This window comes from Amphiprion ocellaris, chromosome 3 (genome assembly GCF_022539595.1).
Source record: "Amphiprion ocellaris isolate individual 3 ecotype Okinawa chromosome 3, ASM2253959v1, whole genome shotgun sequence".
Taxonomy (NCBI): Eukaryota; Metazoa; Chordata; class Actinopteri; family Pomacentridae; genus Amphiprion; species Amphiprion ocellaris.
In genome coordinates, this window is record NC_072768.1 from 32,013,449 (window position 1) to 32,132,048 (window position 118,600).

Here is a 118,600-nt window from a genome sequence, read left to right on the forward strand (position 1 = left end):
CAAGCAGTAACAGCCACAGCTCTGTTCAAAGTTGGTGTAGATTTAAACTTCATGGTCCATTTACAGATTTTCCAGTCATGATTTCTTTATATTTTGCAATGCAATTATATAGGCTATCTCTGCCATCTTTGTGTGTTATCAAATTTTTTTTTTCAGTCTCCAAGACAATAAAAGAATTAGTTTTAACAGTGCAACAACACTGTTACCGACTCTGGTCTCTCTATTAGTAGTCAGCTCAGCTATGATGCATCGAGGAAATTCGGTGTTTTGTTAATCGAGGCTGCCAGTGCTCCTCAGTGAGCACACCAGCCATGTCTTTAAATAAAGAGCTCGAACTTTCACTTTCCACTATCTCTACTATCCATTATCTAAAATCAAGCCACCATATGAGTGAGTCCGATCCTGTCAGAACTTGTGCCTCGCAGTGTGTGTATGACCTCTCTATTTGATGTCCTCACTTAGCCGTAGTACAAAGAAACAAAGTAAACAGCCAGAAGAGGCAGGGCTAAGAGCTGAGCTGCCCTTTTATAGTAAATCAAGCAGCTAGCCTACTCAGTGCAGTCCAGTCCTTTCTACCATGTTCCTTTCAGTTGTGCTGCTATGGCTCTGCATTTTCTTTGTCATCCTTCAACTCAAATCCCGAAGGCCCAAGAACTTTCCACCGGGACCCTCGATCCTGCCCATACTGGGGAACCTTTTGCAGCTGAACCTCGAGAACCCCTTGAATGACTTTGAGAGGGTAAGAAAAATGTTGCAATGAGTGATGCTGCTCTTTGAATGCCTTAAACTGTTATGGTATTAATGAACTCACTTTTATTAGTACTTGAATGTGTCTAAATGGTTGCTGGTTACCTTTAAAATGAAACACCTGTAACAGTCTTAGGTTACTCTGCATCAATGCTGCATGCATAACATGTTGTCAGGTTAGAGCTGACTCCCTGCACACCTGGCACATATCCAAGCAGTACTATGTCATATACATACACATTGGGTGTTTTCTAAGTTCTATTGTTGATTGGTCAATATTTGTGATGTGATTATCAATTAAATGTGGTCGAAAGGGATTGGCTTTGCGGCACTCAGGGCATTGAAACAAATCACTTCAACATCTCACGGCAACAGCAACTCTTACTGACAGAAACAATGTCTTTGAAGGTGATGTAAATCCCTGCAGCGATGTGAATGCAGCACCTGGATGCATTTGCAGGATCTGATTTGAGAATACAATGCCATTTCCTACAGTAATGCACCTTGTTAAATCATGTACAGCACACACACTTCAACTTCAACACATATTGGATGGGTCAGTTTTAACTCAAAAGGAAAAAAATACAGTAGAATTGGGACTACAACAGCATGTATTTGCAGTAAGAACTAATAATTGTCCTTTCGCCTTATCATTTGTAGCTTGCTGATGTCACCTGTTGTAATGTTTACATTTCATTTTCTGTATAATTTTATTGTTATTGTGTGCTACTCTTTCTAAATGATTTTAAACCTATCAGCAGTTGACACTGCTCTGCTGTGTCTGTCTTTGTCATGCAGGACAATAGACACTGAACTGACCTAAAAGGGAAAATATGTTTAGTCTTCTTTAAAAGTAATATCCATTTGAAGTTATAACACATGCATTTCTTTCTTACACTAATATGTTTTCATGTTTCTCTAAGCTGAGGAAGACTTATGGAAACGTCTACAGTCTGTTCCTCGGTCCCAGACCAGCTGTAATCATCAGTGGATTGAAGGCCATGAAGGAAGCTATGATGATCAAGGGTGCTGATTTTGCCGGACGACCTCAGGACATGTTTGTTAATGATGTCCTGGAGAATAAAGGTAGAGCAGACAGTATCTAATCAAGTTTAAATCAAACATTTTTTGATTCAGAGATAAGATAGAAACCAGTCCAACTGTGGAGAAAGTATGGTCATGGTGCACTTGGAGTTTCGTCGCCATTATTATCTCAGTGAATTGAAGTGTACACAAAACAAACCTGTTTTCACACATTGTGGATAAGAAACATGCTGTAGCAAGCTGGGAAATGTCGAAAAGGGATAAATAAGCACCTGGTGTGTCTTTGTGGAAGATATTCATACCATGCAAAGAAACAATAAAATATGTCAGATATAAATTAACAACTCAACACATGGAATCCTGAAAGAAAACAACGGTAAAGGTTAAAGTCGAGATTGAACTCGCCAATGATTTGTCTTCTTGATGTCCTATGGAAAACCAGCTGCTTGATTAACGTTCAGCAGGCCTACATCAACTTTAAACTATTTTTTCTTGAAAGACAGATTGTTCTGCTTTAGCCACTGCAGCTGTAACACTTCAGCTCAAAGAGGACCCAGATATGTTTAACGGGTTCACCATACAAAAACAGGCAGGTAAACAAACACAGAGAGCAAGCTGAAGTGAAATCAACTGTACAGGCATTAAATTACATGCACAGAAGAGCTGAGAAACTGAACGCTGGAAAGCTAGAGAGGATCACTGAGAACCTCTGGTGGGTAAAAGGAGTAACACATTGAAGAAAAAACAAAACAATGATGGCAACTCTGAAAATGTAAAGAGATTTATTAAAAAAACAAGACTCTGAGGCATTTTTGAGTTTGAATTTTATTGATTCTACACAATGCTTTTTCCGTCAAAATCTCCCAAACTCACTGGATACCATAACTTTTGCAGAGTTCAACATTTAGAGCATTTTTCTTCTGGTTTTTGTTCAGTTCAAGGCAATACCACAGAATGAAGAAGATACGTCATGACAGTAGAAACAGGTCTCTATGCATTTTATGCAAACTACCTCAAACTGGTATTTGTAGGCCAAATACACTGGTTACTTTTGTTTGCACGCAAAGTAAAATCATCTATCCTTTAACACTGTCTTTTATCTTTTAACAAAAAAAGGGACCTCATGAATGTTTTAAGAGTGGGCATTGTATTTACCCCAAAGTAATTAATTACATTTCTTTTTAAATGTTTGCATAAATACCATTCTGCCCTTCCCACTTGTTTGTTCTTGTGCCCAACCCTCCCTCCCTTTACTTCCTTGGGCCACCGCTAACCCCTTACTAAGCCTTTGCCTACATCGCAACAGCTTAGCTCAGTCATCACTAACACAACGCACATTTGCATCCATCAAACAATCAAACTTCAAGTTGATGGTGTAGTCCCTGCTAGTGATCTGCTACTTAATATGCACAGTATCTATGAATGTACAAGTCTTAGTAGCGTTGCTGTAATACATCTGACACAACAATGTCTCTGTATTTACATAAAGAAAAAATATATTGAATGGCATTTTAAAGGATATAATGAAACAGGCTTGGAGGTAGATGTGCATTGGAGCAGAACAGCAATGACAGCCATGCTATGAGAAAATGTTGCATCAGATCATTGTTGAGCTGTCTGTGTTGTTACACCTGTTGTAGGAGTGATTCTGGCAGATTATGGCCCTCGCTGGAGGGAACATCGTCGCTTTGCTCTGACGACTCTGAGGAACTTCGGTCTGGGGAAGAAATCAATGGAGGAGAAAATTCATGACGAGATTCAATACATTGTGAAAAAGCTGGATAAAAGCATTGGTATGTCATCTGTGGGTGCACAAAACAGATTTTTTTCTTGTTGTGCTTTAATTTCTATAATGTTCTTTTACAATCCTGTGCCATATGCTAGTTTCTGTTACGTCTTATTTACAGGTAAAACTATGAGTCCTCAAGTCATGTTCCATAATGCGGCCTCCAACATCATCTGCCAGGTTCTGTTTGGTACACGATATGAGTATGATGATAAGTTCATTACAGAGATGATTCGGTGCTTCACTGAGAATGCTAAGATAGCCAATGGACCGTGGGCAATGGTGAGTTAAAGTATGAGGTAATAAACCCAACATATATCTCATCAAAGCTAGAATTCTTCTGCCATTATAGCTACTTTGTGAGGTTGCTATGAGCCAGATGCTTAGTTTAGCATGTTAGCAATGCTAATTTTAACCAGTTAGCATTGAACAAAAAGTACAACTCAGCTTGGTCTCTTCTTCCAATTTAACTGAAATACCTGTGAACCAAATCAGAGCAAATCATGCCAGGAGGCAAAGTCTGCATAGATGGGTTCAAATATGCTAGCTGTTCATTAATTTTTTTGAATGCCCACCTTAACCTGTGGAGTTTCACTGGAGGGCTGAATCATATCCAAGCTGACAAAGGGCAAAAGGCCAGGTATATCCTGAACAGTCCACCACAGTCAAATAAATTACAAATCTTTATTTTTCTTCACAGCTGTATGACTCTCTTCCCTTTATTCGCAACCTGCCATTACCCTTCCGCAAGGCCTTTGACAATTGTAAGGTAATGTTAAAAGCAACTGGCCACATACACATATATGACAAATAGTCAACACACATAGCACGTGTATTGTCACACACATGCTGTATACTAGTGAAAAGACAAATGTGAATTCGTACAACTTGTGAATGAGAGTTTGGGTTTTTCAGACTTGCCAGGATCTTGTACTTAATTTGGTGAGTGAGCACAAGAAGACCAGAGTCCCTGGAGAGCCTCGAGACTTTCTTGACTGCTACCTGGATGAACTGGATAAGGTGTGTAAGTGTATAAATGAGTCAGGTCACTGTCTTGAATGATATAATGCGCATGGATATAGGTGCATGGATCCAGTATAGCCATTAAAACTTTGGAAATGACACAGCTGTAGCCGATTTAGTGCACAAATATGCACATGCATGAAGTCATGAGCTGACTCTTTTCATCTCCTGTCATGTGTATCAGTACAGTTTAATTGCACTTCTACTTTGCATGCATTGATCTAACAAAGATCATTCCTGTTTTTTCAGAAAGCAGAGGATTCTTCATTTTCAGAGGACAAACTCATTATGTACACTCTAGATCTTCACTTTGCTGGGACTGACACGACCTCCAACACCCTGCTAACTGGTTTTCTGTACCTGATGAAGTACCCACACATACAAGGTACATCTGCACATGCATTCAGTGTTTTGCCTGTTCCTATAATTTAGACCTCATTGAATGGAATATGTGTAGAAAATAAGTGATAACATTAGAGGAAACACTTTGTCTAGGTATGCCACAAAGCTATACACCCATGTTAGCATGCACTATGCAAGGACGCTCAATGAAAAGCTGCCATTTTTGCAGCTGATTTGCTTTACTTTTGGATTAAAATATTGTTAATTCACAACCAGTATCTATCACTACTCTCCTCTTAATACATAAAAGCTTGATTTTTCTTGACTTGCAGCCATGTTTTATTATCATTGGTTCAGTTGTTTTGCAATACATGGAGTGTAACTTCTGATGTCATCTTCCCCCTCAGAACGATGTCAGCAGGAGATTGATGAGGTGTTGGGAGGGAAGAGTCAGGCCAGTTATGATGACAGAAACAACATGCCTTACATGCAGGTACAGTAAATAATGAGGCAGGTTTGGTGTGTCAAGTTAGGACGTCATTCACAAGAGTAAAACTAATGCAGTAAATCAGACTCAGAGAACATTGATTTCTTATTGGGTCCTTGCTGCTTGGTTTTTATCCTGTTCATGTTAGAGGCCCTTTTGTATAAGCATATCATATCATCAAATACATGCAGTTCATTTGATGTGATGCTCCATTGTAATCGCTCTTTAAATAATATCATGGTCTTTTGCCACTTGCTGCAGCTTTACTGATTTGTGTTTTCGTAGCTGAGTTTTTGTGTCACGGGGAATGGTGAATCCAAGCAGAGAACACACAGACCATGGCAGGGTCAGGTTGAACAATCAATGAATTTATTAATACAAAAGTTATTAGTACAAAAGAGATAACAGAAGGAACTGATGAGGATGGAGGGTCTAACTAAGGCAGAATTATTAATAACTAAAGTCAGGAATAAACCAAGGAGGATTAAACTAACTAAGACTCACAAACGGGGCTGGACGAGGGGTGGACAGGCTCCCAGAGACCGACGGGCCAGGAGCGCAGCACCGGTGGTGTGGGTGGCCACAGAGAGTGGCTGTGGCAGTCTGGAGAATGTCTGGGGGGAGCTGGTCAAATCAACTCCAACTTTATTTATAGAGCACTTTTCCTACAGTTAAAAATGCAACGCAAAGTGCTTTACAACATTAAAAACATTAAAAACAAGAAAACCCATCCCTCCCTCCCTCCATATATACATATATGCACACAACTGCAGAAGCATGCACACGTACACACGCCCACACACACACCCATACATACACAGACACACACATGCCTACAGACACACACTCCCACCACTGACAGTAGGGAGACATGGCATGGCACTAACGATTGTGGAAAACGCCTCCAATTGGGGTCGTCCACACTGGGAGGAGTCGCAGGCCATGACCACTGGGGGCGCCAGCACTCAGACCCCCCGACCCCGACAGACAGGGGGACTCCCCAACCAGCCGGGCCGAAGGGACCTATGGACAGCACCCCCAGCAGCAGACCACATACAGCCCCCAGTGCGGAGGACCCCCCTGGTCCACTGAATGAGGCTGGGGGGAATCCAGAGACGGGCCGGGGTGACATTCTGAGAGCATGCATTCTTTTCCTTCTGCAGTAAGTCAGATAATGCATATGAAAATGTTGAAATCTCTCCTCATACAGGCTGTGATACACGAGATACAAAGGATGTCCAACACTGTTCCACTCAGCGTCTTCCATAGCACGACTAAAGACACAGAGCTCATGGGATATTCTATTCCAAAGGTACGAGGCAATGGTTGAACAGGTTTTGGCAACAGAAACAATACAGTTAAGAGAGTCCATTATGACCTTTGTTCTTTTGGTTAATTTTCTCCTCAGGGTACGATAATCATCCAGAATCTGACCTCAGTGCTGAATGAGGAGGGTCATTGGAAATATCCTCATGAATTCAACCCTGAAAACTTCCTCAATGACCAGGGAGAGTTTGTTAAATCAGACGCCTTCATGCCTTTCTCTGCAGGTACAAGAGCATAAAAACTTTATCACACTTGGAGTGACTGGCAGATAGGGTGAATCAAACAAATTGTTGTAGATGACTCTGAGTTTTTTTTTATTTCTCAGGTCCTCGGATGTGTCTCGGAGAGGGTTTGGCTCGTATGGAGCTCTTCCTCATCATGGTGACTCTGCTGAGGAAGTTTAAGTTCATCTGGCCTGAGGATGCAGGAGAACCAGACTTCACTCCACTCTTTGGGTCTACCTTGACTCCCAGACCTTATCGCATGAAGGTCCAACTCAGGTCTTCGGAGTGAAGAGGCCTTAAGATACAGAGCAGAAACAGTGCAGGTTGATTTAAATTAACAAAAAACAAACACACTAAAAGCACTGTAGCTTTGACGTTGATGCATGTTTATGATATATATGTGTATATACATTTACTTGTGGAATAAAGATTTACTTGTGTAGTGTAATTTTCTGCTTCTGCAAAGAACCTGTCTGGCTCTGTGTGTTTGGTTGTGGCCTGACCAATTTCCTCTGAGATTCTGTGCATCTCCCAGTGACCCTGATGTGATTAGCTCATGGCCTGGATGGCACTGGGACTCCTTGTGTTTAGTTGAATGACATTTATTATTTCACCTATGAACATTATTCAATGTATTTTCAAGAAAGGTCCAGCAGTGGAAGAAATAAAAGTATTCATTGTATCTGCAGAATGTGCAGACTGTTATTTCTGCTTTCAAAAGCCAGTAAAGAAAGAAAGTAAAAAAAACACTAAAGTTGTCTTGACTGACCATAAAAACACGGATGTATAGTAGGAACAGTGTATTAATGTAAGTCACAGGCTGTTAAATTTTCCTAAAGATTAGTGAGGAAATAATTTGGTATGGTCACAAATGAGAGAAGTATGACCAGCCACTCTGGACAGACACTGCTCCATTCAATGTTCAAACTGTGGGTTTCTGGGGTGTTGCAAATAGAATTTGAACCAAAGCTGCTTTGTTTTGTGGGTGTCCATGATGCTGGTCAGATGTCATTTAGTAAATCTCCTACAATAGATTTGCTCCACAGAGACACCAACAACTCATGACCTTTTGATATGAACAGTCACTTGTCTGAGATGGACCATCAGTCCTGTTTCAACTGCAGTGGCTGGAGTGTTTATGAGAATACAGATACAGATCTCCATGCATTTACAGACACTGTGTCATCCTATATCAGCTTTTGTGAGGAAGAAGCCTACAGAAGTGAAGGCTAAATCCTGTGCAACCAGGCCAGGAAGACAAGACATGAAAACAAGCTGGTGTGAGGAAAGACTGTAAGAAGCGATTCTTGGTCATTCACATCTTTATAACTAATTATCAAAAGAGTTGTAGTTGATGTAGTCGCTGCTGGACTCTGGATGAGCTTTTAGTGGTACATGTTTTTCATTGACAGTACCCAAACACAGTAGGAAGTTCTCATATTTCCAGAAATCCAGTGCAATGTTTGCCCACCGTGCTCAGGACATGTTAGGAATAATCATTGCCTTGGTGCTGCAGCATAATCTGTAACCAGCTGCCGTTTCTTCATGTGTTTTTCTGTGTTCGATATGAGGGGAAATGCTCTTACTCTAACACATGTAAGAGTCCTGTTTATGAGCTTCAGTTTGGTGCCATTGTGCCTAAAATCCTGCACGACCAGTTCCCACCTGTCTGTGGATCGTAAACGTTCTGACAGGGAGGCAGCAGCAGGCGAAGCTCCTGAAGATGCGGATGGCACAACAGTCTACATGTATACAGGCAGCAGGTCTTCTGGTGTCCTGGTGTACTAAAGATGGAATGGAAGTTTCTGAAGTGGGCACTCAACATAGACACAATCAAGAAAAAGGCCCAGCATGGAACAATAACAGAATAGAATAGAATAGAATAGAATAGAATAGAATAGAATAGAATAGAATAGAATAGAATAGAATAGAATAGAATAGAATACAATGGCTTTATTGTCATCATACATGGCATGACGAAAATATAAATAGCTTCCGCTGGATGGTGCTCAACAACAAGCAATGAGAAATAAAATATCAACATTAAATAATAGAATCAAATGTACATATATAACAAAACAATATTAAAAATGACAACATCTGCAAAGGAGGTCGGATATATACAATATAGGAGGTAAATGAAAATGAATGAGAACCAGTAGAAGATGAATATGTTCGGAAATTGTATGAAAGCAGCATAAAGTGACTTAAAGTAATATATTGCAATATACAGGAAAATATTTTTCAATATATTGCAATATATGTATGGCCCACACACACACACACACACACACACACACCCACACACACACACACACACACACACACACACACACACACACACACACACACACACACACACACACACACACACACACACACACACACACACACACACACACACACACACACACACACACACACACACACACACACACACACACACACGACATATGGAATAAAGAAAAAAAAAATCCATATATTTTTACATATAATTTTACTGACACAAGTTTACTAAAAGCTGAACCGATATTCATCTCTCTTTGTTTGCAAAGTTTTTAACATTTACAACTATGTGTGATGGTAAACTAATTTGTTCACATGGTTGAAAAAATGATTTATAATAGTTTTCATTTAAGCACGTCACCACCTCGGCTCATTTACTCTGATTATTTTTACCAGGGGTGTCAAACATGCGACCCGCAGGCCAAAACCGGCCACCGGATGGTCCATTTGGGCCCGCAGGACAACTTTACAAAGTGTAAAAATTACAGAGAAGACCTCCCACTGGCAACAATTGTTGCCGCTCATTTTTCTGTTAATTTTTATTCTCTAAAAGTGTTGTTTTGGCTTTGGACAGCTCATGCAAGTTTTATAATCAAAGAATAGGTTGTCTCCTATAAACTGCATCAATGTCATGTAACTAGTCTGAATGGTCACATGACTAGGCCTCTTTATTTCCTGCCTGCACCGATGGAAGGAGATGTCTGCCTCAAACTTGTACTAGAGGAATTTAGTTAAATACCTTAATTAACAGATATAACTGAGATATTTTGTACATACAGTTTTAAAAGGGTCTACTACTGATATATAATGAGAATTTTATGCCTGCATGCATCTTTTGATCATAAGAAGAGTAAACATAAGCACGGCAACATTTGTTGCCACTAGCATAATACATAGTCGTAGTGTTGTGCTACGTGTCAAAGGTTCTGGCTGTTCATCCTGTTTATCTTATGCTTTTTTTTCTACACAGCTTAAAACTATCAGAGGTTTTGAATCATCTAGACTTAAAAGAGCCCCAAACTGATATGTGCTACATCACAGTCATTCCTACAGCTGAAAAAGATGCAGTTAAAACTGACTGATAGTCACCAGTACTCAGATAGAGAGTACCAGGTACCGAGGCAAAAAAGGCCATTTGTCTGCTAGACTCCTGAATGGTGAAGCAGAGGTGACCAATCTGGAGGATGAAGAAGATGTTCACCTGATAAGTCTATACAAACGCAATAACTATCCTTTAAAATAAGCAAAATAGGAACAGGGTTTTTAAAATATCACGATGACCAGGCACATGCAATAAGCCAGATTTTGTGACCTATGGCCCAACTGCAGCAGACTGCATGAAACAAACTAAAGCAGACCCTGTTGATTTGTTCCTGCTGATGTATCCTCTAACTCTAAGGATGCTCACAAGATGATGACATTCACAAAACAGCTATCAGTTGCAGGAAAGCATTATGTACACTCATCTACTGGCCATGATATTAGTGGTCAGTAAATAGTCAATCTAAGCTACTGCCACAATGTGAATTTATTTTATTTTGTAAATTATGGTCATTTCTTATTTTGTAAGATCAAACACTCTTAGCTCTAAGGTTATTTAACTGTATAATGCGACTGTGAAATGCAGTAATTGCAATGTTGTCAATTTTAGTTCTCTTGAGTATGCATTGCCATGGTATCTCAATGTATCTTATAAAGTTGTGAACACACTTATAACCATGCCTAGTTATAATTAATTACACTTATTAGTGTTAATCTTACTTTTTAAAAAATGTGTAAATAGGTCAAACTGAAGAATTTGTATAAATTTCGACTATGTGGTTTCCCACCGGCAACAATTGTTGCCGAGTATAAAACCTACGTTTTCACTAACATAACCAACATGAAATGAAAAAATGCATACATATTATGTGTTAGGCAGGTCTAAGGAGTAAAACCCATGTGCTTATTTTGCAGGGAAAAATTTGGGATTAAATGGTTTAACTGTAAATTGTACATTTGCAAAGTGGTAAATTTTAAATAATTACTAGACCATGAAAAGTTGTTTTGACTTCACCCTGTACACATCGGACTTCCACTACAACTCTGGGAGCTGTCACCTCCAGAAGTTCTCCGATGATACAGCCATTGTTGGGTGTGTATCTGAGGGGGACGAGCGGGAGTACAGGATGGTCATCTCTGACTTTGTGGACTGGTGTGAGCAAAACCATCTGCAGCTCAACGCCAGTAAGACGAAGGAGATGATCGTGGACTTCCGCAGGAGGAGGACACCCCGGACTGCACCGGTGAACATCCAGGGTTTGGACATTGAGATGGTGGACACATACAAATACCTGGGTGTTCACCTCAATAATAAACTGGACTGGACACACAATACAGAGGTCCTGTACAAGAAGGGCCAAAGTCGTCTCCACCTGCTGAGGAGACTGAGGTCCTTTGGAGTGTGCAGGACTCTGCTTAGGACATTCTACGACTCTGTGGTAGCGTCTGCTATTTTCTATGCAGTGGTCTGCTGGGGAGCAGGGAGCACTGAAAGGGACAGAAAGAGACTAAACAGACTGGTCAGGAGGGCTGGTTCTGTCCTGGACTGTTCCCTGGACTCCATAGAGGAGGTGGGTGAGAGGAGGATGTTGTCAAAGCTCACATCCATCATGGACAATCCCTCTCACCCACTGCATGACACTGTGGGGTCTTTAAGCAGCTCCTTCAGCAGCAGACTGAGACATCCACCCTGCAAGAAAGAGCGCTATCGCAGGTCCTTCATCCCATCTGCTATAAGACTTTACAACATCAGCATCACTGGCTGATGTTAACATAAACTGGACTCATATCATTACCACCCCAAACCATAAAATTTGCACAGACATTCTTGCACTGCACATCTCTGCACTTTTAAACTTTATTTTTATTTTTTCTGTTAAAAAATTTTGCCACCCTTGTATATATTGTAAATAAAGCTGATGTAACAATGTAAATTTCCCCTGGAGTGGGGAGAAATAAAGAACTTTATCTTATCTTATCTTATCTTAAAGTAAAAGAACAGATTGTTCAGTTCCAGATACCTGTGACTGAATGTTTTGTGCCTTTGTAGATAAACCGTGATTTGGCAGTTGCAACGCATGCGTAAACGATTAACTGAGGCATAATACTGTTGAAATTGAACTTGTTTTTCTTCAGAACTTTCTGGGTGTTCATAATGTTTTGTAAAGAGATAATTCATTAAATGTGAACATTTTCAGAATGTACTTTTTTAAACTAAAAAAAATGGAAAAAGCTGGAGTTGTGGTGATTGATAGATTATAATGCTGTGATTTTACTGGTGGGGCCCACTTGAGATCACATTGGGCTTTATGTTGCCCAACAAACTGCCCGATAAAACACGACAAGAGACCCAGGAAACCCAAACGCCTTTTCTTTGAGGAAGATGAGGAAACGGCACCCACTGGAAATGCAAACTCTGTAATTCCACAAAAGGTAACTGAACAGTAGTACAATACAAAGTAGGTGGTGGTACTGTGTTCTCTTTTAGATGAATATTAGTATTAGTGTACATTACTTAGTACTGAAGTATATTTTGTTTATAGATCTACACCACACTATAGATGTCAGAGTTTTGTTTCATGATTACCTTTTAGTACATTAAGGAATTAAAATGACCTCAAAAGTATTTGTCAAGTCCAGTGGTTAATTCATCATTAAAAGTGTAAATATCTGTACTCTATAAAAGAAACCCAAACTTGCAGCTCAGAGACAGGCTGAGGAACAAATTCTTTCTGAGGACAACCAACTTAGACCAGGAGTCCTGAGTCCAGGGGAATCATCAAGCATTGAAAATGCTGACCAAATCAGAGTGCTCCAGAACCAGGTCAGGGCTTTGCAGAAGGAAAACACCAGACTGCGCAACATGGTAGTTAAAGGTAAGGATCTATTATAGAATAAATAACAATGATCACTTCTTTATTTTAGATTGAATTCATACATGTGCACTTCATTTGAGATAAAATAAATTAAAGCATTAGGAGGAAATTGGTTTGTCTTGAATGTCACATAGTCAGATACAGTCTGGTGTTTGTCTATTATGTTATGGGTTTTTCTGTATCTTTCAAATGTGAAGACCTGTGAAATTAGTCTGCCTTGTGAGGCTAAGAAATAAAACACAGAACTATGATTCAGCATATAGCCACTATTTTTCCCACCTGTATAGTTTTGTAGCCAATTCCTTTTTTTGTTAAAATTGTTTCCAGAAATTCCAACTTTGTTAAAGGAAATGACAAAGGTTCTCACCAACCGTTCTCCCACGACCTCCGTAAGATCGAAAGTGAGGGTGAAACCACACCTTGCAAACCTTCAGAAGCAAGTTGTAATCAGTAGATTTTGAACAGAAATTAAAAAGATAGAGTAGCATCATGCAGCTTGTCGTGATTTTCTTTCTTTTTTTTCCCCATTAATTAGGTGAAACTGGGGAATGATGGCATTACCACTGTCTCAGCTCATTGTTGGGAGACTGCAAAAGCACAACCTACAGCTAATGGGATGGCACGAGTGCTGCTGATGGGACTCTTCAGTGTTGATGTTCTCCTGAAGTCTAACCTGACCGGAGGGCTCAACAAGGTTGATCCTACTGCAAAGCGGCTATAGGCTCTCGATGGGAAGAAACTGCAGGCTTTACTTGGTAAAACATCCATTGCTTTTTTGTCAGAATTGATAGCAGGTTTCCTTTTTTAAAGCTTTTGTATCAAGTAAGCACCTACCTACCATAGCCAGCAAATGTATCCGCATTGTCGTAAACCACAGCTAAATAATGCAGCTCCTCCAAACCAAATCGATGAAATATTGCAGGGTTAAACATCACTGAGCCTGACTATGACTGATTAATCTATTTCTAAAAGTGGTCTAACAGCCATCAAATTATAAACTGCAATTCATAGGACTACACAGTCTAGCAGCAAGCAACGCCTAGCAGGGCTATGTTCAATTGGCATGAGGTAAATAAAATACAGTAAATACACATTAACACATGTTTCAGTAGAATTTGAAAACAAGCAGAGACCCTCACTGTCGTGTTTGGCAATTGCCCCAGAACATAATCTGGATCCAGGGCTAGGGCATTTATGTTGCAGTTTTTATTTATCAAGTATTTTATGACTTCATGATATTTACCAGTCTAGCAATCAGAGACCCAGATGTCAAACTGGTGACCTGCCTCTAGCCACCAACCTCAGGGAAAATTTTGCAAAGCTTATTCTTTACTATTTGCATTCCCCCATCATTCACCAAGCCAGCTCATGATTTACAGGTAATGTAGATACTGCATAGCGTAATATAAATTGTTACAACTGTCTATATAACACGTCTTATTTTTGTCATTTTTTTCCCCCACAGATGCTGTTGTAAACCACCACCCAGGGACCAAGATATCGGATTAAAAAAATCAATCAACACAAGGATTTGTGAGTTAAAGCACCAAGTGATGACCCCCCCCCCCCAAAAAAAAACCAAAAAAACAAAAAAAACAAACATGTCGAATATTAAATAGGATAGCAGAAAGTTGTATACTTTTGGTTCTTTTCTTCTTTTCCTTGTTTGGATGTTGTTGATGTAATGTAATGACTAAGTTATATTTAAAGTTGTTTCTGTATTGTGTTGTGGTAGCTCATACATCCAGTTTTAACTGTCTTAATTAGGGGCAGTGTTTTTATCAATGCAGACTTAGTGTTAGTTCTGAGCTTTCTAAGGAGGGATCTAAATCTTACATTGTAGGTGGGTGATAGTTGGTATCCATGGCCACCCTTTCTGTTATATTTTTCAATATATGAAAAGCAGCAATTGCTTATGTATTTTTCAATATATTGTAATATATTAATGCAATATATAATTCTAATATGCAAGTATTTGTTGTTTGTTTTAGTAAATTATGATTCAGAATCAGGTGGTACTGCCAAGTAAGATATTAGCTTTGTTAAATCTTTTCAATTAACCAATAAATCAGAACATTAAATATTCCCATATATTGACATTAAATATATTCTAAAATATGTTTTCTTTGCGTAAGGGAGGTACTTCCTGCCCCCGCTCAAGAAATACAACTTGCCCCAGGAGCTCCTGATCCTATTCTACATTGTGATATGTCTTTTTTTTCTGTGCTTCAAGTAGCCCCTTGACACCTATTGTCGCAAATTTGCAGCATACCACTGTTATTCAGACTGCAGTCGAGATAACGTATCCACTCCCCTAATGCCGGTTAGTGCATATTCAATACGTACCTCGGAACCTTTTGCAAGCACTGGTTTCTTGTAGGACCGTTCGGAGTGGGACCTAATTATTACATATGTGTTATTGTTAGATATCAATGTATCTATGTGTAATAGATAAATAAACAATCTCCACTTGTTTTAGCAACAGTTGGAAAGAAAAAACACACAAAAAATGTTTCTTATTTAATTGTAAATAAATTCCTGTACGTTCTGCTGCCGAGAAGCATTCCCATGACATGATGCTGCCACCGCCATGCTTCACAGTGGAGATGGTATGTTTGTAATGATGTGCAACGTTTGGTTTCCAAAAATATAGCATCTAGTCTGATAACCAAATTTTTGTCTCATATGACCAAAGAAATGTCTTCCAGTTCAGAGTCGGATTCATTCCCTTCTGGCAAACTGTAGTTGGGATTTATTATTAGCTTTTCTCATCAATGACTTTCGCTTTGACAGTCTATCATAAAGGTTTGACTGGAGAAGAATAAGCAACAGATGCTATTAGTACTCTGAAAGTTGTAACTCCTTTAGAGGAGTCATAGGTGTCTTGGTGGTCTCCCTCACTGGTCTCTTTCTTGTACAATCACTCAGTTTTCTAGGACAGCATGTTCTACTCAGACTAACACATTAACTGTACTCTGAGGGATATTCAGTGGCCTTTTCACAGAGTTGCTTGGAGTGTTCTTTTATCTTCTTGGTGTTTTTATAGCCAGAAGTACTGATTCACCAGTGACTGACAGATACAGGTGTCTTTATGCTACAGTCACTTGAGACACATTGACTGCACTCAGATGATCCTAATTTCACCTATTATGGGACTTATAGCCCCAGTTGGTTGGACTTGTGTTGATTTAGGTGAATCACTTTAAAGGGAGTTAATACTTATGCAATCACTTCTTCTATATTTTTAATGAAATGACATTATATTGTCTGTTTTTACTTTGACATGACATGATATTCTTGAACATTCCTGTCAAAAAAGCCAAATTAAACAGAACATGATTTATTGTTGAAAAGTGAATACTTTTAACAGGCACTGTAACAGTATACATAGTGAAGAATTACAAAAGATGGGTGAGCACACTTATGCAAACCCAAAATTGCTAAATAATGTGCTGACCTATCATTACTCTGGTGAACTGAAGCTGCATCACTGGACAAACAGGTAAACATGGGAACCTGTTTTAGTTGTGACATATAATACTGGTCAAAAATTTTAGAACTCCACAGTTTTTCCAGTTTTATATTGTAAATATACAAATGTGACATAATATACAAGTTACACAGATCCCCACAATGTTAGGTATGGCTGAGGAAGTGTGTGAGGTGTGCAGTGCAGCAGAATAGTAACTCAAGTCTTTCAATCTGCAGGAGAATGGAAATGGTGAGTCGACTGACACGTCATGTGATGAGACTCTTGATGTTGCCATACGCAAGATGAAAGGCAAGTCACGGAAGAAATGGGTCCCCAAAACTGGAGCTGCATCAGTGGACAAACAGGTAAATATGACAATCACAAGATGACATTCTTCAGGTGACATGTTTGATTGACAGGACAGAGTACAAGTCAAATAACAAATCTAGATGCATCTAATAAGGAACATACGTTATTCAGTGTCTGAGGTTTTCTTATTAGACATGTATTTGTTGTTCAACATCAGGCATTTCCTTATTAGACGTGTGCATTCATTAAGTGTTTCATGTTTCTTTATTAGACACTTCCTGGCATTGGCACTTCTTTATTAGAAGGTAGCACACATAATCATCCACAGGAATCTTTTTTTAAATCCTAATTTCAGAAGCTGCATTTACAATACAAATACTGTTTTATAGCACTAGTCAGGCTACATACTAACGCACTTTCCACTACAACCTTTTGACAAAGACTGCTCAGTTGATATATGGACTATAACAGATGGTCTTGAAATAGCCTTTGTGTAACAGACAAATATTTATTTAGCGAGAGTATGATAGGCTATGCTGTTTCTTACACTGTTTATTGGTAATTTTTTATTGATTTATTTTTTTTAACCAATTTTGCTAATAAAACCTAGTGGGGAAAAATTGTACATCAGTTGTCCTTGTTCAGGGTTTTTTTTTTACCATGTTAAGTGGCAAATTGCCTTGCTACCGTTCTTTTGTGTAAACTGTTCTTCAGTGTAATGAAGTCTTTAGTCACTTTTTAAAAATATTTTCTGTATTTAATACAGTTTCAGGGAATGCTCCAGTCGGATCTCTCCACAAGTTAAATTGTTTAATCTGAGAGGTTTTAACGCAGCACTCATGTTTCCGAGCATAAGATAGTGCTCTGTTTATTCTGGGCTTTTTATTGTAGAGTGTGACCATACTTTAACCAAGAGAACAACCCAACTATTTGCGTTGCTTGCCTTCAACAATTGAGTGGCATGTTGACTTTGCATTTTTTTTTTAGGAATTGGGAGGATCAGTTAGTTCACAAAAATGCCCCAGATTGCTGCCCCAATTCAAAGGTGTTAGTGTTTCTATCAACCTATACCAAGGCTCAGAATGTTAAGGTTTTCATAGAAACTCAGGCACAGGAAAAGAGGAGGCGAACGGATGCACAAAACAATGATTTATTTTCAATAACAAACAGAAAACACAGTTCCTTTTCAATGAGTCACTAGTAGGAGAAACAGAAACGGGACTCAAAACTAGAGTGCCCCTAATGGCGGGCGGACAATAATACAAATACACTAAACGTAGAGACTAACCCACGGCAGGAGACACCTGGGCAGGAAAGCTAGAAGAAATATTGAGGTCAAGTCCAGCAGCTACCAAGCTTACAAGAGAAACTTTTAAACTCACTAGAAGAACTAAATTGATTCCACAAAAGAGCTACTAAGCTCACTAAAAGAACTGAACTAACTCAAGCAAGAGAGCAACTAAGCTCACAAGGAAAACTGAATAACTAGAGCAAAAGCAATTAGGCTCACAAGGAAAACTGAATAACTAGAGCAAAAGAGCAACTAGGCTCACAAGGAAAACTGATTAACTAGAGCAAAAGAGCAACTAGGGTCACAAGAAAAACTGAATAAATTAGAGCAAAAGCAATTAGGCTCACAAGGAAAACTGAATAACTAGAGCAAAAGAGCAACTAGGGTCACAAGGAAAACTGAATAACTAGAGCAAAAGAGCAACTAGGCTCACAAGGAAAACTGAAATACTAGAGCTAAAGAGCAACTAGGCTCACTAGGAAAAACATTATTATCCAAGTCTACTAACTAGAACAACATCATAAACACACTGAACAAAACCTCATCAGAAACTTGATACAGTAACCAATTCAGACCTACGACAAAAGCTAATCTAAATCACCTGGTGCCTGCTCATGCTGGGGCCAGACTGCAGGCTAAGGTACTAAAGTACTGGGGGGAGCTGAGGACTGGTGGTTGGAGCTGCAGTGGCAGAAGGGGTCCTGGAGGCTGAGAGGATCCGAATCACCGTTGGTACACAAGGGTCCCATTAAAAACCCAGAGGTTGGAAGGTCCAGTCACAGCAGCAGGTGTGGGTCTGGACTGAGAAGAGCAAAAACACAATTACTAAGAGTACAAAACTATGGCTTGGATTGAGTGAATGGTTTGCAGACTAAATCTTAGCATTCACAATCCAGCGTCATACTGATGACTGAAGTCCCAAGATAAAGAGGAGAAGCAGGAGACTGATTGGTCCTGGCACAGCTGTTCCTACTTCTACTGATGACTGGAATGGCTCTCACCTGCTGCCATTGCACAGCAATCAGAATTCCTGAAAAGAAAAAAGAGCAACAGGAGGAGGGAGGGGCCCTAGCCAGGACCTGCCGAGGCAGGCCTGACAGAAGAACAGAGTATCTTTGTAAGATCTTTAACTTCCTAATTTGCATTTGTTTCATTATGGACAATAAAGCTTAGGCATTAATGTGCATCAAAGATGTCTGAAAAGCATATGTAGTTGGCCTGTGATTATTTATTTATTGTTTTTCAGATGAAAGATGTCATTCCAGAAGGCTCACAAGAGCTTTATGATTCCTTGGACAGTAGAGAGGAATACATTCCTAAATCAGCTGATGCAAGTGAAGATAGTTTATCAGGTGTTAGTTCAGTTAGTTTTACTAGACTGAGTCCATTAAAAGACATTGTTCCTGACAGCACTACTCTTGATAGAAATGATAGAGATAGCAGCGATGCTGAGTGTGGCGGGACAGAGGATGAAGACTGTGCTGGCACCAGTTAGAAACCAGTTGTGAGAAAAGCTCAGGCATGTGTGGAGGGACAGATTCAGGTTTCTGGTGTTAAGAAGAGCAATGGAAAAAGAGTGTATAACAAGAGTGTTTAACAAGAGACACTACTGTCTACTACTGTAAGAAGGCATGCAGCAAAATTGCAAGACATCTACAAGTAAAACACTCTGATCAGCATCAGGTATACGAAGCTTTCAGTTTTCCAAAGGGCTCAAAGAAAAGAAAACCATCTTGATTTCATGAGGAACCAAGGCAATTTTGAACATAATGCAGCTGTCATAAAAAAGGGGGAAGGAGAACTTGTTGCTTCCAAACAGCGGCGCAAAGCTAGTAAGGGAGATGCCTACATGCACCGTGCATACTGCCAGGGGCTTTTCATTCGCAGGATTCTTTGGCGACACGTGTGCTAGTTCCGACCAAAAGAGGACATGCCAAAACGTGGAAAAAACTAAGTCCAGGCTCTCTGCACCTTTGCAGAACCAGCTCCAGATCACATCAGTGGGAGAATGTGGAAGCTGCTGAGTTTTATGCAGGCTGATGAAATCACAACTACTGTAAAAAATGACAGCCACATCACCAGAATTGGGGAACAGTTGCTTAGCAAAAAAGGATCATCTGATGCATCTCAAGCCTATATTAGGCAGAGTCTGAGAGAACTTGGATGACTGTTGATCGCTGCTCGAAATTCCACCACACTTAAGAAAATGGCAGATTTCACTGATCCAAGAAAACATATGGAGGTTTTCAAAGTTGTAAGGATTACTTGTGGATATGATGAAAACACTGAAAAATATAAAGTTCCCTCACTTGCAAAAAAAATAGGGAATAACGCATTGTCAAAACTCACCAAAGTTGTCAAAGTTCAGGCTTTAATTGCTGGAGACAGTTTTGGAGAAGAAAGCAACAGATTTCCAAGAAATCCATAGTGAAAAGTGGAATGAGTTGGTGTCTGCTACAGCACCACGCAATGTTTCAGAAGCAAAATGGAATGCGCCAACAATGTTGCTGTTCACCGAGGATGTGCAAAAACTTCATGCCTTTCTGGACAACAACTGTGATGAATGCAGCAGTAAGTTGTTGGAAGAGTCATCGGAAAAGAACTGGTCTGCACTTGCAAAAGTGGTCATGGCTGAAATTGTTTTGTTCAACAGGCGAAGACAGGGAGAGGTTTCAAGGATGCTACTTTCTTCCTTCCTCACAAGGGACACATCTACCCCACATGGAGACATAGACTGGGCACTTTCTGAAGCTGAGAAAGTTTTATGCAAACACTTTACAAAGGTCATTATCAGGGGGAAAAGAGGACGTGCTGCCCCCATTTTGCTTACCCCCAAAATGGTGGATGCTCTGGATTTGCTGGCAAAAAAACCCAGATGCTTGCGGTGTAGTAAAGACCAATCAGTACATGTTTGCACCATCAGCAATGACCCACTTCAGAGGGTCAGACTGTCTCCGAAATTTTGCTCTTGCTTGCAGTGCGAAGTGTCCAAAGGCTTTGACCTCAACCAAGTTGCAAAAACATGCTGCCAAACTCTCAACTGTACTGAACATGAGCAACACAGAAATGGATCAATTGGCCAACTTTCTGGGCCACGACATCAGGATCCACCGTGAGTTTTACAGACTTCCAGACAAAACCCTCCAGCTGGCCAAAGTGAGCAAGGTGTTGATTGCCCTTGAACAGGGAAGGACTGCACTTTTCCAAGAAAAGAGTTTGGATGAAATTAACATTGATCCAGAGGGTATGAAAACACTCACTGACATACATTTCATCAGCACACTATTGAAAAGTATTCTAAGATTAAAGATTTACATTTGTTTTGACAGAGGCAGCCGGGGAATGTGATGAGGAGCTCAGTGTGGAAGAGCTCAGCGAAGAGGAGCTCATCGCTAAAGAGCCAGGTGAAGAGCTGAAAAATCAAGTGAAGAGGAGCTCAGTGACAAAGACGACTCCAGAGTTTGAGACATCGTGTCAAGATATCAACTGACACACAAATGTAACATTATGAAGTCATTTTCCATTTCATTGCAAACCTCCGGGTACACTGATGTTTCCAAACCATTAAAAAAAACAGCAGCTGATACAGTTTAGTTGTATTTCACTAAGAGGATGAACTGTAAAACTGAAAAAAAAAAGTTGTCTGCCCACAGCAAATATGATGCTGATGCCTAATGAATTGACAACTGAAAAATGTTGCACTACTCCAGCATCCTCCCACAGTCCAAAACATGCTGAGGTTAATTGGTGATTGTAAATTGTCCGTAGGAGTGAATGCATCAGAGTCCCAGCCTGGTCCCCTGTCTGCCTTCTCTTCTATCTCTCCCTCCTTCCCTCCTCCTCCTCCTCCTCTCCCTCTTTTCTACCTGCCTGTCTGCCCTTGTCTGATACCTCTCCCCACCTTGCTATGCTCCTGGCTGCTCCTGCTGGTTTGGATTACTGGACTCAGCTGCACTCTGTCACAGCTGCAGCTGATTACTCATCAGCAGCAGATAAAGCCGGGCTTGTCCTTCCCCTCGTTGCCAGCTCATAGCGCCTGTTGCGTGAGGCACTTCCCGCTGGTCTGCTGCATCTACCGTCTGCCAGCCAGCCAGCCAGCCAGCCAGCCAGCCAGCCAGCCAGCCAGCCAGCCAGCCAGCCAGCCAGCCAGCCAGCCAGCCAGCCAGCCAGCTTGCCGCCTGCCTTCGGCACATTGGCCGCAACAGTGGCTTCTGCCTGCCTGCCTGCCTTTCAAGCCACCGCTAGCTCGTTTGCCCTGAGCCCAGCCCAGCATCGGCCCTGCCCTGCCGCCCATGGCGGTCCACACGAGCTGGCACCAGCGCGTCAGCCCGGATGCCGGCCCGCTGAGCCTGCCGGTCAGCTCCCCCGTGTTGGCTCTCGTGAGTTAGCCCCTTTAACTATTCCTGTCCGGATTTCTGTCTGGCAGTTGAGCTTCCCTCCTGCCATCACATGTGCGCCTTCAGTTCGCCTTAAGAAACTCCCTCCTGCCCGGACTCCTATCCTAGCTGGGTTTTTGTGCTCAGCTTTGCTTACTGTGAGATTAAATAAATTCTCTTGATTACCCAGACCTGTCCAGCCTTGTGTGTGTTTGCCTGCACTGTGGGTTCAGAACTCTGCTGCCTCGTGACAGAATGTGAGTGTGCTTGTCTTTATATGTAGCCCTGTGATAGACTGTTACCTGTCCACGTGAACCTTCACCGTAAGTCAGCTGGGATAGACCCCACCTACCCCCCCGCAACCCTAATGAAGATTAAGTGATGCATAGATAATGATAGATGAAAATGCTGCACTCATGTACTTTTTTTCCAATCTGAGGTGCAGCAATACAATTAGAAAGCATCAAGACTTCTGTTCACCTTTTGGCCTTAATGCTCACTTTTGATGTGTCATTAGATGAAACCTTGTTGTCTGGACTGTTGACATTAGTTTGTGTAAGTGACATGCATGAGACACCACTGAGGTCCTTCAACTGTCACACATGCTCAGATTCAACTGTGTGAGCTGTCTCTTCCCAACAGTAACCCTCATTAGCTTGACCAAGTTCTGCATTGCAATATGTTCCTTCCAGTTTAGCTTGAGTAGAAATTTTTTCAGATTCAGCTGATTTTACTTTTCCTGTTCCCTCCATGACCTCTGTCCATGTCGTTGCTCACCTTCATGTTTGTTTTTATTGACATGCTCAGAGAAGTGAGACATTTAAAGCAAACCTATAAACTTAGCTGAGGGTTTGGACAGAGATCAGATCTGAGGCAGATGAATACCAGGTCTGATAAATACTTGTCAGATATGACATGAAAACCTCCCATCTGCCTAACATGGAGGGAAGACAAATCAGATTTGGGTCATTTCAGCTTTTAAACTGAATGAAGAATAAGAACTATTTTGAAAATAATTGATCATTCTTTCATGTAGAAAGAGAAATGCAGATCATTCAGGGGTTCATGCTTCTTTAATGTGATAATTTGCAGCATTTCTCTTTTATAGCTCAGAAAATTGAATAATTTTGGGCTTTGTATTGATGGTTAGACAAAAAAGACATTTGAGAACATCATCTTGTGCTCTAAAAAATTGTGATGGACTTTTTGCTATTTGCTAACACTTTATATTAATGACTAAAATTTGAGACATACATAGATGAAGTAATGGTTGCAGCTCTGCTTATTTGTATCTTGAGAGTGACTAAATGTGGTTGGATGTCTCAGGAACAAATGCAGTCCAAAGTCCTCAGGGTCTGATGTCATCGACAGGAAAAAGACAAGACTGTCCAACAAGACGTCAGCCGGCCTTAAAAGGTGACGTCTGAAACCTACCGCTGTTTGTCAGATTTAATGTGGTCTGTGGTGTAGTTTACAGTCACACAGTGAGACATGTGCATGGGGAAAATGGGGAATTTGTTGGACTAAAGTTACCTGCAGACTCACCATATACTCCTGAACAGGGCATTCCGCTTAAGATCTAATCTGAAGACAGATTTTTTTGTTTAATTATGTACAGAAAGAGACTAAACAGACTGGTCAGGAGGGCTGGTTCTGTCCTGGACTGTTCCCTGGACTCCATAGAGGAGGTGGGTGAGAGGAGGATGTTGTCAAAGCTCACATCCATCATGGACAATCCCTCTCACCCACTGCATGACACTGTGGGGTCTTTAAGCAGCTCCTTCAGCAGCAGACTGAGACATCCACCCTGCAAGAAAGAGCGCTATCACAGGTCCTTCATCCCATCTGCTATAAGACTTTACAACATCAGCATCACTGGCTGATGTTAACATAAACTGGACTATATCATTACCACCCCAAACCATAAAATTTGCACAGACATTCTTGCACTGCACATCTCTGCACTTTTAAACTTTATTTTTATTTTTATTTTTTCTGTTAAAAAATTTTGCCACCCTTGTATATATTGTAAATAAAACTGCTGTAACAATGTAAATTTCCCCTGGAGTGGGGAGAAATAAAGAACTTTATCTTATCTTTATCTTTATTTGATGTTTATTAACTTTGCTCTTGTTCCTATTTGTAATTATTCTGTTTTTTAAGAATGACTGTTATCAAGGGGCAGCACCATGGAGTAGGGGTTAGCACCCTCGCCTCATAGCACGAGGGTCCCGGGCTTGATTCCCAGCTGGGCCAGGTGCTACCCAAAGACTGTTGTGAAGCGGAAATGGACAGCGACGGAAATTGAAGCTGTGGAGAAGAAACTCATGAGATTCATTCTCTCTGGCCAGGTTCCAGGTAAAAAGGAATGTGAAGACTGTTTCAGGAACATGATGTTCCCTAAACTGACACACAACAGTAGTTTTACAAGACTGTGTGTGTGACCAATTGTTGATCATTTATCTTTAGTACAAAGAAACAAGGTACACCAACCAGGAGAGGCAGGGCTACGAGCTGCCCTTTTATACTGGATCTAACCAGGTGTCCTCCTCAGTGTAGTCCAATCCTGTTCACCATGTTTCTTTCAGTTGTGCTGCTATGGCTCTGCATTTTCTTCATTATCCTTCAACTCAAGTCCCGAAGGCCCAAGAACTTTCCACCAGGACCCACGATCCTGCCCATAGTGGGGAACCTTTTGCAGCTGCATCTAGAAAACCCCTTGAAGGACTTTGAAAGGGTAAGAAAAATGTTGCAGTGAGTGATGCTGCTCTTACAAAGTCTTAAATTGTTGGAATCACTGATAGAGCGCATTTTTCGACATTGTTGTGGTCGAAAATGCGTGAATTCGCGGCAGCTTTTCTAAAACATTGCAACGTAAGTTGCGATGTTTTAAGCTTATTTGTCGCAATGAAATTGCGGGAGATAGTGAAAAGTTGTATTTTTTCAGCTTTTAGAACATGTTTCAACTTTGTAATCGACAATATTTATTCCGAAATTAATTATTTAACCCTCCAACCCATTTACACAAAAGCTGGCATACCATGGTGGGAAATTAGCAGCAGCCAGATACTGGTTTAACATACACTAACGAAGAACTCAATACAACTAGATGTACAAAAACTCTAGGAGAGGTTAACGAGATAATATGGAACCGGATGCTCGGACTGGGCTCGTAGCTGGTAGGCGGATGATGGTATTTGGCCTGGGCTTGGAGTCCAGAACGAGGGTGGAGAAAGCAGCAGCAGGTGAGTATGGAGGGTTGCCAAGATGGATGAATGGCACAGCTGAGTATTCTCCAGAACACTGACGGAACGGGGGACTGGAGGTGGCGATGGTACCAGACGGAATGGAACAGGAGCAGGTGAACCAGAATTGGAACAAAGGAAGACAACTAGAATTACTCGAGGAGCAAAGGTACGAACTGTGGCTGGAGTAACAATCAGTAAACACTTTACTGGCTTGTGTCACAGTCCGGCACTGAGAAGTGAATGGCATCTGCTTATATTGTGGCGAGGGTGTCTCTTGATTAGAGTAGCTCCACCTGCTCCTGCTTGGGCTGATGGTGATTGTGAATGATGAACACCTGCTGCACCACCACAATATTGGACGGGTGTGAAACAGTTTACTTCCGCTTTGGTGAAGAACATCAGGGAATGAACTGTTTTGCACAGTCTTCAGCAATAATATTTGTTGGTAAATGAGTGACATTGTAATGAGACGTGTCTGCATCTTCAAACCAAAAACAAGGAAGTTTTTTTTTTTTAATTTTTATATTTAAAAAAGTAATGCAATACAGTGCAACACAATACAATGTGAAGACAATTGCCAGGGGGCTACAAACATTCAGGGGCAGCACCTCAGAATATTACACTACACAAATATAGTAAAAAGAGCACACAAATCAAGAGTCTTAATGGCTTTCATATTAGTGGAATATCTAATAGTTTTAATATATTGTTTGACCTCATTGTCAAAGACAGAAAGAAGTGGTTTCTGATTAGTGTATCGACATTTGTGGATATGCCATTTGGCTAAATATACAATAAGATTAATTATATAAAATAGTTTTTTTTGGCAGATGGAAAGTCAGTGAAGCCAAACAATTGACAAAATTGGACAAAACTGCAAGGTCGCACAGAATTTGCGGAGATTGGTTGAATTCGAGTGAATTTTCGTGATCGCAACATTGCAAATTCCTGGAGGGACTGACTATCAGTCATACACATTGGGTGTTTTCTCATTTCTTTTGTTGATAAGTCTGTGTTTGCCAGGTGATTATCATTTAAATGTGGTTGAAAGTTGTTAGCTATGGGTGCTCAGTGCATTGAAAATTCACTTCTAACTTTTCACAGCCACAGCAACTCCTGTGTAGAGAAACTATGTGCTTGAGAATGATGTAAATTCCTGCATTAATCTGAGATCTGACAGTGTGATGTAACTAAAGACTAAATGAGTGTACTTACAGGATGACCACTTTCTCCTATTGCCAGCTTGCTGGTATTACTTGTTGAAATGTGTTCACTTCATTTTCTTAATATTTATATTATTACTGTGTGTTTCTCTTTCAAAATTAGTTTTAAAATAAATCTATCGGCAGTTGACGCTTCTCTGCTGTGTCTGTCTTTGCTGTGTTCCCCGGCAGGACAATATTCTCTGAACTGAACTAAAAGCCTTTTCAGTCAAGGAACATAGAACAGTGATGCCTTCATCATTCCCTTGAATTGAAAGCATTCTGTCATTTGGACATAAAACACTTTCCTGTTAATGTTCTTCATGGCTTAATTCAGAAATACCCCCACACAGTGCCATAGAGATCTACCATACACACATGATATCTGGCATTAATGCGAGATTAGACAAGACTAAGTCTAAAAAAAAATAGCATCTAATCAAAGTGCACACAACTCTCTCTCTCTCTCTCTCTTAGGATACAGTCATATGGCATTTAGTAAATACAGGAAATAGTGCTAAACAGCTGGAAGCAACAAGCTAAACTGCCATTCTGTGTGTGACAGCTAACCTAATGTGAGGACAATGTGGCCTCAACAGTGTAACTTGCTGTTGGATTCCAGTTGGGACTGATCTGCTCTCTATGCTCTCTCTGGGATAATTTAGAATTCTGAGAATTTCTTTCTTTCTTTGGGATCCTGCATATTAATGAACATACAGTCTCATAATAGCTTTCACAAGATAGCCGTAAGTAAGTTGGATTTAGCAGAAGGCTAATTTCCATCCATTTCACCAAGTTACTGGTGCTGCAAATGTATGCAGCTCTTTTGGAAAATGTTCCTGGATGCTACTGCTGTCTGATGCTCCAGATATATAACAAACCCAGAGGAAATAGTCCTAAACAGCTGGAAGCAACACACTTCAGCTATTGTTAACGTCTTATGGTGCCATGTTGAAAGTGATCTGTTACCAGGTCCGACCTACAGACACGTATCTCTAACATTGATACATTATGTTTTTCCTTCCCAGCTGAGGAAGACTTATGGGAATGTCTACAGTCTGTTCCTCGGTCCCAGACCAGCTGTCTTCATCAACGGGTTAAAGGCCATGAAGGAAGCTATGGTGACGAAGGGTGTTGAATTTGCTGGACGACCTCAGGGCATGTTTAATAATGAAATCACAGAAAATAAAGGTAGAGTAGACCTAGTAGAAATAGTGTACAACTGCATTTCAGCAAACAGAGCACATAATAATACACCTCCATTATCTTTCTACCTGCATTTCTGGACTCGGAGATAAGATAGAAACCAGTTTGAAAAAAAAATGTAGTCATGGTGCAGTTAAAGTTTTTCATTTCCATTATGATCTTAATAAATTAAAGTGTACACAAGGTAAAGCCTGTTTTTACACAGGGTGGATAAGACATATGTTGCAACTTGCTGGGAAATATTGAAAAGGGGAAAAAAGCACCTGGGTTTGAAATCAAGTTGGCCTTTTGCTATTGTATCATTGTCTCCTATAACTGAGACAAATGAACAACTCCACACATACTAGAACTTGGAAAACAAAGAAAGGTGAGGGTTAAAGCAGTATTAAAGCTGGTTGGATTTAATTTCATCCTCAGAGCTGTGGGAGTCTTTCTGTAAAATCGGCTGTTTGAGTCGCATTCAGCAGGCCTACATGATTTTCTGAGCCATTATTTCTTCAAAGACAGATTGTTCCACTTTTCTGTTAATCAAAAGCAAAAAGCTGAATTTACCAGCTAAGCAGGTTCGAAGCAGAAAAGGTAAACAAACACAGGGTGCAAGCTGAAGCAAAATCAATGGTATAAGCAGACTTTAAACGAAATAAGAGGTAGATAAGAAACAGAAGGCTGGAAAGCTGTGGCATGAATACAGACAGTCTGACAAAAAAATTGTGGAGAAGGAAATAAGTGAGCTTTTTTTTCCAAGGATGAGAAAAGCAAAATCTTTCATCTTTCCTCCTTTAAATGAAAACATTATATTAACCCCAAATTACAATTATATTTTCAATAGTATATATAGACTTTATGAAAGTATTAATAATTTTCCAAGCAAAAATCATGATTTAAAGGCAGGGACACTGAAAGGCATTGCTTTAGTTTTATATTAGGTTTTTTTTCCTGTACTTATATGGTTTGCCAAATAAATGAAGATTAAAAGTATTAGTGCAGAATGTACTGATCAGCTTGAAGACGAAGGAAAGAAAGAATGGCAATTTCTGTCTTTTCAAAGTACACAAGGTTATCAGGACACTTGAGTATTGTTTCTATGTGTAACTTAATAGGCACAGTTTATGAAATGACTAGTCCGACTTTACAATGGTTCTGGTTTTAAAGTACATAAAAAAACACATTTAACGTGCCGTGGAGAGTAAATAATGACACAGGTGAGAAAGTAAATGTGAGTTGGAATAGAACAGCAATGACAGTCATATTTTGAGATCATTCTTGAACTCTTTGTGCCGCTACACCTGTTGTAGGAGTGATTCTGGCAGATTATGGTCCTCAGTGGAGGGAACATCGTCGCTTTGCTCTGATGACTTTGAGGAACTTTGGTCTGGGGAAGAAATCAATGGAGGAGAGAATTCATGATGAGATTCAACGCACTATAGAAACGCTGGACAAGAGCATCGGTATGAAGTGTGATGGTTCACAAAACTGACGTTTTGTTGTGCTTTTGTTTCTGTAATGTTCTTTTATGTTCTTGTATAATCTTGTGCCATATGTTAGTTTGTATTATGTCTCCTTTACAGGCAAAACTATGAGTCCTCAAGTTATGTTTCACAACATGTCCTCCAACATCATCTGCCAGGTTTTGTTTGGTACACGATATGAGTATGACGATTACTTTATCAAAGAGGTGGTTCGGTGCTTCACTGAGAGTGCTAAGATCGTCAATGGACCGTGGGTGATGGTGAGTAAAGCATGTTTCTGAGGTAATGATTTGATTCACCAGATGCAGGTTGAGGGTACAAACCTGCCACTGGCCGATACACTCAGTTGGCATTCTTTCCCCATCTGCTATCTGGCCACAATGACTGGGACTGAATCATAGCAGAATCAAGAATCTTTATTGTCATTGTGTTTCTACACAGCGAAATTACGATTGGTGACTCTCAGCTATATATAAAAAAAAGAAAAAGGCACACTATGTTCAAATAAAATAAAGAAAATACTTAAAAGATATAAATATGTAAACAGTCTTAGTGCACATGAGCAGTAGGATGAGTGTAAAGTGCAGTCCAGTGCAAGACTGCACATAGTGTGTCTGTTGTGTGTGTAGGGGAGAAATGGACTGGACAGCTCTTGGATAAAAACTGTTTTTGAGTCTGGAGGTCAGAGTTTTTATGTTTCTGTACCGTTTTCCCGAGGGAAGCGGAACAAACAGTCCATTTCCCGGGTGGGTGGGGTCTGCAGCGATAGATTGGGCCTTCCTCTGGACCCGGCCCACGTATATTGAGTCCAGGTCTGGAAGAGGACTTCCCACAATCCCCTTTGCTGTTTTCACCACCCGGGATAAGTTCTTTCTGTCCTGAGCTGTGCAGCTGCCGTACCACACTGTTGCACCAAGACAGAGGATGCTTTCTATTGTGGCCCTGTAGAAATTTGCCAGAAGCTGAGGGGAGAGACAAGCACGTTTCAGCTTCCTAAGGAAGAAGAGCCTTTGTTGAGCCTTCTTCACTAGGTGAGCTGTGTTCAGGGACCAGACCAGGTCAGATGTAATGTGGATGCCCAAGAACTTGATGTTGTGAACACGCTCCACTGCTTCCCTTTCAATGAGGAGAGGAGTGTGCTCTGTCCTCCTGGACCTCCTGTAGTCCACAATGACCTCTTTGGTCTTGTTGGTGTTATCTGAACACCACTGAATAAGGTGCTGGATCTCCTCTCTGTAGTGGTCTCATCATTGTCCAATATGAGACCCACTACGGTGGTGTCGTCGGCAAACTTCATGATAGTGTGCAGCCAGACCATTAATTTCTACAGAATGAGCGGGTTAAGCAGGACTACTGAGGCAAGTTTGACATAGCTGGGCTGTCTTTGTGTAAGCTGGCTCAACAAAACCTAAAACTTGAGTCAGAGATAACAGTATCATGATGGTGGTTACCAACTTTCTTTGTTAACTCAGGCTGTCTGCCTGAGACTCAAGGAGTTTAACACATCATGTGGCTCTTTTTCTGCACAAAAGCCTACTGCAGTCAACAGGCTGTTTTATTGGAAATCAACAGCAAAAACAATAGAATATGACGATAGAAAGAGCTGTTACTGCTAATGATTCAAGAGATGGATGATGGTAGAAAACTGTGAGTTGTGTGTGTAATATATTTATTTTAAAGATCAATGCAGACAGTTATTTCTAACATTACACCTGCACATCATACTGAATGAAGTGCATTTCAGTCTGACACTGACCAACAATGCAGAACATTAATGTTGTTGATTGAATATTCTCTGCAATAAAAACCTTCCATCCATTATTTATACACTACTTAATCCTCCAGGGTCCATCAGGGTGAAGGCAGGGGACTATCGCAGGGCTACATTTAGAGACAAACAACCAGTCACACTCACATTCACACCTATGAACAATTTAAACTCACCAATTAACCTCAACTTGTTCTGGACTGTGGGAGGAAGCCAGACCACAGGGAGAACATGCAAACTCAACACAGAAAGATCCCAGGCCCAGGCTGGGACATGAACCAGGGATCTTCCACCAATAGATCAATTTTGTAATCTGTGTTTTATTGACTGCGGCACCAGCGGTGTAAAACAGTCATGGCTGTAAATGAGGACCAAACATAAAAATACATGTATGCAGTTTCTGCATCGCCAGCTGAATACATGTCAGGCACCATGGCAACATGATGCATACGGTGTGTGATACTTTAACTGCATGACCTCAGTGAATGGTTTTAGTAATGTACAGCTCAACAGGTTTCCAGATAAATCTGTATCACTCACAGAGTATCATCAGGAAATGATCTGATCAGAGGGAGATGCTTCTTAATTCCAATACTCTTAATACAGCCTGTTTCGGACCAGGTTAGCTCTGCTGCATAAACTTCCATGGTGATCTAGCCAGCTTAAAAGAGAGCCACTGTTGTGATACTGAAAACTCTGACCTTAGGCTCAACACACCTTGCTAACCCACTAATCTCCCTTCATAGTACAGCCCTCAAAGGTATTAAACAGACTCAGATATCTCATCATGGCTACAAGTCTACAGCACTCTGTGAGGCTGCTTTGAGCCGGATGCTTAGTTTAGCATGTTAGCATTGCTAATTTACCAAATAACATTGAAAAAAAAGTACAGCTCAAGTCTTCTTCTTCCCATTCAAATTAAACACCTGACTACAGGGTTGTCTGTTCAGAGCAAATTGTGTCTTGAAGGAGAATCTGCAGATTAGGGTTCAGTTAAATTAATGATTTCTCTTTCTTTATAGCTGTATGACGCTCTTCCTATGCTTCGAAACCTGCTACTGCCCTGTAACAAGGTCTTTGAGAATGCTAAGGTAACTTTGACAGTAACTAACCACACACACCTACACTGTAATGAACAAAACACATATTGTAAGCATGTTGTCAGTGGAAAGACAAACGTACATTCATACGAATTTTCAGTGATGTTTTGTATTTTTTTTTTAGATTTGTAAGAGTCTTGTTAATCGTATGGTGAGTGAGCACAAGAAGACCAGAGTCCCAGGAGAGCCTCGAGATTTTCTTGACCGCTACCTGGATGAACTCGATAAGGTGTGTGGAACCAGTCAGCTCACTATCTCAGACGATATGGGTGCGTGGTTGCAGCCATTTTAACACTGACATTTTGAAGACAAGACAGCTGTAAGAGTTTTTTTTTACCCAAAGGCATGAAGTCAGGCATGTGCATCAGTACAGTACAGAATCACTGCATTTTTGAATTGCATGCATTTATCTTCCAGTAATCATGCTCTTGTTTTTTAGGATGCAGAGGATTCTTCATTTTCAGAAGACAAACTCATTCTGTATGCTCTAGATCTTCACTTTGCTGGGACTGACACGACCTCTAACACCCTGCTTACTGCTTTTCTTTACCTGATAAGCCACCCACACATACAAGGTATACCTGCACATGCATTTTTTTGTGTTCCTATAATTTACACCTAATTGAATGGAATTGGTGAAGAAGCCTCTACTCCCTTTTGTTTAGCCACAAGGCTTTGGATCCATGTTAGCACGCTCCATACTAGGACTCTGAATGACAAAGCTGATTAGTTTTATTTTTCCTCAATATATTGTGTATTCTCATGACTGACATCTATCACTCTTCAGTTTTATAGCTTTTCTACACATGAAAGCTTCATTATTCCCTGACTCCCATTCAGATGATTAAGCATCTCAGTTTTTCAGTTGTATGTCAAAATATGGAAAGCAACATGTTATGTTATCTTGCCCCCTCAGAACGATGTCACCAGGAGATTGACAAGGTGTTGGGAGGGAAAGATCAGGCTAGTTTTGACGACAGGAACAACATGCCCTATGTGCAGGTGCTGTATTGATCTATGTTTTTGTGTTTTATTTCCTGAGAGCCTGCACTGATTTTCTTTTGTGCCAAGTCAAATAATTCTTAAGAAAAAGTGTAAATGTCTCTTCATTCAGGCTGTGATCCATGAGTCGCAGAGGATTGCCAACACTGTTCCACTCAGTGTCTTCCACACCACTACTAAAGACACAGAGCTCATGGGATATTCTATTCCAAAGGTATGGGGCAAATGGTTAAATATGTTTGGGCAACACAGACAACAAAGTGAAGAGTCTCCATTATGACCTTTGTTCTCTGGCTAATTTCTCCTCAGGGTACGATGATCATCCAGAATTTGACCTCATTGCACAATGAGGAGGGTCAGTGGAAATACCCTCATGAATTCAACCCTGAAAACTTCCTCAATGACCAGGGAGAGTTTGTCAAACCAGAAGCCTTCATGCCTTTCTCTGCAGGTACAAGAGCATTAAAAACTGTATCACACTTGGAGAGGGGGGCACAGATAGAGTGAGTCTAAGCAAACTGTTGTAGATGACTTTGAGTTTTTTTTTATTCCTCAGGTCCTCGGATGTGTCTCGGAGAGGGTCTGGCTCGTATGGAGCTCTTCCTCATCATGGTGACTCTGCTGAGGAAGTTTAAGTTCATCTGGCCTGAGGATGCAGGAGAACCAGACTATACTCCAGTCTATGGGGTCACTTTGTCTCCCAGACCTTATCGCATGAAGGTCCAACACAGGTCTTCGGAGTGAAGAGGCCTTAAGATACAGAGCAGAAACAGTGCAGGTTGATTTAAATGAACAAAGAACAAACATATTAAAAGCACTGCAGGTTTCACGTTGATGCATGTTTATGATATATATGTGTATATACCTTTGGTTGTGGAATAAAGATTTACTTGTGTAGTGTAATTTTCTGCTTCTGCAAATAACCTGTCTGGCTCTGTGTGTTTGGTTGTGGCCTGACCGGTTTCCTGTGAGATTCTGTCCATCTCTCAGTGACCCTGATGTGATTAGCTCATGGCCTGGATGGCACTCGGACTCCTCGTTGTGTTGAATGACATTTAATATTTCACTTATGAACATTATTCAGTGCATTTTAACCCTTTAGGCACCACAGTTTTTTCAATAAAATATTCAATTTTGATATCACTTTTTGAAAAGGTTATAACTTGAAAATGATTAGAGATAAAGGCATACTGTAAATGAGTAAAATCATCAGTATGATCCAAAGTTTGTGATGGGAGTAAATTCACTCAACTAATTTGCATATTATGACATTACCAGGCGTCGATCATCGATCGAGATGGCATTGCTTGGCTCAGAATTTGTCAGATTCCTGTCTCCACGACTACTACGACTACCCAACAGGCTCATCTAAATGTCTGATCCACTTGTGACACTGTTCCTCATCTCTCAAGCAAACCCAGCCATCATCATCATCATTTACGGCAGGGCCGTGAATGCCACTGCGGCCTCCGCCACTATTATCAGTGCATTTTCTCCCGTGTTTGCTGCTATTTCCGTGGTTTTTTGCATCCCCACTACCCACCTCGCTATTAGCGGTGTTTTGACCACCCCTGCTACACCCACCATGTCCCCTCCTGCCACCCTGGACACGGTGAAGCAAAGCATCGGCTCCAGTATGTGCTGCTTGTGGACTGTCATGGCGCACGGACTCGCTGCTGTTACGCACAGACGCAGCGTCACTTTCTGTCTCACTGGACCACTGAACATCTTCATCAGAGGGTGAATATTCCTCTTGAGAATCTGAGTCAGCCATTACTTGACAAAGTACTTTGTCAACGGTGAACAGACTTCTCAGCATGGTGAGTTTTCTCTCGGTGTCTTGTTCTCTGTTGCGCTCCGACTTCAACCCTTGTCTCCTTGACTGGGGGACGATTTTCAAACTCTATAAACTCCAAAACTTTGAATGAAAACACGCCCACAAATGTTGCTCAGATTGAAGTCCCAGATGTCCGCCATCTCCTGGTGTAAAGTAGTAACTACATGAGGCACCATATTTGCAGCTATGGCTTGTTATGTTCAGCAATGTTGCTTGTTGCAATATTGCCACTTTGGCGCTTAAAGGGTTAAAGAAAGGTCCAGCAGTGGAAGAAATAAAAATATTCATTATATCTGCAGAATGTGCAGTCTGTTATTTCTGCTTTCAAAAGCCAGTAAAGAAAGAAAGTAAAAAAAACACTAAAGTTATCTTGACTGACAATAAAAACCTGGATGTATAGTAAGAACAGTGCATTAATGTAAGTCACAGGCTGTTAAATTTTCCTAAAGATTAGTGAGGAAATAATTTGGTATGGTCACAAATGAGAGAAGTATGACCAGCCACTCTGGACAGACACTGCTGCATTCAATGTTCAAACTGTGGGTTTCTGGGGTGTTGCAAATAGAATTTGAACCAAAGCTGCTTTGTTTTGTGGGTGTCCATGATGCTGGTCAGATGTCATTTAGTAAATCTCCTACAATAGATTTGCTCCACAGAGACACCAACAACTCATGACCTTTTGATATGAACAGTCACTTGTCTGAGATGGACCATCAGTCCTGTTTCAACTGCAGTGGCTGGAGTGTTTATGAGAATACAGATACAGATCTCCATGCATTTACAGACACTGTGTCATCCTATATCAGCTTTTGTGAGGAAGAAGCCTACAGAAGTGAAGGCTAAATCCTGTGCAACCAGGCCAGGAAGACAAGACATGAAAACAAGCTGGTGTGAGGAAAGACTGTAAGAAGCGATTCTTGGTCATTCACACCTTTATAACTAATCATCAAAAGAGTTGTAGTTGATGTAGTCGCTGCTGGACTCTGGATGAGCTTTTAGTGGTACATGTTTTTCATTGACAGAACCCAAACACAGTAGGAAGTTCTCATATTTCCAGAAATCCAGTGCAATGTTTGCCCACTGTGCTCAGGACATGTTAGGAATAATCATTGCCTTGGTGCTGCAGCATAATCTGTAACCAGCTGCCGTTTCTTCATGTGTTTTTCTGTGTTCGATATGAGGGGAAATGCTCTTACTCTAACACATGTAAGAGTCCTGTTTATGAGCTTCAGTTTGGTGCCATTGTGCCTAAAATCCTGCACAACCAGTTCCCACCTGTCTGTGGATCGTAAACGTTCTGACAGGGAGGCAGCAGCAGGCGAAGCTCCTGAAGACGCAGATGACACGACAGTCTACATGTATACAGGCGGCAGGTCTTCTGGTGTCCTGGTGTACTAAAGATCATGCTTGCTACTGTGGAAACTTCAGGTTTCTGGAATGGAAGTTTCTGAGGTAGACACTCAATATAGACACAATCAAGAAAAAGGCCCAGCAGAGGAGGTACTTCCTGCACCCACTCAAGAAATACAACTTGCACCAGGAACTCCTGATCATATTCTATATTGTGATATTATGTCTTTTTTTTCTGTGCTTCAAGTAGCCCCTTGACGCCTGTTGTAGCGAATTCTCAACATACTACTTTTATTCAGACTGCAGTTGAGATAACGTATCCACTCCCCTAATGCCGGTTAGTGCATATTCAACACGTACCTTGGAACATTTTGCAAGCACTGGTTTCTTGTAGGACTGGTCAGAGTGAGACCTAACTATTATAGATGTTATTATTATTATATATCTATGTATATATGTTATATGTGTAATAGATAAATTAAAAATCTCTACTTATTTTAGCATCAACTGGAAAGCAAGAAACACAAAAAAAGTTTTTTATTTAATTGTAAATAAATTCCTGTACGTTCTGCTGCCGAGAAGCATTCCCACAACATGATGCTGCCACCGCCATGCTTCACAGTGGAGGTGGTGTGTTTGTAGTGATGTGCAACGTTTGGTTTCCAAAAAATATAGCATCTAGTCTGATAACCAAACTTTTTTGTCTTATAAGACCAAAGAAATGTCTTCCGGTTCAGAGTATGATTCATTCCCTTTCGGGCAAACTGTAGTTGGGATTTATTATTAGCTTTTCTCATCAATGACTTTCGCTTTGACAGTCTACCATAAAGGTTTGACTGGAGAAGAATAAGCAACAGATGCTATCAGTACTCTGAAAGTTGTAACTCCTTTAGAGGAGTCATAGGTGTCTTGGTGGTCTCCCTCACTGGTCTCTTTCTTGTACAGTCACTCAGTTTTCTAGAACGGCATGTTCTACTCAGACTAACACATTAACTGTACTCTGAGGGATATTCAGTGGCCTTTTCACAGAGTTGCTTGGAGTGTTCTTTTATCTTCTTGGTGTTTTTATAGCCAGAAGTACTGATTCACCAGTGACTGACAGATACAGGTGTCTTTATGCTACAGTCACTTGAGACACATTGATTTAAGTGACTGTAATGATCCTAATTTCACTGATTATGGGACTTATAGCCCCAATTGGTTGGACTTGTGTTGATTTAGGTGAATCACTTTAAAGGGAGTTAATACTTATGCAATCACTTCTTCTATATTTTTAATGAAATGACATTATATTGTCTGTTTTTACTTTGACATGACATGATATTCTTGAATATTCCTGTCAAAAAAGTCAAATTAAACAGAACGATTTATTGTTGAAAATTGAATACTTTTAACAGGCACTGTAACAGTATACATAGTGAGAAATTACAAAAGCTGAGTGAGCACACTTATGCAAACCCAAAACTGATAAATAATGTGCTGACCTATTGTTAGGAAATATGCAGACACGTTTATATATTAATACATTTACGCTTTATTAACATGAAATTTTATTTTAACTTGATCTGTTGAACTGTGTGATAATTGTTGCTGTGACCCTTATACTGACTAAAGAGTGAAGTGTTTGAGATGTATCAGGCTGAGCTTGCATTCCAGAGATAAAGAGGACCTTGGAATGAAAGTGGAGATGACCGAGACCACGCTTCCCTGGCGATCAAAGGGAGAGAAATGAGGAGTGTAATGGGGGGGCAAGCAATGCTCTCCATGCTCTCTACTTCCGTTTCCTGTTGTAGTCCTAGTTTCTGCTTGTAGTCCAAAAACCCTTTGTAAATAAAATCTGTGTTGCATTCAAAGACCGCCTGTTCATTTCCTGCACTTGAGCCACCCTGAACCTCGTAACAGAAACTGAGATGTCCACTGTTCAGTGACTTCAAAACACAGAAATAATGACTGTGGTTTGATATTATTCTGGTAATCTAATAGCTGAGCACTTTACCAGGAACAATCACACAAAAGCTACTGTGCACAGTGGCAACTCACAGAAGTTAATGTTTTGTGGCTGCCAGTGTTACTGACTGAGCACACAAACAATGTTGATGAATAAACACTTCAAGCACTTATAATTTGCTATGTCTAAGATACTGATTTATCTGCATTCAACTTAAATGGTCCTGTCAGCTCAGTGTATCCGATCCTGTCAAAACTTGTGCCTCACAGTGTGTGTGTGTGTGTGTGTGTGTGTGTGTGTGTGTGTGTGTGTGTGTGTGTGTGTGTGTGTGTGTGTGTGTGTGAGCAATTGTTGATCCCTTACCTTTAGTACAAAGAAACAAAGTACACCAGGAGAGGCAGGGCTACAAGCTGAGCTGTCCTTTTATGTTGGGTCTAACCAGCTAGCCTACTCAGTGCAGTCCAAACCTGTTCATCATGTTTCTTTCAGTTGTGCTGCTATGTCTCTGCATTTTCTTCGTCATCCTTCAACTCAAGTCTCGAAGGCCCAAGAACTTTCCACCAGGACCCACGATCCTGCCCATAGTAGGGAACCTTTTGCAGTTGAATCTAGAAAACCCCTTGAAGGACTTTGAGAGGGTAAGAAAAATGTTGCAGTGAGTGATGCTGCTCTTTCAACTTCTTAAGTTGTTGGAATCATTGATAGAACCTCTTTTATTATATGTCTAAATGAAAAAACACTTACAGCCACTGTTGTGCTTTTCCCAACAGTGGCAGTTTCAATACTTTTTTGTCAATACACTTTGAGACCATGAATGAGGCCTCCTGTTTGTACTCTTTATCTGTGATTGCATAACATACTGTCAGGTCAGAGTTGACTGCAGGCTTGGCATGCATCTAGCCAGCACTATCAGTCATACACATTGGGTGTTTTCTCATTTCTTTTGTTGATAAGTCTGTGTTTGCCAGGTGATTATCATTTAAATGTGGTTGAAAGTTGTTAGCTATGGGTGCTCAGTGCATTGAAAATTCACTTCTAACATTTCACAGCCACAGCAACTCCTGTGTAGAGAAACTATGTGCTTGAGAATGACGTAAATTCCTGCATTAATCTGAGATCTGACAGTGTGATGTAACTAAAGACTAAATGAGTGTAATTACAGGATGACCACTTTCTCCTATTGCCAGCTTGCTGGTATTACTTGCTGAAATGTGTTCACTTCATTTTCTTAATATTTATATTATTACTGTGTGTTTCTCTTTCAAAATTAGTTTTAAAATAAATCTATCGGCAGTTGACGCTTCTCTGCTGTGTCTGTCTTTGCTGTGTTCCCCGGCAGGACAATATTCTCTGAACTGAACTAAAAGCCTTTTCAGTCAAGGAACATAGAACAGTGATGCCTTCATCAATCCCTTGAATTGAAAGCATTCTGTCATTTGGACATAAAACACTTTCCTGTTAATGTTCTTCATGGCTTAATTCAGAAATACCCCCACACAGTGCCGTAGAGATCCAGCATACACACATGATATCTGGCATTAATGTGAGATTAGACAAGACTAAGTCTAAAAAAAAAAAATAGCATCTGATCAAAGTGCACACAACTCTCTCTCTCTCTCTCTTAGGATACAGTCATATGGCATTTAATAAATACAGGAAATAGACCTAAACAGCTGGAAGCAACAAGCTAAACTGCCATTCTGTGTGTGACAGCTAACCTATTATGAGGACAATGTGGCCTCAACAGTGTAACTTGCTGTTGGATTCCAGTTGGGACTGATCTGCTCTCTATGCTCTCTCTGGGATAATTTAGAATTCTGAGAATTTCTTTCTTTCTTTGGGATCCTGCATATTAATGAACATACAATCTCATAATAGCTTTCACAAGATAGCCGTAAGTAAGTTGCACAAGGCTAATTTCCATCCACTTCACCAAGTTACTGGTGCTGCAAATGTATGCAGCTCTTTTGGAAAATGCTCCTGGATGCTACTGCTGTCTGATGCTCCAGATATATAATAAACTCAGAGGACACATTTTATTTGGCCTCCTAATGGATTTGAAATTGTAGAACAAAATGAGTGAGAAGGGTGTGTTGTGACATGACAGTGTAGTTCAGACTGGTGCCATGTTGAAAGTGATCTGTTACCAGGTCCGACCTACAGACACGTATCTCTAACACTGATACATTATGTTTTTCCTTCCCAGCTGAGGAAGACTTATGGGAATGTCTACAGTTTGTTCATCGGTCCCAGACCAGCTGTCTTCATCAACGGGTTGAAGGCCATGAAGGAAGCTATGGTGACGAAGGGTGTTGAATTTGCTGGACGACCTCAGGACATGTTTAATAATGAAATCACAGAAAATAAAGGTAGAGTAGACCTAGTACAAATAATGCACAGCTGCATTTCAGCAAACTAAAATGTACACAAGGTAAAGCCTGTTTTTACACAGTGTGGATAAGACATATGTTGCAACTGGCTGGGAAATGTTGAAAAGGGGAAAAAAGCACCTGGGTTTGAAATCAAGTTGGCCTTTTCCTACTGTAGCTTTGTAGACAACATACAGAACATGCAAATTATCAACACAATATCCTATAACAGAGACAAATGAACAACTCCACACATATTGGAACTTGGAAAAACAAAGAAAGGTGAGGGTAAAAGATGTATTAAGGCTGGTTGGATTCAATTTCATCCTCAGAACTGTGGAAGTCTGTTTCTGTAAAATCAGTTGTTTGAGTCGCATTCAGCAGGCCTACATTATTTTCTGAGCCATTATTTCTTCAAAGACAGATTGCTCCACTTTTATGTTAATCAAAAGCAAAAAGCTGAATTTACCAGCTAAGCAGGTTCAAAGTACAAAAGGCAAACAAACACAGGGTGCAAGCTGAAGCGAAATCAAGAGTAAAAGCACACTTTAAACTAAATACGAGGTAGATAAGAAAAAGAAGGCTGGAAAGCTGTGGCATGAACACAGACAATCTGACAAAAAAAATTGTGGAGGAGGAAATAAGTGAGCTGAATGGGGAAGAAGAAGAGAAGGACACCAAGGTCCTCTGGTGGGTGGAGGGAGAGATGCAGGCAACAAAAGACAAAAAAGAAACTTCAAACCATGAGAGCACCACTCAAAGCGTAAAGGCATTTATATACATAAAAACAAGAGTCTGAGAGGCTAGTTTGATTTTTTTTTAATGATTTTAAACGATGTTTTGTGTTTAAGTTAATTCATGAAAGTAGCTCATAGTTCTGCAGACCACAGTTCAAGGTAATACCAGAGGGTGAAGATATGTTAATACATTAGAAAAAGGCCTCTATTCTATTCATTTAATGCAGCATACTGCAAACTGGGATTTATTGGCCCAATACAGCGGTTACTTCATTTTATTTAACAATTTTCCCAAGACAGACAAAAGCAAAATCTTCCATCCTTCAACACTATCTGTTATCCTTTCACGAAAACATTATATTAACCCAAATTACAATTATATTTTCAATAATATATATACAATTTATGAAAGTATTAACGGTTTTTCAAGCAAAAATCATGACTTATAGGCAGGGACACTGAGAGGGATTGCTTTAGTTTTATATTAGTTTTTTTCTTGTACTTATATGGTTTGCCAAATAAATGAAGATTAAAAGTAGTGCAGAATGTACTGATCAGCTTGAAGACGAAGGAAAGAAAGAATGGCAATTTCTGTCTTTTCAAAGTACACAAGGTTATCAGGACACTTGAGTATTGTTTCTATGTGTAACTTAATAGGCACAGTTTATGAAATGACTAGTCCGACTTTACAATGGTTCTGGTTTTAAAGTACATAAAAAAACACATTTAACGTGCCGTGGAGAGTAAATAATGACACAGGTGAGAAAGTAAATGTGATTTGGAATAGAACAGCAATGACAGTCATATTTTGAGATCATTCTTGAACTCTTTGTGCCGCTACACCTGTTGTAGGAGTGATTCTGGCAGATTATGGTCCTCAGTGGAGGGAACATCGTCGCTTTGCTCTGATGACTTTGAGGAACTTTGGTCTGGGGAAGAAATCAATGGAGGAGAGAATTCATGATGAGATTCAACACACTATAGAAACGCTGGACAAGAGCATCGGTATGAAGTGTGATGGTTCACAAAACTGATGTTTTGTTGTGCTTTTGTTTCTGTTATGTTCTTTTATGTTCTTGTATAATCTTGTGCCATATGTTAGTTTGTATTATGTCTCTTTTACAGGCAAAACTATGAGTCCTCAAGTTATGTTTCACAACATGTCCTCCAACATCATCTGCCAGGTTTTGTTTGGTACACGATATGAGTATGATGATTACTTTATCAAAGAGGTGGTTCGGTGCTTCACAGAGAATGCCAAGATTGCCAATGGACCGTGGGTGATGGTGAGTAAAGCATGTTTCTGAGGTAATGGTGTGACTCACCAGATGCAGGTTGAGGATACAAACCTGCCACTGGCCAATAAACTCAACCTGCATTCTCTCCCCATCTGCCATCTGCCCACAATGACTGAGATTGAATCATAACACAATGATAGTGTGCAGCCAGACCATTAAGTTCTACAGAATGAGCAGGTTAAGCAGGACTACTGAGGCAAGTTTGACATAGCTGGGCTGTCTTTGTGTTAGGCTCAACAAAACCTAAAACTTGAGTCAGAGATAACAGTATCATGATGGTGGTTACCAACTTTCTTTGTTAACTCAGGCTGTCTGCCTGAGACTCAAGGAGTTTAACACATCATGTGGCTCTTTTTCTGCACAAAAGCCTACTGCAGTCAACAGGCTGTTTTATTGGAAATCAACAGCAAAAACAATAGAAAATGACGTTAAAAAGAGCTGTTACTGCTAATGATTCAAGAGATGGATGATGGTAGAAAACTGTGAATTGTGTGTGTAATATATTTATTTTAAAGATCAATGCAGACAGTTATTTCTAACATTACACCTGCACATCATACTGAATGAAGTGCATTTAGGTCTGACACTGACCAACAATGCAGAACATTAATGTTGTTGATTGAATATTCTCTGCAATAAAAACCTTTCATCCATTATTTATACACTACTTAATCCTCCAAGGTCCATCAGGGTGAAGACAGGGGACTATCGCAGGGCTACATTTAGAGACAAACAACCAGTCACACTCACATTCACACCTATGAACAATTTAAACTCACCAATTAACCTCAACTTGTTCTGGACTGTGGGAGGAAGCCAGACCACAGGGAGAACATGCAAACTCAACACAGAAAGATCCCAGGCCCAGGCTGGGACATGAACCAGGGATCTTCCACCAATAGATCAATTTTGTAATCTGTGTTTTATTGACTGCGGCACCAGCGGTGTAAAACAGTCATGGCTGTAAATGAGGACCAAACATAAAAATACATGTATGCAGTTTCTGCATCACCAGCTGAATACATGTCAGGCACCATGGCAACATGATGCATACGGTGTGTGATACTTTAACTGCATGACCTCAGTGAATGGTTTTAGTAATGTACAGCTCAACAGGTTTCCAGATAAATCTGTATCACTCACAGAGTATCATCAGGAAATGATCTGATCAGAGGGAGATGCTTCTTAATTCCAATACTCTTAATACAGCCTGTTTCGGACCAGGTTAGCTCTGCTGCATAAACTTCCATGGTGATCTAGCCAGCTTAAAAGAGAGCCACTGTTGTGACACTGAAAACTCTGACTTTAAGCTCAACACACCTTGCTAACCCACTAATCTCCCTTCATAGTACAGCCCTCAAAGGTATTAAACAGACTCAGATATCTCATCATGGCTACAAGTCTACAGCACTCTGTGAGGCTGCTTTGAGCCGGATGCTTAGTTTAGCATGTTAGCATTGCTAATTTACCAAATAACATTGAAAAAAAAGTACAGCTCAAGTCTTCTTCTTCCCATTCAAATTAAACACCTGACTACAAGGTTGTCTGTTCAGAGCAAATTGTGTCTTGAAGGAGAATCTGCAGATTAGGGTTCAGTTAAATTAATGATTTCTCTTTCTTTATAGCTGTATGACGCTCTTCCTATGATTCGAAACCTGCCACTGCCCTGTAACAAGGCCTTTGAGAATGCTAAGGTAACTTTGACAGTAACTAACCACACACACCTACACTGTAATGAACAAAACACATATTGTAAGCATGTTGTCAGTGGAAAGACAAACGTACATTCATACGAATTTTCGGTAATGTTTTGTATTTTTTTTAGATATGTAAGGGTCTTGTTAATCGTTTGGTGAGCGAGCACAAGAAGACCAGAGTCCCAGGAGAGCCTCGAGACTTTCTTGACTGCTACCTGGATGAACTTGCTAAGGTGTGTGGAACCAGTCAGCTCACTATCTCAGACGATATGGGTGCGTGGTTGCAGCCATTTTAACACTGACATTTTGAAAAAAATATTTTTTTTTTACCCAAAGGCATGAAGTCAGGCATGTGCATCAGTACAGTACAGTATTATTGCATTCATCTTCCAGTGATCATGCTCTTGTTTTTAGGCTGCAGAAGATTCTACATTTTCAGAAGACAAACTCATTCTGTATGCTCTAGATCTTCACTTTGCTGGGACTGACACGACCTCTAACACCCTGCTTACTGCTTTTCTTTACCTGATAAGCCACCCACACATACAAGGTATACCTGCACATGCATTCCCTGTTTGTCTGTTCCTATAATTTACACCTAATTGAATGGAATTGGTGAAGAAGCCTCTACTCCCTTTTGTTTAGCCACAAGGCTTTGGATCCATGTTAGCACGCTCCATACTAGGACTCTGAATGACAAAGCTGATTAGTTTTATTTTTCCTCAATATATTGTGTATTCTCATGACTGACATCTATCACTCTTCAGTTTTATAGCTTCTCTACACATGAAAGCTTCATTATTCCCTGACTCTCATTCAGATGATAAAGCATCTCAGTTTTTCAGTTGTATGTCAAAATATGGAAAGCAACATGTTATGTTATCTTGCCCCCTCAGAACGATGTCACCAGGAGATTGACAAGGTGTTGGGAGGGAAAGATCAGGCTAGTTTTGACGACAGGAACGACATGCCCTATGTGCAGGTGCTGTATTGATCTATGTTTTTGTGTTTTATTTCCTGAGAGCCTGCACTGATTTTCTTTTGTGTCAAGTCAAATAATTCTTAAGAAAAAGTCTAAATGTCTCTTCATTCAGGCTGTGATCCATGAGTCGCAGAGGATTGCCAACACTGTTCCACTCAGTGTCTTCCACACCACTACTAAGGACACAGAGCTCATGGGATATTCTATTCCAAAGGTATGGGGCAAATGGTTAAATATGTTTGGGCAACACAGACAACAAAGTGAAGAGTCTCCATTATGACCTTTGTTCTCTGGCTAATTTCTCCTCAGGGTACGATGATCATCCAGAATTTGACCTCATTGCACAATGAGGAGGGTCAGTGGAAATATCCTCATGAATTCAACCCTGAAAACTTCCTCAATGACCAGGGAGAGTTTGTCAAACCAGAAGCCTTCATGCCTTTCTCTGCAGGTACAAGAGCATTAAAAACTGTATCACACTTGGAGAGGGGGGCACAGATAGAGTGAGTCTAAGCAAACTGTTGTAGATGACTTTGAGTTGTTTTTTATTTCTCAGGTCCTCGGATGTGTCTCGGAGAGGGTCTGGCTCGTATGGAGCTCTTCCTCATCATGGTGACTCTGCTGAGGAAGTTTAAGTTCATCTGGCCTGAGGATGCAGGAGAACCAGACTTCACTCCAGTCTATGGGGTCACTTTGTCTCCCAGACCTTATCGCATGAAGGTTCAACTCAGGTCTTCGGAGTGAAGAGGCCTTAAGACACAGAGCAGAAATAGTGCAGGTTGATTTAAATGAACAAACAAAACAAACACACTAAAAGCACTGCAGGTTTGAAGTTGATGCATGTTTATGATATATATGTGTATATACATTTACTTGTGGAATAAAGATTTACTTGTGTAGTGTAATTTTCTGCTTCTGCAAAGAACCTGTCTGGCTCTGTGTGTTTGGTTGTGGCCTGACCGGTTTCCTCTGAGATTCTGTGCATCTCTCAGTGACCCTTATGAGATTAGCTCATGGCCTGGATGGCAGTCGGACTCCTTGTGTTGAGTTGAATGACATTTACTTTTTAACCTATGAACATTATTCAATGCATTTTCAAGAAAGATCCAGCAGTGGAAGAAATAAAAGTATTCATTGTATCTGCAGAATGTGCAGACTGTTATTTCTTCTCATTTCAAAAGCTGGTACAGAGAGAAAGTAAAAAAAAAATCACTAAAGTTATTTTGGTTGACAATAAAAACCTGGATGTATTGTAAGAACAGTGTATTAATGTAAGTTGCAGTCTGTTGAATTTTCCTAAAGATTAGTGAGGAAATAATTTGGTATGGTCACAAATGAGAGAAGTATGACCAGCCGCTCTGGACAGACACTGCTGCATTCAGTGTTCAAACTGTGGGTTTCTGGGGTGTTGCAAATAGAATTTGAACCAAAGCTGCTTTGTTTTGTGGGTGTCCATGATGCTGGTCAGATGTCATTTAGTAAATCTCCTACAATAGATTTGCTCCACAGAGACACCAACAACTCATGACCTTTTGATATGAACAGTCACTTGTCTGAGATGGACCATCAGTCCTGTTTCAACTGCAGTGGCTGGAGTGTTTATGAGAATACAGATACAGATCTCCATGCATTTACAGACACTGTGTCATCCTATATCAGCATTTGTGAGGAAGAAGCCTACAGAAGTGAAGGCTAAATCCTGTGCAACCAGGCCAGGAAGACGAAAGCATGAAAACAAGTTGGTGTGAGGAAAGACTGTAAGAAGCGATTCTTGGTCATTCAAACCTTTATAACTAATCATCAAAAGAGTTGTAGTTGATGTAGTCGCAGCTGGACTCTGGATGAGCTTTTAGTGGTTGACAAAACATTGACAGAACCCAAACACAGTAGGAAGTTCTCATATTTCCAGAAATCCGGTGCAATGTTTGCCCACCGTGCTGAGGACATGTTAGGAATAATCATTGCCTTGGTGCTGCAGCATAATCTGTAACCAGCTGCCGTTTCTTCATGTGTTTTTCTGTGTTCGATATGAGGGAAAATGCTCTTACTCTAACACATGTAAGAGTCCTGTTTATGAGCTGCAGTTTGGTGCCATTGTGCCTAAAATCCTGCACAACCAGTTCCCACCTGTCTGTGGATCGTAAACGTTCTGACAGGGAGGCAGCAGCAGGCGAAGCTCCTGAAGACGCAGATGGCACAACAGTCTACATGTATACAGATGGCAGGTCTTCTGGTGTCGTCACATCAACCTAGAGCTGAACCTGAGATGACAGTGGACATAAGGAAGAGACTACCTGCACTGTATTCCCTCAGTATACTAAAGATCATGCTTGCTACTGCGCAAACTTCAGGTTTCTGGAATGGAAGTTTCTGAGGTGGGCCCTCAACATAGACACAATCAAGAAAAAGGCCCAGCAGAGGAGGTACTTCCTGCCCCCGCTCAAGAAATACAACTTGCACCAGGAGCTCCTGATCCTATTCTACATTGTGATGTCTTTTTTTCTGTGCTTCAAGTAGCCCCTTGATGCCTATTGTCACGAATTTGCAATGTACCACATTCATTCAGAGTGCAGTCGAGATAACGTATCCACTCCCTCAATGCCAGTTTATGCATATTCAATACGTACCTCGGAACCTTTTGCACGCACTTGTTTCTCATAGGACCGGTTGGAGTGAGGCCTAATTATTATATATCTGTCATTATTATTATTATTATTATTATTATTATTATTATTATTATTATTATTATTATTATTATTATTATTATTATTATTATTATTTAATAATATTATTATATCTATTTTATTTAATTGTAAATAAATTCAGGCGTCAAGGGATTAGTGTCTGGTTTGGATTGGCCAGAAAAGGACGAGATGGACTACAATGGATGGTCAGGACTGCAGAGAGAATTACTGGGTGTCGACCTGCCTTCCATCCACAACCTATCCATGTCCAGAGTTAGAAAAAGAGGAAGGCAACATCACTGTGCATCCACCAGACTGTGGACACAACCTGTTCCAACTCCTTCCCCCTTGAGGGTGCTACAGAGCAACAAACACCAAAATGAGACACAAGAACAGTTCCCTCCTTCAGGCCATCACGATGATGGACGTAATATTTATTCAGGAACAGCTCATTCTGAATCCCAGCCCTGAGTCACTACAACACTGTCCATACTATACACACTGTATATCATGTGTTTGTTTATATTTCAGCCCAGAAATTCTGTTCTCTGTTCCATTCACCAACCTTATGAGTATAAGATGTCAGTAACAGTACTGATTATAAATAACTGTTTTTGCACTATGACTCATTGTAATTGCAATAAAAACTCTGGTTCACATACTGTTTTACACATTATTAAAGTTTATGAATAAAGAAAACAGTGCAGTAAAATTCAGATTCTGTCTGTGTTCACTGTTCTCTGTTACCTAAGTACAGGGAAACAAAGTAAACATCCAGAAAAGGCAGGATTAAAGGGCAGAGATACTCTTATGGCAGGTTAACCACTTAGCCTTTGCAGTTCAGTCCCTTCGATACTACGATGTTTGTTTCACTTGTTCTGCTATGGCTCTGCGTTTTCTTCGTGATTCTTCAACTCTGGCCCAAGAGGCCAAAGAACTTTCCACCAGGACCGCCTGCTCTGCCCATACTGGGGAACATTTTGCACCTGAGAATCCAAAATCCCCTGGAAGACTTAGAGAGGGTAAGAAAAATGTTGCACTAAAAAAAAATGCTGCTCCTTAAATCCCTTAAATTATTATAACTGTTAAAGAATATTTGTGCTGCATACTTCGAAGTATATGGGCTACTTAGCAACAATGCCGCTTTCATCCTGTTTTGCGGAGATAACAAAACATATCGTCGTAATAAAGTCAACAGCTTGCGCACTTGTGTGTGTGTCCAAGTAGTGTGACAGGTCATGCACGGTCTACCTGCCTGACTTTGATTATTGATAAACCATATTATGTCTGGAGATTATTGCTGAGAATGCAACACTATGTGGGTGAAAGGTTGTACCTTTCTAGAGTTCAATGCATTTTCTAAAATTACTTTAAAAAATAGCAACATCTCTTTCCAGAAGCACAGTTCATTTTGCAATTTGCAATGTCTGATTTTGGTCTCACAGAAAATCAGCAGCAACAATGCTTCTGCAATGCTTTTGATGTTCAAGCTGTTTAGATATGCTGTTGGTAGGTATAAAGCTGACTTCTTGCACACTTGGAGCTTTCCCAAGTAGTATGAGAAGTCATGACTCATAGGATCACACTAAACCTGTCCATGGCAGTAAGGTGGTGATTGTTCTTTTGCAATATCTAATGTGAAAATTACCTTATCAGAGTGCAGTTCCACAACAGATGGTCATCCACCTTATGAATTCATGCCAATGATACCAGGCTCATCAGACATTGGATGGACTTGTAATGACAACTCATTTTCTTGTTTTGATGATGAAATAGACAAAAGTGAAATGCTCTTGTGTCATATTTTAATATGATGTCCCATTTCCATCTTTAAATACAGGAGAATTGAGACGCAAATACTGCACAGATATATACAGTCTAATAAACAGCTTTATCTGCAATGAACCCTGTATTTGCAATAAAACCACTTTGTTGTTCCTTCTCAGCTGAGGAAGTCTTATGGAAATGTCTACAGTCTGTTCATCGGTCCTAATCTAGCTGTTGTCATCAATGGGGTGAAGGTCATGAAGGAGGCTATAGTGACCAAGGCGACCGATTTTGCTGGACGACCTCAAGACCTGTTTATCAATGATGTCACCCACAGAAAAGGTAGAACGGACATTTTGTGTCATAAAATGGGTGCAGCTTTAATTCAAGCATTGAGGGGAACTGATAAGTGATTACATAAGTACTCACTCCCTTCAAGTTAGCATGTAGTAGATGCACCTTTTGCCACAGCATTGAACCTCTGTTGATAGTTTTCAATAAGCTACTGCAGTTTTACACCATTTCTCTTTACAACCCTGTTCAAGCTCTGTCAGATTGCATGGGGATCATGAGTGAACAGCCCTTTTCAAGTCCAGCCACAGTTTCTCGGTTGGATTGACCTCTGACTTGGTTGTGACTTGCTCACTCCAGAATATTTACCTTGTTATCTTTAAATAATTTTGCGTAGTTTTGACTGTATGCTTTGGGTCATTGTCTTGCTGGAAAACAAATCTCCCCCAAGTTACAGTTCCCTTGTAGACTGCTGAAGGCTGTCCTTCAGATTTTCCCTATACTTTTACCTATTAGCCTTCTGGTGCCTGCTGCCGAGAAGCATCCCCATATTATGATGCTGCCACCACCATGCTTCACGGTAAGGATGGTGCATTTGTGAAGATGTTTAGTGTTTGTTGTCTGCTAAAACTTGATATCTAATCTGACTGACAACAAGCTCAATTTTAGTTTCATAAGACCACAGAATATCTTTGCAGTTGCATTCAGAGCCTCCCAAATGACTTATGTCAAACTCTAGTCATGATTTAATAAAGGCTTTTCTCAACAGTGGCGTTCTCTTTGAAATTCTCCCATTGAGTCATATGTGTTTTGATGGCCTCCCTCATTCATCTCTTTATAGCACAGTTTCTCACTGTTTGAGGATGGTTTGCTCTAGGTAGATTTTACAATGTGCCACATTCTTTCCATTCTGGTGGATTCTGTACTCCAAGGTACATTCAGTGATTTGGAAATTTTCATCCCCTGACTTTTGCTTTTTAAAACCTTTTCATAGCTCTCTTGGAGTGTTTCTTCTGTCTTAAAGGTGCAGTTATAGCTAGGAGTATCAAGTCACCAGTAACTGGACCTTCCAGATACAGTTGTCTCTCTTGAAACTACAATCACTGAGACACAATCACAGCACTCAGATGATCTCAATTTAAGAACTGTGTGACTTGTCATACTAATTGACAGCACTTCAATTACATATCACTATAAAGAAGATAAATACCTATGCAATTGCATATATTATGTTCCATGTTGTTATGCATTTACTTTACGTCGTGGAAATCTTTTTTCGTTTTGACATCAGTGTTTTCAAACCAAATTAAATGGCCAAATTAAACTGATCATGATTCAGTGTTGAAAAGGGGAACCTTCCAAGGAAGGTGAAACCTTTTTAAAGACATTCTAAAGTGGAAGAAAACGCAGATATTTTCTGGAATAGCATAGTCATGACAGTGATATTTTGAGAAATGTTACATTAAATCATTTTTAAATAGCTTGTGTTTCTACAACGTTTGAAGGAGTGATTCTGGTCGATTATGGAACAAGCTGGAGGGAGCATCGTCGCTTTGCTCTGATGACTTTCAGAAATTTTGGTCTTGGGAAGAAATCAATGGAAGAGAGAATTCATGACGAGATCCAATACATCATTAAAACACTGGACAAGAACATTGGTATGTCATCTGTGGATTTGAACAACTATCTTTTGCAATATGCTATTGCTTTTGTAATGTTCTTTTATGGTGCTTTACAGATGTTAATTCATATTATATCCTTTGCAGGCAAAGCTCTGAGTCCACAAGTGATGTTTCATAATGCCGCCTCCAACATCATCTGCCAAGTTCTTTTTGGTACACGCTTCGAGTATGATGATGACTTTATCAGAGTAACTGTTCGGTGCTTCACTGAGATTTCCAAAATAACCAATGGACCATGGGCGATGGTGAGTGAAAGCATATTTTCAAGGTCATAAACGTGTTTTAGAAATATCACCAAGGGTAAACCATGCTTACAGGTATTATGTGTGAAAATGTGAAGCAATGTGCAAGTACTGCTTCAGTGAAAACAGGTGAAGAGACAAAAGGTGCAAGTGATCCAGTAATGAATAAGTTCAGAAAAGAAGAAGGTAATGCAAAGAAAACAAAGATACACGAGGCTGAAAAGTCACAGGAATCACATCTATACTCTTCTACTGTTGTCATTTGAAGGGAAGAACTGAGGATAAAATCATTTGTCACAATAGAAAGCAAAACTTGAATATCTGGATTCAGATATATTAATAGTGTTTCATTTTCTTTACAGCTTTATGACTCTTTTTCCTTTATTCGAAACCTGCCACTACCCTTCAACAAGGCCTTCAGGAATGTTGAGGTAAAAATTACTCTAACCACAAACGTGTACTGTAATGGTCAACATGTACACTCATACATACGCATACAGATTTTAATTGATGACTTCTATTTCTTTTTAAGACTATGAAAAACCTTTTAATTTGTTTGGTGAATGAGCACAAGAAGAGCAGAGTCCCAGGAGAGCCACGACACTTTGTGGACTGCTATCTGGATGAACTGGAAAAGGTGTGTGAGTGTGTCAGGGTGCTATTGTAGACTGTGGTTAAATACAGTCTATGTCAAATTCATGTTCGTATTTGTTTCGATTTATTGTGGTCAGTATAATTACATGTTTACATTACTTGCATCTGCCTTACAAAAATCATTCTTCTTTTTTAGAGACCGGATGATCCTTCATTTTCAGAAGATCAACTCATTATGTACGCTCTCGATCTTCACTTTGCTGGGACTGATACGACCTCCAACACCCTGCTAACTGGCTTTCTTTACCTTATGAACCACCCACACATTCAAGGTAAAGCTGCACACATAATCATGAGATTTTCCTCTTTTTTCATTGGCTCTATAATTCTCTCATTGTCTTTATATAATTTGCCTCCATTCATCCATTAGGTTTTGTACAAAGGAATACTTCGAAAAATAACAAACAAAACAGGTGTTTTTCACAGAATGCATCCACTCTGTAAAAATGTTCACCCAGCTGGAGTATTTTCATAAGGACTACAGACACTCAAACTAACAAATCACGATTGAAGAGTTCCATTTGATGCTTGGACAAATTATTGCAACAGATCTTACTTGACTGGAGCAGATAAAAATTGCTGGGAACTGTAAAAAATAAAAACCTTTTAAATCTATGGTGGCAAAAAAGAGAAACTTCTGTGTTGTTTATCTTATTGTTCATACATTCAAAAATGCCCTGTTATCAGATCATTGTTTAGCCAATATGGAAAGAAAAATTTGATACTATCTTGCTCATTCAGAGCGATGTCAGCAAGAGATTGACAAGGTGTTGGAGGGGAAGGATCGGGCCTGTTTTGAGGACAGGCACAACATGCCCTATATGCAGGTACTATACTGTATACTGATCAGACAGATCTAATGTTTCCATCTATACTTGAGCACCATGTCAGTTAGAGCATATCTGGTTTAATGTTGGAGAAAATCATGCAGCAAATCCGTGGATTTAGTGACAGATTGTAATTATGGTCTTTAAATAACATTTATCGTTGTGTTTTTGGCAAGGTTGTTAACATATTTCTGCATGTTACAGCTGATTAATGAACTTTTTAGAGCCTGCATTGTTTTCCTTCTGCTCCAAATCCAGATAAACCATAAAAATGTTGTCTAAATCTCTTTTCATCCAGGCTGTGATCCATGAAGTGCAGAGGATTGCCAACACTGTTCCACTCAGCGTCTTCCACCGTACGACTAAAGACACAGAGCTCATGGGATATTCTCTTCCAAAGGTAAGACACAACTGGTTACACAGGTTTTGGCACCAGAGACAACAAAGTGAAGAAAGCCCTTTATGACCTTTGTCCTTTTGGTTCATTTTATTCTCAGGGTACAATAATCATTCAGAACATGAACTCAGTGCTGGAGGAGGAGGGTCAGTGGAAATACCCTCATGAATTTAATCCTGAAAACTTCCTCAATGACCAGGGAGAGTTTGTTAAACCAGAGGCCTTCATGCCTTTTTCTGCAGGTATAAGAGCATAAAAACTGTATCACACTTGGAGTGGCAGGCACAGGGTGAGTCTAAGAAACTGCTGTAGATGACTTTGAGGTGCTTTTTATTCCTCAGGTCCTCGGATGTGTCTCGGAGAGGGTCTGGCTCGTATGGAGCTCTTCCTCATCATGGTGACTCTGCTGAGGAAGTTTAAGTTCATCTGGCCTGAGGATGCAGGAGAACCTGACTACACTCCACTCTATGGGATCACTTTGTCTCCCAGACCTTATCGCATGAAGGTCCAACTCAGATTATCCCAGTGAAGTGGTCTCAAGACACACAGCAGAAACAGTGCAGAGTGACTCAGATGTACAAAAATTACAAGCAAATCAGTAGATCGAGGATAATAAAGGAGCTACCCTTGATAGCAGTTAACTATAGTTAGCTGGATGGACATTGTCCACTTATGAACATATGGTGACATATCATTAGTCCCTTCAACAATTACTCTATGAAGCTATTAATGTACATTGTACAATACTGCATATTATATCAACTGAAGGAAAGGAATCCTCATAGGAATTTTCATATGTTTTAGTGAAACAAGATACAGTTGTGAACAAAAGCTTACATACACTTCTAAAAAGATATGTGTCCTGTCAAGAGGAGTGGTCAAACATACAACCAAAAGTTTGCCAGAAGAGATGCCCACCAAAAACTGAATGTATCTCTCATTGTTTCAAGCTGCATTTGACAGAAGGACTTAAACATTTTAAAATATATTTATGGTAATTGCAGGATGTACAATCTGCTAATTCTGCTCTCTTCGCAATAAGAAAAAGCGAGGTATTTTGACTAACTATTAATGGCCATTAAGCATCAATCTTCAATAAGGGTGACCTAATGAAGCCACTAAAAATAATGGGGGGTACAAAAATGCCTAAAGTCATAAACGAATTTCAGGAATTTGACAAATCTATAATAACATGTAAAACAGCTTAAAACTATGCCAATATGAGACTAAGTTAATTGGATACTTTGGCCTCATATTTTATTCTTGTTATTACTAATTATCTGCTGTTCAAAGACTAATATAGGTACAGTTAACATTTTGGTTCTTACAGTGACCACTATTCAAAACAAGCCAGGAGAGGCGATGCAATACTCTTTATGTGATTGCTTGATATGTCTTTGGTATAGAGTTGACTTTTTGCACACTTGGAGTGTATCCAAGTAATATGGCAAGTAGTATAAGATAAGGTGGTGATTCTTCTGCTGCAATATCTGATTTAAAAAGTGCTATATCAGGTTATAGTGTCATTATAGATGGTCATTCACCCTGTTAATTCATGCCAATGATACTAGGCTTAGACACAACAACCACATCCATCCATCCATCCATCCATACATCCATCCATCCATACATCACTTGATCCTCATTAGGGTCACAGATGGGCTGGAGTCTATCCCAGCTGACTAAAAGTAAACTCATTCAATAAAAATGTGACAAACTGAATAAACTCAGACAAAAGATTCCTACAAACAGATGGTAACACCAATATAAACCTCAGCTCCAATTAATGCCATGAGGTCTATATATGCCTCTGTCAACAAAGGACACATAAAGTGTGTCTTTTCAGAGATGTTAATGGCTGAGCCACATATTCATTACAGTCATCTAATGATGCTCTCAGTCACACTCAGAGACCGTAAATGTATTCATTGTTGACTTCACTGATACCCGATCACTGGTTAACCTGACCTAGATGAGCTGGGGTGCCCGTGAGGTGACTGAGAACTTCCATGAACTTTTGTGAACTTTTATGACCATGGTGACTCAGCAGCATTGTAGCTCCTGTTGTTTTTGTGTGATTGCTTGATTTGTCTTTGGTATAAAGTTGACAATTGCACACTTGGAGTGTGCCCAAGAAATACTGCAAGACATGCATTGCGAAATTTTTAAACTTTGATTATTGATAAGCCATAATGTGTGATAGAGATTTTTGCATAGAGTTCAACAACATGTGGATGAAAGGTCATAGCGTTGTGGTGCTCAGTCTGTTTCTCAGGCCTTTATTGCTTTCTCACATTTATTACTTACTGCATTTTTCATTGTAATATAAAGTTCCACAGGTCTATCAAAACAGCATAACCATAGCTAGAAGTAGACAACACTCAAAAATGTTTTCTGTTAAGAATAAGTTTTGACGTCACAAATCATAAAAAAAGGAATAATAAAAATTGAACTTTATTTATTTACAAAACTTGAAAAAAATGTGATTAACATGCATAACATTATTTTTAAACACCCCCAAGTGTTATCAATAATAGGAAATTGATGAATACATACATATAATAAATATTTTACTATGTGGAATAACAAACATTTTGAAGTGACAGAAGGCTCAGCCGTTTCAGTCTCAGTAAAAAAAAACAACTGAAAAACAAACAAAAAAAAACATCCAAACATTGTTATTTTGCATGGATAAAAGGAGAAAAAAGATGAAAAAGTCTTTTTTATTTTGGAGCTGTTGTGTTGCATGGCATTATTTGCTCAAGTTTGCCAAGCAAATGTAATTTAGGGCATTAAAAAACACATCCAGCATCTAAAATGATCTCTCATTGTTTAAATCTGTATCTAACAGAAACTAAAAAATAACTATGGAATCTGCAGCATGCACAATCTGTTATTTGTGCTTTCTTCAAAAGATGGTAAAGGAAGTAAACGAAGAAGACTAAACTTATCTTGGTTGACCATAAATGGCTGGAACATTTGAATACATGGTTAAAACAGGGTTTTAAAGCAAATCACAGAGTGTTTGATATGTTTGATGTGGTCACAGATGAGAAATCCATGACTGGCCACTGTGGACAGACACTGTTCTCTTCAGTGTTAACTGTGTTTCTGGGGCAGGTGAAGGGATTGGAAGTGAAGGTTCTTTAGGTGTGAGTGTCCATGGTGCTGATGTGATTTAGTAAGTCTCCTAAATTAGATTTGCTCCAGGGATCATCTTTAATGGAACAATTACAGTCCACGTGACAGTAAACACAGACACCAACAATTCAATTCCTCTTGGTCCGTAAGGTTGCCTGTGTGTGTTTGATATAGTCACTTTCTTAGTACAAAGAGACAAAGTACACATCCAGAGGAGGCAGGGCTCTGGGCAGGGACAGCTTTTAAAATCAGGTTAGCCACTTACTCTTTTCAGGTTATTCCAATCCATCCCACCATGTCTGTCTCAGTCATTCTGCTGTTGCTGTGCATTTTCTTCATCGTTTTCCAACTCAGGCCCAAGAGGCCCAAGAACTTTCCACCGGGACCTGCTCCACTGCCTATACTGGGGAACATTCTGCACCTGAGCCTTCGTAACCCTTTGAAGGACTTGGAGAGGGTAAGAAACATGTTGCAGTGAATGATGCTGCTGTGTAAATGTCTCAAATTGTTATAATGCCGAAAGAATCGTTGCACTGCATACTTAAATGAGCACAGGCTCCTGTTGTTTTTATGTGATTGCATAATATGTCATTGACACACAGTTGACTGCTTGCAAACTTGGAACAGCATGGCAGGTCATGCACAGTCGACTTTTCTAACTTTGATTACTGAGATAAGTCACAATGAGTCAGTTCATTAAATGCCTGCTTTGATCTGCGGACACATGTGCAGGATCAGATATTAAAACTACCATGTGAGAGTGCACCACTCTGTATGATCATCCACCTAATCTACGTAGGTAAAAGTAAAACGCTACTGTGTAAAATCTTAGTATGACTATGTGACCATTTAACTCTTAACATACAAGAGAATTAAGATTATAATGTTGTGAGATTGATGTTGTCATATAAACAGCTTTATCAGCACTGAACCTTGTATCTGTAATAAAACCACTTTGTAGTTGTCAATAATTGTGTGAAAATCAATGAGGTATGTCGTATTGTTTTAACTTAATTTGCTCAGTGTTTTTTTTATTATTATTGTGTGTCACTCTTTCTGAATGAGTTCTGTTTTAATCCCTTTTTTAATTATTGACCATGCCCACCTTGAGCACAATAAACTGATAACCCCCTTTTCAATCTAACGGTATGATACATGCTTTTCAACCACTGGCTTGTTATGTTGTTCTTTCCCAGCTGAAGAAGTCATATGGAAATGTCTACAGTCTGTTCTTCGGTCCTAATCCAGTTGTCTTCATCCATGGGGTGAAGGCCATGAAGGAGGCTATGGTGACCAGAGCTACTGATTTTGCTGGACGACCTCAAGACCTGTTTATTAATGACCTTGCAAAGAGAAAAGGTAACGTTCGATACGACACATCACACCTTGGGTGCAAGTTTTATTTAAACAGTGGAGAGAACTCATTACACAAGGTTTAGACGTTTAAATACATTATTTTCTACAATCTTTTGCGTCAGTACACATGTAGGAATGATTTACTCTTCAGTCCGCTTTTTGTTTGGGGAGGTAAGCTCTTTAAATGTGCATTAACATGTAATCACATCAGTGATATTTGATACATTAAATTATTTTACTTAATTTCCAAACTCCAGAACTTTAATAGCTCAGACTTCCAATTGTTAATGGTTCAAAACTTTCTACACATTCAAAACATATCACACATCAGTGTTTCTGACTGCTTTTTAGGAATTATGAACGTCTTAACAATGATATTGAAGCTAAGTGAAAATACAACATATATTGGCTGCAACTGATTAGAACATCAATCAGATCTATTGGATCTATCTATGCTGCTTCACCTATTGCAGGAGTGGTTATGATAGATCATGGCCCTAACTGGAGGGAACATCGTCGCTTTGCTTTGATGACAATGAGGAATTTTGGCATGGGGAAGAGATCAATGGAGGACAGAATTCATGATGAGATTGAATACACCATGAAAACACTGGAAAAGAGCATCGGTACGTTATCTGTGGGTCCACAAAACTGAATTTTGCATTGTGCTGTTGTTTCTCTCATTCTTTTATACTACCGTACAAATGTTTGTTTGCATTTTTTCTTTTACAGGCAAAACTCTGAGTCCACAAATGATGTTTCATCACGCCTCCTCCAACATCATCAACCAGGTTCTTTATGGTACACGCTTTGAATATGATGATACCTTTATGACAGAAACTATTCGGTGCTTCACTGAGATTGCCAAAATAACCAACGGACCATGGGCGATGGTGAGGAAAAGCGTGTTTCTGTGGTCATAAATAAACAATGTTTGGAGGTACTATTTGAAAGCATGTGAAGCAATTTCTGTGTATCACTTCAATGTGTGAGTGGATTGCGTAACGTAACTTACAAAACCGAGACCTTCTTTGACTGGCTCTAAAGCTTCTGAGAGTCTGCAGATTGGATGATCTGCAAAATTTATCCTGCAGTGGACTTGTGGTTCTCGTTGAACTTCTTAAGAATGATTTCTGGCTGTACTTTCTGTGTCAATATTCTTACTCTGGTCCTTTAAAGGGAAAAACTGAGGATAAAACGATCTGTTCAGAACAGTTCATGCCAAGGAGGAGAATGTGAACATTCAGATTCAGATATATTAATGCTTTCTCTTTCTTTACAGCTGTATGACACTTTCCCCTTCATCCGTAAGCTGCCACTGCCCTTCAGAAAGGGCTTTGAGAATGTCGAGGTAAAAATCACTCGAACCACAGGCACATATCATAACAGTCAACACATATACTCTAGTATGTGTCAGTGAAAAGAAACAATGTAAAATTATTTAATGATAATGAATGATGACTTGTGTTTTTTAGACTTTGAGATTTCTTCTACTTGGCTTGTTGAATGAACACAAGAAGACCAGAGTCCCTGGAGAGCCACAAGACTTAGTTGAGTGCTATCTGGATGAAATGGATAAGGTATCACTATTTCAGATGATATGCTGTTTATTGATATGGTTTGTGTTTAAATAAATTACAAGAAATTCCTATTTTGCACTTTCAATTCAGTTCATTGTGGTCACGAGTTGACTCCTTTCACCTCCCATAGTGTCTATCAGTATAATATAATTACATTTTTACCTCACTTGCATCTTTCTTACAAAGAAAACTCTTCTTTTTTAGAGACCAGATGATCCTTTATTTTCAGATGAACAGCTTAACAGGTTTGCAGCAGATCTTCACTTTGCTGGGACTGACACAACCTCCAACACCCTGCTGACTGGTTTTCTTTACCTCATGAACTATCCACACATACAAGGTATAACTGCGCATGCAATCATGGGTTTTTCCCTTATTTCACCGGCTCTATAATTTCCTCATTGTCTTTATAAATTTTTGTGCCTTCATAGGAATTACAGACACCCACTTCCATACTTACAAAACAGGATTCAATAACTCCATTTGATTCTCTGGCCAATTTATGCAACAGATCTAATGTGACTGGCAAAACCTCTGAAATTCATTTTGGCACAAAACATGATAAACTTGTGTGTTATTTCCACCTCCTGTTCAATTTTAAATACCTTTGTTTACTTCAGCTGAATATCATTGGTCATTATGATTGGAAATATGATTAGAATGACTCTGCAACCCCTTGGCAGTAGATATATTCCTGCGAAGAATTGAATGTGCCACCTGCTCTTTTATGGCACAAAGCTATGATTCTGATGATGTTTGTTGTCATTTTTTTATAAGCAGAGGAAAGCTTCAAGCCAGCATGCTGTTGTTCCAGGACAATGAACTCATCCACACAGCAGAGGTGACACTGTCTGACTTCAGGAAGTCGAAAGTTAGCAAGGTCGGGTTGGTAAACAACAGTTCAAAGCCACATTGGCTGTTTCTGCCACCTGTGCTATGTGGACAACTGCATTATCCTGGAATAACAAAGGCCAGCTTCTTGAAGCTGTCCTCTCAAACATTTGAGTTTTTGCAGACAATGATATAAGGCTTTACAGTGTACAGTTATGCCCCAAAATGGGAGTTGCGCACCTTGTTTTCAGGTGAGGCCCATAACTTTTTGAAGGTCCCACATAGAAAACACAGGTTTAAGTGAAACAGTTATAAAGACTGAACTCCATTCAGGTATTTCACAAACCCATGCAAATATGTTACCATGCAACATATTAGTACCCTGAATGGAAAGCAGTGATTATTACTGATTCATCTGACCTCATGTTGAATGCAATGTTGACTCATGACTAACATCTATCACTCTGCTATCTATCACCCTCCAAAACACAATTCAAATTCATGTTTCCCTGATTCTTTTACATTTTGTTGTAATCTCATTGTTTTGTGAAATATGGAAAAGCAACATGAGATATTTTCTTTCCCACTTCAGAGCGATGTCAGCAAGAAATTGACAAGGTGTTGGAAGGGAAGGATCGGGCCTGTTTTGACGACAGACATAACATGCCTTACATGCAGGTACTATACTGTACACTGTTCAGACATATTTAAGGTGTGCCTGGGCCACAGCTGAGGGCCACATCTGTTAGATCATGTCACAAAATTAGCTTAAGGTTGGAGATACAGTAAATCTGTGGATTTGGAAATCCATTGTAATCACTGTACATTGCAGGCTATTCCCCTTACTGCAGCTGTATTGACCTGAGCTTTTGGGGCTGAGCCTCTGAGGGCTTGCATTGTTTTCTCTCTGCTCCAAGTCAAATGTTTAAACCTCTCTTCATCCAGGCTGTGATCCACGAAGTGCAGAGGGTTTCCAACACTGTTCCACTCAGCGTCTTCCACTGCACAACGAAAGACACACAGCTTGCGGGATATTCCATTCCGAAGGTAAGACGCAGCTGGTTAAATGGGTATTAGTGACAAAGATAACAAAGTGAAAATCATCTTTTATCTGGGTTATTCTTAGTGATCCAGGTCATGGTAATCCATAAGAACTTCAGCAGCAAGAAACGGCACTTTTGGTTCTTGAAGACTTTTCAAATTGTATCCAAGAGGTTTCTTCAGTTGTAACTAAGTGACTGAAGAAGAGTCCCAGGTACATATTTAAACAGAATCAAGTTCAAATGGAAGGATGTCAGGAACAATTAAGTGCCATATTCGACTGTGCTATTCACATTAAATAAGACGGATCCCTCAACATTGAAGTTACCAGAAACATACACACACAGACCAATACTTACAGCAACATTAACTGGAGACTATCAGAACCGTATGGCAGGGGAAAGAACAGAAGCATACCCATATTATTAATGCACTTCGCTATCCCAACTGGGCCTTCATTAAGAGATCTGGAAAAAGCGACAACATCAAACTTGGAAAAGTAATAGAACAGATGGAACAACATTCTCACATCTTATGTATCTAAAAAGGTGAATTAAGAGTGAATAAAGTTGTGGTACAACAGAGGCAGCTCTTCAGGATGAAACTTAGCAGTCTGCATCTCACAGACAAGGGCCACTCCTTTGAGGACAGCAATGTTCACATTCTGGAGAGAGATGGTGGTTTAAGAGAGGACTGAAGGAATCCATCTATATTAAATTGAAAGAGGTCATCCATGACACCACCTTTCAGGTACTTATAATGCAGTTCTGACATCTCTCCCAAGAACGTTTCACCACCACGAACACTTTGAGTCATCTTTAAAGGGCCATAAGTCATATGAGTTACAGGTGATGATATATGTCTTTGACTCCCCATCAGCCTGAGGAAGCCTCCTGAATGAGCAGTGAAATGTCTTCAAAAACCAAAAGTGAATTCCAGTTGTCTTCTAGTGAACCACTTTAGAGCATCTTTATACCTTTTTTTTCTTTTGGTGTACTTCCTCCTCAGGGTACGACGATCATCCAGAACCTGACCTCAGTGCACAATGAGGAGGGACAGTGGAAATACCCTCATGAATTCAACCCTGAAAACTTCCTCAATGACCAGGGAGAGTTTGTTAAACCAGATGCCTTCATGCCTTTCTCTGCAGGTATAAGAGCATCAAAACTGTATCACACTTGGAGTGACAGTCACAGATAGGGTGAATCAAATGAAACTGTGTTTTTTATTCCTCAGGTCCTCGGATGTGTCTCGGAGAGGGTCTGGCTCGTATGGAGCTCTTCCTCATCATGGTGACTCTGCTGAGGAAATTTGACTTCATCTGGCCTGAGGATGCAGGAAAACCAGACTTCACTCCAGTCTATGGCATCACTTTGTCTCCCAGACCTTATCGCATGAAGGTCCAACTCAGGTCATCGGCGTGAAGTGGCCTTAAGACACACAGCAGAAATAGTGCAGACTGGCAAATTAACACTTAATAGCTGTGGATCCCCAAATCATTCAGTTAGATTTGGACCTATCATCAGTCTTCTCCATCATTAATCATTATGTACTTGTACCATATTGGCACAAAATTAGATGATCGTGATAGGATAACGTTCCATTTTTCAACATATGATATGTTGTTTAACTGTTTCTGTCAATGTGAACCATACAAGCTTTTCTGGTTTACATGAATTAATAGAGAAAACCAAATTAAGCATTTTACTTTAACACAGATGTTTCTGGTTAACTATTTTTTTACTCAAGTTCATCTAATAAATGTATTTACTGTATTTTCAATGGGCTTCCTGTAGCTGAATGTACCACTCACTGTTTCATTCATGAATTCTTCAAAAAATGTGTAAATCTTCTATATAAAAATAAAGCTTTTACTTCTTCCATACAAGATTTAAAACATACTGAAGTGTATATTTTTTTTAATATGTACTATTTTGAGCAAGATACAAAACTATATTTTCGTGGACACCAGTCAACTGGTCAACAATGGTTTAAGATACACTCTAAGGCGAAACACTACAAGGTTTAATTTTTAATTAACTAGTGGGCCATGATTAAAATCATAAAGAACTCCCAGTTCATTACTTGCATTTAGAAAATTGTTTTCTTGCAATACAAACTTTCTGAAATGTTTCACTTAAATATGCAAATGAAGTATTATCTACACAAGTAGAACAACAGCACTGGTAACTTCATTAAATTCTCATATAAATTATTCCAGAAAAAGCATGCAGAGCAGATCAGTCTGGGCCGGGTTCTGACAGCAAATCACACTGTGTAGGTCTGTTTGTCTTCACATTGTACAGCTGAGATGTCAAACACAGAGGGCAGTTGAGTTTGTTGCTTCCAGCTGTTTAGAAATATTTCCTTTCTTTATTGAACGCATGCAGGAGGAGGAGTTGTTCACATTAATGTACAGCGAAATAGAAGTAATGTCATTAGTCAAGTATAATACTAAATTACCCCTGGCGTGATCAAAATGTTTCCTACAATAGCAGAGAATATTTTTTACCTGTCCCTTGTAGGGGACAACATGTATCACAGGGTTTGGGTGGTATTTGACATTAAGACTGCAGGACAGCTACAGGATGTACAGTCTGTTATCTCTGTTTTCTTTGTATGATAGCAAAAAAGAAAAAGAAAATTATCTGAGTGTACCATAGCTGAACAGCACATAGTAACTTACATAAATAGCAAATGCATGTTTGGAAGTTATTCACAGAATGTTAAAGTTACAGTAAGTAATCAGAAAGTTGTTTGATATGGTCACCGATAAGACATGCGTCACCCTCCACACATTGGTTAGATATTTTCTGCACACAGACTTTGCTCCAAACAATCTTGTGTGGTATATATATTCACTTAATGCGGAGAAATAAAGTACACATCCAGAAATGACAGGGCTAAGGCTATATCCTTTTATGATTAATCAAAGACTCCAATCCATCCTACCATGTTTTAACTGAAATCTTGGAGGCCAAAGAACTTTCCACCAGGACCCACTTTCCTGCTAAACTGGGGAACATTTTGTACTTCCACAATCCCTCTTATACAGTAAATGCCAACTGATTAATCTATTTCTTAAATATGTGATCAATTAGCTGCAATACCATCAGTGTGAAAATGCACTTTCAGCAAAATAGAATCAAAACATATTTATGCATTTTCTGCATCACCAACTAAAAGCATGTAGGTTCTCATTGCAATGCGATGCATACAGCTTACCAACTGCACAAGAAAATAGCACATATATTTAGAAAAATTTAACTGAAAAGTTATTTTTGAGGGTGTTTTTGAAAGACATGTTCTCTTTTACAAAATCATTCACTCGGATCTACAAAGAAGGTATTTTTAAGTTCTTGTTACTCTTGTGCCACCATCAGCCTTTAGATAAATTCTGTATTAACTTCACTTTCACTGTGACATTCTGTCATACACCAAAATCTTATAGAAAATGAGGTCTTGGTTTGAGATTAAATTAACTCTACTTGGCAACAGATCAAGAGTCCTGTTGTCAGAAGTGGCAAAGTGCAGATATAAAACTGAACCTTGGACAGGCATTTAATCAGTACAGACAATTCAAAACTACCATTCAGTTGGCGTTATTTCTAATTGGTCAGCAAGTTACAAAACCTGCCTTCCTATAAATACAACAGGGTGTTTTACTCTGACTTTATGATAACACTGAGGTCAGGATGACAATTTCAAATTGCGACATTTTCGACTGGTTCTTGCTTTTGATGGTCATCAGGCAATTACCATTTCCAAACAATTTTCAAGGATAATTTTGTCATGCATATTTTGACAATTTTGACTATAACTAACCATCTGGTGAGCCAGGTTATCTGATAATATCTCAGCCGAGAAATCTGGACCTATCTTCCTCAAAGCAGTAGTAAATCCTAGAGGATTTTATGCTCTAAAAGTTCCACTTTGTACTTTTGCAACTGACATTAAAAATCACCAACAAATCTTCGAGTGCAATTGCTGACAGTAGACTGGTGTCCCATCAGTTTCAGATTATCTGACAATATCTCAGCAGCAACAACTCATTTCCTCTTGGTCTGAATGGCCACCTGTGTGTGGTTGATGTCATCACTTAATCCAGAGAAGCACAGTCAGAAGAGGCAGGGCTCAGGGCAAAGGTACCCTTTAAAAGCAGGTTAATCACTCACTCTCTTCAGTTCAGTCCAATCCTTGCTACCATGTTTCTTTCACTTGTCCTGCTGGGGCTATGCATTTTCTTCAGCATCCTTCAACTGAGGCCCAGGAGGCCCAAGAACTTTCCACCAGGACCCCCTGTCCTGCCCATCCTGGGGAACATTTTGCACCTAAATCTAAAGAACCCCTTGGAGGACTTGGAGAAAGTAAGAAAATTGTTGCAATGAATGATGTTGGTCTTAAAAGCCCTTTAACTGCTGTAATTATTAAAGAATCTGTCGATCCTGTTCCGTAGTGAACAGGATCTGTAGTGTTGCTGAGCATGGGTTACTCAGCAACACTGCAGATCCTGTTCTTTTTATGTGATTGTTGGCATTAAGTTGACTTCTTGCACACTTGGAGTGTATCCATGCAGTATGACAGGTCAGGAACAGTTTGTAATTTTGATTGTTGAGATAAGTCAAATCAAATAAAATTTAATTTCTTCATGCAGCATGTTTGATATTAATGTTTAATCGATTGTGTCACAGGCATGGCAGAGGGATACTGGCTGAAAGTCATTAGGGCTGGCCGAGAAAACTGGCACCAGAGGGGGATTGCAGGCAGGCATAGCTGATCGTAGACAATCAGTGTTTGAAAAGAAAACAAATGTGAGGACATTTTTTCTGCAAGAGTTCAACTCTATGTGGGTGACAGGGCATTTAAAAAAAATGCATTTGCAAGCAGCAACGTCCTTTTACAGAAATACAGGAGAATTCTGGAAGATAATTTATAAATGCATAAAGCAATTACAGGTGCAGCTCGAAAAATTGGAATATTGTGAAAAGTTCTGGGTTTGTTTTGTAATTTAATTCATAAAAGTAAACGTTCATATATTCTGTAATTATTACACATAAAGTAAAATATTTCAAGCTATTCATTTGTTTTGATCTTAATGATTACAGCTTATTATTGAAAATCTGAAATCTAGCATCTATATATTATTAGATTAGTTGTCATATAAAGCTTGTTCACAATTATACGTTAATATGACATATTAAGTGTAAAGTGAAATATTTTAAGTAATCTTTTGTTTTAAAATTGTCTATGAAAGAACCAAACTGCATGATTGTTTCTGTGACAAAAATGCTTGTGTTTCAGTGATTCCATTACAGACAATTAGGAATCGTGGCAGTCTAGATAAACTCCAGACTGCCATCATATACATGGTCTTTACAAGTGTATGTAAACTTTTGTCCACAACTGTATGTGATTGATTCTGATTTTTACTTTTATCCACAGCTGCTTTAGACTGTATAAAAAGGTCACTAAATTCCTGCAGCAATCTGAGAACAGCAGGACACATATATATAGACAAATACGCAGGATATTATTCTGAGTGCAGTGCTGCTACAAATGGTCATCCACATCATTAAATTGTACACCAGTAACACCAGGGTGGTGCACAATAATCACATGCCTCTCAATAAACATGGGTAGGTTGGGAATAACTTTAAAAAAAAAAGTGTTTTATTCTTTAAATGCAATAGAGTTAGATGCTATTGAAGCACATTTTCAAGATTCAAGTTTCAAGAACTTTATGGTCATATACACAGCAGAAACACAGTGGTTACCCTGAGTAATGAAATTCTTATTTTGCAAGCTCCTTTCACACAACTGAAATAACAAGTAAAATAAGACAAAACAAAATGAAATAAAAAATTCTGCATTACTCTTTCCAGTTTATTTTTTCATTTTGATACAACAGTTTCTTATTTTTTAAAAATCTCTTCCACCCTCCCCCCCTTATGATTAAATTTGCTCTGCCGTGTCTATTTTTGTCATATTCTCCAACAGGTCAATAAATACCACTAAACCACTTAAAAATATCTGAAGGTGTTAAGCATATATTTTAAACAGCCCTCTGTAATGTTCCTTTACAGCTGAGGAAGTCTTACGGAAATGTCTACAGTCTGTTCCTAGGCCGTAAACCGACTGTAGTCATCAATGGGATGAAGGTCATGAAGGAGGCTATGGTGATCAAGGCCGCTGAATTTGCTGGACGACCTCAAGACCTGCTTGCTCATGATACCACCCAGAGGAACGGTAAAATAGACATTTTATGTCATTGGACAGATGATAAAAGGTGATTTAAAAATAAACAGTACAAAAACAAACCAAAGTCCACGACAGAGGAAAGACCTGAGGAAACCTCTAGGCTCATTAAAACCAAAGATTTTGTGATACTGGACAAGAATAGAAATGTTCACAATGACAGTCATGTTTTCAGAAAAAGTTCCTTCCTTGACTAATCAGCTCTTTGTTTTGCTACACCTGTTGTAGGATTTATTTTTTCAGATTATGGCTCCAGTTGGAGGGAGCATCGTCGCTTTTCTCTCATGACAATGAGGAACTTTGGTCTGGGGAAGAAATCAATGGAGGAGAGAATTCATGACGAGACTCAATACATCATTACAACACTGGATAAAAATATTGGTGGGTCCACACAACACAATATTGTTGCACCAGGCAACTTTCCGCTGCAGGAACTCAGGGGAGATGTCAGGTGGCACAAACGTTGACAGGAACAGCCAACAGATCAACTCTTTTACTCTTTTACTCTGTTTACATTGCAGTGTAGGATCTGACAGGTTTAATTGTGTTGTGCCAGATCAATGACAAACAGCAGCTTCTTGGTGCAACTCCACTTTAATTAACATTGAAAATTAGCATCAACAACAATTTTTGCCCCTGTGGCATTTTTTTACTTTTTGCTTTACAATGTTCAAATAGAGAATGCTGCTGTCCAGCGAGGATAATGAGAGGGCTGAAAAAATGACACTTGTTCTCCCATCAGTATAGTCTTCTCCAAGTTTAGCTAGTTAGATTCGAGCCCCACAAAGCAATTTTTCAGGACTGCTCAGAAGTACCTATGCTGAAATAGGTACTTTTCTTGTCACCTGAATACAGTCAAGTGTTCCTGTAATGGCAAACAGCTTATTGACTCTGTGATGTGTTGTGTTCTTGTACAATGCTGTTTTGTGCAATAGTTTCCAATATATCTTTTACAGGCAAAACTCTGACTCCTCAAGTTATGTTTCATAATGTGGCCTCCAACATCATGTGCCAGGTTGTCTTTGGTACACGCTACGAGTATGACGATGAGTTCATCGCAACAATTGTTCAGAGTGCCACTGATATTACCAAGATCGCCAATGGACCATGGGCGATGGTGAGTCAAAGCATGTAGGGTCGTTCACATCTCCCCTGTGTGTTTTTTTTAGGTTTTTAAGGCAACCAGGACAGGATCTGATTTAGATGAGTCTCTGTTGATGGCCATTTTGCACTATCGCAGACTACAAAAGGGTATGGACATAAAATGTACGATAGGGTGACCAAACGTCCTGTTTTCCCAGAACATGTCCTGTTTTCACATCCTGTCTTGGCCGTCCTGGTTGCTTTTTACAAAGTGATGAAAATGTCCTGATTTTCATTGTTTTTCATTGGGCCACAAAATTGTCCAGCACGAGGGCGTACTCTGTACTTGCGGTGCTGCACGTGAGCTATTTTTGTTAAAGCTGCATTGCTAATATAGCAGAGGTAGTTTTTCAGTTTTGTTTTTTTTTGAATGCAGAAGAGACATTATTTCTGTCATTATTTCATTCGTTATTTTTGAAACTTGTCATAATGAAACATGTTGAGTAACCTGAAAAGCCTATCTGAATTTGTGTCTTTGGTTATAGATAGTATTTGGTAATATAACCATTTTCTATCCATACAGAGAAGGCATACTTTAAATGTATTGAAATTATAAGGCATCTTTGAGTAAACTTCGAGTATCATTTGATTATCTCATTGCCAGACCCAGTGTCCTGGTTTTCGTTAATCAAAATAGGGTCACCCTAATCTATGAGTCTGGTGACTCATAAAAGTACAACAGGTTTATAGCACAAAAGCACAAAAATGAGGCAGAGTTTTCCAAATCCCAAAAGCAGGTTTGGTAATCATACAAGCTGGGAAGTAGAGGCATGCAAATCAGAAAAGCAAGCTTCCTTGTCAAAAACAGGCTGGGTCACAAACACACTGGCAAAACCAGGCAGTGTGAAGACACCTGCAATAAGACAAGAACAAATACAAGTGCAAAACAGGAAATACCAAAATAAATCAGGAATTAAAGAAACATGATCTCTGAATGGGAGCTGGATGTGACATTACCTTCCTAAGAACTATCTCAAGCTATTCTTTTTATGTCTACTCTTCTCAGTCAAACAAAATAACTGACAATAAAACCATCTCTTCAAAACTATTTATGGCAGAAATCAGAATATATAACATACAATGATTCTGTTTTTGTTTGTTTTGTTTCAGCTGTACAGCTCTTTTCCCTTGATTCGTAAGCTGCCACTGCCCTTCAACAAGGCCTTTAAGGCAATGAAGGTAACTTTAAAATAATTAGCCGTGCACACATGTCCTACATACTGTACATCTGTTCAGAATGTTTAGGTAAAAACAAGACTTACCACAAAAAATCCCCAAATCTTTTGTCAATGAAAACAAAAAGTACATTTATACAAATGATTATGTTTTTTTAGCATTCTTCTGACCTTGTGCTTCGTTCGTTGAATGAGCACAAGAAGACCAGAGTCCCTGGAGAGCCTCGAGATTTTCTTGACTGCTACCTGGATGAACTGGAAAAGGTGTGTGAGACCAGTCAGCTCAGTATCTCAGATGATATATTGTGGTAACAGACATTGGTTGTGTTTAAATTAAGTAGAACACATTCCTCTCTTATATTACTGTGATCATGAGCTGACTCTTTTCACCTCCCACAATGTGCATCAGTATGGTATACTAACATTTTTACCTTATTTTCATTTGACTTACAAAGATCACTCTCCTGTTTTTAGAAAGCAGAGGATTCTTCATTTTCAGAGGACAAACTCATATTTACCGCAATAGATCTTCAGTTTGCTGGGACTGACACGACCTCCAACACCCTGCTTACTGCTTTTCTTTACCTTATGAACCACCCACACATACAAGGTATACCTGCACATGTACATATGAGGCATTACTTTTCTGTTTCTGACATTGTAGTTCCACAACTGTCTTTCAATATGAAACCTGTAAAAGCCATCACTTGTGCTACCATGTATCATACCAGGAATTTAAATGGAAAGCAGACACTTTTACAGCCAATTTTTTTGTATTCTATTTTATTTTTTTTATACCTTTGGTTTATTATATTGTTTAATTTCATGACTGAAACCTGTCACTTATTTAGTGGTTTCTCTATGCTTAAAGGTTTCCTTTTTCCTTGACTTTGTCATGTTTTGTTACCATCTCAGTGTTGAAGTTGAAATGTTAAATCTGGAATACAACATCTGACATTATCTTGCCTTCTCAGAACGATGTCAGCAGGAAATAGACCGGGTGTTGGAAGGGAAGGATCAGGCCTGTTTTGATGACAGACACCAGATGCCCTACATGCAGGTACTGTAGTGGATATCATGTGACAGATTTCTCCTCATAATTTTATTTCTGATCAACATGTGAAAGTGTGACACAAGGTAGGAGATTCTAAAATCTTTTGGATAAACTGGATTTGGAGATCAGTTGTTATCACCATCTTTAAATGTAATTTATTATGGGCTTGTTTTTTGGTTGTAAACATACTGCTGTCTGCTGCAGCTGGATTGATCTGTATTGTGGTTGAGCTTCAGAGAGCTGGCATTATTTTTCTTCTGCTGCGAGTCAGATAAGGCAAAAAAAAAAATCTTTAAATGTCTCTAAATTGCTGTTTGTCTCTAAAATGCTCGAGGGGGTGGTTGCATCTTAGAGCTCAAGACGTATATGGCAGGTACGACTCACTCCAATCTGGCTTTCGTAAACTGCATTCAACAGAATCAGCCCTTACTAAAGTCACTAATGATATTCTGATGGGAGCAGATGATGGCAAATGCTCGTTGTTAGGACTTCTTGTCTTCAGCTCAGCTTTTGACACTGTGGGTCACGGTATCCTGTCAAATAGGCTAGAGCAGCTAGTGGGTATTTCAGGGTCTGCCATGTACTAGTTCTCATCCTACCTTTCTCACAGGAGGTTGTCTGTTTCAGTAGGCCAGTTTATGTCTGATACAGCCCCTCAGTCTTGTGGTGTCCCACAGGGTTCTGTCCTGGGTCCAATACTTCTCTCATTTTATCTGCTGCCTCTTGGTCAGATAATTAGCCAATTTAGTGGGATTTCTTATCATTTGTATTGCTGATGACATTCAATTATATTACTCTTTCAAAAATGAAGAGAGCAACAAATTATCCATCATAAATGACTGTTTGCAGGCTATTCAAATCTGGACTTTAATTAAATACAAGTAAAACTAACGCTCTTATACTTGCCCCTGGCTAATGGATACCATCCTTTAAACAGCATATTGGTCCATTAAGAGACTGTGTTAAACAGTGCATTAGAAATCTAGGTGTGGTTTTTGATCAGTCTCTGTCACTTGACAACCTTGTCAGCCAGCTAACACGTTTCTGTTTTTTCCATCTGTGCAACATAGCTAAGTTAATCTCCATGGTATTCAAAGTGGAACTGGAGATGATTTTACATGCTTTTATTGCATCTACTTGAGATTATTGTAATGCCATTTTTCCCTGTTGAAATCAATCCTCTTTTAACCATCTTCAACCAGTCCAAAATGCAGCTGCTTGTCTTTTAATAGGAACAATCCGGAGATCCCAAATCACCCCAGTCCTGTCCTCTCTTCACTAGCTCCCGATCAATTTTTGCGTACATTTTAAAATACGGGTGCTAACTTTTAAGGCTTTATGTGGCCAATCACCACGATATATCTCTGACCTCCTTCACCCGTACCCCCTGAATGGAGCTCTCAGGTCAGGTCAACAAAAATTACTTGTTGTCCCTCCTTCCAAGTATAAAACCTGTGGTGACTGTGCTTTCCAAGCTCTCGCACCAAAACTGTGGAATGCTCTTCCTCTACAGCTAAGATTGGTTGACTCCTGTGAGGCTTTTATGAGGCAGCTGAAAACATTTTTATTCTGACAGGCTTTTGATTGACCTGTAACTGCTATATTTTATTTATTGTTTTGATGCACTGTATTTTAGCCGCTGCTCCCCTCTTTTAACAATTTATTACCTTTATCATTATTGTTTTTGTTTTTTCCTTGTTTTATTATAGTTGTAAAGTGCCTTGTGATTTTGTATCTGTGGAAAGTGCTATATAAATAAACTTTACTTACTTACTCTTCATCCAGGCTGTGATCCATGAGTCACAAAGAATTGCCAACACCGTTCCACTCAGCATCTTCCATTGTACGACTAAAGATACAGAGCTTGCCGGATATTCCATTCCCAAGGTATGGTGCAAATGATTAAATAGCTTTTGGAAACAGGGACAACAAAGTGAAGAGTGTCCCTAATTCTTTTGGTTCACCTCCTCAGGGTACGAGGATCATCCAGAACATGATCTCAGTGCTGAATGAGGAGGGACAATGGAAATACCCTCATGAATTCAATCCTGAAAACTTCCTCAATGACCAGGGAGAGTTTGTCAAACCAGACGCCTTCATCCCTTTCTCTGCAGGTATAAGAGCATAAAAACTGTATCACACTTGGAGTGGCAGGCACAGATAAGGTCAGTCAGTTCAAATTATTGTAGATGACTTTGACGTGTTTTTTTATTCCTCAGGTCCTCGGATGTGTCTTGGAGAGGGTCTGGCTCGTATGGAGCTCTTCCTCATCATGGTGACTCTGTTGAGGAAGTTTAAGTTCATCTGGCCTGAAGATGCAGGAAAACCAGACTTCACTCCTGTCTTTGGACTCACCACTACTCCAAGACCTTATCCCATGAAGGTCCAACACAGGCTTTGAATTGCACTAAACTGACTGAAAGGTCTAATAAAAATAAAGTCTGTCCAATTGATCTACCTTGTTTTTGTTGGAAAAACACGAACCTGTACTCTGAAAATATCACATATAAAATATACAGTGACAAAGTGCTCATTTGCTACAGTGTCAGTGAAAACAATACAAACTGTTTAGTATAGCATTGGTCAAAAGAAATGAAATCTAAAAAAAGTAGAGTTACTTTGGTTGACTGACATGGCTCAATTGTCCCAGATGAATGCATTGTGGTGCATTTTAATTCATTCAGTTACTAAGTTGGTCACTCAGGTCAGTCATTTATCGCACCAATTGAAACTGTTAAAGATAAGATAAAGATCAGGACACTTTATTATAATTGTGCAAAAGTACAACAAAATTTGTATGGAAGGAAATGACAATTAGCGGCAGTGCAAATAAGAATAAAAATAGATAATAAAACCGCACTTTACGGACTGTAAGTCGCTACTTTTTTCTCACGTTTTGAGCCCTGCGGCTTATACAATGGTGTGACTAATGTCTAGATTTTTACTGGCGAGCTTCATGCCGTCAACATGTTTAGCCTCGTCACATCAGAATGAAATTACCGAACAGGTCACAGCGGATCAATGACACTGTTCGAATTAAATCAAACGCACTCGCACTAAATTCTTCACATCAGTCATTTTGCGCTTCATGCGCACACCTCATCATGGAAAACACACGAAGAAATGCATATGATGCAGCTTTTAAGTTAAAGGCAATCGATCTGCCTGTTGAAGGAAATAGAGCTGCTGCACGTCAGATTGGCATCAATGAATCGATGGTGAGACGGAGTCGGCAGCATGAACTGACTCAATGTGTGTTTTACTGCTGTGTTACTGCCATGTTACAGGCACTGTTTGGAAAAAAAGCATTTATTTCATTAAAAGTTTTAAAAAAATCTTTCTGTATAAACATCTCATGTTACAATGGTGGATACCTGCGGCTTATGGTCAGGTGCGGCTTATATATGTAAAAAACTAGTTTTATTTTTAAATTTAGTGGGAGCAGCTTATGTTCAGGTGTGCTCAATAGTCCGTAAATTACGCTACTCTTAAAAAAGTAAATAATAAGAATCAAATAAAGTACTATATACAAAGTAAAGTTGTCAAGTGTTGCAGGACTGAAAATATAAAATCGTGCAAAGAGTGGAAGTACAGTACTAAGGTAAGTTTGTTGTTGCACAGATGACATGACAGCACTAAGCAGAGTTCTTATTGCACAGGTGAGCCGGAAGGGGGCAATGTCTGGGTGGTGGGGCAATGGGTGGGGGGTGTGATGGTGGCAACAGCTCTGGAGAATAAGCTGTTTCGCAGTCTGCTGGTTCTTGTTTTTAATGTCTGAAATCTTTTCCCTGATGGAAGGGGGACAAACAGTCTGTGTCCAGGATATGTGGGATCTCTGGCGATGCTGCTGGCCTTTATCCTCAGCCGGCTAGCATAGACAGAGTCCAGGCTGGGAAGCTGTCTACCCACAATCTACTGTGCAGTTTTTACGACACGCGCCAAGTCCCTTCTGTTTCCAGTGGTGCAGCTGGAAAACCAGACTGTGCTGCAGTAGCACAATCTCAATCGTACTCCTGTAGAAGTTCATGAGAAGCTGTGAGGGGAGCTTGGCCTTTTTCAGCCTCCGCAGAAAGAAAAGTCTCTGCTGAGCCTTCTTCACCAAGTGGGAGGTGTTGGAGGTCCATGTGAGATCACTGGTGATGTGGTGATCCAGGAAATTGATGTTGCTGACCCTCTCCACCTCCTCTCCATTTATGCAGAGAGGTTGGGGGGGGGGCATTTTTCTGGCTCTCCTCAAGTCCACAATGATCTCTTTTGTTTTGATGGTATTCATCACCAGGTCACTTTCAGAGCACCAGCTGACCAGGCGCTGGACCTTCTCCCTGTAGTGGATCTCATTGTTGTCAGATATTAATCCCACTATGGTGGTGTCATCAGCAAACTTTACTGTCGTGTTGGAGGGGTGGATGGAGGTACAGTCATGTGTGAAAAGGGTGAACAGGGCCGGGCTGAGGACGCAGCCCTGAGGTGCACCTGTACTCATTGTGAGTGTGGATGATGTCACCTCTCCTACTCTGACACTCTGTGGTCTGCCGGTGAGAAAGCTGTGGATCCAGGAGCAGAGTGTGGTGTCTAGTCCCAGATGGCCAAGCTTGGTTATCAGTTTATGGGGGGAGATGGTGTTGAATGCTGATGTAAAATCAACAAATAGCATTCTAACATAGGTGTTGGGGCCCTCCAGGTGGGTCAGGGCCGTGTGCAGTGCAGTTGAGATGGCGTCTTCCGTTGATCTGTTTGCTCTATAAGCAAACTGGTGGATGTCCAGATCAGCAGGAATGATGTCCTTGATGTAATGCAGGACCAGCCTCTCAAAGCACTTTATTATTATTGGTGTCAAGGCAACTGGGCGGTAGTCATTCAGGCATTTCACTGCCTGTTTCTTGGGCACGGGCACTATAGTGGTGGATTTAATACATGTGGGGACTACAGCCTGCTGTAAGGACCGGTTGAAAATGTCCGTAAACATGCCTGCTAGCTGGTCTGCACATGCCTTCAGGCCCGGCACCCCGTCTGGTCCTGCTGCCTTGGTGATATTGATTTTCTTCATTGTTGACCTAACCTGATGTTGTTGCAGGACTCAGGTGGACACCTGGTTGACACATTATTCAAGGTTCGTTGAAAGGACTAGGTGTTACAATCCCCGGTGTTCATTACCCGAGGCTTCAATGACACACAGTGCTTGAGTAGGACATCTAGTGGTTGATAAAAATGATGTGCAATCAAGACATGTTATTGATTGGTTTGTGGATTGTTTTGGATTTGATTTTGCCTGGCACACTCCTATTCAACTATAATAGATGACTGTATGGTTTCTCGTGGGTATGATAATAATAATAATATTACTAGTAATAATAATGACAGTAGCAATTGAAGACCATGTTTCTTATTTGGCATGTCTGTTTGTAACCCTATATACTCTTCTCTTATATTTTGTGTTATGAAACATTTAAATGGTGCTGCTACATTCATGAGATGTGCTCTACAAATACAGACTGATGTAATTTTCACATGGGACTGGTGCAAATGCAGATTATATTGTGGATTTTGGCAAAGTATTTTTGGGGGGGTTTGTTCATAAAGAGGTTCATGGATGCGTGGATAATGAGAGTGTGCTTAAAAACACCGCAGTGAGTGTGCTTGTGTAACTGACTATGAGTTTTCGTTGAGAAATTACAGTTTATCCACAGTTTTCAGACTCAAGCGGTTTCTTCCTTTTGAGACTATTTCCCCAGCCTTGGAAAAAACCCTGTTCACATGGCACAGATGAGGCTGGAGGTACACAGGAAATGTTTGGCTACTTCATACAGCTTGGGGTAAACAGTTTTGTGGGTGGCCCAGTATGTGAGTGGCTCTGCAGTTCTTCCTGGGGGAGGATCAGCCAGGTACCAGTTCATTTTCACAATTGCATTAGCAGCAGTGCTTTGCGTTTGCCAGGCTCTGCTTGCATCTTGATCCAAAAGGCTCCACAGGTGAACTCCTGAAAAATATTGAAGATTATTATCACCAGAAATGTCATTAGTCATTCCTTATTCATGATAGAAGAAAAAATAAATACCTATGGAGGCTACTGCTGATGGTGGAGGATGAGGCTGCGGTGAAGAGGCTTGCTGCTGCCATATATACAGAGGGTCCTCGGTTTAAGACATCATCTACCTATGGTGTTTCGTCGTTATGTCGGAAGTGGTTATGGGCTGGTCTTCTGTGTAACGTACACCGTTCCGTCATTCCGTCAGAACTGGTAAAGTGGAAGTAGTTGGCGAGTGGAGTGGACGAATACGTCGTCACGCAGCACTATAAGACGGCTTTGTTTGCATTCGCCAGTTGTACGGCACCTTGGATTGTGCTACATTCGCTAACTTTTTGCCTTTCATTATGACTCCCAAGTGTAAGTCAGACTCTTCTGATAGCAGTGCTTCGAAGAAAAGGAAGGGCATCACCATGGAAGTGAAATTAGATATAATAAAATGCTCGGAACAGGGCGAAACACCCACGAGCATTGGTCAAGTTGTAAAAACAGTGCATATACTGCAACATATTGTAGCGACCCTCTGCGAGAAATGAGTGACTTTATCTCATTCTCTGGTCATTTATCGAACCTTCACACAGGCTACTGTGGGCCGTAGGCATCACCAAAATAACTGCAAAACACGATAATGTTGCTCCAAAATTAGCCGCCGTTCCCAGCTCTCTCTTGCTCGACACACACACACACACACACACACACACACACACACACACACACACACACACACACACACACACACACACACACACACACACACACACACACACACACACACACACACACTGCATGGAGTAACACACACATTACTGCGGACCCTGAGCCAATCAAAAGTCAGCTGACTAAACATGGCATGTTCACTGATATATAAACTGATCAATAAACATTGAAACTTCAACATCAACAACAATATCAGTCCGTTACAATATTCTGGTATCTTCTTGTAAAATGACTCATACATGCATGAAAGTCATTGATATTCATGACTTTTCTGAAGAACTTATCATAATGTGATGCACATAACGGCTTTGTTTACGTTTTTGCCGGAGTAGCGACTTATGGCCAAAAATTGACTTACATCACAGTGTAGGAACGGAACTCCAATGTAAGTCGAGGACGTTCTGTATAGCCATATATCATAGCCACTCTGCACAGCGCCATAGCAGTGCTATAGTATACTAAAGTTACCTTCTGTCTGTGCATGTGAACTACAGTAATCCACTGAGCAACATTTCAAATCAGCTATCGCCAAAACATCACTTACTGTTTTGTTGCTTTCGATTTAGCGCCCACTAACAAAACCAAGAAGGAGAACAGAAATGAAGGATATCCGGAAACTTCCTGTCCATCCACACAAGCTGTGGGTTTCACGCTTCAGTTCTGGTTGCGGAGATTTATGTGGATAATCAGCTTCACGTGGTGCTATGCTGGTTTATGGCCCGCATCACAGGCCACTGCAGGGGAATGTAAAAATTAGCAGCACATACTTGGTTTACAATTGAAATGATGCTCTTTATTGGCTACACAGTTTGTTTGTTTTTTGCAACAGGAAAAATGCACGTGGGGCAAGAATGAAAAAAGTTATAATTTGAATATTTCTAAAAAAAAAAACAAAACAAAAAAAACCAGCCAGTTTTCCTTGAAAATCTGTAATAGTTTTGAGAAATACAAAGATTTTATTGATATTTGTTTCCAACCTAACAGTGTCTTTGATCCACAGTAAAATATTTAAGCTACTAGCCAGACTGTCATTACATTTATTGTACTTTTTTGGACTTTCATGATCCAAAAGGCAATTGTGACACATTTTTGTAATCCTGCAATATTGTAATTATCGCAATCTGGTTACCATTTAGCATAAAACAAATATGACTATAACCCTGAGTAATATCACTAAAATGTTTAATGATTCAAAATTAAATCATCTGACAATAATTTAAGTTAAAGTAGTGGATGTTTCATCTGATGTTCACACTTGAAGGGGATGTACAGACATTCAGTGCAGTGTATTTCATCACTTTTTAGAAATTACTGCTCTCATCTTTGGATATGTAGATGGTTTTGAAGCTCTCAAAGAGGCTAATGTCCGTCTCTTGCTGGTTCATTTCCTCTTCAGTCTGGACCTTGTCGGCTTTCTGAGACAGGGCTTTGATGATGACGGGGAGGCTCTGATACTCATGATGCACCATATCCCAGTCTTTCTTCAGGTTCTAGTTAGTAAATTCACTGTCACAGGACAGTCAAAACTTAAGGTTTTGATAAACTTATGACTGACTGGCATAAATACAAAAAGGTGTTTTACTCTGGGGGCTGCACAGTGGTTCAGTGGTTAGCTCTGTTGCCTTGCAGCTAGAAGATCCCCGGTTTGTGTCCCAGACTGGGGGTTTCTAGCATATTCTGCCTCTGCATGTGTGGGTTTTCACTGGGTATTCTAGCTACCCTCCCAGTCCAAAACATGCTGAGATGAACTGGTGACTCTAAATTATCCATAGTTGTGAATGTGACTGCATGTTTGTCTCTATGTGTGGCCCTGCGATAGACTGGTGACCTATCAGCTTCAGATTATCTAACAATACCTCACCAGCAGGAAACAATTCATTTCCTCTTGGACTGAAAGGTCACCTGTGCTTGATGTAATTATTTACCGTAACACAGAGAAACACAGCCAGAAGAGGCAGGGCTCAGAACAAAGGTACCCTTTTAAAAGCAGGTTAATCACTCACTCTCTTAAGTTGAGTTCAAGCTGTGCTACCATGTTTCTTTCAGCTGTCCTGCTGGGGCTATGCATTTGCTTCATCATCTTTCAACTGAGGCCCAGGAGGCCCAAGAACTTTCCACCAGGACCCCCGGCCCTGCCCATACTGGGGAACATTTTACAGCTCAACCTACAAAACCTTATGGGGGATCTCGAGAGAGTAAGTAAAAATATTGCAATGACCGATGTTGCTCTTAAATTGCCTTAAATTGCTGCAACTATTAAAAAATCTCTGCAGTGGACACTCATATGAGTATGGGTTACTCAGCAACACTACAGCTCCGGTTCGTTTCATGTGATTGCTGACATTAAGTTGACTTCTTGCACACTTGGAGTGTATCCAAGCAGTATGACAGGTCAGGGACAGTGGATTTTCCTAATTTATATTATTGAGAAAAGTCAGATCAAATCAAATTTATATATGCAGCATGTTTGATTTTAATGTTTAATTGACAGTGTCACTGGAATGGCGATACTGGCTGAAAGTCATTAGGACTGGACGAGAAAGCTGGCTTTTTTTTTTTTTGCAAGAACTCAACACTGTGGGTGAAAGGGCTGAGCTTTGTTGTGCTCAGCACATGAAAAAATGCGTTTGAAAGCAGCAACGTCCCTTTACAGAAACACAGGAGAATTCTGGAAGATCATTTAACCGGTTGATGTGCAACATTTGTCAAAAGTGACCCAATGCATCCAATGGAAAATGGGTATCTTCTGACCCACACTGCACATCAAAGGGTTAAATGTCGCTTAATCCTAATAGACGTTGCATCACGCTGGACTCCAAACATCTTGGCTTTTTGTCTTTAGATTTCCTCATGATTTCCTAAATGAAATGCAAAATTAACTTTCATCTGAAAAGTTTCTTTGCAGAATAAAATGTGTAAAATCTTAAAAACATATCTACACACTCTCCAACAAGTAAGTGTGTTTAAAGCGTTTACAGCTGCAGCCCAAAAAAATTTTAATATTGTGAAAAGTTCTGGATGTTATGATGCCAATTCAGAGACTCAAGTGCAAGACAAAGACACAGCAGACACGTATTTGGAGTGAAACAGCATTTATTTACAATCCTCCAGAAAAACTACAACAGTAAGTATTACTAAATAACAACGGAACTGAAAGCAAAGACCCCTGTGGGACAGGTGGGAAAAAGCTGAACACCAGACTCCAGTCAAGAAATAAAGTAAGAAAAATAAACTTAACACGACTAGGTCTTCCAGAGCTAGGAAAGTTACAAACAAATACTAATTACTGGGTTATAACTAAGCGCCAAAGCAACAGAACAGAATAGTAGAATCAACACTCAAGAGAATACGATTACCGATCTACACAAGCAACTACAGCTGGACTCAGAGAGTGAGGGGGGAACTTAGTTGACTATTGATGAGAGTGGAAGCAGGGAAGGATGAAGCAGGCAGAGATGGTGTGTGGCGTGGTGGATGGCAGATTCAGATTCAGGTGCTGAATCTGATGGCGATCCGGATTGTTCCAGTCTGATGGGGGAGAACAGTCAGAGAATCCAGGTGAGGGATTTACAAGCAGGTGGGGAATCCAGAACTAGAATACAAGAAACAGCGGTTAGGCACACAAGGGCGCTAGACTGATGGCTCAGTAAACTGATTGATGCTGTTCAATAGTCCAGCACTGAGTAGTGGTCTGCGTCTGGCTTTTATGGAGGAAGAACGTAGTTGCAGTTGATCACTCCCCCCTGCTCATGCATCTCCTCAGGTGATCACAGATTGGCAGCACTTGCCACCATATTGCACACCATGCTCACACCTACCTGGAGAGAGGGGAGAAGGGAGGGGGAAGGGAGAAAACCTGCCACTACCTCATGTCAGAGATGGAGAGCATGACACACAGTTTCTGTTCCTATTAATGGTGGGATGCCAGTAAAAAAAAATGTGTCTAATTAATTAGAGGCTTTGTAATGAATTCATTCACATTTTCATCAACTAGGAATATTTGACACAATAAGCAAAGTTTCTTTAATTTCAGATAAATTTTGGTTCATAACTATATCAATAAATAGACAAATACATGAAAAACAACAAAAATGTTTGTTTTTCATCTAAATGTGTGCATTTTTCATTTGTCTACTACATTCACATATTAGTGCAATCTGAAAGTACTATGATCAGCTGTTCAACATTTTATGGCTTTTTGTAAACTGAAGCACATTCTGCTCAAATGGTAAACAAAACATCTTTGGCAAAGTAAATGGACCAGCATATTAATAAAAAAGTGCCATTTCTACCACTGAAAATGATAAACAACAAAATATTAAGAAGTTGAAATATAGACCATAACAGTTTGATAAACATTTGAGTGCTCTATTACAGTAAACCCATTGGTTTCACAACACTTCTAAATTTCCTCTCTTTGAGACAGTTACTGAGGCAAACTTGCTTTTTTTATGTTTTCAGAGCTCAAGGCTGCCCTTGTCTTTTGAATTATGTTTCCTGCAAGTGAGAAAACCCTCTCACAGGGGACAGAAGTGGCATGGCTTGCCAGATCCTTTCGGGCTAGGATAGACAGCTGTGGATGAGCTCCTGTATGAGTTGACCACCACTGCAGTGGACAGTCTGTCTCGCTGATGGTGAAGTCAGCTCTGTAGAGGCTCAGAGCACAGTTAGACCCCACTTCTTTGTCAGAATCAGAGTGTAAAGAAAACAACAGGAAGAGTTTTCTCTTTGGTGATTCCTTCGTGGGCTCTGGAGTCGCTCTGTTGTATTCTTCCTGCTGAAGTGCCTCAAGGCTGGTCCATACCCCTTCTTGCTCTCCTCTTGATAGACACTTTAAATGCTTAAAGCGTGGGTCAAGGGCTGTAGCCACCTTGAGCCACTGATGGTTGAGTGTAGTTTGGCGTTCAGATAGATCTTCCATGAAGGTAGTCTTGACTCTCACCATGTAGGATGAGTTCTCTTCCAAGACCTCCATGGTGCAGGTCAGGTGGCGGCGAGCACCTAACACCACAGAACATGAGGCACAAGTCTCACCCCCAAGGAGCTCAGTCACATTTCTGACATGAGATCATATCCAGCATTGAGTTCCACCTTGTGGACACAGCTTGTATCAGTGGCTCTTTTTCTTGCCCAAATGCAGACTGCTACTGGTGTAGTTCCTCAGTATTGGCTGGGCTATCCTTAAAGTGACCCACTATCTTGTGACACTTTGCCAACACATCACTAAACTCACAGTTGTCAAGGCAAATGGTGATGGTTCTTTGCAAAATGTGAGTAACACAAGGCAGGTGCTGGAATGCCGCCCCACCCTGCATGAATACATTTGCTCTACTCTCTACAGTGTCTATTTTTGTCATATTCCCCGACAGGTTAATAAGTACTACTGAACCACTGAAAAATATCTGAAGATATTAAACATGTATTTTAAACACTACTCTGTTATGTTGTTCCTTTACAGCTGAGGAGGTCTTACGGAAATGTCTACAGTCTGTTCTTTGGCCCTAGACCAAATGTAGTCATCAATGGGGTAAAGGCTATGAAGGAGGCTATGGTGATCAAGGCTGTTGAATTTGCTGGACGACCTCAAGATCTGCTTGTTCATGATGTCACCCAGAGCAAAGGTAAAATCGACATTTTATGTCATAGGACAGATGATAAAAGGTGAATTCAAACTAAACCGTACATAAACAAACCAAAAACCATGCCAGAGGAAAGACCTGAAGAAACCTCTTGGCCCATCAAAGCCAAAAATTTTGTGATACTTGACAAGAACAGAAATGTTCACATCGACAGTCATGTTTTCAGGTAACGTCACATTACTTGACTCATCAGCTCTGTTTTGCTACAACTGTTGCAGGATTTATTTTTTCAGATTATGGCTCCAGTTGGAGGGAGCATCGTCGCTTTTCTCTCATGACAATGAGGAACTTTGGTCTGGGGAAGAAATCAATGGAGGAGAGAATTCATGACGAGATTCAATACATCATTACAACACTGGATAAAAATATTGGTGGGTCCACACAACACAATATTGTTGCACCAGGCAACTTTCCACTGCAGGAACTCAGGGGAGATGTCAGGTGGCACAAATACTGACAGAAACAGCCAACAGATCAATTCCTTTACTCTGTTTACATTTCAGTGTACGATCTGACAGGCTTAACTGTGATGTGCCCGAACAATGACAAACAGCAGCTTCTTGGTGCAACTCCACTTTAATTACCTTGAAGTTTAACATCAACAACCATTTTTTGCCCCTGTGGCATTTTTTACTTTACAACATTTAAATGGAGAAGGCTGCTGTCCAGTGAGGATAATTAGAGGGCTGAAAAAATGTCAGTATAGTCTTCTCCAAGTTCAGACAGTTAGATTCAAGCCCCACAAAGCAGTTTTTCAGGACTGCTCAGAAGTACCTATGCTAGGTACTTGTCCTGTCCCGAATACAGCCAAATGTTCCTGCGTTGGAAAACAGCTTATTGACTCTGTGATGTGTTGTGTTCTTGTACAATGCTGTTTTGAGCATAAGTTTGCAATGTATCTTTTACAGGCAAAACTCTGACTCCTCAAGTTATGTTTCATAATGCGGCCTCCAACATCATGTGCCAGGTTGTCTTTGGTACACGCTACGAGTATGACGATGAGTTCATCACAACAATTGTTCAGAGCGTCACTGAGGTGACCAAGATCGCCAGTGGACCATGGGCCATGGTGAGTCAAAGCACATGGGGTCAGTCACGCCACCCACATGTGTTATTCTTGAACTTTTAAGGCAACAAGGACAGATTCTGAGCTGGCTGAGTCTATGTTGATGGCCATTTTATACTATTACGGACTACAAAAGGCTATGGACTTAAAATATACGACTCTGGAGACTCACAAAAAGTCCAACAGGTTTATTGTACAAAAGTACAATAATCAGGCAGAGGTTTCCAAATCCCAATAGCAAGTTTGGTAGTCACATAGGCTGGGAAATAGATGCATGTAAATCATAAAAGCAAACTTGGTAGTCATAAACAGGCTGGGTCACAAACACACCGGCAACACTGGGAAAATCACCGGGAGAAATAACTGGTAGGCTGGCATGAGGGCACAAGACAAACTGGCAACAAACATGAGGATAAAGATGAGTACATACACCAATCAGGCATAACATTGTGACTGCTGACAGGTGAAGTCAATAACACTGATTATCTCTTCATCGTGGCACCTGTTAGTGGATTTCATATAATAGGCAGCAAAGGAACATTGTGTCATCAAAGTCGATGTGTTTGAAGGAGGAAAAATGTTCAAGGGTAAGGATTTGAGCAAGTTTGGCAAAGGCCAAATTGTGATGGCTAGATGACTGGGTCAGTGCATCTCCAAAAACTGCAGCTCTTGTGGGGTAATCCCAGTCTGCAGTGGTCAGTATCTATCAAAAGTGGTCCAAGGAAGGAACAGTGGTGAACTGGTGACAGGGTCATATGTGACCAAGGCTCATTGATGAACATGGGGAGCAAAGGCTGGCTCATGTGGTCCTATCCAACAGATGAGCTACTGTTGCTCAGATTGCTGAAGAATTTAATACTGGTTCTGACAGAAAGGTGTCAGAATACACAGTGCATCACAGTTTGTTGTGTATGGGGCTGCATAGCTGTAGATTAGTCAGGGTGCCCATGCTGACCCCTGTGCACCGTTTAAAGCACCAGCAATGGGCATGTGAGCATCAGAGGTGGACCACAGAGCAATGGAAGAAGGTGACCTGGTCTGATGAATCACATTTTCTTTTACATTATGTGGACGGCTGCATGAGCGTTGCTTACTTGGGGAACACATGGCACCAGGATGCACTGTGGGAAGAAGGCAAGCCGGTGGAGACAGTGTGATGCTTTGAGCAATATTCTCCTTGGAAATATTGGGTCCTGCCATCCATATGGATGTTACTTTGAAGTTTATCACCTACTGAAGCATTGTTCCAGACCATGAACACCCTTTCATGGAAACAATGTTGCAGATAAAGACCTGGAAGTGTGACAACACCTGCAACAAAACAAGAGTGAGGACAAGGGCACAACAGGAAACAGAAAAATAAAACAGGAAATAAAGAAACATGACCTGTGAATGGGAGCTGGAGGTGACATTACCTTCCTTAGAATTATTTCAAAGTACACTTTTTATGTCTTTACTCTTCTCATTCAAACAAAATAACTGACAATAAAACCATCTCTTCAAAACTATTAATGGCAGAAATCACAACCTGCATATTTGGATTCAAATAAAATAATGATTTTATTTGCTGTTGTTATTGCAGCTGTACAACTCTCTTCCCTTTATTCGGAAGCTGCCACTGCCCTTCAACAAGGCCTTTAAGGCAATGAAGGTAACAAATCTTACACACTGTACATCTGTTCAGAATACTTCAGTAAAAACGAGACTTACCATAAATGATCGAAAAAGTCTTTTATTTACTTTGTCAGTGAAAACAAAAAGTAAATTTATACAAATGATTGTGTTTTTTTAGCGTTCTTCTGACCTTGTGCTTCGTTTGTTGAATGAGCACAAGAAGACCAGAATCCCTGGAGAGCCTCGAGACTTTCTTGATTGCTACCTGGATGAAATGGAAAAGGTGTGTGAGACCAGTCAGATCACTATCTTAGATGATATATTGTAGTAATAGACATTGGTTGTGTTTAAATTAAGTAGAACACATTCCTATTTTATATTACTGTGATCACAAGCTGACTCTTTTCACCTCCCATAGTGTGCATCAGTATGGTATACTAACATTTTTACCTTACTTTCATGACTTAAAGGTTACTCTCCTGTTTTTAGACAGCAGAGGATTCTTCATTTTCAGAGGACAAACTTATATTTACCGCAATAGATCTTCTGTTTGCTGGGACTGACACGACCTCCAACACCCTGCTTACTGCTTTTCTTTACCTTATGAACCACCCACACATACAAGGTATACCTACACATGTACATATGAGGCATTACTTCTCTGTTTCTGACGTTGTAGTTCCACAACTGTCTTTCAATATGAAACCCATAAAAGCCATGCACTTATGTTACCATGCACCATACCAGGAATGTAAATGGAAGATAGACATTTTTGCAGCCAATTTTTTGTATTCTATTTTATTTTTTTATACCTTTGGTTTATTATATTGTTTATTCTCATGACTGAAACCTGTCACTTATTTAGTGGTTTCTCCATGCTTAAAGGTTTCCTTTTATTTTGACTTGTTTTGTTACCATTTCAGTGTTGAAGTTGAAATGTTAAATCTGGAATACAACATCTGACATTATCTTGCCTTCTCAGAACGATGTCAGCAGGAAATAGACCGGGTGTTGGAAGGGAAGGATCAGGCCTGTTTTGACGACAGACACCAGATGCCCTACATGCAGGTACTATACTGTATATCATGTGATAAATTTCTCCTCATAATTTTACTGCTGATTAACATGTGAAAGTGTGACACAAGGTAGGAGATTCTGAAATCTTTTAGATAATCTGAGGATTTGGAGATAAGTTGTTATCACCATCTTTAAATGTAATTTATTAAGGGCTTGTTTCTTTGTTGTAAACATATTGCTGTCTGCTGCAGCTGTATTGATCTGTATTGTTGTGGTCGAGTTTCTGAGAGCTGGCATTGTTTAACTTCCGTTACAAGTCAGATAAGGTAAAAAAAAAAAAAGGTTGTTTAAATGTCTCTAAAATGCTGGAGAAGATTGTTGCCATGCATCTTACAGCTCTAGACGTATATGGCAGGTACGACCCATTCCAATCTGGCTTTTGTGAACTGCATTCGACAGAATCAGCCCTTACTAAAGTCACTAATGATATTCTGATGGCAGCAGAGGACAAATGCTTGTTGTTAGTACTTCTTGACTTCAGCTCAGCTTTTGACACTGTGGATCATGGCATTCTGTTAATCTGTTATATCTCCGACCTCCGTCACCCATACGACCTGAATCGAGATCTCAGGTCAGGACAAACGAAATTACTTGTCCCTCCTTCCAAGTATAAAACCCCCAGTGACTGTCCATTCCAAGCTCTCACGCCAAAACTGTGGGATGCTCTTCATCTACAGCTGAGATTGGTCGAGCCCAGTAATGCTTTTATGAGGCAGATGAAAACATTTTTGTTCTGACAGGCTTTTGGTTGACCTGTAATTGCTTTATTTATTGTTTTGATTCACTGTATTTTAGCCCCCTGTTTTAACAATTTATTACCTTTATGATTGTTGTTTTTGGTTCTTTCCTTGTTTTATTCTTGTTGTAAAGCACCTTGTGATTTTGCATCTGTGAAAGATGCTATATAATTATGTTTTACTTACTTACTCTTCATCCAGGCTGTGATCCATGAGTCGCAAAGAATTGCCAACACCATTCCACTCAGCGTCCATTGTACGACTAAAGATACAGAGCTTGCCGGATATTCCATTCCCAAGGTATGGTGTAAATGATTAAATAGCTTTTGGAAACAGGGACAACAAAGTGAAAAGTGTCCCTCATTCTTTTGGTTTACTTCCTCCTCAGGGTACGAGGATCATGCAAAATTTGAGCTCAGTGCTGAATGAGGAGGGTCAGTGGAAATACCCTCATGAATTCAATCCTGAGAACTTCCTCAATGACCAGGGAGAGTTTGTCAAACCAGACGCCTTCATGCCTTTCTCTGCAGGTACAAGAGCTTAAAATCTGTAACACACTTAGAGTGGCAGGCACAGATAAGGGGGGTCAATTTAAATTAATGTAGATGATTTTGACGTGTTTTTTATTCCTCAGGTCCTCGGATTTGTCTTGGAGAGGGTCTGGCACGTATGGAGCTCTTCCTCATCATGGTGACTCTGTTGAGGAAGTTTAAGTTCATCTGGCCTGAAGATGCAGGAAAACCTGACTACACTCCTATCTTTGGACTCACCACTACTCCAAGACCTTATCCCATGAAGGTCCAACACAGGCTTTGAACTGCACTAAACTGACTGAAACGTATAATAAAAATAAAGTCTGACCAATTGATCTACCTTGTTTTTGTTGGAAAAAAACCAAACTCTACACTGAAAATACTACATATAGAATATACAGTGACAAAGGGCTCATTTGCTATCGTGTCAGTGAAAACAATACAGACCATGTCGTATAGCATAGGTCAAAGAAATGGAACCTGAAAAAAGCGAAACTTCTTTGGAGCCACTTTGGTTCATTGACATGGCTTAAGTGTCCCAGATGAATGTAATGTGGTGCATTTTAATTCATTCAGTTACTAAGTTAGTCACTTAGATCAATCATTTATCAGAGCCATTGAAACTGTTTAAACAGAGGAACATGTCGAATTTTGATCCTTGAGCTACTCACGGTGACATCCCATTCCATTGGGAAAATGAACCCAAATCTTAAAGATTAAAATCATATATAATCAAAATGACTTCATACTACATGTCTCATCAAAAATTCTCAAGCGGTTTCTTCTTTTTGAGACTATTTCCTCAGCCTTGGAAAAAACCTGTTCACACGGCACAGATGAGGCTGGAGGTACACAGGAAATGTTTGGCTACTTCATACAGGTTTGGGTTTTTGTGGGTGGCCCAGTATGTTAGTGGCTCTGCAGTTCTTCACAGGGGAAGATCAGCCAGGTACCGGTTCACATCCACAATTGCATTAGCAGCAGTGCTTTGCGTTTGCCAGGCTCTGCTTGCATCTTGATCCAAAAGGCTCCACAGGTGAACTCCTGAAAAATATTGAAGATTATTATCACCAAAAATATCATTAGTCATTACTTATTCATGATAGAAGAAAAGATAAATACCTATGGAGGCTACTGCTGGTGGTGGAGGACGAGGCTGTGGTGGTGTTTGTGAAGTGGCTTGCTGCTGCCATATATATATACAGGAGGTCCTCAGTTTACGACGTCATCGACCTACGGCGTTACGTCGGAACTGGTTACGGGCTGGTCTTTGATTTAACGTACGCTGTTCCATCGTTCCGTCGGAACTGGTTACGGGTTGGTCTTTAATGTTTACATTTGCCGATTGTACACCACCTTGGATTGTGCTACATTCGCTAACTTTTTGCCCTTCATTATGGCTCCCAAGTGTAAGTCAGACTCTTCTGATAGCAGTGCTTTGAAGGAAAGGAAAACCATCTCCATGGAAGTGAAATTAGATATAATAAAACGCTTGGAACAAGGTGAAATACCGACGAACATCGGTCAAGTTGTAAAAACAGTGCATATATTGCAACATATTGTAGCGACCCTCTGTGAGGAATGAGTGACTTTATCTCATTCTCTGGTCATTTATTGAACCTTCACACAGGCTACTGTGGGCCGTAGCCTACACCAAAACAACGACAAAACCCGATAACTTTGCTCCAGAATTAGCCGCCGTTCCCAGCTCTCTCTTGTTTGAAACACACACACACACACACCGACACGCCACGAAGCAACACACATACACCGGCACGGCACGGAGCAACACACACACTACTGTTGACCCTGAGCCAATCAAAGGATGTCCTGTCCATCCACACAAGCTGTGGGTTTCACGCTTCAGTTGTTCTGGTTGCGGAGATTTATGTGGATAATCAGCTTCATGTGGTGCTATGCTGGTTTATGGCCGCATCACAGGCCACTGCAGGGGAATGTAAAAATGAGCAACCAAAACTTGGTTTCGAATTGAAATGATACTCTTTATTGGCTACACTGTCATGTTTTTGCAACAAGAGGATTGAGGATTAAGCAGTATAGATAATGGATGGATGGATGGAATTTCAAAGGCAAAGACAGATTTTTGTAATCCTGCAATATTGTATTTATCGCAATCTGGTTGCCATTTAGCATAAAACAAATATGAGTATAACCCTGAGTAATATCACTAAAATGTTTAATGATTCAAAATTAAATCATCTGACAATAATTTAAGTTAAAGTGATGGGTGTTTCATCTGATGTTCACACTTGAAGGGGATGTACAGACATTCAGTGCAGTGTATTTCATCACTTTTTAGAAATTACTGCTCTCATCTTTGGATATGTAGATGGTTTTGAAGCTCTCAAAGAGGCTAATGTCCGTCTCCAGCTGGTTCATTTCCTCTTCAGTCTGGACCTTGTCGGCTTTCTGAGACAGGGTTTTGATGATGAGGGGGAGGCTCTGATACGCATGATGCACCATATCCCAGTCTTTCTTCAGGTTCTAGATAGTCAATTCAACAAGGGAATGTCATCAGTGTCACAAGACAGTCAGTCAAGACTTAAGGCTCCCAGAATATGATCAAAATAATGATGAACACTACAGTTATTACATTTAATGTTCCAGCAGTTGGCCTGAAAGAACCTTGTAGATCTTTTCCTCACCTCAGTGTCTTTTCCTTCCAGCCTTGGTCTGGATCATTGGGAACATCTAGTCTGATGGACTGAGAGCTACAGAGAGCATGAACATCCAGCTGTGGTTGTCTGAAGTCTTTTCTCCTTCATCACTGTGAGGAAGAGCAGCACCGATGTCCTCTTCATCCTTCCAGTAATAATAATGCTGCAGATTCAGCTCCTCTCTTCATAATACAACTTGTCTTGTGACTGTTCAGTATTTACACTTCACTGTCAGCAACACATTGTTTATTTCATCCATTTATTTCATGTGTTCACACATCTTTACAGTTCACAATTGTTAAATAATGTAGTTTTTAAATGTGCAACAAAGGTAATAATGAAGCTCCTGCCCTGAATGTGTTGATGTTTTAATGCTGTATATATCTGCTTTAAATAACATGGACTTTTTATGTTGTATATCGTCTCCAACAGCAGAGATGAAGTTAAAGGTGATAAATAGAACCCCTGAATACTAAGAACAGAGAATAACAAACTGCTAAGAGTTGGTCTGTCCTTCTGTAAGTGAAAGTTAAACAGGAAGTGGTTCACTGAGGATGCCGTCCATTCAGTCTCCTTCTTCACAACCAGATGAGGTTTTCCTTCTGTTGGCTTCACTCAGAAGATCCTCACAGAAAAAAAAGGGGAAAAGCAAAGACAAAATTTTCCTTTTTATTTATTTTTTAATTTTATTTATTTCTCTTTATATTTCCACATTTATTTATTTATTTCTCTTTATATTTCCACATTTATTTCCTTATTTATTTATTTATTTATCATTATATTTCTACATTTATTTATTTCTCTTTATATTTCCACATTTATTTATTTATTTCTCTTTATATTTCCACATTTATTTATTTATTTCTCTTTATATTTCCACATTTATTTATTTATTTCTCTTTATATTTCCACATTTATTTCCTTTATTTATTTATTTATTTATATTTTATTGTGGCACTCCTGTGACTGAATAATTCTGAAGTTAATGTCAGTTGCACAATGCAATAGCCAAAGAATAAAGTCACCGTCAGCATTTAGATCAGATCTGTATCATCAGTAGACAAGGTTCAAACTACCATTCAGTTGTTTCTATTTGATCAGTAAGTCACAAAACCTGCCTTCTCATAAATACAACAGGGTGCCCCTTCCTTTATGATAGCACTAAGGTCTGGAGGACAATTTCAAATTGTGACTCTCACCTGTTTCTTGCTTTGGACAGTAACCAGGTTGTTGCCAACAATTTTCAATGACCGTGGTTGACTGTAACAAACCAACTGGTGCATCAGATTATCTGACAATATTTTACCAGCAACAACTCACTTCCTCTTGGTCCAAATGGTCACCTGTGTGTGCTTGATGTTATCACTTATCTTACTACAGAGAAAAACAGCCAAAAGAGGCAGGGCTCAGATCAGAGGTAGCCTTTTAAAAGCAGGTTAATCACTCACTCCCTGCAGTTCAGTCTAATCCGTGCTACCATGTTTCTTTCACTTGTCCTGCTGGGGCTATGCATTTGCGTCATCATCCTTCAACTGAGGCCCAGGAGGCCCAAGAACTTCCCACCAGGACCCCCTGTCCTGCCCATCCTGGGGAACATTTTGCACCTAAACTTACAAAACCCCTTGGAGGACTTGGAGAAAGTAAGAAAAATGTTGTAATTAATGTTGTGCTCAAAATACTCTCAATTGTCGAGAATTATTAAAGAATCTCTGCAGTGGATATGTACATGAGCATGGGTTAATCTGAAACACTACAGTTCCTGTTCTTTTTATGCATTTGCATAATATGTTGTTGGTATTAAGTGCAGTCCCATCCACACTACCATGTTTGTTGTGCTTGTTCTGCTATGCCTCTGTGTTTTTTTGTCATGCTTCAAATCAAATCCCAGAGGAGCCAAAAATTTTCAACTAGAGCCCCTCTCCTGCCAATACTGGAGGACAGAAGCCCCAGAGGACTTTGAGAGAGTAAATGTTGCTGTAACTCTTTAAACACCTTACATTACTATAACTGCTAACCCTTTGATGCGCACCATGGGTCAAAAGTGATCCAAATTCAATGGAAAATGGGCATCTCCTGACCCACACTGCGCTTCAAAGGGTTAAAGACTCTGCAGTGCATACTTTGATGAGCATGGATGACTCAGCAGTAATGTGGCTCCTGTTGTTTTTATGTGATTGAACCATATTAGTTGGCATTAAGTTTACTGCTTGCATACTTGGAGTGTATCCAAGCTGTAGCTCTTTTTAATGCTTTGAGGTCTGTGTGATTCTGTCAACAAAAGACAAATCAACAGTGACTTTTGCTCTTTCTGTAAGTGTACCCAAGTCGTATGGCAGGGCAGGGACTGTGGACTTATTGAGATAAATCAAATGTGGCATGCTTCCAAACAAGCAGAACTGACCAAAATGTTGTACAGGTTAACAGCCAGGCAGCAACAAAATAGGGGCAAAGAGAAATCAATTTGTAAAAGACAATAAAATCATATGAAGTAATAAGACAAGGCAAAATCAGAATCAAAAAAGATACGAAGATTAAAGTTTCAAATAAAATAAATATACAATTAAGACCATTATGAAATCCCAAAAGCTATTGAAAATATGTACATCTTGAGATTTACCTCAAAATATCAATGGAGGAGGAACTTTTTAATACAAAAGGAAGACTGTTCCATAGCTTTGGAGTTGCTGCGGTAACGGTTTGATGTCCCTTACACACACGGCTCAATCGTGGACCAGTCACCAATAGCTGTTCTGAGAATCTTAGAGGCCTTGAGGTAAAGTACAAGTTCCAAGGTGTATCCATGTGCCAACCCATGTCTGCCAAATAACAGAAGCTTAAAATCAGTTCTGTACTATCAAAATGCATGTTGCTCATATAGCAGCCTTCAGATCATCTGTATTGTTCTCTCCTTCTTGACAATATCCAATATGGGGTTCTAAGGGGTTGAGGTCAGGTGAGTTGGCTGCCCAAGTCAAGCACAGTAACATCATGGCCAACAAACCATCCATCCATCCATCCATTATCTATACACCGCTTATTCCTCACTAGGGTCGCGGGGGGGGCTGGAGCCTATCCCAGCTGACTCGGGCGAAGGCAGGGGACACCCTAGACAGGTCGCCAGTCTGTCGCAGGGCTACATATATAGACAAACAATCACTCACACATTCACACCTACGGGCAATTTAGAGTAATCAATTAACCTCAGCATATTTTTGGACTGTGGGAGGAAGCCGGAGTACCCGGAGAAAACCCACGCATGCACAGGGAGAACATGCAAACTCCATGCAGAAAGATCCCGGGAAAGCCGGGACGCGAACCAGGGATCTTCTCGCTGCAAGGCGAAAGTGCTAACCACTACGCCACTGTGCAGCCCCGCCAACAAACCATTTGATAGTAATTTTGGCACTTTGACCAGGATTGTTAAGTCCTGTTGGAAAAGGAAATCTGCACCTCCGTAAAATCTGTCAGCAGATGGAAGCATAGAGTGCTCTAAAATCTCCGTGTAGATGTTTGGTCCACTTTGGACTTGATAAAACACAGTGGACCAGCGCAAGCAGATGACATTACACCACAAATCATCACAGACTGCAGAAACTTCACACTGGACTTCAAACATCTTGGATTCTGTGCCTCTCCACTCTTCCTCCAGACTCTACTATCTTAAAATGCAAAATGTATTTACCTGAAAACAGAACTTTGGACCACTGAGAAACAATTCAGTTCTTCCTCTCCTCAGCTCAGGTAAGACCTTCTGGCATTGTCTCTGGTTTAGGAGTGTCTTTATATTAGAAATGCGACTGTTGTAGCTCCTTTCATGAAGACACCTGTGCTTGGTGGCTCTTGATGCACTGACACCAGCATCAGTCCACTCTTTGTCACACTTTTTCAAGTTCTTGAATGGACTTTTCTTGACAGTCCTGCGGTCATCACTGTGGCTTGCTCACATTTTCCTAACAAACTTTTCCCTTCTAGTTGACTTCCCATTATTATGTTTCAAGACAGCACTCTGCCATCAACCAGCCTTTTGAGCAACGATCTTCTGTGGCTCCTAGAGGAGGCTGTCGGTAATCATCTTTGAGCCACATTTAAGTCATCAGTCTTCCCCATGACCTGAATTGAAAGATACACTGTGCTTATACTGTTTAAACAGTAACTCTTCAGATCGTCAGACATGACTGTTTATATCTTGAAAAACAGTACATTCAAGACTTAAACAGCATTACATAAATGGTTCGATCAACATTTAAATTTGTATTTGCAAAGAAAGACATTTTCTAGATACCAATAATTGCTCTACTGCTTTATGATTTTCAGTTTTCAGTTTTGATCTGTTGTAATGTTTTTCTGGACTTTTCTGAGTGTATTCATTATTATTGTTTGTACTCTTACTAAATGACTGTAATATTAATCTCTTAATGGATGCTTTTCCTCTTGGGTAAATTAGCTTGGCTGAGTTTGTTTTTGTCATGCTCCCCTACAGGTCAATAAACACTTCTGAATCACTTGAAACTATCTGAACCTATTAAACTGTCATTTCTTTACAGCTGAGGAAGTCTTATGGAAATGTCTACAGTCTGTTCCTTGGTACTAAACCAAATGTAGTCATTAATGGGGTGAAGGCCATGAAGGAGGCTATGGTGATCAAGGCTGCTGAATTTGCTGGACGACCCCAAGACCTGTTCATTAATGATGTTTACGATGAAAAAGGTACAATAGACATTATTTGTCATAGGACAGATGATGTTAGATTACATTTCTCTAATTTAAAAACACACATAGTAGATGCACCAACCTCTGTCCCTTTAATGGATTCAGGGATTACTCAATAGTCAGTATAAAGTGATAAAGAGCATGGTCATAGAGTCGAAGAAATTTGTTTTGTTGTAAAAAAAAAAAAAAAAAAAAGTCTGAGGTTGTTTTTAATGATGAAAGGAGTAAATATTGACATCCACCATGCCATTTTCAGAAAAAGTTACATTACATGATTCCTCAGCTCTTTGTTTTTCTACATCTGTTGCAGGAGTGATTTTTGCAGATTATGGCGCTAGCTGGAGGGAGCATCGTCGCTTTGCTCTGATGACTTTGAGGAACTTTGGTCTGGGGAAGAAATCAATGGAGGAGAGAATCCATGACGAGATTCAACACACCATTAAAACACTGGATAAAAACATTGGTATGACATCTGTGGGTTCACGCAGTTTTGCTGCAACAGGCAATTTTCAACTGCAGGAACTCGGAGCAGATGTTAAGTGGCACGTACGTTGACAGGAACAGTCACGTGATTAACAGTTTTACTCTGTTTACATTGCAGTGTAGGATCTGACAGGTTTAACTGTGATTTGCAAAAACAATGACAAACAGTACTTGTTTGATGCGACTCCACTTTTATGAGCAACAAATCTTCTTCACCTATGTCGCATGTTTAAACATAAACATGCAGTGTTTAAGAGGAGAAGGCTGCTGCCCGATGAGAACATTGAGAGTGCTGAAAAAGTCGTTGGTTGTCCTCTAATCAGAACAGTCTTCATCAAACTTAGTCAGTTAGCATCAAACAGGTACTTTTTTGTCCTCCAAAAACAGCCCTAAATGAAGTTTTACAGGGCAAATCTCACCACTGATACACGCACAGATGTTCCTGCAGTGGAAAACAGCTTATTGATTCTGTAAAGGTGTTTTGTTTTCTTGTACAATGCTGTGTCTTAAATTAGTTTACATTATGTTTTTTACAGGCAAAACTCTTTGTCCTCAAGTTATGTTTCATAACGTGGCCTCCAACATCATCTGCCAAGTTCTTTTTGGTACACGCTATGAGTATGATGATGAGTTCATCACAACAGTTATTCAGTGCTCCACTGAAATTTTAAAGATCGCCAATGGACCATGGGCCATGGTGAGTCAAAGCATGTTTCTGAGGTAACAAAACTAACTAAGGGACAGAGACTACAGACAGTCCAGCTCCTCTGCATGGCTCATTTGAGCCATGCTATGTTTTACAGGTGCAATAAGCTATTTACCATATTCACTACCATAGTTTCTCATGTAGGCTTGTTAATGTTTGATAACTAGTACTGAGAAAAAAAACGCAGCGTTTTGGCTGTTGGGGGTACTATAGTTACTTAGTGGACAATTAAACGATTCCTACAAATAGAGATAAAATCTTTAGCTGAGGTTCAGGAGCAGGACCACACCTCAATCACTCCCCTTACTGTCATGTGCCTATACATACCCATCTGCCCTTCCCATTTGTTGGTTCTCGTTTCTTGTGCCCCACCCACCTTCCTATACCGCTGCCTCCTTTCTCTGTCTTCTCCATTTCCTGGAGGGTCCACCAGCCCAGGAGCCGTTGCTGATTTCCGACTAAGCTTTTCCTCCACACCTCATCAACTCAACTCAGTCATCACCACCATAATTATCTTTTGCATCCAATAAGCAATCAAGCTTAAAATTGATGGTGTGGTCCTTGCTAGTGAAATTAAACCTTTGACCTGCTGGTCATCTTTTCAGAGCAAGGAATATTCGTGTGAAATTTGATGGCATTTTATGGCAGTATTTGTTGGGATATTCCAGTTGGACCAGAGTGGTATACTGATGGACTGATCAATCAAAATTTCTTGGATCCCCACAATACTGAAATAAACTAATGGTTTATCTTTCTTTACAGCTATATCACTCTCTTCCCTTTATTCGTAACCTGCCACTGCCCTTCAACAAGGCCTTCAAGTATGCAAAGGTAAAAACTACACTGCATATACTACAAAGATAAACACTGTATTGACTTTGTCAGTGAATACTCTGTCAGACCATTACGAGCAGCAAAGGAAGTTTTTGCATATTTTGGAAGTAACGGTCATTAACAAGATAAACAACTTCTTCCTTCTTTAAAGAAACTAATATCCACCTTGGGCTTGCATGCTTCTGGCCAGGTATGGATGTCAGATGTGATGCTTGTGACAGTCAGCCTAAAGTCCTGGTGGACACCGAGTCTGTTCCGGGCTTTTGTTTTATTGTTGCAAGGGCACTGAAGGCAGCCTCAGACAGATAAGTGGTGTTGAATGGGAGAATAACCTTTGTAACTGCATGTTTTGCCAGTCTGAGTGCAACAGTCCATCCTTTGACAATCCAAAACTTTTTGTGTCTGTTCTCTTGGAAATATTTCTTCGACACTGAATCAGCTTGAAGGTTGGCAAGCTCATCTTCACAGTGGAGGTATTCCACTTCCTCGAGACTGGAAGTGTAGGGATCCATCACCCATGATTCCTTTGATCAGTACTTCTCAACATTGGCAAAACAGGATTTTATTTCCTCCCGAAGCCTTTTCATGTGGCGGATGAACTCCGTGTGTAAAGACGCATTCACCGTGCCACTGGAGTGTTTCATGAGCAGTGGGAATTGTTGTAGCTCCCCTTTTGACATTTTTCCAACTCTGTACTCCAGTTTGCTCAAAAAAGCATCGAGAGCATCTTTGCATTGCATGATGTTTGATTCAGGCCCCTGCATTTGCTTGTCTGTCTCGTTGTAGAGCTGACTGTGTCCGCTAGGTATGCAGTTTTCATCCAAAAAGCGTCCGACAGCTGTTCGTATAGTGGTCATTTGTGATCTTGCAAGAGCACCTTTATTTTTTCTTGCAGTTCCATGAAACGCACAAGCACCTCTCCACGCAACAACCAGTGCACCTCTGTATATAACAGCAGCGTTTGGTGTGCTTCATCGTCACACAGCTGGGCAAACAGTCTCTTGTTAGAGGGACGGGCCTTAAGAAAGTTTACAACTGTAATCACAGTTGTCAGGGTCATATTGAGGTCTTCTGAAAGTTTTTTGCTAGCCAGTGCTTGGCAATGTAGCATACAGTGGAAAATTGCGCACTCCGGTGCTTTTTCCTTCAGCCGACTGTTAAATCCCTTGTTTTTGCCCATCATTGCTGCAGCACCGTTAGGGCAGCATGCGACAAGTTACTCGTAGGGCAAACTGTTTGATGACAAATACAAGTCCACAGCCACAAAAATATCTTGGCCTGTTGTTGTTGTGGCTAGATTGGTAGATATAAGAATGTCTTGTTTCAAATCATCACCGTCAATATATTGCACAAACTATGAGCACAGATTCCTCTGGCACTGTTGTCGTTTCATCCGACTGAACGGCAATTCTGAAGCTTTTCGTGCAGCTGATTTTGACAATGTCCAGCCATTTTATTAATTCTGCCCTTAACAGTGTTGTCAGAGAGAGGGACGATTTTCACTTTATCTGCAACCTGTGGGCCTCTCTACAATTTTTAGGCAGGCAGGTTTGATGAGCTGCTCTCCAATATCGTGCAGCTTTTTAGCCTTAGCAATTAAAAGCGAACCTTCAAATGACGCCTCTGTGGCTCTGAGGAAACCGCTACTTGCTTTTTCAAATGCTTTTCTAATGTCTGGATTTTTTTGACAGCGCCAACTGCTTCTTCCTCAGAAAAAGTCCTCACCTTCATCCGTAGTCTCTGTGTGTTTTGTTTACTGATGTTGCCATAATTTGCTTGGCTTCATGCTGTCATTTGCTGGCATTTCACCACAAATTACACATTCGGGTCAAATTCTGTCTTGTTTTTCAGTAAAACCAAATTTAAGGTAACTCTCAAGGTATATCTGGATTTTTTTTTTTTTTCCGGTACTGATGAATCTTCAGCAGTTTTGCATTTTTCAGACATTGTTTCCGTGAATAATTTTCTAACTGCACACAAAAATAATGAATCGGGATGAAGCTAGCGAGCCTACCTGAAGAAAGCGTGGACAGAGGTTGAGAGGTCAAGAAGGTGTGTCCATCCAAGTAGCAAAGGATTTTTAAGGAAAGACCAAATATATGTATTTTAAAAATGTTTAATAGGTAGAGTTTTGATGACACAGTGAGTCTGTTAATATGATTTTTTCCAGAATGTGAAAATCTAATTTTTAGAACCTCACAGCCTCAGAGCAGACAAAGATTTGCATACTTCCTTTGATCTCTGGCGCCCCCCAGTGGGGGCGTGGACCCCATGTTGCAAACCACTGCCTTAGCCCCCCTGCACATTTTACCCCTTTTATTTTGTGACAGATTTCATGTATATTATACCATTATGTATCCTTTAGTTTCTTATCCATTTTTACCTGATATATTGCCTTAAGTATACACTATGTTTTGAGCACTCCACATTTCATTTTTCGACAAAGCATGTGATTGAATGATTACTCACACACCCACATATCCTACATACTGTACATCTGTCAAGAGTGCTTAGGTAAAAATCACTCTGATTAGCCATGCATGTACAGTAAAGACAAACCCAAAATACAGAATACAAATTATGAATGGTGACTTGTCTTTTTTAGATTTCTTCTGACCTTGTACGTCATTTGTTGAATGAGCACAAGAAGACCAGAGTCCCTGGAGAGCCTCGAGACTTTCTTGACTGCTACCTGGATGAAATGGAAAAGGTGTGTGAAACCTGTCAGATCACTATATCAGATGATATATTGTTGTAATGGACGTTGGTGTGTTTAAGCTGAGAAGAACACATTCCTATTTTATTCTTATTGTGATCATAAACTGACTCTTTGCACCTCCCATAGTGTGCATCAGTATGGTAGACTAACATTTTTACCTTACTTTCATTTGACTTACAAAGATCACTCTCCTGTCTTTAGAAAGCAGAGGATTCTTCCTTTTCAGAGGACAAACTCATATTTACTGCTCTAGATCTTCTGTTTGCTGGGACTGACACGACCTCCAACACCCTGCTTACTGCTTTTCTTTACCTTATGAACCACCCACACATACAAGGTATACCTGCACATGTACATATGAGGCATTACTTTTCTGTTTCTGACGTTGTAGTTCCACAACTATCTTTCGATATGAAACCCGTAAAAGCTATGCACTTCTGTTTCCATGTATCATACCAGGAACTTAAATGGAAAGTAGACATTTTTGTGTTGAATCTAAAATGTTAAATGTGGAATACAACATCTGACATTATCTTGCCGTCTCAGAACGATGTCAGCAGGAAATAGACCGGGTGTTGGAAGGGAAGGATCAGGCCTGTTTTGATGACAGACACCAGATGCCCTACATGCAGGTACTGTACTGTATATCATGTGACAGATTTTTCTGAACAATTTTACTTCTGATCAACATGTGAAAGCATGACACAAGGTAAGAGATTCAAAAATCTTTTTGATAATCTAACGATTTTGTGGATCCATTGTTATCACTGTCTTTAAATGTAATTTACTGTGGCCTTTTGTCCTGGTTGTAAACATACTGCTGCCTGCTGCAGCTGGATTGATCTGTGTTTTTGTGGCTGATCTTCTGAGAGCCTGCATTGTTTTCCTTCTGCTCTGAGTCAGATAAAGCAAAAAAAAAAAAAAAAAGTTGTTTAACTGTCTCTTCATCCAGGCTGTGATCCATGAGTCACAGAGGATTGCCAACACTGTTCCACTCAGCGTCTTCCATTGTACGACTAAAGACACAGAACTTGCTGGATATTCCATTCCAAAGGTATGGGACAAATGGTTAAACAGGTTTTGACAACAGAGACAACAAAGTGAAGAGTCTCCTTTATGCCCTTTGTTCCTCTGGTTTATTCTCTCCCCAGGGTACGATGATCATCCAGAACCTGAGCTCAGTGCTGAACGAGGAGGGTCAGTGGAAATACCCTCATGAATTCAACCCTGAAAACTTCCTCAATGACCAGGGAGAGTTTGTCAAACCAGATGCCTTCATGCCTTTCTCTGCAGGTATAAGAGCAAAAATTCTATCACACTTGGAGTGGCAGGTACAGATAGAGTGAATCAACTCAAACTGCTGTAGATTACATTGAGGTGTTTTTTATTCTTCAGGTCCTCGGGTGTGTCTTGGAGAGGGTCTGGCTCGTATGGAGCTCTTCCTCATCATGGTGACTCTGTTGAGAAAGTTTAAGTTCATCTGGCCTGAGGATGCAGGAGAACCAGACTATACTCCAGTCTTTGGGGCCACTATGACTCCCAAACCTTATCCCATGAAGGTCCGACGCAGGCTTTGAAATGCACTAAACTGACTGAAAGGTGCAATAAAAATAAAGTTTGACCAATTGATGTGCCTTGTTTTTGTTGGAAAAATACCTAGCTGAACTTTAAAGGCTGAAAATATCACATACAGAATACACAGTGACAGCATGCTCCTTTGCTGCAGTGTCCAAAAACTAGGAAACTAGAACAGTATTTCAGACAGGACACTTGCATATCTGCATTTGTGTTTGGTGACTCTGCTCAAGGGATGCTCTGGAATGATCTGCACAAGAATGACACAGACAGTCCCTGAGATAACAACCCGCCCGGCAGAGCCTGATATTAACAATGTTTCAATAGAACACAGTCTGAATAAGAAGCAAATCTATACATGCACGATTTTTTTAATTACAAGGAGGATTCTGGGGAGAAGGAGGAGAAGGTTGATCATCAATAATGTCTGGTGCAGCAGCAATGAGGTAAGCACAGAGCGGGCCAAATGAAAGAATGCTGCCTCAGTATTAAGACGTATTAATAGGGAGGAGTAAACTGAGTACAAGCATGACTGGATAGCATAGAACCTTGTGACTAGCCTGACTTTGTACCTGTATGAACTAGTGCGAAGCTGCATGAGTTAAAAGAAAAGACACATGAAAAAAATGGAGCTACTTTGGGGCTATTTGGTTGAGTGATATCGCTTAAGCGTCCCACATGAATGTAATTTAGTACATTTTAATTCATTCAGTTACTAAGTTATTCACTCAGATCAATCATTTATCAGAGCCATTGAAACTGTTTAAACAGAGACATGTCAGATTTTGATCTTTGAACCATTCACTGTGACATCCCATTCCATTGGTAAAATGAACTCAAATCCTAAAGCTGAAAATCATATTTCATCAAAATCATTTTATTCTACATGTCTCATCAAAAATTCAGCAAAAATAAAACTCATGTAGTACCCAGAATCTGAGAAAAACAACCAAAAAAGTATAACTTGCAGGCTATGAGTGACTGAGCTGCATCCAACAGTACATGACACGAATTCAGAGACTGTGTTTGATATAAAAATAATGAATACAAATAGTAAAATATGCATAGCATGTACAGTCAGAGTTTTTTTCAGTAGTGGGAACACTTGTGGGACCACAGGAAAATGTTATACTGCACAGAAGTTCTGCACAGTTCTTGTTCCTCGTGTGTGCTGTTTCCATAGAAGTGTATGTCTTGATACTGCAGAAAAATTAGTGCAGACAATGTGACAGGAGCAAAACATCAGAAACTGCGTTGAGATCAGAGGCTTAACAGTAATTGCTGAAGTGTGAACAATAGAATTAGACTGAGATTCAAATCATCAAGGCATGTAAATAAATATGTCTAAAATCCATCAGTGTGACTTGAAGGTCTTGAAATTAAGTTGAAAGACCTTAACTTCTTAAAAAGACCATTATGAAGTCAATGTCAGTTGCACAATGGAATGGCAAAAGAAAAAAGTCACCGTCAGCATTTAGATCAGAACAGTATAATCAATATAGAGGGTTCAAACTACCATTCAGTTAGCTTTGTTTGTATTTGATCAGGAAGTCACAAAACCTGCCTCCTTATAAATGAAGGGATTGGAAGCAGAGTAGTTTAATCCACTATCTGTAGTTATTGAGAAAAAAGTTTTGTGTTTTCAAGAAATGTCTAACATTCAAAGCACCACCGTAATGCTGTATTTGAGTTGTGTGTGAAACACCTTTGTCTCTAAAATGTAAACCATAATATATTAAGGAAATTATATAAAACTCAGTTCAGATTACTCTGCTTCTAACCCCCTCAAATACAACAGGGTGTTTTACTCTGCCTTTATGCCAGCCAGAGGTCAGGATGACAATTTCAAATTAGGAGTCTTTTGCCTGTTTCTTGCTTTGGACAGTAGCCAGGCTGTTGCCAACAGTTTTCAATGATGATGGTTGACTGTAATGAACCAACTGGTGCATCAGATTATCTGACAATATCTCACCATAACAACTTGCTTCAACTTGGTCCAAATGGTCACCTGTGTGTGCTTAATGTTATCACTTACCTAAATACAGAGAAAAATAGTCAGAAGAGGCAGAGCTCAGGGTAGAGGAATCCTTTAAAAGCAGGATAATCACTCACTCTCTTTAGTTCTGTCCAATCCATGCTACCATGTTTCTTTCACTTGTCCTGCTGGGGCTATGCATTTGCTTCATCATCCTTCAACTGAGGCCCAGGAGGCCCAAGAACTTCCCACCAGGACCCCCTGTCCTGCCCATCCTGGGGAACATTTTGCACCTAAACTTACAGAACCCCTTGGAGGACTTCGAAAAAGTAATAAAAATGTTATAATTAATGATGTTGCTCTTAAAATGCCGTAAATAACTGTAATGCAGTGGACACTGACATGAGCATGTGTTACTCAGCAACACTACAGATCCTGTTCTTTTTATGTGATTGCATTATCTGTTGTTGGTATTAAGCTGACTGCTTGCATTCTTGGAGTGTATCCAAGCACTATGGCAGGTCAGGAACAGTGGACTCTTCTGACCTCCATTATCAAGATAGGCCAAATCAAATCAAGTTTATTTATGAAGCATATTTACAATGAAACTGCTGTGTAGTGAGCAATAATTGTATGATATCTCAATTGTTTTGAACATCAGCTCTTGTTTATGCTTTGAGGTGGGATTGCACCATACTAGTTGGCATTAAGTTGACTACTTGCATACTTGGAGTGTATCCAAGCACGGTGGCATGTCAGGAACAGTGGACTCTTCTGACCTCTATTATTACAGTTTTTCTCAGTCGCTTTAGTGCATTTCTCGAATCATCCTCGACATTTGCAAAACAGTAAGTGCATTTCTCAAAACAATTCATACAAATAGCAAAACACCATGGATTACCTGCAAAAAGCCAGTCTCTTGCTCAAAATCCTTAGTTCATCTCTCAAAAGTAAATATCTGTGTCAATGAACATGTCAGTGGCATCAGAATGACAAGTCCTTGTGTCATTGTGTGTGGATACGACAGTCAGATTGTTTAGTCATGTTGTCATTATAACAGTGTTCTCTGGAGGGATGTTCTGATGTAAACTATGGCTAAAGTTTTGATGATAATTATTGTAAGTTGTAAGTTACACCTTAGTGTATGTGGGAGATTGATTGCAAGAGACTGGACAAGATTCACATTTACGCTTTTACTGTTTGTACTGTAATTTGTTGACAGATCGTTGCGATACAGAAAGGAAAACAGCGCTGCATAGCACAAAGAAAAAGACAAAAAAGCAAAAGTAGAAATGTGAACATAAGACAATCTCCTGAAGGAAAACTGTACATGCAGTGGTATAGGAATTACAGTGCACTCTTTCTACACCTCCTGACATTGTTGACAGAACACATCACTGGGCTACAGAAAAGAAAACAGCACTGCACAGCACAAAGAAAATACCAAAAAAAAAACCAAAAACTGTCATTTAAACACAAACATAGTAGAGGCACCAGATTGTTTGTCCCTTTACTGTATTCAGGGATTACACAGTTACCAGTATAACCTGATAAAAAAAAGAATGGACATTGTATTGATGAAATTAGTTTTACTATTGTTAACCCTGTAAATGAAATGTACACAAAGTAAAATCCTGATCTCATTTCAATGACAAAGCAAGTAAAAAGACAAATGACACTTCAGGAAAGGGGATTTATAAACAGGAACTAAATGAACAAAAGACCATGACAAAGGAAAAACCTGAGCGAACATGTCGGCCCATTCTCATGAGTGAAATCTGTCACTTCTTTAGTGGTCTCGCTATACCTAAAGATTTCCTTTTTCCTTGACTTTGTCATGTTTTGTTATCATCTCAGTTGTAGGGGAAATAGCCTCATGTGGAAGTATAATTATATGTAACAAAAATGTGTAGCCCAATATGGCCGCACCACATAATTGTAGAAAGTACACTTTATGAATAAAATTGTACTCGTTTATGAGGGGCACTGCTTAGGTATTTAATCTCAACTACCAAAGAGACCTTTTTCAAGAATATTTTACAGTCAATAATCGTTAATTAATCAAAAATGCTTGTACTGATCAGTCTCATAATCAAAAGTTGTAAACTCTGATTTCATTGACCTCCAGTTCCCCAAACAAAGAAATACACAGTAGCATTGACAATCATTATACACAAACATTTATTAACTACTCCTTCGAACAAACAATAAAGAACAATGACGAAACAACAACAGTGAATAAATCAATGAATAAATGCTGATAAACAAACTAATTAACTGTGATCATCACTGGAAACGGTAGAAAGGTGATGAATTTAGAATCTCTCTGGAATTGGAAAACCAATTGTAATTTGTATATTCACCCATTTAGCAGAAGGAAAATGATACTTGTGTAGCCTTTGTAAGAGGGAGGGGGAGGCTGCTACAGGATGTGTAGATGGGAGGACCTGATGGATGAACTGATTCAGGAACACAAGGACAAGGAGGCACTTTGGCATGTTTCCATTGCAAAAGTGTACCGAAGTAAAACCACTAAGAGTGGAAGACCATAGTTGAACAGAAAATATACTTAAACTTTAAGAAAAACATAGGAAAACAAAGCCCTAGTTTAAAGGGAATTCATATGTTCATTTCAGCCATCATAAAAGAACACAGTTTGAATCTTTTGTTTTAATTAAGTCATCATGAAAGAATCCGTTTCAAAAACCTTTTTGTTCTAGGGAGCCTGAGCCCCTTGTTGCATTCCAGTGACTTTCTATCATATAGAAAGTTTTATAGTCAAATTCAAATTGACATCTAACCAATTGTGAACGTGTTTCTCCCAAGGAGTGGTGTTGAGCTTCACTGTCCAGGAGAGATCAGAGGCCAAGACCTTTCGAACTTAGTTTTAGTTCATTTCTTAAACGTACACATACAATTGTTAAATATCTATGAAATACCTCTGAATAGGTGATTTGAATGACACCAAACATAATGTTTATCTCATATGGTTCCTGGGATAATAATAAAAGGTGTAAACATAAGAATAAACTTACAAATTTTAGACATGAAAGTAAATTTATAACGTAGCTAAAAATACAAGCATATACACATTTAATAATAAGAAAAATGAGGCGTAGAAAGTATATATACTTAGAGTAAAAAGTCTCTCTGCCTCTATGGCTGGGTCTGCAACAAAGAGGAGGAGGTGTTTGTTTCTCATATGTGATTCTCCATAAACACTTCAGATTCAATGTGTTCTTCTTCCATACTGGTCCTGATCAACCTGGTCTCAGAGACTAGTCCAAATGGTTGACTGCAACAAACCAACTGGTGCATCAGATTATCTGACAATACCTCACCAGCAAGAACTCGCTTCAACTTGGTCACCTGTGTGTGCTTGATCTTATCACTTACCTTTATACAGAGAAAAACAGCCAGAAGAGGGAGGGATAAGAGCAACAGTACACTTTTAAAAGCAGGTTAATCACTCATTCTCATTAGTTCAGTCCAATCCATGCTACCATGTTTCTTTCACTTGTCCTGCTGGGGCTATGCATTTGCTTCATCATCCTTCAACTGAGGCCCAGGAGGCCCAAGAACTTCCCACCAGGACCCCCTGTCCTGCCCATCCTGGGGAACATTTTGCACCTAAACCTGCAGAACCCCTTGGAGGACTTTGAGAAAGTAAGAAAAAATGTTGCAATGAATAATGTTGCTCTTAAAATGCCTTAAATTGCTGTAATTATGAAAGAATTATCGCAGCGGATGAGCATGGGTTACTAATTAACACTGCAGATCTTGTTCTTTTTATGTGATTGCATAATATGTTGTTGGTATTAAGCTGACTGCTTACATACTTGGAATGTAGCCAAGCACTATGGCAGGTCAGGAACAGTGAACTCTTCTGACCTCTATTATTAAGAGAGGTACAATCAAATCAAGTTTATTTATGCAGCATATTTACAATAAATCTGCATTATAGTTATCAATAATTGTGAGATATCCTAATTACTTTGAAAGTACCAGTAACAATGTTTTTACTGACTTTTCTTCATGCTAAACTTGAAAATAAGAATTCATCATATGAATGGCATTAACAAATTATAATATAGCTGAAGTCCACTGAAGAATAATTGTCAAAGTCAATACAAAATTGTAAGAATAAAAAAACTGGGAAAACTTCTACAACCAGCTGGAAGCAACAGAGTAAACATCAGCCCCTGTTCACGCTTTGAGGTCTGTGTGTGATTCTGTCAACAAAAGACAAATAAACCGTGTCTTTTGCACTTTCTGGGATGTTAATAGCTGCTATACATAACAACTGCAGTTGTCTAATGGTTCTCTAGCTTGCGCTCAGACATCAAAAATACATTCACCATTGCTTTTACCGAACCTTGAATGTTGGAATGAGGGAATTTAACCTGTCAGAGCTGGGGTAACTACATGAACTGACCGGCACAAGAACAACTTGCTACCTCTTGGTCCAAATGGTAGGACACAGATAGCTGTTTTTAATCAGGTTTTCCACTTAACCCCTGCAGTGCAGTCCAATCCACACTACCATGTTTGTTGTGCTTGTTCTGCTATGCCTCTGCCTTTTCTTTGCCATCCTTCTTGTTGTAATGTTTTTTGCTGATTTGTCTCAGTATATTTATTGTAATGTGTGTACTCTTAGTAAATGACAGGAACATTAATGTCTTAATGTTCATTTTTCCTGTTGGTTAATTTGCATTCCTGTATTTATTTTTGTCATGGTCCTCTATAGGTCAGTAAAGACTACTGAACCCCTTCAAAATATCTCAAACTATTAAACTGTTGCTCCTTTACAGCTGAGGAAGTCTTATGGAAATGTCTACAGTCTGTTCCTTGGCCAGAAACCAAACGTAGTCATCAATGGGGTGAAGGCCATGAAGGAAGCTATGGTGATCAAGGCTGCTGAATTTGCTGGACGACCCCAAGACACGTTTGTTAGTGATGTCTTCAGGGGTAAAGGTACAATAGACATTATTTGTCATAGAACATATGATGACTGATTATGTGTTTCTAATTTAAACACAAACATAGTAGAGGCACCAGATTGTTTCTGTCCCTTTACTGCATTAAGGGATTACACAGTTACCAGTATAACCTGATAAAGAGAATGGTCATAGTGTTGATGAAATTTGCTTTGCCATTGCTAACTCTGTAAATGAAATGTACACAAAGTAAAAGCCTGATCTTGTTTCAATGACAAAGGAAGTAAAAAGACAAGTGGCACTTGTGATAAGGGGATTTACAGGAACTAAATGAACAAAAGACCATGAGAAAGGAAAAACCTGAGTGAGCATGCAGACCCATCAAAACCAGAAATGTTGTGACACTGAACATTATGTATACTCCAAAGCAACTTTATTAATTTTGTTTTCCAAAAGAAGATCATGATTAAGGTTCAGACGTTAACAACAACACAAGAGGACATACTAGAGTACAATGACACATGACTGTTATTTATCCCTGTGAAAATACAAGTGTAAGTGTAAGTTGAAATACAGTCACTGTGAAGTCACTGATCTCAATCATTTTGCCTTGATGTCCACGATAGCCAAAATGTATGTCTAAAAGAACATAAAGGAAATTATACTTCTGTGAACCTTGAATGATAAAGCAAGTTAGAAAGAAAAACATTACATTGCATGATTCCTCAACTCTGTGTTTTGCTCCACCTTCGTAGGAGTGATTCTAGCAGATTACGGCGCTAGCTGGAGGGAACATCGTCGCTTTGCTCTGATGACTTTGAGGAACTTTGGTCTGGGGAAGAAATCAATGGAGGAGAGAATTCATGATGAGATTCAACACACCATTAAAAAACTGGATAAAAACATTGGTATGACATCTGTGGGTTCACACAACTCAGTTTTTTCACAACTGAAAACTTTCCACGGCAGGAATTTTGGGCAAATGTGTGGTGGCCGGAACGTTGACAGGAACAGTCATGTGATCAACACTTACTCTATCTGTTTACACTGCAGTGTTGGATCTGACAGGTTTAACTGTGATGTGACAAAACAATGACAAACAGTAGTTGGTTGGTGTAACTCCATTTTGATGAGCAACAAATCTTTTTCACCTGTCACATTTTTTATGTTGTTCTTTGCAATATTTAAGAGGAGACGGCTGATGCCTGACAAGAACATTGAGAGTGCTGAAAAAATAGATAGATAGATGGATGGATGGATGGATGGATGGATGGATGGATGGATGGATGGATGGATGGATAGATAGATAGATAGATAGATAGATAGATAGATAGATAGATAGATAGATAGATAGATAGATAGATAGATAGATAGATAGATAGATAGATAGATAGATAGATAGATCACAATAAAATTTAGTTTGACAGTTCTCTTTGTCACAGCAGCATATAAAATAGTGTAAAACAAAGCAGGGTGTAAAGTGCAAGTCCAGCTCAGGCTTACAACATGGCTTTTATAGTACTAGGGAAAAATCTGTTTCAAAGTCTTTCGGTCCATGCCCTCATGACCCCGAGCCTGCCCAAGGGTAGGGTGTCAAAAAGACATTGGGTGTGTGTTGTCCGACCTGATCTTTTTGGCTCCGTTTCTCAGCTAGGCAGAGGATATTTCTTCCAGGGGTGGGAGAGGGGCACTGATGATCTTTGGTACGGTCTTAGTGATGTCCTGTAGGTGTTTCCTCTTTTCTGTGGTACAACTGGAGAACCACACCGTGCATCCGGTTCTCAGGACACTTCCTATGGTGCACTAGTCGAAGTTGGTAAGGAGTTGTGGGAGCCCAGATTGTCTGAGTATCCATAGGAAGAAGGGTCTTTGCTGGGCCTTCTCCACCACTTCCCTGGTGTTCACTCACCATGTCAGATCCTCTGAGAGATGAACACTTAGGTACTTGAAACTCCCCACCTGGTCCACGTCTTCTCCAGTGATCACCAGACTGGCATATGTTGTGTCCTCGTGTTTCCTGAAGTCAATGAGAAGCTCCTTTGTCTTGTTGGTGTTGAGGAACATGTCATTGTTCTGACACCAGGATGTGAGGGCCTGGGCCTCCCCTCTGTCGACTGCCTCATCATTGTTGGTAACCAACCCCACCATGGCTGTGCCTTCTACAAACTTGCATATGTAGTTTGTGTTCTGAGTGGGAGTGCAGTCTTGTGTAAAAAATGACTATGAGTGGACTGAGAACATAATCTTGGGGAGTGCAGGTGTTGAGGATGGTGATGAAGAGATGAGGTCTCCAATTCTCATATGCAGTCGTCTGTTAGAGAGGAAGTCTTTAATCCAGCTACAGAGGTTGTAGTCCAGGCCCAGTGACAGCAGCTTGTCGACTAGCTTTCCTGGGTTGACAGTATTAAAGGCCGAGCAGAAATCAACGAACAGTATCCTTACATAAGTGTTGGGGTTTTCCTGTTGTGTCATGGCATTGTGGCGCAGGAGTGAGGTGGTATTCTCAGTGCACCTATTGGTTTTATAGGCAAACTGGTACCGCTCCAAGTCAACAGGGATGGAGGCCTTGATGTGGTTCATTACCAGTCTTTCAAAGCATTTCATGATGTTTTTAGTGCAACAGGCCGATGATCATTCAAGCATGTGACAGCTGAGTACTTCAGGATGGGGATGATGGTCACAGCCTTCAAGCAGGTGGGGACTGTGGCCTCCTTCAATGACCTGTTAAATATGTCAGTGAAGATAGCAACCAGTTGGTGCGCACATGCATTTAAAGCACGTCCTTGGACCCCATTCAGACCATTTGCTTTCCTGCTGTTGATTTTAAGCAGGGTCTGCCTAACCTGGTACTGTTGCATTGTCACTGTTTGCCTTTCTTCCTTAAGATGGTTGGTGGTGTGTGAGGGATGTTGGCTGTAGGTGAGGGGTGCTGGAGATGGCATTGTCATATTGGCTTTGAGAGCTGCACAGAAGAACCTTTGCTGAAGTAGCTACTTTTTGTCCCCTGAAAACAGCCCTAAATGAAGTTTTACAGGGCAGATCTCACCATCGATACACGCACAGAGGAAAACATCTTATTGATTCTGTAACGGTGTTCTGCTTTCTTGTGCAATGCTGTGTCTTAAATTAGTTTGCTTCATGTCTTTCACAGGCAAAACTCTTTGTCCTCAAGTTATGTTTCATAACGTGGCCTCCAATATCGTCTGCCAAGTTCTTTTCGGTACACGTTACGAGTATGATGATGAGTTCATCACAACAGTTATTCAGTGTGTCACAGAGATTACCAAGATCGCCAATGGACCGTGGGCGATGGTGAGTCAAAGCATGTTTCTGAAGTAACAAATCTGACCAAGGCTAAGAGCCTACAGTCAGTCCAGCTCCTATATAAGGCTGATTTGAGCAGCAGCATGACAGCTTATCTCACAAAGTATTTTTGCTCTTGCCATTTACCTTCCTAAGAATTATTTTCAGGTGTACTTTATATGTCTTGTTTTATTCAAACAAAATAACTGATAATAAAGCCATCTGCTCAAAACAATTCCTGTCAGTAATCAGAATCTGCATATTAAGATTAAGAGAAACAAATGATTTCTCATTCTTTACAGCTGTACGACTCTCTTCCCTTCATTCAAAACCTGCCACTGCCTTTCAATAAGGCCTTCAAGGATGTAAAGGTAAAAACTACTATGCCTATACTACAAAGATAAACATTGTATTGACCTTGTCAGTTAAAAGAGAAACCAAGCCTTTTAAGGATTCCAAGGTTACTAGAAGAATGATTACTCACACACCCACCTATGCTACATACCATACATCTGTGAGGAATGCTTCAGTAAAAAAAAAACCCACACTGATTAGAAATGCATATAAGATAAAGACAAACCCAAAGCAAATGATGCAAATTATAAATGATGACTGTGTTTTTTAGCGTTCTTCTGACCTTGTACTTCGTTTGCTGAATGAGCACAAGAAGACCAGAGTCCCTGGAGAACCTCGAGATTTTCTTGACTGCTATCTGGATGAAATGGAAAAGGTGTGTGAAACCATTCAGATCACTATCTCGGATGATATATTGTGGTAATGGATATTGGTTGTGTATAAATTAAGGAGAACACATTCCTATCTTATTCTTATTGTGGTCATAAGCTGACTCTTGGCCCCTGACGTACTGTGCATCAGTATGGTATACTAACAGTTTTCCCTTACTTTCATTTGACTTACAAAGATCACTCTCCTGTTTTTAGAAAGCAGAGGACTCTTCATTTTCAGAGGACAAACTCATATTTACTGCTCTAGATCTTCTGTTTGCTGGGACTGACACGACCTCCAACACCCTGCTTACTGCTTTTCTTTACCTTATGAACCACCCACACATACAAGGTATACCTACACATGTACATATGAGGCATTACTTCTCTGTTTCTGACGTTGTAGTTCCACAACTGTCTTTCGATATGAAACCCATAAAAGCCATGCACTTATGCTACCATGCACAATACTAGGAACTTAAATGGAAAGTAGACATTTTTGCAACCAGTTTTTTGTATTTTATTTAGTTTTTTTTATACTTTTTGATTTATTATATTGTTTATTCTTATGAGTGAAATCTGTCACTTCTTTAGTGGTCTCTCTATGCCAGAAGGTTTCCTTTCTCCTTGCCTTTGTCATGTCTTGTTATCATTTCAGTTATAGGGGAAATAGCCTCATGTGGAAGTATAATTACACGTAACAAAAACATGTAGCCCAATATGGCCTCACCACATAATTGTGGAAAGTACACTTTATGATTAAAATTGCACTCGTTTATCAGGGGCACTGCTTAGGTATTTAATCTCAACTACCAAAGAGACCTTTTTCAAGAATATTTTACAGTCAATAATCATTATATAATCAGAAATGCTTGTACCGATCAGTCTCATAATCAAAAGTCATAAACTCTGATTTCATTGACCTCCAGTTCCCCAAGCAAAGAAATACACGGTAGCATTGACAATAATTACCCACAAACATTTTTTAACTACTCCTACGAACAAATAATAAAGAACAATGACGAAACAACAACAGTGAATAAATGAATGAATAAATGCTCATAAACAAACTAATTAACTGTGATCATCACTGGAAACGGTAGAAAAGTGATGAATTTGGAATCTCTCTGGAATTGGAAAACCAATTGTAATTTGTATATTCACCCATTTCGCAGAAGGAAAATAATACTTGCGTAGCCTTTGTAAGAGGGAGGGGGAGGCTGCTACAGGATGTGTAGATGGGAGGACCTGATGGATGAACTGATTCAGGAACACAAGGACAAGGAGGCATTTTGGCATGTTTCCATTGCAAAAGTGTACCGAAGTAAAACCACTAAGAGTGGAAGACCATAGTTGAACAGAAAATATACTTAAACTTTAAGAAAAACATAGGAAAACAAAGCCCTAGTTTAAAGTGAATTCATATGTTCATTTCAGCCATCATAAAAGAACACAGTTTGAATCTTTCATTTTTATTAAGTCATCATGAAAGAATCCGTTTCAAAAACCTTTTTGTTCTAGGGAGCCTGAGCCCCTTGTTGCATTCCAGTGACTTTCTATCATATAGAAAGTTTTATAGTCAAATTCAAATTGACATCTAACCAATTGTGAACGTGTTTCTCCCAAGGAGTGGTGTTGAGCTTGACTGTTCAGGGGAGATCAGAGGCCAAGACCTTTAGAACTTAGTTTTAGTTCATTTCTTAAATGTACACATCCAGTTTGTGAATATGTGAAACAGAGTCTCTGGATTCTCTGTGTGTTGCTCTGGAATGTTCTACTACTCAGTCTGCTACACAGTGATGAAGTTTAAATGTTCAGTCTGGAATACAACATCTGATATTATCTTGCCTTCTCAGAAGAATGTCAGCAGGAAATAGACCGGGTGTTGGAAGGGAAGGATCGGGTCTGCTTTGATGACAGACACCAGATGCCCTACGTTCAGGTACTGTACTGTATATCATGACAGATTTCTCCTAATAAGTTTATTCCTGATCAATATGTGAAAGCAAGACACAAGGTAGGAGATTCTAAAATCTTTCAGCTAATCTGTAGATTTGGACATCCACTTTTATCACTGTCTTTAAATGTAATTTATTATGGCCTTTTTCCCTCGTAAAATTTTGCTACCTGCTGCAGCTGTATTGATCTGTGTTCTTGTGGCTGATCTTCTGAGAGCCTGCATCGTTTTTCTTCTGCTCTGAGTCAAATAAACCATAAAAATGTTGTTTAAATTTCTCTTCATCTAGGCTGTGATCCATGAGGTACAGAGGATTTCCAACACTGCCCCACTCAGTGTCTTCCACTGTACGACTAAAGACACAGAGCTTGCAGGATATTCCATTCCCAAGGTATGGGGCAAATGGTTTAAAAGGTTTTGCCAACAGGAACAACAAAGTGAAAAGTGTCCCTCATTGTGTTGCTTCATTTTCTCCTCAGGGTACAATGATTATCCAGAACATGATCTCAGTGCTGAATGAGGAGGGTCAGTGGAAATACCCTCATGAATTCAATCCTGATAACTTCCTCAATGACCAGGGAGAGTTTCTTAAACCAGACGCCTTCATGCCTTTCTCTGCAGGTACAAGAGCTTAAAAATTCTATCCCACTTGGAGTGGCAGGCACAGATAGACTGAGTCTAATCAAACTGTTAGAGATGACTTTGAAGTATTTTTTATTCCTCAGGTCCTCGGGTGTGTCTTGGAGAGGGTCTGGCTCGTATGGAGCTCTTCCTCATCATGGTGACTCTGCTGAGGAAGTTTAAGTTCATCTGGCCTGAGGATGCAGGAAAACCTGACTACACTCCCATCTTTGGAATCACTATGACTCCCAAACCATATTCCATGAAGGTTCAACACAGGCTCTGAATTGCATTAAGCTGACTGAAAGATGTAATAAAAATAAAGTCTTACGAATTGATCGACCTTGTTTTTGTTGGAAAAACACCAAACTGAACATTGAACACTGAAAATATCACACATAGAATATACAGTGACAAAGGGCTCATTTACTCCAGTGACAATGAAAAAATGCAAACTGTGTAGAATAGCATGAATCAGATTAGACGAAACATGAAACAAGTGAAGCTACATTGGGTCTAGTTGGTTGACTGACATGGCTCAAGTGTCCCAGATGAATGTAATGTGATGAACTTTAACTTCTGCAGGTGTTTTAAAGGTATGTTGTCACCAAGTTATCACCAAATCATTCATCCAGTCACTAAGTTCTTCACTGAGATCAATCATTTATCAGAGCGACTGAAACTGTTTAAACAGAGAGATGTGTTCGATTTGGAACCTTGACCGACTCACTGTGATGTCCCATTCCATTGGAAGACTGAATCCAAAGCTTGAACTTATATTTCATCAACATCAAACTGAGTACAAGCATGACTGGATAGCATAGAACCTTGTGACTAGCCTGACTTTGTACCTGTATGAACTAGTGCGAAGCTGCATGAGTTAAAAGAAAAGACACATAAAAAAAATGGAGCTACTTTGGGGCTATTTGGTTGAGTGATATCGCTTAAGCGTCCCACATGAATGTAATTTAGTACATTTTAATTCATTCAATTACTAAGTTATTCACTCAGATCAATCATTTATCAGAGCCATTGAAACTGTTTAAACAGAGAGACATGTCAGATTTTGATCTTTGAACCATTCACTGTGACATCCCATTCCATTGGTAAAATGAACTCAAATTCTAAAGCTGAAAATCATATTTCATCAAAATCATTTTATTCTACATGTCTCATCAAAAAATCACCAAAAATAAAACTCATGTCGTACCCAGAATCTGTAAAAACAAACAAAAAAAATTTCATTTATGTTAAATTTAAAGCCATTCCAAGAGACTACCTCATGAAACTGATTGAGAGAATGCCAAGAGTGTGCAAAGATGTCATTAATGCAGCAGGGGCTACTTTAAAGAATCTAAAATACAAAACATTTTCTGGTTTGTTCAACATTTTTTGTTTAGTACATAATTCCATATGTGTTCTTTCATAGTTTTGATGTCTTCGGCATTAATCTACAATGTAGAAAATCTTTCAAATAAATGAAACCCATTGAATGAGAAGGTGTGTCCAAACTTTTAAGTGATACTGTAATTATAGTATGTACACTAACCATTTTTTCAGTACTGATAACACCTGTGGGAACATAGGAAAATGTTAAACATTATATTGTGCAGAAGACATTTCGAGTTTTTTTTTTTTACCTGTGTGTGCTGTGGGCTGCACAGTGGCGTAGTGGTTAGCACTTTTGCCTTGCAGCAAGAAGATCCCTGGTTCACGTCCCGGCTTTCCCGGGATCTTTCTGCATGGAGTTTGCATATTCTCCCTGTGCATGCATGGGTTTTCTCCGGGTACTCCGGCTTCCTCCCACAGTCCAAAAATATGCTGAGGTTAATTGATTACTCTAAATTGCCCGTAGGTGTGAATGTGAGAGTGCTTGTTCGTCTTTGTATGTAGCCCTGCGACAGACTGGCGACCTGTCTAGGGTGTCCCCTGCCTTCGCCCGAGTCAGCTGGGATAGACTCCAGCACCCCCCGCGACCCTAGTGAGGAATAAGCGGTGTATAGAAA

The 118,600-nt window shown here is 39.9% G+C and overlaps 9 protein-coding genes across 10 annotated transcripts; all 9 read left to right on the forward strand.

Annotated features, from left to right (window-relative positions):
* The first annotated feature begins 548 nt into the window (after window positions 1-548).
* Window positions 549-7,661, forward strand: LOC111576300 (cytochrome P450 2F2-like). The gene is made up of 11 exons (XM_023281903.3): window positions 549-739; window positions 1,671-1,833; window positions 3,432-3,584; window positions 3,699-3,859; window positions 4,278-4,346; window positions 4,493-4,597; window positions 4,850-4,985; window positions 5,350-5,435; window positions 6,640-6,741; window positions 6,838-6,979; window positions 7,081-7,661. Exons 1-11 carry the CDS (start codon window positions 578-580, stop codon window positions 7,266-7,268), a joined length of 1,467 nt encoding a protein of 488 aa, XP_023137671.2. The 5' UTR covers window positions 549-577; the 3' UTR covers window positions 7,269-7,661.
* Window positions 7,662-25,189: 17,528 nt separating this feature from the next.
* LOC111565654 (cytochrome P450 2J6-like) lies at window positions 25,190-34,528 on the forward strand. The gene is made up of 11 exons (XM_055007478.1): window positions 25,190-25,367; window positions 28,109-28,271; window positions 29,582-29,734; window positions 29,855-30,015; window positions 32,546-32,614; window positions 32,748-32,852; window positions 33,063-33,198; window positions 33,540-33,625; window positions 33,738-33,839; window positions 33,935-34,076; window positions 34,182-34,528. The coding sequence occupies exons 1-11, from the start codon at window positions 25,206-25,208 to the stop codon at window positions 34,367-34,369; spliced, it is 1,467 nt and encodes a 488-aa protein (XP_054863453.1). The 5' UTR covers window positions 25,190-25,205; the 3' UTR covers window positions 34,370-34,528.
* A 4,661-nt stretch (window positions 34,529-39,189) lies between these two features.
* LOC111565664 (cytochrome P450 2F2-like) lies at window positions 39,190-46,982 on the forward strand. The gene is made up of 11 exons (XM_023265842.3): window positions 39,190-39,398; window positions 40,967-41,129; window positions 42,719-42,871; window positions 42,992-43,152; window positions 44,790-44,858; window positions 44,990-45,094; window positions 45,276-45,411; window positions 45,758-45,843; window positions 45,956-46,057; window positions 46,153-46,294; window positions 46,400-46,982. The coding sequence occupies exons 1-11, from the start codon at window positions 39,237-39,239 to the stop codon at window positions 46,585-46,587; spliced, it is 1,467 nt and encodes a 488-aa protein (XP_023121610.2). The 5' UTR covers window positions 39,190-39,236; the 3' UTR covers window positions 46,588-46,982.
* A 2,338-nt stretch (window positions 46,983-49,320) lies between these two features.
* LOC111565576 (cytochrome P450 2F2-like) lies at window positions 49,321-56,844 on the forward strand. Its single transcript, XM_023265728.3, has 11 exons — window positions 49,321-49,549; window positions 50,474-50,636; window positions 52,091-52,243; window positions 52,352-52,512; window positions 52,872-52,940; window positions 53,042-53,146; window positions 53,300-53,435; window positions 53,905-53,990; window positions 54,289-54,390; window positions 54,488-54,629; window positions 54,729-56,844. The coding sequence occupies exons 1-11, from the start codon at window positions 49,388-49,390 to the stop codon at window positions 54,914-54,916; spliced, it is 1,467 nt and encodes a 488-aa protein (XP_023121496.2). The 5' UTR covers window positions 49,321-49,387; the 3' UTR covers window positions 54,917-56,844.
* A 506-nt stretch (window positions 56,845-57,350) lies between these two features.
* LOC111565568 (cytochrome P450 2F2-like) lies at window positions 57,351-64,237 on the forward strand. The gene is made up of 11 exons (XM_023265716.3): window positions 57,351-57,985; window positions 58,725-58,887; window positions 59,358-59,510; window positions 59,617-59,777; window positions 60,167-60,235; window positions 60,360-60,464; window positions 60,669-60,804; window positions 61,888-61,973; window positions 62,241-62,342; window positions 63,345-63,486; window positions 63,573-64,237. Exons 1-11 carry the CDS (start codon window positions 57,824-57,826, stop codon window positions 63,758-63,760), a joined length of 1,467 nt encoding a protein of 488 aa, XP_023121484.2. The 5' UTR covers window positions 57,351-57,823; the 3' UTR covers window positions 63,761-64,237.
* A 2,270-nt stretch (window positions 64,238-66,507) lies between these two features.
* On the forward strand, window positions 66,508-74,416 carry LOC111582297 (cytochrome P450 2F2-like). Its single transcript, XM_023290915.3, has 11 exons — window positions 66,508-66,703; window positions 68,420-68,582; window positions 68,820-68,972; window positions 69,548-69,708; window positions 70,845-70,913; window positions 71,069-71,173; window positions 71,384-71,519; window positions 71,884-71,969; window positions 73,749-73,850; window positions 73,936-74,077; window positions 74,183-74,416. Exons 1-11 carry the CDS (start codon window positions 66,542-66,544, stop codon window positions 74,362-74,364), a joined length of 1,461 nt encoding a protein of 486 aa, XP_023146683.2. The 5' UTR covers window positions 66,508-66,541; the 3' UTR covers window positions 74,365-74,416.
* A 6,297-nt stretch (window positions 74,417-80,713) lies between these two features.
* On the forward strand, window positions 80,714-89,706 carry LOC111565629 (cytochrome P450 2F2-like). The gene is made up of 11 exons (XM_023265783.3): window positions 80,714-80,900; window positions 84,164-84,326; window positions 84,563-84,715; window positions 85,253-85,413; window positions 86,993-87,061; window positions 87,203-87,307; window positions 87,514-87,649; window positions 88,007-88,092; window positions 89,040-89,138; window positions 89,227-89,368; window positions 89,473-89,706. The coding sequence occupies exons 1-11, from the start codon at window positions 80,739-80,741 to the stop codon at window positions 89,652-89,654; spliced, it is 1,458 nt and encodes a 485-aa protein (XP_023121551.1). The 5' UTR covers window positions 80,714-80,738; the 3' UTR covers window positions 89,655-89,706.
* Window positions 89,707-93,511: 3,805 nt separating this feature from the next.
* Window positions 93,512-103,126, forward strand: LOC111565639 (cytochrome P450 2F2-like). Its single transcript, XM_035946175.2, has 11 exons — window positions 93,512-93,689; window positions 96,594-96,756; window positions 97,070-97,222; window positions 97,779-97,939; window positions 98,711-98,779; window positions 101,388-101,492; window positions 101,703-101,838; window positions 102,048-102,133; window positions 102,454-102,555; window positions 102,653-102,794; window positions 102,897-103,126. The coding sequence occupies exons 1-11, from the start codon at window positions 93,528-93,530 to the stop codon at window positions 103,076-103,078; spliced, it is 1,461 nt and encodes a 486-aa protein (XP_035802068.2). The 5' UTR covers window positions 93,512-93,527; the 3' UTR covers window positions 103,079-103,126.
* Window positions 103,127-108,522: 5,396 nt separating this feature from the next.
* LOC111565584 (cytochrome P450 2F2-like) lies at window positions 108,523-116,932 on the forward strand. Of its 2 annotated transcripts, none has more exons than XM_023265740.3 (11): window positions 108,523-108,717; window positions 109,863-110,025; window positions 110,744-110,896; window positions 113,140-113,300; window positions 113,594-113,662; window positions 113,917-114,021; window positions 114,233-114,368; window positions 115,873-115,958; window positions 116,263-116,364; window positions 116,453-116,594; window positions 116,699-116,932. In XM_023265740.3, the coding sequence occupies exons 1-11, from the start codon at window positions 108,556-108,558 to the stop codon at window positions 116,878-116,880; spliced, it is 1,461 nt and encodes a 486-aa protein (XP_023121508.2). In that variant the 5' UTR covers window positions 108,523-108,555; the 3' UTR covers window positions 116,881-116,932. The 2 variants fall into 2 exon arrangements, with proteins under 2 accessions (XP_023121508.2, XP_035802046.2); XM_035946153.2 differs by having other exon boundaries at window positions 115,876-115,958.
* Window positions 116,933-118,600: the final 1,668 nt, after the last annotated feature.

Coding starts and splice junctions, on each gene's coding strand:
- LOC111565576 (XM_023265728.3), top strand. CDS start 49,388: ATGTTTGTTTCACTTGTTCTGCTATGGCTCTGCGTTTTCTTCGTGATT. Junction 52,244..52,351: donor AACACTGGACAAGAACATTG/GTATGTCATCTG, acceptor TATCCTTTGCAG/GCAAAGCTCTGAGTCCACAA. Junction 53,436..53,904: donor GAACCACCCACACATTCAAG/GTAAAGCTGCAC, acceptor TTGCTCATTCAG/AGCGATGTCAGCAAGAGATT.
- LOC111565629 (XM_023265783.3), top strand. CDS start 80,739: ATGTTTCTTTCAGCTGTCCTGCTGGGGCTATGCATTTGCTTCATCATC. Junction 85,414..86,992: donor CCAGTGGACCATGGGCCATG/GTGAGTCAAAGC, acceptor TTGTTATTGCAG/CTGTACAACTCTCTTCCCTT. Junction 87,308..87,513: donor ACCTGGATGAAATGGAAAAG/GTGTGTGAGACC, acceptor TCCTGTTTTTAG/ACAGCAGAGGATTCTTCATT.
- LOC111565654 (XM_055007478.1), top strand. CDS start 25,206: ATGTTTCTTTCAGTTGTGCTGCTATGGCTCTGCATTTTCTTCATTATC. Junction 29,735..29,854: donor AACGCTGGACAAGAGCATCG/GTATGAAGTGTG, acceptor TCTCCTTTACAG/GCAAAACTATGAGTCCTCAA. Junction 30,016..32,545: donor TCAATGGACCGTGGGTGATG/GTGAGTAAAGCA, acceptor CTTTCTTTATAG/CTGTATGACGCTCTTCCTAT.
- LOC111576300 (XM_023281903.3), top strand. CDS start 578: ATGTTCCTTTCAGTTGTGCTGCTATGGCTCTGCATTTTCTTTGTCATC. Junction 740..1,670: donor CCTTGAATGACTTTGAGAGG/GTAAGAAAAATG, acceptor TGTTTCTCTAAG/CTGAGGAAGACTTATGGAAA. Junction 3,585..3,698: donor AAAGCTGGATAAAAGCATTG/GTATGTCATCTG, acceptor TCTTATTTACAG/GTAAAACTATGAGTCCTCAA.
- LOC111565584 (XM_023265740.3), top strand. CDS start 108,556: ATGTTTCTTTCACTTGTCCTGCTGGGGCTATGCATTTGCTTCATCATC. Junction 108,718..109,862: donor CCTTGGAGGACTTTGAGAAA/GTAAGAAAAAAT, acceptor GCTCCTTTACAG/CTGAGGAAGTCTTATGGAAA. Junction 116,595..116,698: donor CTTCATGCCTTTCTCTGCAG/GTACAAGAGCTT, acceptor TTTATTCCTCAG/GTCCTCGGGTGTGTCTTGGA.
- LOC111565639 (XM_035946175.2), top strand. CDS start 93,528: ATGTTTCTTTCACTTGTCCTGCTGGGGCTATGCATTTGCGTCATCATC. Junction 97,940..98,710: donor CCAATGGACCATGGGCCATG/GTGAGTCAAAGC, acceptor CTTTCTTTACAG/CTATATCACTCTCTTCCCTT. Junction 98,780..101,387: donor AGGCCTTCAAGTATGCAAAG/GTAAAAACTACA, acceptor TGTCTTTTTTAG/ATTTCTTCTGACCTTGTACG.
- LOC111582297 (XM_023290915.3), top strand. CDS start 66,542: ATGTTTCTTTCACTTGTCCTGCTGGGGCTATGCATTTTCTTCAGCATC. Junction 71,174..71,383: donor ACCTGGATGAACTGGAAAAG/GTGTGTGAGACC, acceptor TCCTGTTTTTAG/AAAGCAGAGGATTCTTCATT. Junction 71,520..71,883: donor GAACCACCCACACATACAAG/GTATACCTGCAC, acceptor TTGCCTTCTCAG/AACGATGTCAGCAGGAAATA.
- LOC111565664 (XM_023265842.3), top strand. CDS start 39,237: ATGTTTCTTTCAGTTGTGCTGCTATGTCTCTGCATTTTCTTCGTCATC. Junction 45,844..45,955: donor ACGACATGCCCTATGTGCAG/GTGCTGTATTGA, acceptor CTCTTCATTCAG/GCTGTGATCCATGAGTCGCA. Junction 46,058..46,152: donor TGGGATATTCTATTCCAAAG/GTATGGGGCAAA, acceptor ATTTCTCCTCAG/GGTACGATGATCATCCAGAA.
- LOC111565568 (XM_023265716.3), top strand. CDS start 57,824: ATGTCTGTCTCAGTCATTCTGCTGTTGCTGTGCATTTTCTTCATCGTT. Junction 57,986..58,724: donor CTTTGAAGGACTTGGAGAGG/GTAAGAAACATG, acceptor GTTCTTTCCCAG/CTGAAGAAGTCATATGGAAA. Junction 60,805..61,887: donor GAACTATCCACACATACAAG/GTATAACTGCGC, acceptor TTCCCACTTCAG/AGCGATGTCAGCAAGAAATT.